The following is a 140,000-nucleotide window of genomic DNA, read 5'->3' on the forward strand; positions in this document are numbered from 1 at the left end:
CAACCATTAACAAGAGTCAGCATAATGTAAATGTGTGACAATAATGTTTGATTCACTTGAATTTTGTATTGCATCCGTGGCTAAGACAAACCAGCTGTGGATTATACTATATTATATAGCTTGGCCATGACTTGAAAATGAGGTTACAAGCTGTACAGAAGTCTTACTGTAATTTAACAGAGGTAGAAATGCAGTTGATTGTACAGTATCTGCAGTTGACATTTTATTAGCTGCAAAATTATTTTGAAGGCAGATACGTTTAGCAAACATCTAGCAGATTTACATTACTAACTTGAAATATATTCCAATTTAAATTTGGACATTCAGTTATCTTGTCAGTTAACAGTGAATTCAGAGACAAAAACACATTAAATGAACGTATCGATTGCTGCTGCAGCGGCTGTAACCAGCAGCCAGCCTGTTACGTCTCTAAACAGCTACTATTAAGACTTTGCCCTGCACTTTGCAGTCAGTCACTGTGAAGCAACCACATTCATACACACTCAAGACAAATAAAGCCTGTGTGTGAATGTGTTTTATACAGGCATCCATGAGAAAAATCCTGTTTGTTCTCTGCCTAATACAGCCCATTTCCCATTAAGCTTTAATGCCACTTACAGTTACACAAATATTGTTACAGAAAAACTACACCATAAGTTTTGTAGCTTCACACATAATCCTCAGTGCCAGCGGGGAGGTTGTGAAAGAGGACCTAGAGATAAAGTCGTGTTTACATTTTGGTCCTCTGTCCTCTTTCTCAGGCAGGAGCCTTGTTTATCAGATGAAATGCAGAACAGTTGGGAGCATGGGGGATTTTAAAGGGCAGTTGTCCTCCCATGCCAAAAATGTAATTGACTTCTGCTTCCAGAAAATGTCCTAGTTATGTGGACAAAATTTCAGGGGAGATGCAAAAGTACAGCAAAGTCAGACTTTTACTTGTTGCACTACTGCTCATATTACTTCCACCCGTGGATCTTAAAAGCAGTCCAGAAATTCCCTCCGCGCTTAATCTCAGTTTTAAGAGCAGCGATGTTAATCAATATGCCCAAGTAGGGGAGTCACAGACTGGGAGGCCGAGGCAGTGCAGCTTTATTAGGTAGAGATATTGATCTTCCCAGGTAAATGGGACCATGATGGAGACGCAGACTTTGTTAGAGTCTGTTTATTCTCTGGGGGGAAAGCAAGGGGGAGTGCAGGGGGAGCAGAGGCGCATAAGATTATCAGCCTTGTCAGTGCCCATTTTGGGAATCTATTAATATCACATATTTAAGAAGTCAACACTTGTAAAGTAAAAGCTATCTTTATGAAATGATTAACAGTAATGAATGATGGTGTTTGAATTGTAAATCTCTAGTCTTCCGAAGTGCATCCAATTTTTCTCGCACTAGTTCCTCTTCATTTTTCCTTCTTTCTTTTTCTCTTTTCTTCTTGTCTAAAGCATCTCCCTATAAAGTGGAACATAGTGCTGGTAGGGATCTAAATCTGCTTTTGACATCAGACACCAAGCCCAGAACGTCTCGTGTGCCTTTTGTGAGTGATTTAAAGCCCAATTATTTAATAGTCAGATAACAGAAGCCCTTACTCCTTAGATGGATAGGTGGCGAGGGTATGCATGTTTTTAACGTGTCTGTGAGTGCAACGGGTACCATACAAACTGAAATGTTGAACACATCTGCTCTTGGTACATGTATGCCACACTACTTGATGAATGATGGCGATTTACTTTGCCCGGTGGTGTTTTTTGGTTTCTCTTTTCAACTTTGAGCTGTAAAGGTGCAGTAACACCTGCTTTTCCTAAAAGAGGGCCAATAAGAGGATTCCCTCTGAATTCCTGGGACAGTAGCAGCTTATAGGCTTTGATGTGTTACGCTGCATTCAATTTATCCCTTGATTTCAATTTTATGAACCTGAAATTGGCTTTAGGCTATGAAAGCAGTCTGTAAAGCACATTTAATTTGACCATATTTTGCCATCTCAGAACGACTTGAACTTGGGTTTTAGCCATTCTGGCTGCGCAGCTCTAGGGATGGCAATGTTGGTCGGTAGGTCCACCACTTTGGTTCAGACTAAAATATCGCAACAACTGTCGAATGGGTCGCTCTGAAATACACGTACAATGTACAGGACTTCATGGCTCTCAGAGGAAGAATCCTAATGACTTTGGTGATCCACCGATTTTTCCTCTAACGCCAACATGAGGCCGACATTTATGGTGATTTTTCAGTGAAATGTCTCAACAACTATGGAATAGATTGTAATGGCATTTAGTACTGACATTTGTGTCCTTCTGTATTAACTTTGGTGATTCCCTGACTTTTCTTGTAGCACCACCATCAGGTCAAAATTAAAATGTGTTCAATACTTTGGTTTACAGTATGACTAAATACCCGAAAAACGAACGCCATTCCTATCAGCTTCAGTTGTAGTTTGTGTTCGCTGCTGACTAGCAAATGTAAGCATGCTAACATGCTAAACTAAATCGTTGGATATGGTTCACATAAAAGTAGTTTATTTAGCTCAAAACCCTGCTGTAGCCTCACAGAGCGTACATGGCTGTAGACGCTTGAGAAGTCCATATATAGATTATGTGTTTTTTTTGTTTGTTTTTTCTTGGTAAAAGTTTTCATGACGGATCGCAGAAGCTGTATTCTGATGTAAAATTGAAAATTAAATAGCGGTTAACGGCTCAATTATTTTGAGGCATGCTGCTCTCCTGCCATTTACAGCCTGCTGTGTGTCCACACACTGTCTGCAGAGGGCCAACTATACAATGAAGTGGCAATGACACAGAACATTATGCAGCAATGACAGCCAGATAATGGATGGAAAATTCATCCTTAAAAATGATTTCTAAATGAACCACTGACCGCAAATACAAGTATGAGCTTTGTTGGGTGTTTGGGAGTGAGAGAGTGTGATTTATGCACAGAGTAATTTAATATGAATTAAGAAGATGACAGTTTTTGGCAGGTTGCATGTGAGTGAGGTAACTGAGGTTCAGCTTTAAAAGTGCATTTCTTAGGAACCTAATACTCTCTCCTGCCTGTTCAACCTGGGAGGACAGGAGGGGAAAAGAGAAATCTTCATCTGCTCGATTTATCAAAATCTCCATGTGTGAATGTTGGACACACTCTGATGTTTTCAACGCCAAACCCCTGTCAAGCGGCTTTTACTTTTTTTGTTCTTGTTATACATAAGTTTGTGGACATAATCTCTTGTCTTTAAGATGGATAAACACCGCTTGTAATAGAGGTCAATGACTATCTAAATTTGCCAGGTAAATGTGTGGCCGTGATAAATGATTCTGTGCTTTTGGTCACAGTATATGAATCTGCTCATTTGTAGAAATGATGAAGTCATCCCGTGCCCTCCACAGAGTATAACTCTCTCTGGTCCTGGCGAAGGAGAGGAGTTTGTCCTAATAAATGTGTCGGAAAGTGTTTCCAAAGCATTTCCTAAATCATCAGTGGCTTTCAATGGTGTTCTCACCCACAGGGAGTGCCACGGACCCTCATTTATCTCCCTCACAAGCAGGAGGAACATGTCCACTGGTGTTGGGTTACAGGCCTCACACACATACACGCACACACACGCACTTTACTCTTGTGGGATGTGAAGTCGGGCTCGTACCTCTGTGTTCTTGGAACACACACTCCTTCAAACACAGTTTTTGGTGCTGGATCTGGATCATTTGTAACAAGTGTTTGCAGTATGACAGTGTGCAGGACTGGGCTCTCCTAAAACTCCACAACTTTACTGTGCGGTGACGAGCTTTCCAGTCACAAGCGCGCAATGATCATTTTTTTTTTGCATGACAGAACAATTGTGCAATTATGTGGTGCCTGTGTGTGTGTGTGTGTGTCTTTGTGAGTCCAAGTTGAGACTTTTTCCTGTGCTATCCAGGAGTATTTGGCATCAGGGTACTTCGTCCTTGTTTTGAAGCATAACGCAAGCATGATACATTTTGAAATTCTGCATTGTTTTACTTGCATTTGAACATGATTTAGACCCTCATGCTTTACTTACATTGTTTGTATTATTCCCCACTTATTCTGTACATGAATGACATTGGTGGACATAGACTATGGAAACAGTACACACCATCGGCTTGTCATCTTTTTTTTGGAAAGAATACGCTGGTACCTGAATAAAGGCATGAAGATCGGACTGGCTTTAAGCATCAGCTGCATTTCATTCAGTTTAAATACATTCTTACCTCCTTCCAAACGTTCACATTGCTGCTGAACTTCTTGTTGCGTAACATCATGTAAGAAAGACAAATGAAGTGAAACTTGACCCGCAGTTCTAGAAATTGTGATATGTGTACTTTCATGTGATATGTGTACTTTTTTTTAGTCTTTTTCATAGTTTTATTCAGTATGCTGTGCCATGTATGCTCGGTTTGCCACTGTGACTCTCATACTTTACTATCTAAGCTTATCCTAAACTACCTTTAGAACAAAGAACCATCTAAATATTGTCTGCATTGAAACTGTACCAAGTGGATTTATGCTGTTATGACAAAGCCACACATTGGGAGCATATAAGGGCTCAGCATGTTTAAGACATATCATCATCACACATTTATTTCGTACTCTTTTCCCACATGGTGTCTGATGTTTCTCTGTGGTCTCATCTCACCTCAGGAACCTTTACCATGAATACCTCAGGCTGATCATGTTACGACACTTTTATAGACCAGGTTCTGAACTTTTCTCTCTCCGCTCCACTTCCTCTCTTCGGACCCACCATTTATGTTCATTTCCCTCCAATTCTTCTCTCACTTCACTGTTTTCTTTGCTGTGCTATACGATCCTGGAGGATAATAGTCCTTGGTGTGTGTGTGTGTGTGTGTGTGTGTGTGTGTGTGTGTACGTAGATAGACTAGGATACTCCTGTGACTCACTGTAAATCTCTTCTGGGCTCCGACTCACTCACGCTTATTAACCACTGCCAGTGCTGCTAACCTCACTCTGTAGTCTTTTACACAATGTCACACTGCAATTAGAAAAATGTCCTTATCTGAAAGTTCACTTAGGAAAGGACAATCAGCAGTATTTGAACCTAAGGAATGTGTTTATACAGTGGAAGATTGGTTATCCTAAGCCTAATTTCATTGAACAACCAAAAAACATACACATCATTTCTCAACTATTGGACTGTACTCAAAATGGTTGGAATTTTTTACAGCTGATAAGAGCTTATTCGTACTTAATACCAAACTGTAGATATTTAGGAAAGAGAGAAAAACATTGCTATGAATTTGTAAAAACTACTGAAAACTGGTTAACTGGAAAACTGGCCGGCTGCAGGGTGTCTGGTAAGAGCTTTAACCAGAGATGTCTGACTTTGAGATCCAGGGAGATTTAGTGAGATGTCAGATGAATAAATGCATGTGGTTCTGTTTATTATTTCAAATGGACACATCAAGTCTTTCCTCTTGCTTCCTGCACCCCTCCCTGATCACGATACTGTACCAAACATCTCAACAACATGCTCACACAGTATAAGGTATACTGTATCAATCGATTGCTGATTGACAAGAGAGAGAGACTGTCCTCAGCAGACACATCACACTGTTATGTGCATCAGAGGTCAGCGTGCGCTCCACATCCACCAGTGCACATGCGTCATGACACCATTGTGTTGTTTTCCAAAGGAAAGATCTGAGGAAGAGGGCCGGGCTGGGCTCTGAGACGGCGATTACAGGCGTCAGAGCGGAAACACTGAGAGTACAGTTCACATGTAATAATAATTGCACACACACACAGGCGTACACACTCACTCACACATGCACACTCACTAGTTTTGTCTTTATTTTTCTGTCTGTCTCTTGCTTTCGGCTGTTCAGAGTTTATAGCAAAATAAACCGATTTAATCACAGTGGACAGACTTAAGTACAGTAAGACCATGACCACACACACACACACACACACACACACACACACACACACACATACACACACTTCTTTAATTTACAAACCAGCTGCTGGTTTTGAAACAAGTCAGCTAGGTGCCTGCTAATAAAAAATCATAAAAACTGTGCGTGTCGCTGTGAAAAACAAATACAGCCTGACATAAAGTAACAAATACAGTCTTTGTTGTCACTGGCATAGATCCATTTGTTTTCACTATATTTAATATAATTACACATTTGATCTTATTTTCTTCAATGATAAAATAATCTTTACTGATTCATTGTATTAATTAAACAAACCAACTCTTACTTCAAGTCACCCGGAAAAACAATGCAGTCTTTTTCACATCACTGGCTCTATACAAACTTGTTCTATTATACAGTATGTGTCCTAACTCTAACTTGTTTTATGAAAAGGTCAGTGAAGCGATTCTGGGTTCCTGCCTTTCTGTTGTGTCAGCTAACAGCTACATTGGCTCGCACTCTTTTAAAACCGTTTTTCCCTGTCTGATTCTGAACAATGCACCATACATGGTTATCGCAGTTCCGTAATGTCTATCTTAAAAGAGATTGACATATTGGCTCGGGTTTTTGTTGGTTGTGAAATGATGACTTTGTTGATTGCTTTGAGGGGGATCTTCTGGATATATGCAACGTGTGGCCGTTTCCCTCATGTTTTTAACAAGATGGATTGGTCAGTAACAGAGAAAAGGGCACACACAGGAAGGCTGTGAGCCAGATCTAATGTTTTCCTGCATGCTACTGCCCACACAAGATACCTTAATCACTGTCTTGCAGGAAGTTAGATGAGAAGATCAACACCACTCATGTGTGTACATTAAAAGAAACTGCAGCCATCAGCTGTTTAGCTTAGCTTAGCATAAAGACTGGAAACGGGGAGGAAACAGCTAACCTAGGTAACAAAATTTGCCTATCAGCACCTCTAAAGCTCACAAATTAACACGTTATATCTTGTTAGTTTAATTGCTACAAAAAAAACCGCAAAAGTGTAAAAGCGGCAATTCGCTATGTATTAATTATGTACCAAACTATTTCTTGGCCAGCAGCAGTTGCCAGGCAACCAGCGGAACTGTAGGAAGTTCCCGGCCAAAAACTAGTCTCACACGTAAACCCCCCCTAACAGCATTTTGCACTTTTAACTCTCTGGTTTTTGTTTGTTTCCAGTTATTTATATCCAGTTTTATACTAAAGTAAGCTAACTAGCTATAGCTTCAATATTTTACATACAGAATAAAACCATACTTCTACTATTCCTAACGCTGATACTTGTATACAGCCGCAATGTTATCAAGTGAACGTAATCAGAGTCCATATTGCACAATAAAATGAGACAAGCTAAGAGAAAGACAACCTGTCAGCTGTTTAAGATTCGACCACCATTTCAATAAGCACTACAGCCAGAATGTAATAGTTTGCATAATGCTATTGTGATTTAATGTAGGTACTTTATACTGTGTGTACACATAAAAACACACAACCTCCACCAGGTTTTCCGCATTGGCCAAATAATATGATGTCACAGGAAAGGAGCGGAAGAGCAAGACAAACAAACAGGGTGGTTCTCCCTCTGTGCCAGGGGCCACAGTGAAAACAACCAGACAGCTTCTATCCCAGAACACACACTGGTGACTCTTGTATTATACATAGATACAATGTCACTGTGAATTGGAAATTGCTCAAAGAGTACTTTTTAAGGCCTGTTATTTTTAATGTAGCCAGATTTACCCCCTCCGTGGTTCACTTTATTCTGTGTGTTGAGTTTAAGGGTGTGGGCTCTCAGCTGCTGGTGTGAACTTTGTGGTGTCGTTAAGCCAGTCCTAATCCTTGTTTGCTCCAGAACATCTTTTATGTGTCATGTGCAGATACATACAGCCTAGACTATAATGCCTAAACACCACGGCAGGGGAAAAAAAGTTTGAGATTTACACTTTTGTTGCTTTTTTCCCCCCAGCAGCTCTTCATTTACTTCCGACTGCTTTCAACACACTCATTGTCACTCAATAGAGATGATTTCAAATTATCGAAGTAAATACAATACTCTCAAGCGTCACTAGATGAGATCTGTTTTACATGTAATAAACGCCTTCTTTTAAATGTCTTGAATAAATGGCTCTGCATGTCGGCCCTGGTGTAACTACCTCTGGCTGTGTCACGCAAAAGGCCTGGGAATGATGAATGAAGGTTCAGATGACAGCTCGCCCTGGTTTACAGGCCTATCTCCTCTCTCCCTCTCTCCCTCTCTCCCTCTCTCTGCCCCGTAGCTCCTGTATTTTAATGCTCCCCAGATGGGATTGACGTTGCCGTGACAGGCGGTGACGCAGGCGGGGTGTCGAGTATCAGGGCCACTGACAGATTACCATCAATCACACTTCTTACCAGCCAGCCACTTAAATAACAAACGCTGTAACACACCTCTCTTTTTACACTTTTTTTGGGGGGCTTTTATGATGCCCCGGAATGTTGGCTCCAGTTTGGATAGAAAGTAATCAGGTGTGATGTGTGTGTGTGTGTGTGTGTGTGTGTGTGTGTGTGTGTGTGTGTGTGTGTGTGTGTGTATGTATGTGTGTGTGTGTGTGTCTTGGTGGCAAATGTGAATAAAGCCCCTTCGTGCAGATGAATGCAGATGTTAAACCAGTATGGATGTATTCTTTTTTTTTTCTTTTTTTAAGACTATTTTTTGGGGGTTTTCTCTTTATTTGAAAGTGACAGTGGATAGACAGGAAAGGTGGGAGAAAGATGGGGGATGACACGCAGCAAAGGGCCGCAGGTTGGACTCGAACCCGGGCCGCTGCAGAGGACTCAGCCTACATGGGGCGCACGCTCTTACTGGGGGAGCTAGAGGTCGCCCCAGTGTGGATGTATTTAACCATTTCAATCAGGAGAGACTTGTTTGCAGATATACAAAATGTTTAATGTACATGAGCAAATAGCTGTACAGAGTATTGGAGATTGGACTCCATCGTTATATTAATACATTTAATATAGGGGTAGGGAACCATGATATAACCCCTCGATGGAATCCAGACACCGGTGGTGGCGGAGAATGGTCTGAAGACCAGACCGAAGGAGGCACTGGAGCGACACCCAAAGAATCACTATGACGGGAGGTGGAAGGGGAGGAGGAGGGATGAACGCCTTTCCTGAAATGACAGCTGCTAGCACAAGGAGAGAAGCAGATTTAAAGCAGTGTTGTGACGCTGTGATTGGCCTATGAAATTCGTGCCTGATTCTGATTGGCTTATCAGGAAGGTGAACGCCTCCAGCACTGATTCGATTTAGAGAGAGAACTGATTAATTGTTAGGTCTTCCTGAAAGAATTTACGCTGAGCTACATATACAGTCCCAAACAAGTGGCATATGTTTCAACTTGCCTGTTATCTTTTATAATAGATATCTTCTTCACATTCTCCCTCTAAGAACATCTTTTAATCTGTCTCATTTACAGTACTATAGGGCTTGGTGATCATTCAATATTATCATCTCTTGACTTTCAGTGTAACTCGTATGTGATAATATGATCATGTTGTGTTTTTGTTTGACAAAACTGTTGCAAATTGTAACTGAAAACTAACAAAATTAGTTATTGAAGTTTTACTTTTGCACACGTGAAGACAGATTTTTTTGTGGAACACAGTTCAATGCATTTAACATCAATTTGATTTTTTTGTTGTAGCGATTTTGCATGTATTTTTCCTAATGGGACATGTTGTTTGAAATGTTTGTTTTTCCCGAAAAACTGAAACCCCTTTTTTTTTGTTGGAAAAATTACTTAAACAGAACATATCAAAACTGTCGCTGATGAATTCTTCATCACTTGACTAATCAGTGAATGGACTGTTTCCGCTCTACTGTATATTTCCACAGTCTACAGTGAAATATCCAGAATTCCAATTCCCAGCTCTTGCAATCTCACCAAAGCCCAGTAGAGGGACCCTGTCGTCTGAGTGAGTTATTAGATGTATTTCACTTCTCCAGACAGTACCTACTACATACATCAGCCATCACTCACCAACACGTTTATCTGGTGTATCGTTAGCACCATCCCACTCAACAGGATTATTTCAAACAAAATCCCGTCATGTTCTTTTTATTTTCATCACTTGTGAATGAGACTGAGAAAGGGAGGTAGGGTAGGACAGGATAGGTGGGTGGGTGCGACTGGCTGGCATGTGAAAGACACAAAGACAATAGAGTCGTATATGAAGACCAGCCGTCCAAACAGCCCCGGTGCTTCTGTGGGAGCTTCCTGTCCGGACCATGTGCACGCTTAGCCTGAACGCTGACCTTTGACCCCTTGAAAACACACAATGACTCGGTCGACATATTAAGTGTACATATTGTAAAATGTATGCTTGAAGACTGTGCACTATGGAAGTTTTTTGGTTTCACATTCGCTCTGTCAACATTCCCTGCATTAAAAAATAGAAACACCGGCTTTTCAGTATTAATGTAACACATACAATACATAGTAGACTATGAATACCATCTCTTGAAACAAATCCATATGAAAACCATTTCATCCCAACACTTGTGTGATTAGTTGCTGTGGGTCTATACAGTAACAGGAAAAGCGGGAAAAATAATGCACATACACCAACAATATCACACCTCTCTGACACGGTCCTACAAAACGGACAAAATTGGTCTTAATATACTTTAGATAGTATGTGTTTTAAATAATTATTTTAATCTAGTATAAAGCCCAATTTGTTGTTACCTAGGCAACAGCTACTCCTGGTGTTCATGCTGCTGTGTATATTTTTCTTAGTTCATATAAACCCAAGGGAGATCATTGAGATGTACTATTGTGTGTGTGTGTGTGTGTGTGTGTGTGTGTGTGTGTGTGTGTGTGTGCGTGTGTGTGTGTGAGTGTGCGTGAGTGTGTGTGTGTGTGTGTGTGTGTGTGTGTGTGTGTGTGTGTGTGTGTGTATGTGTGTGTGTGTAAAGTAAAAGGTAAACAGTCCAGTGTCATCAGTTAGTCATGTCTCTCCGTTCACTCCCCTGAGAAAGACGTGAAAACTGGGAGTGAAATAGCAGCGAGGAAGAAGACGTGGGCGATATTTTGATCTGTGATCTAATTTTAGCTCGGCATCAGCTTCAAATAGAAACGTCTCCATAAATATTCATGAATGGAGGTAAAAAAAAAAAGTGATGCTCTGCGATGCAGAGGGAAAAGAGAGGGGAGGGGGGTGGCTCTGCATTCTACCTGAAACTCTATTTTTAGCTGCGTCGCTGCCTCTCTCAGGCTATTCCCCATGCACGAGGAGGCTAAATTTAGCTGCATAGAGGCAGAAGCGTTGTGCAGATACAAAAATAGAAAGTTTATGGTCAGAGCACACAGGAGCAGCCAGGGTTACAGCATCATTAGCGAGGAAAGAACGAGATAGATGGAGACAACAGGATAGAGAGTGAGGAGTGGGTGTAGCTCCAAGCTACATGTGAGCTTGTAGTAAATGGGCAGGGATGATGTGTGTGCTTACACATCAAAACTATACACATAGATGTGTAAGGTGGCATGTTGCACTGCTGTAGCACATTAAAAGGTATCATTTACACATGGAAAACCCACTTTATTCCTAATTTTTCTGTAAAGATGATTAATCCTCACATCTCTGACACACATAGTCAAATACACATTTGTACATGCATGCAGTTAAGACCAAAAAGCCCTCATGTGGGTGCCTCAGAATGGGCTGTGCTCTCTTCCTCTGAAATTGTATTTACTTTTCCTCTCTCTTTACCCTAGTTTACCCCTCACCATGTTGTCTTCCCTCCCTCCATCCCTCTGCCTCCTCTCCTTGGCTATGTATAGTGTAGTCAGTGTGTCTGAATCTTTCACATGAAGGGAGGGATGGGGGCTTCTGTTCTGTGTTATGTAATAGCCAGTAACACACCAACGTTTTGTCCTCATGCAGCATCCTAGTAGGGTAGCAGGGGGCGGAGGGAAGGGGGTGGGGGGAGTCATTGGAGGAAGGAGTGGAAAGGGGAATGAATGGGATCTATGCATGCTGCAGTTGGTGCATAGCTACTATTAGATATTATACTATAGAAACCTGCAGCCTGTATTTTTCACTGGATTAAAATGTTAGTATTCATTCTATTAAAGCTGTAATTAACGATAACTGAAATATCTAAACAACTATTGGATGGATCGGCACTACATTTTGTGCAGACATTCATGGACCCCCAGATGATGAATCCTACTGACTTTGGTGATCCCCTGATTTTTCATCTAGCACCACCATGAGTTTGTGGTTTTGAGTCAAATATCTCGACAACTATTGTAAGGATTGCCATGAAATTTGGTACACGTGTTCACTTCCCCCTCAGGATGAATTGTAATAGCTTTTGTAAAAAGACTTTTTTTATTTAGAAAGCTCATCATTCTAAATGTTTATTTGTCCAATACTTTGGTTTATGACCAAATACTTGCAATACTGCATACTTGCATACTTTGTGTTCAGTGCTAACATGCTAAACTAAGACTGTGCACATGGAACCTCCTTATATATGTTACATATACATAAACGTATATTCTGTTGCATAGTATTAATCAAATTAAGTCATTGGTAGCTTGTAGTGTGCAGACAGTTAAAGTGTATTTGGTGCTGTGTTATTCAGGACTGTCTAGGAATTTGTGATGTACTCAGGACTGTGATGAGGTTTTAGTGTTGTGTTTCATTATTTCCCACACTTATCATCAACAGACATCTCAGGCTAACGCTCCTGCAGCCATAACCTCAGGTTTGTGTTTGCCTTGGATTTCAGGGATTTTTATTTTATTTTTGAATATCGTTTCCACTGCTGTATTTATTTGAAAAAGATTGAATGTGTGTCTCAGCGTCTTGCTTGGAGTCCAAAATCCTCCACGTTCTGCTAATGGTTGTTTTGCTAAAGCGTGGATTTCTACTCTGGAGTTCCTCAGACTGTTTAGAAAAGGAGACGCGTTGCCAAACTGCGCTGCAGGTTGACGGAGTCTCTCTGGGTTTGCATGTCAGCAGAGTGGAACTGTGGGAAAATAGAGATGTGCATGAAGGCAGAAAAAGTGCCCAGACTGTGAAGAGAGGCCTCGTCCGTGCCTTTATTTGGTGTTTTTCTCTGTAGTCAGATCATGTTTGATCAGGAGGAACTCCTCCTCACCTGAACGCCAGGCTATTTTGAGAGTCACCCTCACATGACCCCACGTCAATACTCTGATGCTAATTCTATACCTGCTGTTCACACACAGTCCTTTTTACCACATGCAGACCTCCTCTGGATGTTCACACACACACACACACACACACACACACACACACACACACGTGTACCCCTTCTGCATGACATAGCCACATTAGCCAGGTTAGATTTATTAGTGTAAAGCACACTAATAAATCTAATAAAGTGCACACCATGTTGTCCATGCTGTTGTTTTTTTAGGCAAACTTTTCATTTCACGGACATTCAGACAGGCTGGCTGGAAGTGGTGCGATCTCTGTTTTTCCTAAATTTGCAGATTTTGGTTTACATATTTTTTGCTGTCATCTTTGTATCTCATCAGCATGTTGTGAGTGTCTCTGTGGGTCAGTTATAATGGTTACCCTGACTACGGCAGTGGGATCTTGGCTGTGCAGCCATCAGAATGAGAAGCCAATCTGTCTGTGGCTCTCAACACCCCCTCGTTGTGGTTCCTGTCTAATTTTGTTATCACAGACAGAGCTGATTTTAGTCTACTTTGTGTGACATATCAGTGGGATAACTGCACTCCCACATATTTCACATTGTCATGTCCTTTGTGCCAGCTTCCTAAATCTGTCATTTTTAGCTCTTATTTTTTTCTCTTTACTGGTTCATAATGGTCGCACTTCCTCTTAAATTACACTTTTTCCTGTGTGAGATACAAACAGCTGAATGCTGTTGCCCAGTGATGAAAGCTTGTGATATTTTTAGATATGGAGTATTGTATAGTATATTCATTTTCTCCTTTTCATTGTTGATGGAGCACCACCAGTCATCTGAACTAGAGTAGATACTGGGATTTCGACAGTCTATGGCCACAAGCGTAACATTTACATCCCGAAATGAAATCCATAGTGTATGGATCAGTTCTCATTGATCCATGCATTTGTCTCACTATCACATCCATGTTGCCTGCTGCACTCACTGACACTGATTTCTTTCAATAGGACACCACAGTGGCAGCTGGAATTGTAACGACCAGTCAGTCGGTATATTTCTATTTTGTTCCCATCTGATGCTACGAACAATCACATGGTGACAAACATGCATTTGTTGCATAAAGTCTTTTCTTGTCATGCCACTTTCTACTTCTACTCCGCTACTTTTCAGAGAGAAATATTGTACTTTTTACTACATTGCGCTACATTAATCTGACAGCTTTAATAGTTACTTTACAAATTAAGATTTTTTTAAGACTCACAAAACACATGTAGTTTATAAAATACTTATGTGTTATTATAAATTAAGGTACCCAAAAATATACAGGCCTACAAGTCCAGCTGAAATGATTAGACCACCTTAGTGGATTGACAGAACTGATCGTTTCCAGTTTCTAAAATGTGAGTAGTTTTACTTTTAATACTTTTAAGTACATTTTCCTGATGATACTTACACACTTTTACTTAAGTACCATTTTCAATGCAGGACCTTTACTTGTAACAGAGTATTTTTACATTGTGTTATTAGTACTTTTACTTAAGTAAAGGATCTGAATACTTCTTCCACCACTGGTTATGATATGTTCAAACTAGTGGTAGTCCCAGAGTGTCCTATATGGTTTTAATAATGCCAACCCCTAAACCAAGAAGTGGGTGTCCAGGGTGGCTGCGCGGATGCTTCTTTCGTTTCCTTTTCATGCTTTACAATAAATCTGCATGTTTGTGTTTTAATCCATAAAATGTGTTTTGAGTCATGTATCCTTAATACATCCCCCCCCCTCTCTCTCTCTCTCTCTCTCTCTGGTTGTTGTAGTTTTGATGTGGAGAATGGATTGGCAGTGGGGCGCAGCCCCCTGGACCCTCAGGCCAGCCCTGGCTCTGGCTCTGGTCTGGTCCTACAGGCCAACTTTCCTCACAGCCAGCGGCGGGAATCCTTCCTCTACCGCTCCGACTCCGACTTTGACCTTTCACCCAAAGGTCCTTCCAGAAACTCTTCCACCGCCAGTGACCTGTAAGTTCATTTCTGCTGTTTCACACGTCGATACTGATGACATGGCACCTTTGTGTGTACACGATATGCAAAGTTTTTTTTATATTTGTTGTGTGTTTAGGAGGATTGGTTGTAAGCAAAATGTGTTTTTTCTTGATTTATTCGCTCAGAACAGTCCATTGTCTCTCAATAGTTCCTGCTCCTGCTACTTTTAACGTTGTGTGTTTATTTTGACATGCAGTTATCTGTGTATATTTGAGTACACAAATATATTCAAGGTTAGACTCTGCCACTTTAATAATTCCCACTAAAATTCTGTTGCATTGCCTGAAAAAACCTCTGTGATGCTCTGATAAAATATAAAATTGATAAAAAAAGTCTTTCAGCCTCACTCTCAATAGCAACAGTGTTCTGTGTGCTGGGCTTTAGGTCCCATACAACATGAATGAGTATACTGTAGATATATTTAGTTTTTACTACTGAATATATAAAGTATATGATCAAGTGTAGCATGAGACATCTCCTTACAAAGACTTTGGTCCTAATGCTGGGATGCAGCAGTTTTTAGTCTGTTAAATGGTGTTTACCATAAAAGACGTCTGTAAATGTTTTTCTCTTCTTGTGTGTCTTCCTTGTGCTGAGAGGTTTCCACATTGGAAGATCCAGATGTTGCATTGGTTTAAGGGTTGGCTCCCTTACAAGCTGCAGCAAACAGTTGCGGTCTCAACTTCATTTGCAAATTTTAAAACTAGGCTTTTTGGCATTTTTATTTGGATTCCTAGAGAGCGCTCTGAAGCCGAAGGGCCTTATTGTTGAGGTTGCGTGCTTTCTCTTTTATGGCTTTGTATTTTGATGTATCAAAGCTATATTCTGCACGTTTTCCTGTATTTGACAAGGCTCCTACACTGACTAATAAGAGGTGTCTACCTTAGTGTCTTGCCCCAGTCTTTCAGTTTTATTAAGGCAGTATTAAAAACATACTGTGCATTGCGTGTGTCTAAAAAAAAAATCTACAGCTCTAGAGCCCAACATTGGTACAACCAGCTGTTTTTATGTTTTTGTTTGCATGCCAAATCTGCTTTACTGGGATTGCAAGAGATTTGAAGAAAGGGTCAAATTTCTTGTCTGTTGTTTCTTTTTTTGCTGTTTGTGTTTACAATATGTCCCGAAAAAACCGTCCCCCACACAGTTCATAATGTCTAAACACCTTTAAGTCTGTATAGTAAGCAGTCGCAGCAGGTCTCCTCATCAACTCTCGCCTATCTGTTTTTGAAGGGAAGAAAGCTTGAAGCACTGGGAAGTCAACTGGTTGTCAACTCGGTGAGAAGAACATGATAAAATAAAATAAAAACAAGCTAAAAACACTGGCTCTGTCCCCTTTAAGCCCTCTCCTGCATTCCCTCTAGATGGCGTCATAGCCATTTCCCACCTCCCTCCTGACAAACGTGACTAAATATTAAACACTTCACCTGTGACCCCCGTTAGACCCCCCCCCCCCCACCCCCCAAAACACCCAGTTCTCTTTTCTTTTTGTTTTTGCATGTGACGCTTAATCAGAGACAACCAGGTCTGTTTTTTTTTTTACCAGTTCGTACTTAAATCACCCATCCTTCCACCTACCCCGATCTGTTTCCTTACCAACCTTACCATACGCAGTGCATGACTTATTTGTTTTTTTTTGACATAGCTACATTTTAACAGAATGATGACAAAGGGAGTGACGAATGAGGATCTCTGAGTAAGTAGACATGATAACTCATTCTCTGGCCGCCTGGTTGCACAGACAGCGTTTTTTTTCATAAACTAGTGAACAAGTGATACCAGGTGCGGTTTAGTTTCTGTTTATTTCATCTTAAAGGTGCAGTAGGTAAGACTTATAAAACTAACTTTCTGTCATATTTGCTGAAACTGACCCTATGTTCCAGTAGAACTACATGAAGCAGGTAATTTAAAAAAAATCCGGCTCCTCTGGCACCACCTACAGCCTGTAGTGCGATTTGCAAAAATCCACAGCTCCCTGTTCAGATGCACCAATCAGGGCCAGGGGGCATGTCTAACTGCGTGTCAATCACTGCTCATGCACACGCATTCCTCCTTTGTGGGGGGAGGGGCTTAGGAGACTGTTTTGGGCTTTAGCAGAAAGGGGGGAGGGACTGAGAAGTTGTCGATGTTAAAAAATTTTGGCTAAGTCCTGGATCTTCGCAATCCTACCTACGGCACCTTTAACAAAGTTAAAACACAGATGAATTAATAAAATGTAGGAGCTTATAGATTGGTCCTCTAGTCAGTGTTTCATGCCTTTCCCTCCTGTGTATTCTGTTCTGTATTGCAGACATACAGAAGACATGATTGTCACACCATTTGCACAGGTGAGTCCTCTGAAACCTTTCCATCCAACGTTTTTGGAAGCATTTCTTCCTTTTTGTGCTATTTGAAAATTTGCCAAAGCAAACCACGTTCACTAGTCAGCTAAAGACAGCAGATGGTAGTATGGTCCCTCGTTATTATGTTGGCCCTGCGACAGGATCAGGCATCCCGCTGCCGTTGCCTGGCTCTTGCCTGGCTCGTACGTGGGATGTGCGTCACACTTGTGCTCACTTTACACCCCGAAAGAAGCGGTGAATCCAATACTGTTGGATCATGCTGTTTAAATTTGCATGCTGGCTGATAAGGGCTGCTACATGGGTCAGGCCTGGACACCGGATACTCTGTGGGCTTCCTCTGCGTGCTGAGTCAGTGTTTGGCTACAGATGGAGTGACAGACATGACATAGAGGGGTGTCAGTGATGTCATCCAAACATCAGAAAGGCAGAGGGGAATGCCTCTGCGTAGCACTTCAGCTTGGTCTTAGATCTTAGATCTGGTTTTAAAAGCTCGTCATAGATTCACATTAAGAAGCATCTAGAACTAGTTCAAGATGAATAAAGCAAAGGCCTGCGCAAGTTTTTTTTAAAGGTTATTTTTTGGGGCCTTTATTTGTATAGGACAGTTTAGACTTGAAAGGGGAAAGACATGCAGCAAAGGGCCGCAGGTCGCTGCGTCGAGGGGTAAACCTATATATGGGCGCTTGCTCTACCAGGTGAGCTAATCAGACACCCGCACATGCACCTTTTTAAGGCTGTAAATGAAATGACATCTGTGGTTTCATTATATCACAGACGTTATGTACGTCACATGGTAATGATCTTGTACATTTAGTCTCTTGTTCCTATCTTATAGGTCCTCGCCAGCCTGAGGACAGTCCGAAGTAACTTTGCCGTCATAACCGGCCAGCAAGATCGCACAGCCAGCAAGTAGGTTGTTTTTTTTAGAGAAAATGTATGAAAATAAATCTTCTAGCAATCTCAGCGTCACACCTAACACAAGTAATCATGCTGTAGTTACAGTATGACTTTTGCTTGCTAACTTTGGATGGTCTCTGTCTACAGGACGCGATCCTCAGGCAACAACCCTCCATCCATGTGCAAGACCAGCCTCGCAGGTCGGTGCTGGAGTTAGAATGAGCTATTTTCTAATCAATACCCCATTATCAACAGTGACCCCGGTCACAGAGACAGAGACACGGCAAGGACATTATCATGATTAAATGTATAGTAGTATGTAATAGTGAATTGTGAAATCTAGGTTATTCTGGTCACAGTAATAAATCAGTAAATGAATGTCATTCACAAATACATGAAATCCAGTGGGGTGTTGGTGGTGGTGGTGGTGGTGGTGGGGGGGGGGGGGTCAGAATATTTACATAAGTAAAAGTATCAATACCACAATGAAAGAATAATCCATTGAAATAAATGGCACTTGAGTAAAAACTATGTAAGGGTTATCAGTAAAGCATACTTGAAGTATCAAAAGTGTAAGTACTCAGTGCACAGAATGGCCCCCGTTAGTGTTCACAATTATCTATTATATTATTATATCATTATATCATTATTACGGATGTATTATTGTGTACAGTTGGTAGCATTTTACTGCTGTAGCTGTTCATGTTGGCGCTAATTTAAACTATTTTACATACTGCAGAGCAGTTTAATCGATAACTCTGCCATCATATTTTATAAGATCATTATACATTTTGTATGTGAAATCTTAATATGTAAAGTAACTAGAGATGCAGTTGTATAGAAGTGTGAAGTAGCAGGTACAACAAGTACCTCAAATTTGTACTTAGTAAATGTACTTAGGTGCATTACACCACTGAAGAAATCTAACATTTATTCGGTGTTCTCAAACAACAGTAGGTTAACAGCCCATTTTAAGTTCCACTTTAACAATCTTTTTGAAATTTAAACAGTATGTGAATGCTCTCTGATAGTTGTATCCTTACCATAATGCCTTGCTGTGTTTCTCTGGTACAGAGGAGCCTCACCAGCAGCTGGCCATAGAGACTCTAGATGAGCTGGACTGGTGTCTGGAACAACTAGAGACACTGAAAACTCGACACTCTGTCAGCGAGATGGCCTCCAACAAGGTACTTCAACACAAAAACACATTACTAACAGCCCCCAAGTGACATACTGAACATGCACACCTTTAAGAGGATAAAAGGTAGAGACACACAGCAACACATGTAATAGTGCAAGGTTGCAGTGCAGGGCACTCACTCTAATCTGTGCTGTGATTCACCGCCCTGAAGGATTTTATTAGTCATGTCCATCTTGTTGCCATTTTTAAGCTAGTCCGACTCCAACTCCATGAACACGGTGCTGTAGATGGCTCTGAACTCATCCAGGTCAAACCTAGTACATTTTTAAGAATACAATTCCAATATTTTAATGTTCATCCCATTGAAAAGGTTAAACCTATCACAATCAATGCAGCATTTAACTTTCAGCTCCTGATTGTTAAGATATCTAGAAATATCAAGCAGTTCTTATCACCGCTGTTGTTCTCTGCTTCAGATGAGACCTTAATATCCATAATTCAGTAATCAGTTTCATTCAATTGAATTGGTGTTTCCCTTTTCAGATGAAATACGTCAGCAGGTTTCATTAGAACAGATAATAAAAGCAAAACATAAGACACGCTAATCATTTTCATCAGTTTTTCATTAAGTGGTGGTAATCTTCTGCAGCCCAAATTAAAGTGGGGTCCAAGTACATCACTTAGCCTGTGGATTGCGTGTTCTGTGCTGTAAGTGCAGTTAGCCTTAAACACATCTGAAAGCTCACTAATACAGAGAATCCATCATGAAAACATGAATAGAATCTCCCCCCGTCCGCTGACGGGGCTTATTCCATGAATGAGCGGGATGGTTTCATGCACGCAAATAGAGATTAGACGCACAGACGCACCCCTCCCCCCACTCATGTCCAGAAAAATCTGAATGAGGTAGTGGGAGCTGGAGAGGAAACAGCATCCCCCGCCCCCATCCATTTTTCCTCTGTGTATACCTCTCCTCAGACTGGAGCCCGGCGCTTGTGTGATTTCATGATTAGACCGCCCACACAACATGCACATGCTCTTCCATCCTCCTGAAGGTGTATTTAAACTCATGCTGGAGGCGTTACATTTAGCTGAACCTTCAATGTAAACAAAGATATTGCAGGCACCTAAAACACAGATGCTAAAGCCTAGTTCAGCCAATCTCTCTCTCTGGGAAGTAGGGCTGTGCTCGATTAAAGAAATTCTTAGTCGACTAACACTCATTCAATTGTATCGATTAATCGATTAGTTGATTTAATCGACAGAGCTGTAAATCTGAGTTTCTCTGCAAAGAGTCATGCAAAAGCACCACTTTAATTCTTGTGTTTACCAGAGATGTGCTCATATGTTTCTTGGAAATAAGTCATTCAGCATGAAAAAAGCATAAAACATGACTAATCGACTAAAGAAATCTTAGTTGACTAAGACCAAAACGACCGATTAGTCGACTAATCGACTAAGAGCGAGCAGCCCTACTGGGAAGTACGCAAAAGTGTGGCTTGCCCACCGACCTCCAAAAGGAGACAGTCCTGAAACAAAACATTCCCTTATCATGCAGCTGCCTAGATTCCCTGAATCTATGGAGGCACAAAGTTGGAGTACTCCTCTGCCTGGAAAGCGTATGAGGTTATGTTGGACACTGACTTGAATGAGACCTGGAGTACCACTGTCTTAACTTACATAGCATGAGTTCATAAGCTGGAAATTCCACCACAACATGAACAGTACATTGCCCGCCTTGCCTCCCGTCGCTTACACTTCCTGCTGTTAACAGTCACCACCACTGATTTGGTACTAAATGAAAGCGAAGAAACTGTGACTTCTGTGACAACAAAAATTCTGTTATTATCCTATAATATTTAAAATCAGCTTAAAAACATGGTTAATCAATACATAAAAAGTTGGGCTACCCAATTTAGAAAGATTAACTGCACTACGTTACATTTTTTTGTCACCAAAATGTGTGCCATTGAAGCCTTTTTGTATTTAGCTTGGGCTTATTTTCACACATCAACATATCATTTTCATTATGCTAAGGCAGCCTGCCTGGAGTGCATTTCTGTGCTGAAATATTTAGTTATCTATTTAGTGGTACGTGATCCATGAATGAACCCCCCCCCCCACCCCCCCTCCATCCATTCACAGCTTTTCCTTCATATCTTCTTCAAACTTGGTGCACATGGTGTGTCTCACACCGTCAGCCTCTGGCACGCTCAGCCCAGCCTACTTTGTTCATCTCCCCACCAATGAGGGCCTTTCGTCTCTCCCAACCTCTGCTGCAGCAGGTGCCTGATTGGCTGCTATTCTTAGGCAGTTTTGGAAGGAGGCGGGGACTAGCGTACCTCGTTCTCCCTCTGTTTACACACATATTGGAGCAGGCTGAGTGAATGAGGGAGAGTCAGGGGGAGCGAGGGAGTGTGGCTTCTCTGCCTTGCATCCTCGCATCCCACAGCCTTCCCTCAGCTATGCTTCCACTCTCTTGTTCTTCCATGGTCCTCTGCACAGTTCTTTATTTCCATCTGCTCAGCTCGTACTGATCACAGCTTCTACAGCACTAACCAGTGGACTGTCTGCTCGCTTTGGATTTGGCGCAGGCATGCAAGCTGTGTAGGAGCAAAAAGTATCCCTGCTGTCTGTCGAACAGGCAGTGCCAGCGTGGAGGACGACCAGAAAGCTCAACCCTCTTACTCAGTTTTATTTTCGCTCCTATGCTTGACTTTGCGCTGAAATGCCAGAAGGGAGTTGTTTAATTTCTGTGTCGTGGATGCTCATTCAGGTAAGGAGAGGCGAGCGATGAAGTGGGTGGCAGGGGATGAGACTGCTCCAGGCTCACATGTTGCTCGTTTTGTGAAGAAGTGAACAACTGGTGGTTGAGATGGGACAGTGGACTTTCTCTGAGAGACTTTTGACACCTTCATTTAAATTTCACCATTCAAGTGCATGCGTGTGTTTGGGTGCAGGGTACTAGTAAAATCAGCTATGGATTGTCCGATCAGCTTCTGCACTGTGTGACGTGGGGGGACACACGGACGCGTGTGAATGCTTCAGAGAAAGAATCGAGGTGTTCTGAGTATATTTATAGATGGTTATGGTTGTCTGTGTTTTAATAAGTTACTCAGAGCGATCTCTAGTAATTCATTCTAGTAAGTTTGTTAAGCATTATTCAAAATGACATCTTTTGCCTTTAAGCACAGGGGAATCAAGTGTTGTTGGTTGCTTGTTGCATCTGCACTCACATTGAACTTAGTTTGTCTAAAGCATGACACTGCATACACCAAACCTGACGGTAAAATGTGAGACACAGGGACATAAAACTAATGAAAACCTAAACAAATTGAACAAGTTTACATTTCTGAAAAGAGAGTGTTTCTCCTGATTTGATTTTGTTGGTTTGTAGAAAGAAAGCAAGATGTTGCCGGTTTGATTGGTCCTAGTCTGTCTGGTTTTTGTCAAAAAGATGTGTGTGATCAAACTCGTGAATGCTTGTGTGTGTTGGTCCTTAGTTCAAGAGGATGCTGAACCGAGAGCTCACCCAGCTGTCAGAAACCAGCCGTTCGGGGAACCAAGTGTCTGAGTTCATCTCCAGCACCTTCCTTGGTAAAATGCCTTCACTTTTTATATTCCACAAGCTGTGTGCATAAAGATGTGCATCATATAAATGATATGTTATAGTTAAAGTGTAGTGTTGCTAATGTGATTGCTAAGAGACTGCAGTGTTAATGTGTTCCCTGTCTTCATCTGACAGAGAAGCAACATGACATGGACATCATGTCTCCCCCGACCAAGGAGAAGGACAAGAAGAAGCGGCCCATGTCCCAGATCAGCGGTGTGAAGAAGGCCACCCACAGCCCCAGCCTCGCCCCCTCCACCATCCCTCGCTTTGGGGTCAACGCCAGCCAGGAAGGACTCCTAGCCAAGGTAGGAGGACTAGTTCAACACTTGTTTATCTCTATTCAAATTAGGGCTGGGCAATATATCAATATTTTATCGATATCGTCATGTATCTTTTATGTTCTTATGTTATATGTGTATATAATGTCTTTTGAGCCTGCCCCGTCAAAGACAAATTTCTGTCACTTGTGACAGACGATAAAAGTCATTTTCTGAACTTACCAGACTGTTCTAGCTGTTCTATTGTTTGCCATTAACCACTTAGTCATTATATCCACATTATTGATGATTATTTATCTAAAATCTCATTGTGAAAATATTTTATTGAAGCACCAATTGTCAACCCTACCATATCGTGGAAAGTTTGATATCGAGGTGTTTAATATCAAGAATATCGTGATATCTGATTTTCTCCATAATGCCCAGCCCTAATTCAAATCCTTCCGCAATGTTTTCATTATATTCTCCCATGCACAGTATATTGTAACGAGAAACATTTGTCCTCATTGTCCACCGGCAGGAGTTGGAGGACATAAACAGATGGGGTATTGACATCTTCAAGGTCTCTGAGTATTCTGGGAAACGCCCACTGACGGTCACCATGTACACTGTCTTCCAGGTAAAACACCCCGACATACTGTACTTCCTCAAACACAGCATGCTCCTTGTATAACCTCAAACATGTGGTACAGTAAATGAATGAATGAAACAATGCCCTAATAACAAAGACATCTCAATAAATGAGTTTTACCTTGACTGCCCCACGTTCTTTCTGAACATTTTTTTCCCATTCTGCTGCTGTAGGAACGTGACCTGCTCAAGTCCTTTAAGATTCCTGCGGACACTTTCATTACCTTCATGATGACTTTGGAGGATCATTACCATGCCGACGTGGCCTACCACAACAACATCCATGCTGCAGACGTGGTCCAGTCCACGCATGTTTTACTGTCCACACCGGCTCTGGAGGTACACACCCTAATTCATCCAAGAGAAACAGTACATACAAACGTCATTATTATTAAACTAAAACAATAGGATCTGTCCATGTCCTGGCATGTTGAGCCTCCCCCCACACACACACACACACACACACGCACGCACCAATGCACACACACGACCACACACACACAAACCGCATGTACGCATGCATGCACACACGCACTCACACGCATGCACTCACACGCACGCACACACGTGAACACACACACAAACGCATGCATGCACGCACGCATGCACACACACACGAACACACGCACGCACGTAAGCACGTAAGCACACACACACACACACACACACACATATTGACAGTGCCTGCTTTCTTGTGTTGTCCCAGGCTGTGTTTACTGATCTGGAGATCCTCGCCGCTCTGTTTGCAAGCGCTATCCACGATGTGGATCACCCTGGAGTTTCCAATCAGTTTCTCATCAACACCAGTGAGTTTGCATAGCTTCATCGGGATTATGTGAACGTGCGTGGGTGCTGAGTGTATTTAACAATGTGGATGAGGTGCCTGTATACAGGTGTCTGTGTAGCAGTGTGTTTCTGCATACATTTGTTTCCCATTCAGGTGATTTCCAGTGCTTTCTGTAAACTTTCTTTTTTTGCCTTCAGACTCAGAGCTGGCCCTGATGTACAATGACTCATCGGTGCTGGAGAATCACCACCTGGCTGTTGGCTTTAAGCTTCTGCAGGAAGATAACTGTGACATGTTTCAGAACCTCAGCAAAAAGCAGAGACAGTCGCTGCGCAAGATGGTCATTGATATGGTACGACACCTAGGTGGAACCCTTAAGATTGCAGACGTAGTACTGTTTCTGTCTGAGTTCAGGAATTTGATCTGAAATGTAACACTACAGGTGCTGGCCACAGATATGTATAAACACATGAACCTACTGGCAGACCTGAAAACAATGGTGGAGACCAAGAAAGTCACCAGTCTAGGAGTCCTACTGCTGGACAACTACTCAGACCGCATACAGGTGAGAACCGTTTTGCCAATTATTCATTGTTAGAGCCACATTAATCAATATTTCTATATCAACAATGAATACAATTACAATGTCAATTGTAGTGACCAAATTTTGCAGTTTCCCTCAGCACTACAGAGCATTTTAACATCTTTCAGTTCATTGTATTGGTTTTTACAGCCTCTGACTTTACTGTTTTGGTTCAGTGTCCTCGCTCTAATCTACCATGTTTCTAACAGGCAGGCGACAGCTCTAAAACCCCACTGTACAGTACCTACTTAGCACCAAACGGCAGCAAGAGTTACAACTAGCTGGTGAACATAGCTGCTGAAGAGCCAAAGGTTTCCCTCAGGAGTTGGTCGAAACCAAAAGAGAACTAAAAGAAGAGTAAATATTGGACTTACATCAATCAAAAATTGAATATTTACAAACTGTTTTTTTTGTCACCGCAGGTCCTTCAGAACATGGTGCACTGTGCAGACCTGAGCAACCCCACCAAGCCTCTGGAGCTGTACCGGCAGTGGACAGACCGCATCATGGTGGAGTTTTTCACCCAGGGGGACAGGGAGAGAGACAAAGGCATGGAGGTCAGCCCCATGTGTGACAAACACAATGCCTCAATAGAGAAGAACCAGGTACAGTATTAAGGCTGAATTACTTCTTTTGTGAAAGTGTTATAGAGCCCCTATTATGCTTTTTTGGATTTGTCCCATCTTTTAGTGTGTTTTATAGTTTTTTTGTGTATGTAATTGATGTATAAAGTATAAAAGCAACATATTTCGCTCCAAATGGAGCTTTCTGTCCCACAAACAGCACTTTTTCTCAACTGCCTGAAGTCTTCGCCCACATTCCTGTTTGAAATTCCTCAATTAGTGATGTCACTGATTTAGAAAGCCAGCCTAGTTTTTCATATGTGCTGCCCATTGGTGCTGCCTGAGCAAGCACAGCTCGCCCAGTGGCTAGTTTGAATTTGACACAACAGAGTGGGCCAGCTGACCAATCAGAGCAGACTGGGCTTTTTGGGAAGGCGATGGGCAGCAATGGGCAGTATGAGCATAACATAATATGTTTTTTGAACATCAAAGCATGTAAACCTATTCTAGTAGACCCCTGGAGTACAAATATGATGCTGAAAAGGAGTAAAATAGGGGCTTTTTTTAGTTGAAATGTAGAAATAGTGGAGACTCTGTGTAGATATACACCACTTTTTGCCTCTCTCTTTCAGGTGGGTTTCATTGACTACATCGTTCATCCTCTGTGGGAGACGTGGGCCGACCTTGTCCACCCAGATGCTCAGGAGATCCTGGACACACTGGAGGATAACAGAGAATGGTACCAGAGCATGATCCCCCACAGCCCCTCACCCCACCCAGAGGGCCTGGGGGAGGGAGCCCCTACCGGGGAAGCCTCAGCGCTCGGTGGGGCCAGCGGCTCCATTTCGGCCGACAAGTTCCAGTTTGAGCTGACCTTGGAAGAAGAGGGAGAGTCTGATACAGAGAGTCCACCTGAGGAAGAGGAGGGCCACAGCGGCAGTAGGGGGCCTGAACTCTCCAGAACTGATTCTGGCAGCGGATTCAATGCAGTATCTGCTACGACTCGTCGGCTCACTAAAAAGCTCACTACTGATTCAGTCAGGACGTTTTCTTTAGACTCTGATAAAGATATGGCAGAAGAGAGAGAGACAGAAGAGGAAGGCGTCTCTGAGGTACCACGCTTCAGACTTGGCACATAGCACCAGTCAAAAGTTATATTGCTTTTGGCCTTTTTTTTTGTTTATTCTTCTTGATTTCGGTGCCTCCTCTGTCACTCCTCTTCTCCCACTCCAATCAAAACACCACCAACTCTGGTTTCTGCGGACAGGGGGACAGCAAGCCTCGGGGTAGGGAGTACGGGAGTGCGGTCTTGGGGTGTAGGGGGGTGTTATGAAAGTCTGCAGTTTTACACAGCAGTCACTTGCACTGGAGAGAGACAGATAGAGTCACTGTTCTAATAGAGGACAGGAAACCAAGTTTCTGACCGGTCCTTTGAGTTCCGTGACTTTCAGTCAGTCATACTGTGGATAAAGTTCTACAGAGACAATAAGAAGTTAAAAAGAAACTTCCCTTTTACCAGCCTACCCAAGGTCTACTACAACAAATGACAGAACTGTCTTCCTCTTTTGTGAAGAAAGTGAGGAAGTGATGAATGAGCGTGAAAACACGACGTCTTGAAAGACATCTTGCCAAACTTGCAATTTACAGGGACAATGCTGTTTTGCCTGCCTTTTTAGTTTTTCGTTTGTTTATTCTGTTGTCTTTTATTTAGGTCCATACGCAGTGAAATACGGTAAGTGAAGATAGAGCAAATAGCAAACTTCAAAGCAGTGTAGGCTAAGTTATGGCAAAAAGAAGCTATGCATGACTTTGTGCAGGAAACTGTAAATGCAGCAGACATTTAAAACATTTGTAGCACTCCTTTCAGCCCATTTAATTGTGTTCAGCAAGCAGTAGTTTTGGAAGAATATGATTATAATGAAGTGGCTGGCAGTACATATAATTTTTTTAGGCTTACTATTTCCATTTTTATAATCCTAAACTATTTGATGTTGTAAAACTGAGCCAGATTCAGTGTAGTGTTATACAGTCAAGGAATTACATCCAAAGCAATGTGGGCTGTGCACATGGTGCCTCCCAGTGTTGACAAGTGGAACTGAAGTTCTGGCATTGGAGGCCAATGATTTTCTTAATATTTGGCACCCATTTTATCAGTCTGCCTTCAAGTTTAGCACTTTATGAAAATCGTATGAACACATTGGAGGCTGATGACTGTTTGTCAATGACATGGACATGATGCAAAAACTAAACTCTACAGTACAGCTATGAATGCATTTAGCTATCCATTTAAATCCATTACCACATAACGTGTCACACACAGCATTCACCTACTGCAATACTGTGTTTTGGTAACATCCACTTGCATAAATTACTAGACTGATAAGGGCAGCGTGTTAGAAGCACAAGGGTTGCAAAGAAGGATGTAAGCATCATTTTCACTGTAAAATTCAGGAGACAGTTTCCTATGACAGAATTTTTTTTTTCCCATCTTTTTTTCTCTCATTGATCAATATTTCGCTCTTCACAGGGACATAGTCAATGACAAAACAAGTGCCAAGCAAGCGTGACACAACCCGTACTGTAATTTCCATTTTGCCACTGGCTACTTTCCATCAGTGACTGATAAAGTTGGTTGATTGTAGCACCCTGTGTGCCAATCTGACCCTAGCGTCTCTGTTCCTTTTTTTTTTTTTTTATTTACTCCTGTTCAAACAGTAACTGAAGCTGATACTGTCTTAGAACAGTGATGTGTTTTTTGTGTGTGAGTGAATGACTTGGTTGACCTTTTTGATGTATTTGCTGAGAAAAAAAACCAAAGCACTTTGTATGGTACTTTTACAGTTCTGCACTTCCAGTACAGTTGAACATGTATAACATGACTTTTTCACTGTTTTTTCTGTCGGAAAATGGTGTGGCGGTTGAGTTGAATTGCACGGGTCGCGCAATGTTGGAGGGACTGAAATTGTTTTATTTGTTCTTTTTATAATTGACTGTACAAACAAAAAAAGTGTTTTGTTGAAATTCACGACATTGGCTGCAGGATGTGAAGACGAGTATAGAGAACTTAGCCTGTGGAGAAACCTGTTTTTATTTTATTACCATGAAACATCATGTTTCACTGGGTTAACGAGCTGAAAGGTTTCTCTTTTTGACGCCTTATTTTCAAACTTGGGATTTTGTTTCTGGTCATAGACGTGTTCACTGACATGCTGGAGTAAATGCAAAACGTGTGCAATCCTTTTCTGTAGCTATAAACAGCACCACACAGACCAACACTCAAGGATGCCTTCAACACTAAGGACTATTTAACAACGGCTTAAGCAGCACAACATGCAAAGATTCCGTCTGTCTCTCTGCGTGTCACTAATTGTTTGATTTTGTACATTTTCCTCACAGTGCTTCATGTACAGTTTTATTTATTACTTCTTTACTACTGTCAGAAACGATGGAACCGTAGACTTTTTTTTTTTAGTCTGGGGTGTAGTACTTATGTGTAGCTTGATGTGTGAGAAAGTCACACAGGACAGATTTCCACTATTAACTCAGCTTTTTTTCCTTCTCGTTTCATTTCTTTATGTCTGCAAATAACATTATACGTAAGCACAAATACTCACTTTCATGTTTTCTCTTGGTATGAAAATAGTTTAGCGACAGATTTCCGTCTGAGTTTTCTAAAGCATCACTCATCTCCTGTCTTCCTCTGTTCCCACCGATCGGGTCGGATCATGTACTCATGAAGGATCTTACAGTAAGAGGGCTGATCTGAGACCTTTTTGAATTTATGGTGAAGATAATATAGTCACACGGCCTCAAGTCATCCTAGCTCAGTGTTTCTGTTTTTAGAGACTTTATGGGTCATGAACTAAGACTGCAGCTTTGACAATCGAAACTCTGCTGTTTAACTGCGGGTGTGTTAGCCCTCACTCCAACTAGAACTGTATGCCTTGCCAATAAAGGAAAAGCTCTTCACTCTTTGATGTCTTGTTCTCTGCTTTTATGAGGAAACAAAATAATAAAAACATAGTAAAGAAGAATAACCTTGTTATTACGCGCAATGGTAATCTCCTAACAAGCAACAGCCGGCTGAGTCAGTCATTACGAATCATTGTTCCCTCATAACTTTATTTTTTAAATCCTGGCTTCTAAAGACCAAATATTCAGGCTGCATTTTGGAGGTGTATAAAATATGCAAAAGCTCCAGCTATAAAAAAAAAAAAAAAAGAAAAGAAAAAAAGAGTCTTGTGGTTTTTTTATTCACTAGTGTAAACAACTTATACACTGTTTTCCAAATTATTATGCAAATGATATTTTTCTTTTTTTTTTCTTTTTCTTTTTTTTAAATCTCTTTTTATTTATACAGAACAATCAAGTTACAGTCTTACATGAAAAACAATTGTTTTACCAAATGATATTTTTCACTGATTTTCCTAAATAGTCAATGCAAATGACTATTTAGGATAATTTTATATATATATATATATATATATATATATATATATATATATATATTTTATATAATTTTCAAGTCACCAACCGTTAGGGTATAAGTCGAATTACATTGAACAAACCACCCAATGAAAACAGTACTTTTTTAAAAATATTTAAATATAAAAAACTGAAAATGCACTGTTCCAAATTATTATGCACAACAGAGTTTCAAAGCATTTTATAGGTTGTAAAGAACTGAAAATGGTCATTGGCTGAATTTGCAGCATTAGGAGGTCATATTTCAAAGCTATTTCAATTAAACCCATCTTAACAGGGCAAGTTCCATGTTAACATAGGACCCCTTCTTTGATATCACCTTCACAATTCTTGCATCCATTGAACTTGTGAGTTTATGGAGAGTTCCTGCTTGAATTTCTTTGCAGGATGTCAGAATAGCCTCCCAGAGCTGCTGTTTTGATGCAAACTGCCTCCCACCCTCATAAATCTTTTGCTTGAGGATGCTCCAAAGGTTCTCGATAGGGTTGAGGTCATAATGCAGCCTAATGCTGCAAATTCAGCCAATGACCATTTTCAGTTCTTTACAACCTATAAAATGCTTTGAAACTCTGTTGTGCATAATAATTTGGAACAGTGCATTTTCAGTTTTTTTATTTGTAAATATTTAAAAAAAAAAAATACTTTTATACTTTTATTTTATTATACTTTTATTTAATAAGTTTTCATTGGGTGGTTTGTTCAATGAAATTCGACTTATACCCTAACGGTTGGTGACTTGAATATTATACTGACATTTAGTCATTTGCATTGACTATTTAGGAAAATCAGTGAAAAATATCATTTGCATAATAATTTGGAACACAGGGTAACTTCAATAAAGAGCAGGAACAAAATTATACACAATAAAGCATATGATAATGTCAAACAGTGTGGAATAAGGTGATCAAGTTTGTAATAACCTTAAAGCTACTTAAGAGGAAATACAAAAGTTATACTTTATGTTCAGCAGCGGTGGAAAGTAACTAAGAACATTTACTCAAGTGCTGTACTTAAGTACACTCTTGAGGCACTTTCAATCTAAAAATCTTGTACTTTTTACTCCACTTAATTTATTTGTCAGTTGTTATTACGTAGCTACATACAAAACACAAGCTAATGAACTATAATGCACTGTTATAGATTAAACAACACAAAGAATATAAGACAATTGGCTATACCTCGACCACCTGCACATTAAAATGCTCTAATATGTTTGTGCATAATTATCCAATAATATAATATCAGTGATCATATGACACCCTCAAAGTGACCATTCCTCATAAGTACATTTACTTTTAATGCTTTAAGTATATTTTGCTGATCATACCTCTAAAACATTCTCAATACGGGACTTTTACTCTGTGGTATTACAACATTTACTCACCACCACAGAATGTCTAACTTTTTTTTATGACCAAGAAAACCTGTAAATAATTTACAGAATGGATAGGGGGCAGGGCTCTGTGTGAATGAACGGGTCCTCGTCTCTGATTGGTCAATCGTCCTGCCAATCATCCTTACACTCTATTTTGTACCTACCCGCTTATGCCGGGTCTGTCAATCAAGAGGCACACAAGCTGGTGCAGGTGCAAAGCTGGGAAGCCGAGGATAAAACACACACTTCATGGTAAACCCTGCGCTTATTTGTCATTGCGGGGCCGTGTTAAGTCTAACAGTTGCAACGGCTAACATGCGGGTTGTTTGTCGCTTGTTATATCCTGGTTTTAGACTGGAAATGTAGTCGTAAATAAGGAAGAGTAACCTTCATTTGACATAACGTTAGCTGGTATGCTTAGCTAGCTCCTACTGCCACTTCTAAATACTGGTAACGTTAACGGTCTGCTGTGTTAACTGCATTTATATCTGTATTGCTTCCATCTCTTCAACACTCGTTTGATCTATATTGTAGGTGGTAAGTAATGTATGACAAAAACTCATTGTACTGTATTTTCTGTGTTTTTCTCCAGTTAACGTGAACCAGACTACATTTTAGGCAGCTAGCTACATATTCACTGACAAGCTAACGCTAGATAAGCTCCGCTGTGGATCAAGGAGACTAGAAAGAAGGAATAGTCATTACTCCTCACATAGCTACGTCATTGGTGCCAAGCCTGTAGCATTCTAACGTTACGTGTATTTGATTTATAATAGAGCATTTTTGTTATCAATAACTAAACAACCATTTCAACTGTTAATGGTATTTAGTAATATTCAGGAGGGCTAACGTCAGCCAGCTGTAGCCATAATGTGTCCTATTATTGTCAGGAGGTGGCGCTAATCGCCAAATGTGCCTCTATGAATCTGGACCTCTATCACTTGGTAGGAAGGTGTAAAAGACAGAGAGGGAGCCGCGGAGTTGGTGAGTGATGGCAAGTGTTACGTTACAGCCTCTCTGTCTTAATCGTTGTCATTATTTATGTCTCGGACCTGCCCGTTTAGTCTTTTACATGGACTGTAATGGGCATGTATCATGATGTAGCAGCTATCTTGGACCAAGCAGGGGCTTGAGTTGAGCTAACATATGCAGCTGCTGGACGGAGCCATGATCTCCTTGGAGAACAATAACAAGGCAAACAAACGGGCACGTTTAGATAAAAACCATCAGTCAACATTACGTAATGTGTTTTGTTTTATTTTGTGGAAGCACTTCACTCAAAGCTGAAACAACACAGATATAATGGGTTATAGTGGGACTTTACCTCCCCATTAACTTCACTAGAACTGGCACCCATACAAAATTCGGTAACACTTTACTTGAAGGTATCTACATAAGAGTGACATAACACTGTCATGAACACAACCCTTACCCTAACTCTAACCCTAACCCTAACTTGTCATGACAAAAACCCAATGACACTTAATGACAGAAGCGTTATGTCATGAACGTTTATGACGTTTATGTGGATATAATGACTAAGTGGGTAAAGGCAAATAATAGAACAGTTACAACAGTCTGGTAAGTTCAGAAAATGACATCACTTTACTGTAATGCAGCCTTTAAAACCAGGAAAAGACAACACTTATGCCATATTACGATATTGCGATATCCAAAATCTAAGATGATATCTAGTCTTATATCACGACATCGATATAATATCCATATATTGCCCAGCTCTAGTTTATGACACGTTCATGACAGTGTCATGTCACTCTTATGTAGATACCTTCAAGTAAAGTGTAACCCAAAATTCTAATGACTTGTGATTGTGATGATTGTTCCTTCTTTCTATTGTCCTTGCTATGTATAAGGTGCTTCAGGGCCGTTTTAAATTGTGGGCGTGTTGTGTTCAGAAACAACCAGAGGGCTCTGAGTGCGTTGCCAGTTTGTCCGTGTTTATCTAATTTACTACAAGGCAAATTCTGTCCAACCATATGGTCATTCATAATTGACTGGCTATGGTAGCGCTCCACAGAGGTTCCCTGCCCTCCTGGATGGGAAAGGATAGTCAGTTTAGCTCATGCTTAGCCTGCTAAGCTCTGCTACTTCCGTCCTCTTATCTTGCCTGGGGCGGAGGTGTGCATTCCTTGACCGACCAGTATTATTGACATTAAGTGGAAATAACTCAAGGCTGTGTGTGCTTGTTAGTTGTATTGACACAGCCTCTTGGTGAAACGGCTTTATACGTTGTCCGTTTGTGAAGGACGCAGAAAGGATGGCGTGTTATGGCTGGCTGTTGTATAATAAGTAGAGGTGGGTTTTCAATCTAGATTTAAAAATGTCAACTGAGTGAGCTTCTTTAACATGTAGTGGGAGGTAGGGCTGCACGAAAATTTCTAATTGTGATTATTTTGACTGATATTGCGATTGCAATATGATTCACAATATTGAAGGGAATGATCATGTTTGTATCATTATTCTCATTTTTAAGAAAAATTAAAATGATTATAGTGTGTTTTTTGCGAGGATCTGTACCAGACAAAGATGTTTTCTGTAGTCTGTAGGATGGGATTTGTATGCCGGGACGTCTCTGCAGCACCACAATACTTCATTCAGAATGTATTAGACACATATTTTGCCTTTAACAAATATTGCGCCCCCCTGCGATTTGGATATTGCACTAGTCCATATTGCGATTTCGATAAAATTGCGATTAATTGTGCAGCCCTAGTGGGAGGCCATTCCACAGATGAGGGGCACGGTAGGAGAATGCTATCACCAACAGATTTTTTTGTTTACTAGGGAATGACCAGGAGACCAGTCTCATGGTATTCCTCACAGGCGTACCCCAGAATGGTCTGTAGGTTCTGATGTGTTTCACGGATGTAACATATGACTTTGGAAGAGAGCAAACCAACCAGAAACAGCCAGTCCTGTAAATTAGATATTTGACACCTGCCCGGCCCTATTGATACATGCTTTCTGTCTTGTCTCTCTTTCTCTGACTTGTTTTACCTTTTTTTAACGTTGGACCTATTGCTAGAATTGCCGTATAACGTAAGGACTTTTGTCATTTTGTCTACAGGTGTTTAAAAATCTAGGGTTCAGAAGTGTTGACATTACTGTTACGGCGACCAAGCAGCTTTTTGTTTACATTCAACAAGCCGGCCACCGAAGCGCAGCAACCCGTTGATGCCGCTGTCGCTGCTACGTCACCCGGATCGTTGGTCTGATTGGTTGAAGGACTATCCAATTGCGTACAGACTCATTTGAACTATGCCCGTTGATCACGCCTCTTGTGCAGTAGAAAATACAGAGCAGACTCCCCAGACTGATGTTCAATCTTAAAAGATTGAGCTTGGTCTGGTGATAGCCAGACTATCATTTATCTGTACCAAACATGAACTGTGTCAGCCAGTGGCAGGGGAGTTGTGTATGACACTGTAACTACAAGGAGTAGACGCAATGTAACTTGTGAATACAAGTTTGCACAATCTGATGGAATCAAATGCAACAGCTCTACCTTTTGTAGATTTATATAACGTTTAGTTTTGGAGACCCTGTCAGAGAGGCTTTTAATCCAGCACTGATTATTTTTGTGTCCGTCGTTTGTGGCTGTGGTGTTGTTGTATGGGGTTGTATTGAAGGCGTTTCTATTATTGCATACTGTTTCTTCAAACTATTTCTCTTGTAACTGATTAATATGTGATCTCAATCCTTGCACAGATGGCGTCTGCAAATGCCACATACGGACAGAAGGAGTCCTCGGACCAGAACTTTGATTACATGTTTAAAATCCTCATCATTGGCAACAGCAGCGTAGGAAAGACTTCCTTCCTTTTCCGCTATGCAGACGACTCCTTCACGCCAGCCTTTGTCAGCACAGTGGGCATCGACTTCAAGGTGAAGACCATCTACAGGAACGACAAGAGGATAAAGCTGCAGATATGGGTGAGGAAGTGAACACGGGACACGCACGCATGCAGACGTTTGGTGGCTAAGGGTCACAAGAAAAAATGTGAAAAAATAGTTTAACATACAAAGACCCAACAATTCTAGTAATTCCCCCAAGAGCAAGCATTTAGTGCGACAGTGGCGAGGAAAAACTCCCTTTTAGGAAGAAACCTCGGACAGACCCAGGCTCTTGGTGTCTGACGGTGCCGGTTGGGGGTGTGATGAACAGTGGCAATAATAGTCACAGTAAATATAATGGAACAGTGACTAGAAATAGTAGTTGTAGTAGTTCATGGCATAGCAGGGCACAGCAGAGCATAGCAGGACGTAGCAGGTCGTAGCAGGGCACCGCAGAGCGTAGCAGGGTGTAACAGGGCATAGCAGGGTGTAACAGGGCATAGCAGGACGTAGCAGGGCACAGCAGGACATAGCAGGGCACCGCAGAGCGTAGCAGGGTGTAACAGGGCATAGCAGGGCGCGCAGCAGGACCACGGCGACAGCTGCAACCATGATTTTGGTGCCAAGAAACATGCTGGGCGAAGGAAAAAAACTCCAGGGAATAAGCTCCCCAGAGCTAGGTTAGTAACAAGCATTTCTGGGACATGGATGCACACAAATGGAAAGAGAGAGGAGGGAGAAGCTCAGTGTGTCAAAGGAAGTCCCCCGGCAGTCTAAAACTATAACAGCATAATTAAGAGAGACAGGTTAAGGAGAGGAGCCTGGTCGGGCTAGAACTCTCCTCAACCGGATCGGGCTGTACTGGCCTGCCTCTCTCTACTCTGATTATATTATTGATTATATGGTAAATTAATCTGACGACTATGACGAGAAGCAGGTGGGCCGGGCTAGGCGGACGCTGCAACTCCTCACTCCCTAACTATAAGCTTTATCGAAGAGGAGAGTTTATTCTTAAATGCTTTTTTTACAGGAAGCCAATACAGAGAAGCTACTACAGGATAAATATGATCTCTTTTCTTAACAATACAATTATGAACCTTAAAATGAGCATAATATGAACTCTTTAATGGTTGAACTGTTGCCTGGCACCAGATTCAAACATCTCTGTGAACAAAATACGGAAATACAAATGCAGCTTTCAACAGCAGTGGCATTCCTGATACAGTATGCACTAAGGCTGCAACTAATGATTATTTACCTTATCTAATAACCTGCTGATTATCATCTCAAATAATTGTTTGGTCTATAAAATGTCAGATAACGTCCATCAAGTCCAAAACCCCAATATTCAGTTTACAATGACAGAAAACACCGAAAAGCTGCAAAACCTCACATTAGGGAAGTTGCATCCAGATAGTTTTTGAAATTTTTGCTTGAAAAGTGTCTTCAATTCAGTGAACTTTGTTTATCCGTTAGGAACTTAATTTGTGAAGGACATCAGTGCATGTATAATTTATATACCTAACACAACAACACATTTCACACAGGTCACAGTTCGCGTGTACAGTTCACATACTCAGCCACACGACACAATATACCACACAACGTCACATACCAGCAGTCAAGCAGAGGGTTTAAAAACTCGCAAAGCACAATACATGAGGAATAGGCAATAAAAACATAAACAAAATTATAAATGAAAAAATAGATCGAAATAAATAGAGCTGTTCACGAGTCTGATGGATGTAGGCACGAAACTCGACACAGCTCTTCTTAAACAATTAATCAATAAACAAAAAATGTTGCAGATTTATTCACTGTCAATCCACCAATCAATTAATCAACTAATTGTTTCAGCTCTACAGTAAGTTTAATTTAAGAAGCATGCAAAAAATATATAGATTTGATTCATCAGAATCAAGGCAAATGGGCGCCCAGATAGCTCAGTTGGTAGAGCGGGCGCCCATATATAGAGGTTTACTCATCAATGCAGCGGGCCCGGGTTCGACTCCGACCTGCGGCCCTTTGCTGCATGTCATTCCCCCTCTCTCTCCCCTTTCATGTCTTCAGCTGTCCTGTCAATTAAATGCCTAAAAAATAATCTTAAAAAAAAAAAAAAAGAATCAAGGCAAATGCGTCTATAGTAAGAATACCTGTTTTTCATGCTTCACCATCACATCTGTGACTGAAGCGGTCTCTATTACCATGCATCTCTAATGATCAGCAGCTGGCCTCTGCAGCCCCCTGAATCACGTCATCTGCTGTGTAATGGCAATACCCTTGAAGTGTACTTAACATGAGCCATAAAGCCTGCACCTGGGACCAGTTGCTTATTACATGGGACACCAGAGGAATACCTAATGCTCATTGGAGTTTGGCTTCATGTTAAACCTCGGCAATCATCAGGAGGCATGTGCACAGTCATAAATCATTTGCAGATGCTGGCTGACAATGATCTTCACAAAAAGACACACACAAAAAAAAAAAGTACCCCCACACACTACTGTCTCGTTCCCAATGCTTATTTAATCCTACATGGACATGAGAACGTTTAGACCACAACCTGAGCAAGAGCATCTGTGGATGGATTGAAACTAGGGCTGCACAATATATTGTTTAAAAAACAAATCGCCATCAACTGGCGTAATAAACAAATCGTGAAAGGCTGCGACATATCGCGAAAGACAATCTGAGATTTTTTTTTTTTGTTAATTGAAAGAAAATATCACCAGAAAACTGCACTTTGGAATGAAACTGTCGTTCTTTTTTTAGTGCTGCCTTTGATATTCAAGAACAAGCAATGTGTTGTATTCAAGCAGGATACTGAAAGCAGCAGAAATGCAGAACTGAGCACACTTTAATATGTTTATTTATCGCAAGTAATATCGTTATCGCCATATTCAACGACATAATGGCATATTTTCCTCTTATCGTGCAGCCCTAATGGAAACCTTGTCATGTCCGTGAGGCCGTGGGTGTGCAAGTGTTTTTTTTTTTTTTTTATTTTGAGCATGTTTTCATCATAATGTTTAACATACCCTGATTTGACAATGATATACTCAAAAATAGTTCTCAATGAAAAGTGTCGGTGTTTGTGTGTATTTGTGCAGGACACTGCTGGCCAGGAGCGCTACAGGACGATCACCACAGCTTACTACAGGGGAGCCATGGGCTTCATCCTCATGTATGACATCACCAACGAGGATTCCTTCAACGCCGTTCAGGACTGGTGAGGGAGCACCTGAGTATGCATGTCTGTGTATGAAGGTGGTAGAGTTTAGATTCTCTGCCTGAGCCCGAACTTGGGCCGATATTTCCCGCCACTATCCTCGGACCGGGCCGGGCCCTTGATCAAGCATTTGTGGTTTTTTAATCATTACTTTATTAGCCTAATTGGGTGGGGAGAAAGCTATGCCATAATCAGAAATATTATATACACACATAAAAGCAGGCTTGCCATGGCAGAAAAGATGATAGTCAGCCTTCAATGTCCTCTTTTGTTACTTCTCCAAGCATACTCCCCTTCTAAACAGATTTCTGGAGTTCAAACAACTTGTAGTTGAGAACGTCAGTTATAACGGGCCACGTTTAAAAAAATTGTTGGGTTTAAATCGGGCTCGGGTAGGGTCGGGCTTGATTTTTCGTGCCCGATCTAAGCTTTAGAAGGTGGAATCTTAAGAACCTACAGTCTTATTTACTTAGATTTTCACTCAGCTTTCCTGTTATTTGTGACCACAATGTATCCACCAGCTGAATATCTGAGATCTGGGTTTGCTGGGACACTGGCGCTTACCCACTGCTAGTACCAGCTCTACTCAGCTCGGCTCGGCTCGGCCGCGGTGCCCCGTCCTCCTTTTTCCATTGCGGATTTAGAACCGCCTCATGCGTGAGGCGAGTGTGGCTGGTTGTCATAGCGACGCTGCAGGAAACTGTGCGACACACACACACACACACACACACACACACACACACACACACACACAGAACGTCGAAGGGGTGTTGTTTTTGATTCTCATCATGTGTCTGTTGACACAGCCAGAATTTTGTTTCAAAAGAAGCTGGAGGCAGCAAAAAAAAAAAAACACCGCTGGCTAAACTATTTAAAAATTTGTTCAGGACACACCCGTCTGTCGCTAGCAATGATGACGCAGTGATTAGTGACATTTCTCTCTGACCAATCAGTAGTCTGCAGGTTTTCACGTCACCTTTTGGTATCGCCTCGGCTCGCTTGGAACCTCGACGGAGGTGATACTAAAAAAAGTTTTTTTTTTCATGATGGAAAAAAAAGGCAAGTAGAGTCGAGCAGGTACCATGTAATGGAAAAACGCCAATAGTTGATGGGCCAACCACGCGAGTAGTAAGGAGAATCGGATACTTTTCAAACAAGTCCTGCGTTTCATCCAGTAATGTAGCATTTGCTTGCAAGTGAACGACAGATGAAGGGCCCTCTCTTGCACCCGGTGCAGCGCGGCACAAAGCCCGACACAAGTGTCTTTGCTAGTTTAAGACCGACGTAGTTGTCAGTTTCCCGTCCAGCGCCCACGTCGTTTCAATAGCAAATGCACCTGCGTCCATCTTTGCGCCCATGGGCGTGCTGGTCTTACAGGGAGGTGTGTTCAGGTGCATTCTTGGTGTATTGCTATCTTGAGGCAGCGGGAAGTGATCGCACCATTGACCAACAAAAACCTGGTCTAAAGTCAATAACGCAGCATTTCATTGTTATTTTAACAGCGCATTAGTAAAATGCGCCTAGGCTTATGCACAGCGTGCGCACACTATGCTTGTTACACACACACACAGGGAAGCGCAGCAGCACACAAACACGCTAAAGATTACAAATAAAAATATTACGGTTCAAATCCTCCATCATAATAGCAAAGCACCAAGGTACAAACGCACCTGGATTTTAAAGGGAATGGGAGATGACTCTGATTGGTTTATTGCATGTTACGCCCAAAACACACCTATGAATTAATGAAGACACTAAGTCCAACCCTTTTGAACCCGGCGCACGGACCCTTTTTTCTGCCGTCAAACTAGCAAAAGTGGATTTGGATGCACCTGCGCCATGCGCTTCACGCCGTGCACTTAGATCGTTAAAATAGGGGCCGAAAGCACTAATGATGATTAAATCATCATTTGGGTTTGTCAAACTGCACATTTGCACGACAATTGGAAGTAATGTAGGTCGAACTTCTTGCTCTGACTCTTACTTCAAAAAGTGACTAAGCAGAAAAGTTTTTTTTAACATCAGATAGATTAGTTTAAATATTAACATTCGCCTTTCTTATCTTATCCAAATGAGCATTTGGTAAATCATTATGGTAAACTTGACTTGTTAGAAACCCGTCTGGTGGCTTGTGTTATGTTACCATGTACTCTTGTGAAGCTGTTACTAGTAGGGCTGGGTATCATTCAGAAATATTCAATACTGATACCAATACCGTGACTTCGATAGCGGTTCCTAATCAATACTTTTTTTCAATACCAATTTTATGAAACAAAAAGAAATTACAACATTACACATTACTGCACAGATCTTTTTATCTATTTTTCTCTACGACGTGTAACGTTAGACAGCCAATCCCAAACATGGTTAGATCTTGGTAGAAGCATGCTGCATGCTTATTGGCTCACTGACGCTGATGATGTTTACTCCTTAGATATTGAAATTGGGTATTGAATGACGAGGCATTTGCCGATACTCGATACTTCAGAGGCAATTCGGTCGGTGCCTAAAAGTATCGAATTCGGCACCCAGCCCTAATTACTAGTGGCTTTGCCATTTTCCCACATCTTGAAATGAAGTTGGTGATTAAAATGTGATTAGAACCAATAGGAATGGCGGTTTCTTTTCACATTGGCAAAATGCAGATGAAGCATGTGTGTTAGGTCTGCGGTACGTTCTAAAACCTGCTTTAGCATCCAAGAAATCAAAGATGCTAGTGAAATTCAGTCAGGCGATCTAGCTCTAACACCCTGTACTGTATCTCCTAACAGGTCGACCCAGATCAAGACGTACTCATGGGACAATGCCCAGGTCCTCCTGGTGGGGAACAAGTGTGACATGGAGGATGAGCGGGTGGTGGCCTCAGACAGGGGCCGGCAGCTGTCAGAACAGCTGGGTAAGTCAGAGGAAAAACTAGCTGCCATGTCTTTCCACTATTCTCTTCTCCTGGGTTTCATTAACGAAAATGATATATACTGTAATCAAGACTCATAGTTCCTCCAAAGAGGGGGCGCTGATGTGTAGATGATGCATTTCACGTTAGTATAATTTACAATGTTTGGGTTACATTTGGACAGTGGGATTCAACTCTGTGTTCATTTTAGAGGTTGTAGTTTGTTTTTTTAAAATTAATCTCCTGTTCATTATCTCTTTTAATGCCCTTTTCTGTAGTTGGCACACTGTACGTCACCATTAGACTTTTCAGCTTGCAACAATGCATCATTTCACAAAGTTTGAAAGGTTGCAATGCCAAAGAGCCATACTAACACGAGTCTTAAACTATCAACGTTTTAGTTTTAACAGAGGTCTGATTATCAGCACTTCAGGCTACGTAAGGCAACTTGCAGAGGCACAAAGACAAAATAGGTGTTATTTTCTATTCTTCCTGTTGGAACATATGACATCAAAAATCACTTGAGTGATCCGAGTGGTCCGACTGAGTCGTAGTATCACATGTAGTTTGACATTGTTTAGACTTCATTTCAAACCACCTATGAAAGAGGTTTAAGGATGATCTGAAAAGATAGATTTCATTTCTGAATACTTTAGGGCTGGATCCGAATAGTCGTTCGATGGGTAGGTATTCCATTTTTCAATGGCATACCTACCAATGGAATTCAAATATGCATGTTTTTTTTTTTTTTTTTTTTTTTAAATCATGCGTGCTGGCTGAAATTCACTGTGGGCTTAAGATCCTCGCTAAATGTCCACTAGCTGCTGGCTAATTTATGCGGCGCTATGTCGTCCATCTCAGCCAAGAACGAAGAAATGTTGAATTACCAGCCAGCAGTCTGGTGTTTGTAGAGGTCGGTCTGGTGTAGTAGCCTAGTGTCGTTTTCAGGCAACTTGACAAAAGTGAAGATAGTACGGCCGTGCATAATGCCAATATAGTGAGGCGCTGCCTGGCCGAGCATTCATTCACACACAATGCGTCGTCACTCGTCAGACAGACTGGCAAAAACGCAGTCCTTTCCATTTATTTTAAATGCCTACGGCAAAAAGTTGAGACCAACTCAACTTTTCAGAGAAAAAGCTACCCGACGTCATGTGAGAGTCCTATAATGCAGGTAACAGGAAACCTCACTGCTACTATCTCTGCCACAAAAAAATGTTTTAAAACACCTATGAAGGTAAAAAAAAAAAAAAATGAAACGCAAGCCCTGAACTGCCCAGGCGTTTGTGTAACAACAGGTGACTATGTCCTGCAACACCAAAGCAGTCGCTTCACCTCTCGCTTCCAACATCTCTTTTCTTTCTCTCCTTCTCTGTGATATAAAGCTGCCTTCAAATGCGGTTGGGAATTTTGAACGCCGCCACCACCGAAGCTTCGAATGTTACCTGTTGGAAAGTACCAAAGCTTCGAAGCTCAAAAAATTGTATTTCGTACAAGCCCTAAAATACTTACACAGATCTGATATGGAGGGGGAAATGGTTGAGGTCTGAGCTGCCTGCCTGACCGTAGCCTTGATGGATTAACTGGGTAACCTTTACATCGGAAAAATAAGCGTAACCATAGCCTCTCTCTGTCTCACTCCCCCCGGCAGGTTTTGAGCACTTTGAAGCGAGCGCTAAAGATAACATCAACGTGAAGCAGACCTTCGAGCGGCTGGTGGACATCATCTGTGAGAGGATGTCCGAGAGTCTGGACAACAACGACCCGGCTGTCACCGGCAATAAACAGGGGCCCCAGCTCACCGAGCAGCCTCAGAGGTCCCATCAGGATTGTGCTTGCTAGACTTGACTACACAAACACAAGGTGTGTGTCCTAAAATCCACACACCTTCTTTTTTTTTTTTTTTTTTTTTTTTAGGTTTGTCTCTCACTTTCTTTTTCTTTCTCAAAGGTACAGTACATGCACATACACACAAACACTGCCATACAGAGACACACAACCTGGCTGCTTAGACTCTCCATCTCTCTCACCTCACCAAGAGCATTATCCAAATGAGCCGGCGCTCCCCAAAGATTTGGTGTTTTCAGCAACATCATCTTAAAGTTTTTGTTGATTTCAGTAATGCAGAGATTATGTGAAAGTGCTAAATTAGGCAGAGGGGTGAGGAACAATTAACAGAGGTACAATCCCAATCTGGTTTTCTTTCTTATTTGCACACACACACACACACACACACACTAACTATACTGTATCCTAACAGAATTACAAAAGGCCATGAAGGCTGAGACTTCATCATTCCTTATAAATTCCATATAAAAGACCTCCAGTCCCAGGCCCCACTCAGTACCAAAGCCTCAAACCTAAATTAAGACAAAACCGTTGGATTTGTTTTACTTTTAGTCCAATTGGAAAATTTTGTTTGTTGCTGTGGATAGAATTGCTGTTTGTTTTTTTGTTTTTTTTTTTGTTACGTTTTTGAGTTTGTTGGGTGTGGTTTTGAGCATGTGGAATCACCGGTCATTCCCCGTGTTGTGATTGAGTTTCTACAGAAAATTGTGCTCCCAGTTTGACGTCCAAACGGGTTCATTTGAAAGTGTGCTGTCCTTTTTTTTTTCTTCTTTTTTTTTAGGAATGAACGTAAGAATAGCAAAAGTCACGCATATCAGTTCGCTTGTCAAGTTATTCTAATTATTAATCATTTTTGGCCCCTTTCCCCAGATTTTAAAATTTTCGTTTAGCGAAATTGGTTGGCAGTCAGTCGCTGTGGTCTCAGTGTAAAGAGCTGCAGAGCCTCTGGAGGTTGCTCCATTTTAGATTCTTAGTCTTTCTTAGTTTTTTTTGTACTATTGTTTTTTTAAGACATGCAGAATAAAAGGAAAAAGGGATGTCTCTCACCACATGGAGAAGAGTGTATAAATGTTTAAAAGTCAATAGATGTGCATTTAAAAATGCATGTAATATATATACATGTCTAATTAACATATACAATAATAAGGATTCAGCTTCTTGGATTCCTACCTGTGCTTTAGTGAGAGAGGTGCATGTTGTTGACCGGAGGGTTATTTGTATGCGCTGTCTGACTTGAACCCGTCCTACAGTTTCAGTACTTGGAGGTACCAAATGGGGCTAAAGGTTTCACATGTTAAGCCCACGACCCCTCCTCATTGTATTAACTTTCATTCACTGCATACGATGTGCAACATGCACTCGCTAGAAAAGGCATGTGATTCAGTGTGAGCACTGGTATACCCCAGACCTCTCCATCAACATCACATAGTCTCTTATGTCATGGTAGGTGATATTTTCATCTTTACTTTATGGAGGAACATGATGTTTTTAAGCATGTTAAATGTTTGTTTGTTTTTCTCTCACTGATGCTAAGGTTAGGGATTTGTCTGCTCGTGTATACAGATAATCCTTCTGTAAGGCATTATTTATATTTTCCACACTTAAGTTATTTCAAAATACAACTTATTTATTTTGTATTATTTATAACGTTATTTACTTTAAAGATAATGTTCTTCCTAGATTATGCATTGCAATCTTACTTTTTTTTTAAAGAGATGTTCAATAGTATTCAATTGCTTAAACTCTCCCAGCTTTTAAACGAAAATGTATTTGTGTTTACAGTGAATTATAAAGCTTAAGATGCTTCCTCACATTAAAACATTCCAGTCCTAGAATCTCTTATCATGACAACGCAGCTTTGGTGGGAAGTTTGTTTGTCTTTTGATATCATAGTTATGTAACCTTAAAGACTTGGTAGTGTAGAACGCAGACTGTTCTCACAGAGCAATAGCCGTTATTTCTCTCCACGCCCAAATATGAGCAACATACAACCCCGCTGAAGGTTTGTAACGCACCTACTGTACGTGGGTGTGCGATTGTACAGTTCCTATAAAGGCAGTCTTAAATAAACGTTCTTTCCAAAGAGATTTCAACAATATATTTAGAGCCAAAAAGAGCGCTTGTTAGACGACTTGCACTGACAAACTTGTGTGCGGTAGTGTTTTCCTACTCTGTGCAGCAGCTCCAAAAAGGGAAAATGTTTGGGAAGTACACTGATTACTCTGAACACTTACTGCCGTGGTTCACTTTTGACTTGTTTATTTATTGTGTTTTGCTACAGCTGTAAACTTGCTGGTGACTTACAGTAGGAACACCTATTGATCCTGTTCAACTCTCCTCTAATTCTTCTTCCCTCCCCATCATAAATCACTCTTGTAAATAGAAATTCCCTGCCCATCGGGTATTAGTTGTGTGAATTGTGCTGTAATTCTGTAATGCCAGATTTGCTAAAATGAGGAATCAATAAACAAATTCTAACAGCTGGAGTTGTGCGTTGTTTCGACAATTATTCCCAAAGGTGAGTGATTTACAAGAAGTGCACATGTGATGTTTCAGAAATGGTGTCCAGTAAATTGTATTGTGCCCAGCAGAGGGCATAATGCTGCAATAATGTCTTGTTTCTACCCTCTGAGTTATTTGACCATCTATGGTTTGGTTCAGCTTCTCTACTGCACTTTAATACAACACCCACAGTTCAACTGTACGACTGTAAGAGAAGATAAATGTAAAGGTATGGATTTATATATTCTTTCAAATGTTCATCCCAAACTATAATAAGCACGCAGAGCCTCCTGCTCTTACCAAGAAACAAAACACGTGAGCTTTAGTAATGTAGTGAATTTAATAAATGTCAGGTAGAGACTTGAAAGTACATTAAACATGAATAGATAGGGTTTCTCAGCACGTACACATACATTCAGGGAACTTTGGCAATGGCAGCCAACATAATAAAAAATACAATAGTTACTGTACACAAAAGTGACAAGACATGCAGTGTTCATTTTTGCAAAAAGACAAAGTAAGACCATATGTAAAATAAGAAATGTTTCAGTAAATAAAATATATATTTGTCATTGCTAAGTGCTTGTAAACAAGTAAGGCATTATATTACACAGTGGGTGACAGCACTTGGTGACACCCTGGTGTTTGGTTACACTCCTGTTGAGATTGTCCAGCTTACACACACACATATAAACTATCCTGCACCAGTCCACTGGACAGCAGTTTGGTACATGGCTTCCCAAAAAAAATGAGGGCAACAAAATAAGTCTGTTTCCTGCACAACACTGCCAGTTTTTCATGAATGTGAAGAGGCTGCAGCCCACACCTGCTGCTGGTTAACCTGCCATTATTCCAGTAGACCTGCAGCTCTCATCAAGGCCTGCTCATTGCACTGGGCAGTGCAAGTGTCTGTTTTGTTTCTCAGTTACAGGCTTTTCTGGAGGGTGCATTTACAATGGCCTCACATCAAGTCTCTGATAAGGATTTTGTGTTACAAACGGCAAATGTTCCTCATAATACAGGCCTGTATCCACAGAGCATATTTAGAGCTGTATAATCTTCCATGAAATAAGGAATAGCACCATCACTGGGATTTAGTACGCCTGGACCTGGTTTGGTAAAAGCTGGCATCCGCTGCTGACATGGTTCATCACCTTCTGCTTCAGCTGGGCCACTTGCTCCCTGAGGACGCTGGCTGTGGAGGCCAGCTCGGTATTTTGCGTTTTCAGGCTCTTGACCTTGTCCTCCAGTCGAGAGATCCTCTCCAGTTTTCTCTTGCGGCATTTGGAGGCGGCTATCCTGTTCCGCAGCTTTTTCCTCTCCGCCTTGATGCGCTCCTGGTTGTCCATGTCAATGGGAGACAGAGGGGGGCTGTCTCCGAAACTCTGCATGTCCGGTACAGTCTGAGGCTCGTCCTTCACCGACCCGGCAGAATGGAGTCGTGACAGAGCAGCCGCCGCAGCGGCCGCCTGTTGCTGCGCGCTGGCCAGATGAGACGGAGGCGGCGGGAAGGGGATGGTGTCCGTGGAGTAGTTGATGGAGGTGGTTCCGAGCGGACTGGCCGCATAGCCGTTCAAAGTAGTGTAGACAGGAAGGTCTGATGTCTGAAGCCCGACGGAGCTGACTGCGTTGGCTGATCCGAGGAGCTCCAGTCTGTCCACGGAGACGCAGCCCGCCTCGCTCAGCTGGTTCTGCTTGTGGAGATCCTCCAGCGCCTTGACGAAACCTTCCGCGAACTCCTGCTCGTCGCTGGCTGACTTCGGGTAGAGGAAGTGGGAGGCCGGGTTGGCGGTGGTGACCAGCCCGTTGGACTGGATAATAAGGCGCTCCAGGTCCGGGGAGGTTAGTTTCAAGAGTCCCAGGTCTGGGGAGTTGAGGAGTCCGTCTGTGTCCCGGAGCGGGTTGGATTTGAGCTCGGAGGTGTGGTCGTCCAGGTTCAGATTAATGTCCTTCTTCATCATCGTGCTCTGGGAATAGATGCTGGAGACCCTCGGAGTGTTCACCACGGTGCCTGGGTAGAGGGTTGTTTCCATTCTACACCCTCACATGAGGGAGCGTTGAGCGTTACGCATTAGCGATTGTTAAGCAATCATGTCCAAACATGAGGAAATCAGCTGATCCTTATTCTTCTTATGCGATCCTATTTCCTTATTCCCTTCTTCTAGTGTATCACTGACTATATCAGGCGACCACTCTAGCTGTTGTGCCCGAGGGGCTCTGATGTGTCTCTTCTGCGCACGGATGATATTGTCTTTTCCCGATGGCACGACTGCGCAGCGCCAGACCTCGCTCGCTTTCTAGCCCTAAAAATTCCATTATGTCATTCCAGAGCGCGGAGATTGGCCCAAAATGACGTTGGTTTCCGGTTTAATTTGAATAAGGGGCCGAGCCGGTCTTTATTGCCATGGAGACTTTAGGTAAACTACAAACAGTGCAATGCATTGTGGTTTGATGTCATAGCATAAAAAAGCTCAGGGTCGCCAAAAGAGAGCAGAGACTGGGCGGGGAAGGTGTAAGAGGCGAAGGGCCGAGGAAAGAACAGAAGAACAGGCCTTACAGAAAATATTCCTTCAACTCAGGCAGGCTAAGCCACTTTTAAAAGACTTTACGAATAGAATAGAACAGTCATTTTTAAATAATGTCAGCCGGACGAAATGGAGTCCTAAGTATGTGTTCAAGTTCAAACTTGAAACACTAACCAACCTAACACCTCTTGTTCCAGCTCTTTAAGGACCAATGGTCACATTCAGCCCTCACACAGGACCAAGAGACTGAAATGAGGTGTCACAGCTTCTGAAAGTGTTTCTGAGGAAACTGAGCGTATGAAAAAGGGAAGGAAACTGTGACAGTAGAATGAGGAAACCATGTGTTTTCTGTGATTGAAATAGGCACATGGAAAGGCTAAAGGTTTTAATGGCTGTGGCTGAATTGAGCTATCGACAGTCTCTTCAGTTAGGAATAGTAATCCTAACAATGAAACATAAAGCTGTGGAATCTCACAACATTATAGACTAAAATAGAATAGAACATTATGGACTAAAATAGAACATTATAGAATAAAATACAGTAGAATAAAATAGAACATTATAAAGTAAAATAGAGGAAAACATAGAATAGATCATTATAGAATAGAAAATAATATAATATAATACAGCATTATAGAATAGAACAGAATATAATATAATAGGGCATTATAGAATAGAACAAAATATTATATAATAGGGCATCATAGAATAGAACAGATTGTAATATAATAGGGCATTATAGAATAGAATACAACAGAATATAATATAATATAATAGGGCATTATAGAATAGAACAGAATATAATATAATAGGGCATAATAGAATAGAACAGAATATAATATGGTGTCATAGAATAGAACAGAATATAATAGAGCATAATTGGAACAGAATATAATATAATAGGGCATTATAGAATAGAATAGAAAGTAAAGTAGACAAATACAGGATACATCCAGTATGCATAAGGCATTGAGTCTGCTGGTGGAAACTACAGTAGAATATTGTTATTCGGCCCATACAAAGCAAGGACGTCAGCAGACTGTCTGCATCAGCACCACGGAGCAGAGAGGGCATCATTAGTTTCCATGGCAACACTGACATAGCCAGTGACGCAGGCGAGATAGAGAGAGGAAGGTGAATGGGTTGAGGGAGAAGAGGAGGCTGTTAGCGACTGCAGTGCAGGTTGTGGAGGTGGTCGGTGGAGGTGTATGTGTGTGTGTGTGTGTGTGTGTGTGTGTGTGTGTGGTGTGGGTGGTGTGTGTGTGGTGTGGGTGGTGTGTGTGTGTGTCTGTGTGTGTGTGTGTGTGTGTGTGTGTGTGTGTGTGGTGTGGGTGGTGTGTGTGTGTGTGTGTGGTGTGGGTGGTGTGGTGTGTGTGTGTGTGTGTGTGTGTGGTGTGGGTGATATGTGTATGTGTGTGTGTGTGTGTGTGTGTGTGTGTGTGTGTGTGTGTGTGTGTGTGGTGTGGGTGATATGTGTATGTGTGTGTGTGTGTGTGTGTGTGTGTGTGTGGTGTGGGTGGTGTGTGTGGTGTGTGTGTGTGTGTGTGTGTGTGGTGTGGGTGATGTGGTGTGTGTGTGTGTGTGTGTGTGTGTGTGTGTGTGTGGTGTGGGTGATATGTGTGTGTGTGTGTGTGTGTGTGTGTGTGTGTGTGTGTGTGTGTGTGTGTGTGTGTGGTGTGGTATTGTGTGTTGTGATTCGGAGGCAGAAATCAATGTTGATTTTGTAAATAGAGGCATGAATGAGAGAAAACTGTATGAAACATTCAACCCGAAATACTCTTCCAAGAAGAAAAATCTCCACCCTATGGAGAGCATATTTTCTTCACTGTGCCAGTGTGGCGCCACATAGGGTGCCGTGTTCCGAGTGTGTGAGTCATTTCGCAACACAAGGGTGTGGACGGCACCGCAAATGAAAAAAAGGGCTGTAAGGCGATATTAGATTAGCTCTGCCTTGATGATAACAAACTGGGAAGAAGGTTTGTCCTCTTACCTCAGGTAATGGAGTGTGTCAGAGGTTGTGTAGACACAATTTCCCCTCTCTCAGCCAGAGAAGTGTCCTTTGACTTTGACTCCCTTGGGAGAAGCTAACTGGGCATGCATGTTCAACTACGCCCTGTGTCACTCTCACGCTGTTACAGTGCACACATTCACGCCTGGGAGCTGCCCAGTAAAACCACTAAGCTGCTCCACTGGAGCGGCTGGTTTGGTGTTAAATGTACTTTCATGGGGCGCCCTCTAGCTCACCCAGTAAGAACGTTCGCCCCATGTTGGCTGAGTCCTGCAGCGGCGCGGGTTCCAATCTGACCTGCTGCCCTTTGCTGTGTATCGTCCCCCATCTCTCTCCCCCTCTCCTGTCTATCCACTGTCACTGTACAATAAAGGGAAAAACCCCCCAAAAAATAATCTTCAGAAAAAAAAGTTCATTCATGGGCTGTCTCAGTTCTAATGATGGAGGGGAGGTTGTTTTTCATTCACTTGAGCTGGCCACTCACAAGATGGCTTCTCCAACCTTTATTCTGTATATGCAGTGCAGATGCTTGCTTTTCAGTTTCAGCACACACGTGGCTTGAATTACATTCTATTGCATTAACACAGTTGGATTAAAAGGTTCCGTCTTTATCCTCTCCTGTCCTCTTTCCAAAAATGTCTTGTGCTGCATTACAAATTCATGAGACATGTCTTAGCCAAATGTGTTTATGCCCATACAGTAGATGGCAGTATGATCCATCCAGGTCTAGTGTGTCACTTCCTTTCAGCTCTGAGCCAGAAGAAGAGAGCAGCCAGCGTAGACAATCCTAGCATTCTTGTTTGGGATATTTGATCCCCTTACTATAAATCTATGTCAATTCCTGTCATAACAACCAAGGATAATGGCCAATAAGAAGAAAGTAATAGTAACAGGTGAGAGGTTTTAATTGGTCAGAAGACTGGAGAGAGACAAATGTGTCTTAAATGATTCCTTTTTTTATCACTACGGTGCTGTTACAGCTCATAGAGTTTTCTACTTGTGTTTGAGCTGCACGTTAAGGGTTGTGTTTACATTACAAATAGGTAATGACACTGCAGAGAGTAATGTTGCTGTCAGGGGAGAAGTGTTTTGTCTGCTGGTTTAAATAAAGAAACCAAGATATCAGGAGGAGACTGAATGACTGCGGGAAAGAAATCACTCTGTCTCTACTACAATTAATGTTTAACTTGCAACCTATGGACTTTGAATTAAGAGTCATTTTTTATTTGACATCCCTTATCACCAGGGTTCCAAATTAGCACCATTTACCAATATGCAAGTGGCTGGTAGATTTGCTGCACTCACCAGCCAAAAAAGCAAAATGGTAATCTATTAAGTGGCTGGTGAAATGTGAACATTGACAAGCCATTTGGCTGGTGGACAACAAAGTCAATTTTGGACCCTGCTTATCACCACTCTCCATGTCAGATTAACATCCCCACTGACTTTTTATTTACTTTGCTGCACTGTGTTAATATTGCGGTTAAGAATCTTTTTTGCTGCTCTTTTCTCTGCAGGTTTTGAGCCTTTTGGTGAGCATGCAGTGAACTCCAGCTGGGTGGCAGTACAGGTAATCAGTAATCAGGTTGTTAATTTTTAACAAAGGTGCCAGTTAAGGACCTAAATATGGCATTTAAATATGGAACTGCATTTATGCACTATGCACTTAGAGTGGATTTTTGTTTGTGGGGAGTTTTTCCCTCACCTGATTAAGGGGTTGTCGTTTCATTATATTGTTTAATGTGGGCCTGTAAAGCCCTTTAAGACTGCAATTAAGTTCTATATATATATACAGTATGTTTTTCTCGTGCTCACAGGAACTGGAGCGATTAGGGCTGGGTGAAGCAGTAGACCTTCATGTGTGTGAGGTGCCTGTTGAATACCAGGCTGTTCAGGGCCTACTGCCATCTCTGTGGAAAGAGCATCAGCCACAGGTATTCAATAAAATACACAATACTGTACATGAAAGACCACATTTTTTTCATCATACTGTATATGAAATGTTGCTAAAAATCCATCGATCAAAACCCAACTAACCTCTGCCACCTGTCTTTTGGGGTCCTGCGAGCAGTTGGTGGTCCATGTCGGTGTTTCAGGATTAGCCACCACTGTCACTCTGGAGCAGTGCGGCCACAACAAGGGTTACAAACGACTGGACAACTGCAGCTTCTGCCCGGCTTCCCAGTGTTGCATGGACAGCGGCCCGGACTGCATACACTCAGTCCTAGACATGGAGACAGTCTGCAAAAGGGTCAATGAATCTGGCCTCAGGGTCGCTCTTTCTGTATCTAAGGATGCTGGAAGGTACGTGATGATTATTTACACATGTAGGAACATCTGCACACGCACAAATTCTACTAAAGCACAGGTGTTACTAATAACAGCAATGGCGCTATTTTATTTAAAGTGCTCATATTATATATTATATATTATTATATATTATATATCTTTTTGTGCATGTTAGAGGTTTACAAAGTGAAAAGGCCCAAAGTCCACCCCAAAGGCACTTACCATCTCCAACAGAAAACACTGTTCACAAACTGCTCCAAACAGCTCTATTGTAGTCCAGCCTTTACTTCAGAGACAAACGTGCGTCACTTTGTAACACACGTTATAATGCTCGCCTAGCTGCTAGCATGGCACGCCCTCATACTCTGCTTCTGACTGGCTACTAGTGCTTACCTAGCTACTGCGCATGTGCAAGTGAAGCGTGATTTATGGTTCTGTGTTAAATCTAACCCGTGGCTACGCATGTAGGTATGTGGAGACACGGACCCTATGCCGTAGCCTGACGTGCACCTCTCGAAAAATTTAAATGTGCGACGCATGTCGCTTCCCCCTACTCATTTCCGGGTTCTCCTTCTAAAATAGAATATAGAATTTAAATAGATAAAGTCAAACTCATCCTAGAGGGTTTTTTCGGATTTGTTTCATATATGGTTAATGCAGAGAAATATTGGTCGATTGGTCAAAAAATTATGTCATAAAGTAATTTGACAACATGTGATTTTAGGTCCATTTACAGGAACATTTTAAAACTCCTCCCAGAAGACTCAACAGATCCTTCTCAAATTGGGTCAGCAGCATGTCAAAACTAAACTGCATGCAATTTGCATGTTTGGCCATAACACAGGATTCTGTTGTAACTTGACTTTATATAGTTCAATCTGCCCCAAATTTCACATGCTGGATAAGAGTCCAGGCCTGAACATGCCCATATTGAGTCATAGTCATAGCGCCACCTACTGACAATAGGAAGTCAGCCTTATGTGACAAAGATGATTTGATGTACATGGTGTGGTCTACATATGATGTACAGCAACATGACATTTAATGAGTGTGTGTTCTATAGTGCACCGGGGAAATGTTAGAAAAATTGCAGTACATCATTTCCAGTGCCACGCACTCCACCCAGGAAATAATTTATCTAAATTGTGCATGCATGGTCAGACGGTTAGGAAATCCACAGCTGCATCAACCGGCATCCCACCAGTACCCCTGACGTGCCCAGAGGGGTGAGGGCCCGTTCATCACTGCTTGCGGCTTTAATTAAGATGTGAAATGTCTTTACTGCCAGGGGTGCCTACCTACTGTTTTGCAAAGTTGACTAATAGCCTTTGTCACATGCATTCCCATCTAACTCTCTACTCGTGTCTGTTTGGCAAAGTACAAATATGATAACAAAGACTTTTTATGACCTAACATCCATCCTTTGGCTCCTGGCAGGTATCTGTGTGACTACACCTACTACACCTCTCTGTACCTGGGGCAGGGTCACTCTGCCTTCATCCATGTGCCTCCACTAGGAAAACCCTACAGCAGCCAGGACCTGGGAAGAGCTCTTCAGGCCGCCATACAGGAGATGCTGAAACTGCTGGAACTGGATCCCAAACACAACGAGCACTGCAATCACAAGCACCACCACCAGCACGACTACGTATGACTTATGACTTATAGTGCAGGAAGTGATGACCATAAGCTCCAGAAAATGAATAGTATGAATTTCACACTTGAAGTAACACACACGTTGTTCAAGTAGGGCTGTGCAATTAATCAAATTTTAATCGCGATTTTGATTTTGGCTTCTAATGATCACCAAAAAAATGTAATCGAGAAAAACAATTATTTTGCACATTACGTTTTGCAAGTAAACCCCTATTTTTAAACTCTTGTGTTCTGAATGAAAAGAAAAAGCAGTTCAACAGGAAAAGTATTAAGGGTAGTTTCACAGTTCACGGTGTTTAACTGTTTCACTGTTTTTAAAATAACAAAAAAAAAAAATGCAACATCTTTCCAAAAGTCAATGAGTAATCGTGTTAAATAATCGTGATTCCAATATTGACCAAAATAATCGTGATTATGATTTTTTTCCCATAATCGAGCAGCCCTATGTTCAAGAACAGGAGCTTGTGTATAAATTTGGTGCTTTTAACTGTTATACCAGTGTCAACTGTAAACCATGTGTTGTATCTTAAAAATATTGAAGGTTTTACAGGTTTGACTTCAGCATCTGTTTATTGTAGACCTGGTCCGGGTCTTTGCATGTGTGATTGTTAGTCAGGTCCCTACAACTCTGCCTCTCATAAGACTGTGAAAATAGATGTCAACATCAATAATGGACGTAAGAACATTGTAACATGTGAAAAGGGGGATTTATGTGACTATATTAAGATATAATAAGTAGTTCAAACAAGGTAGTAGCTGAAAGTTATATATGGTGTTACATTGTGGAAACATTTATGGTGCTAAGTACGGTTACACTTCACTTGAAGGTATCTACATAAGAGTGACATGACACTGTCATGAACATGTCATAAACATTATAAACAAGTCAAACGTTTATGACATAACGCTTCTGTCAGTAAGTGTCATTCGGTTTTTGTCATGACAAGTTAGGGTTAGGGTTCATGTGTCATGACTGTGTCATGTCATTCTTATGTAGATACTTTCAAGTAAAGTGGTACCCTAACTACTACTACTAACTACTAACGTTTTATGCCACATTCTTCCCCTGCCACCTGTGAGTCTGTCCTTTCACTGTTGTCTCCAGTCGCCCAGGCCCTCTTGGTATATGATTGGGTTGCTGTCTTGGAATTATGCTGCCATTCACCTTGTGTTGCTTGTATTTGCACCAGAGAAATGTAATGACATTGAAATGACAAAAACCTGAAGAAATTTTAACATTCACACTTACAATGACTTGTTTATCTCAGGGAATATATTGCACATGCAATCAATATTAACTAATGTGATCAATTTCATGTTTCTGTCTTATGTATGTACTGTAGTGCAGCTTTGCAAGGCAAAGCCAGCTTAAAGCTGTGTACAATTAAAACATTCACACAGGCTTATTTTTGTATTTGTCATTGTCAGTCTGAATCTTCTGTCAGATGAAATACTGTTTGCACTTGCATTGCTTACACTTTGAGTACAACATATTGTTTTTGTTCAACTCTCACAAACTAAAAAGTATTGCTTGTAATTTTTTTTTTTACATTTACGAATGTGCCCTCTAGGCAACAATAAACATCTTTTTGTGAATTCTTTTTTTACAAAATTCTTTGGAGGTATAAGTGAATTATCCTAAAAGACACTTTGTTCACCTTTCTAATGCGCATATCTATAATATACATGCAAATGTTACACACAGAACCACACCCGTTTCCGAAGATATCGAGAATTTTTGTGCAGTGAGATGTAAAACATTATCAGAAAGCTATCCCTTGCTTTGTCATGTGTAGTTTTCCAATGAATTCTTTAATACTGTATTTAGGCTACAGTACTTTCAGATTCCTTTGGTGCAGGCCGGGTAAATTACAGTAACACTGGGTGTAGTTTGACAGACCTGCTGAACTTGTTCTGACCTGACAGATCTGTGCAGGACAGAGTGAAAGGAACAGGGTGTTACTAGATCATTAAACATGTATTAAAGTCAGCTTGAACACGCAATATCAAAGACTGTATTCATGTAATGTCTCAAAATAGGAAATTAGTCCTAACTTGTACAAAAAATAAAACTCTCACATTGATGCATATTTAGTCCTACTCTTTGGCACAGGAGTAAAACAATTGTATCAACTCTCTAAACCTATAAGTGCCAGGATTTAGGAGAGCATGTCCTAACCTGAGGTGGTAATTGAGGACAAAACAGACCTGTTAGTTTAGAATAGCAACGTTCCTTAAAGACACTTACTGAATTCAAATGTAATTGATCAAAAATTATCTAAAATTAGTGAAGGTTGTCACATGTTGAATCTGAAGGGCTACAGGCTTCTTATAAAGAGGCCTTAATCATTTTAATATAATATAAGATTCAGAATGGTTCACAGGAGTATAATGTACAGCAGATATCTATTGTTTAATAGATGTTGTTAGGCTTTTTTCAGGGGCCCCAAAACTTTTAGTGAGCCCCAGCCCATAAGAAAGTATTTTAATGCCATGATCACTAATGCTCAGGCTGCATAGCCCCTTAAATGTGCACATTTACACTGATTTTTAGAAAAGAGAAAATGAATACTGTCTGTTGCTCTTGATCTCTGCTATTCCTTCTGTTGCTGTTTGTTAGCTAACACAGTGGCATTTATTGGTGGATGTATACTAGATTATCTTGCAGATTTAATTATTTAATATGTTGTGTTTACATTTACACAACAACATCTGATTTTATTCTATATATTAGCGTGCCTTTTCTAAAATCTGGGCAGATGAAAAGTAGAAGGCTTCTGTTCTAACTCTGGATCATTTACCGTTCTAGTAGCCTACAGTACAGTCACAGTAGCCTACAGTTTTCTATCAAAGAGCATTGACACTGTCAAATAAACTAATACAATTAAATAAAAACACGAAAAAGCTTTAAATAGGCTACGCTTCATATCTCGTAGCTCCCACATTTGTTGCACTTTTCTTTCTTAATGTTAAGACACATGAAAATGGCAGAGCTGACTTTTATGACCTTAATAAATTGTCCCTCTTTACATTCTGTTCACTCTGTCTCCTATCTTTCCTTGCTACCTGCAGGTGACCGAGACTTGGTAGTGAGGGAGGAGAGGAGAGGAGAGGAGAGGAGAGGAGAGGAAAGGAAAGGAAAGGAAAGGAAAGGAGAGGAGAGAAAAGGAAAGGAAACGTGCGGGGGAGAAGACAAACGGAATGCAGCCGTGGTCGAGGCTCTCTCTCACCACCAGTGTTTGTAATTTTTTCATCTGTGCTGTGTCTCAGTTATTTAGTTTCTTCTGGAATAGCAACAGTTTGTGGATTTTTCGTCGGTGCGGGTAAATACCTTTAATAAGAAGGCAACAACATGAGTGTCGAGGCGTACGGGCCGAGCTCGCAGACTCTAACGTTCCTCGACACCGAGGAAGCCGAGCTGCTGGGAGCGGACACCCAGGGCTCCGAGTACGACTTCACCGATTTTACCCTGCCGAGCCAGACCCAGACCCAAGGCCAAACCCAGAGTCAACTAGATAACCAGGTGCGTTTGGTTATTCGTGGCGGCTCTGTGTCAAAATATGTATTCTCCTCTGTTGACAAAATGTGAATTAGCTAACGTTAGCTAACAACATCGCTGGCTACCTCAGGTTAGCATGATGACGCCTTCCATCTGTTACCATGCTTTTATCCCGCTAATTATGCTAGCTACCTAGCTAGCTTGCACAGTTAGCATGCTGACACAGCTAGCATGTTGATGCAAGACTTTATTGCCATACAAACCAAAGGTGACATGGATTTGCTACTATGGCAAATCAGCTTCAAATGCCCATATTTATACTTAATAATTCTTATACGTATTAGATAGTTATCCACTGACAACAACAATCACAGAGATACAATTAGTTGGAGACAGTCAGTGTGGTATTGCTGTCAACAAACCGCTTGTTGATGTGTCAGACAGCAAGCAAGATTGTGGAAAAGAAATATATGACCATATGAGGACCATATAAGGCTTTATGTATCTCGTTGGCTTTCCAGTTTCTGCACTATCTATTGTCGATCTGTGATCCTTCATTTTTAATTTAATTTCCCCAGTTTCAGTTCATAGTTACGATTCTATTCATTTGTATACTTAGGCTAATGGCCCTGACGGCATGCTCCAGAATGGCGATGACTCTGTGGTAAAAGCCAGTCAGCTGCTGGCAGAGTTGAACTTTGAGGAGGATGAGGAGGACACCTACTACACCAAGGATCTTCCTGTACATGCATGCAGGTAAGGGACCACACTAGCGGGACTGGTGCCACAACCGTGTCATCAGAGGGAAAATAATCACTTGTTATCATTTTATTTCATTTTCTGTTTATTTTTATTGCATGTAGTGTGTGCTTGCAGTTCAGCCCCCTTCTTAATACTTAATTGAGTCTCAGTGGATTGTGGGCATTTGTTCTTGACCATAATGTATGAAATGTATATCTACAGTACAGTATTTGCAGTATAAGTGGTGCAAAAGTAAACATAAAAAATGAATTGGCAAAAATATAATGACATATAAAATGGCTCAATCTGAGCAAAATCAAAGCAGATGCTTTTCCTTTATTCTCAGCCGCTGACCGAACATACCAAATCTCAGCTGGTTTCTGTCCATCTTGTCCACTTCTTGCGTCCGATGTCAACAATTGTTATTCACTATTATTGTTACGTCATGCTAAGCGGTGCTGCTCTTCTCGTTCTCGCAGCCCCTATGCCCTTTACCAAGTTGGCTGTCAGCCGAAAGTTGTGCCGAAACAGTCCTGTTGAGAATGTCTGACATCCCAGACATTCTCAGTAGCCTAGCTGGATTGTTTGTTTGTCAGTTTGTTTCTATAAAAACTGATGTATCACCATATCTTTCACCAGGAGATTAGTTGCAAATTCAAATGTGTTTAATACTTTTCACTGAAGTTTGGCAATGAAAACAGAGTTTGTTGGATAGAGAATGAGGGCCTACATATTTTTTTTACCCTCTTCTTTCCAATTTTTTATATAAACCTTGGCACCCATGCAGCTAGATCCATTACTGTTTAGCAGGCTGTGGCACAACTCACAACTTTGTATTTTGTTGATCAAATGGCATGTTAATTAAAATCTGCATATAACATGGATACATATTTTCCTCAAGGAACGAATGGAGGAGTTTTTCAAAACACACACACAGTTTTCTGAATAGTTCACATTAACATTATAGCCCGACCAAATTTGGCTGATCCCAGTATTGAGATATATATATATATATATATATATATATATATATATATATATGAGTTAAAAAAAATTCTTTACAAAACCCGTAACATAAAAAAACATTTTTGATAATGTTCCCTTAGATTATAAATTTATTTATTTATTTATTTTTACAATTGTGACAAATAAATGTACTGAGCAGGACAAAAAAAAAAATAAAACCACATTAGACACAAATTATAGAATGGTGACACTAAATCAACACATACTGTATATTTGGCATTTCTGTACTTCATTTTCTTCTCATTTATCGGTGATACGGATATATCTGCAATGAGCTCATAATATTGATATATTGTCCCGGGTGATTTATTGCTCGGGCTTTAATTTACATGTTTAATAAATATGCAACATTTTCAAAGTCTATTCCATCAGCTACTGTAAGTCACTCTAAGTAGTTTGTTCCAGAAAATGGAAAAGTTATATGCTTATTTTCCGACAGACATACTAGATTTGAAACCGGTCCATGCTCTTAACAGTAATGTTTTATGGTTCTTTTTTAATTTTGACTTACTTTTATTTTAGTTACTGTGGCATTCATGATCCAGCCTGTGTGGTCTACTGCAACACCAGCAAGAAGTGGTTTTGTAATGGCCGTGGAAACACATCCGGCAGGTAAGATACAGTGATCTTATCAGCTTTTTATTGAGCCTCCCGGTTGGTGTACTTACTAAATGAACTCGGAGAGGGTCATTTTACAGGTACAATATCACCATAGCAGGTGTACAGTACACAGCAACTGTAACGATGAGTTTTTGTTGTATTCAAAAGCCTCGGTCATGAATGGACAGTTTGGGTATGGAGTTAAAAACATAATTATTTTTTTTAAAGATTATTTTTTTAGGCCTTTTATTTCCACAGGACAGATGAAGACATGAAAGGGGAGAGAGAAGGGGGAATGACATGCAGCAAAGGGCCGCAGAATTACATTACATACTTAGAATTCCTCATAGGGGCAGCAGAAACTACGCATTATAGCTTTAATTGGCAAAATACCAAAACGCTATCAAAAATTGCATTATGCTGTATCAGTGTAGCAGCTGACTGAATCTTATGTTTTTTGGGGTCATAATTATAACATAATTTCTCCTAAGTGCATCTTAGAGATATGTTTGCTGTATTCTTGTGCAGTTATGTTTTATTTGAGTTTGAATAAAATAAAAATTGTCAAGACTTATGCGTAAGGACGTAGATAGATACGTTTATTTGATATGGCACCTTTTACACACAAAGTCACAAAGTGCTTCACATGATAAACCTTTGTAAAAATACAGTACAGTCCAACAGAAAATAAACAATTAAATAATTATTGAATGACCAATGAAAATCATTTCAACGATTAAAACCCAAGGTTTACCAACAATACAATCCCAACAGAAAATAAACAAGGGAAAAAAGAAAATAATTATTGAATGACCAATGAAAATCATTTCAACAACAATAGTGTACAATACACCCTCCCACTGAGCGTTTTAGTCTTTTGCATTTCCTCCTGCTGGTGCATTAATTGTCATTCTCTTCTCTTTTAGCCACATTGTAAACCACCTGGTGAGAGCAAAGTCCAAGGAGGTGACCCTGCATAAAGATGGCCCTCTGGGGGAAACGGTACTGGAGTGCTACAACTGTGGCTGTCGCAATGTCTTCCTTCTGGGCTTCATCCCTGCCAAAGCTGACTCGGTAGTGGTGTTACTATGCAGGTAGGGGGGCTTTTTATGTAGCTGAGCATACACCCGTACCTTCCTGCTGATGGGGGGGGTGACGACAATCAAATACAGAATTTCACAGGTATTGTTTGACATTTGTGTTTTGGTGGTAACACAGGCAGCCATGTGCCAGCCAGAGCAGCCTGAAGGACATCAACTGGGACAGCTCCCAGTGGCAGCCTCTCATCCAGGACCGCTGCTTCCTGTCCTGGCTGGTGAAAATCCCTTCAGAGCAGGAGCAGCTCAGGGCTCGTCAGATCACCGCCCAGCAGATCAACAAGCTGGAGGAACTCTGGAAGGTATGTCAATGCAACTAGGCACACGCCTGCCGTTGTACTATGTAAATTTTCTGAACTCACATAACTTGAATTTGAGCACCTGGTGGGCTTATCTATACAGTTAGCCAGATATAGTCAGTTGGGTGTGATGCAAATAACTTTGCTGCGTGTTTGATGAGCTGTTATTTTCTGTTTCACAGTTTCACTTCATTTTTTTGATAGTTCCTGTTGTATACAGTCACACATATCTGTTTTTGTATATTTCTTTTCTATGTACTCTTTGGCCTTTTTTTTTTTTTTTTTTTACAGCAGACATGTTTTATTTGTCATAGTAGTAAAAGCACAGGTGTTACTAATAACATTTACGATGGCTCCGTTCTTAAAAATGCCCCAGTAGTGTGTGACAGTGAGCCAGTATGCACAATACCAGGACCCTGAACCTGAAGCAGCTAAATGGAATTTAGCCACCCTTCATTATTATTTACACCTGTGCTTTTTGCTGCTTTGGCATGTCAAAATGTCTGCTGTGAAAAGGGCCTATTGTCTGAATCTCTCTGAGTCGGGATTTAGCAGATTTGAGCATTTTGATAGAAAACACAAAACTCAACTTCTGTCTATATTAAAAAATTCTCTCACCCTGTTTGATCGTGTGTTTGTTTCCTTCTGGCAGGAAAATCCCACTGCGACCCTGGAGGACCTGGAGAAGCCTGGTGTGGATGAGGAGCCCCAGCATGTGCTGCTCCGCTATGAGGATGCCTACCAGTACCAGAACATCTTTGGTCCTCTCGTCAAGCTGGAGGCTGACTACGATAAGAAACTCAAAGAGTCTCAGGTAAAAACAGCTTTAGAAAATTGTAAATGGGACGCCCGGATAGCTCAGTTGGTAGAGCGGGCGGCCATATATATAGAGGTTTACTCCTCAACGCAGCGGGCCTGGGTTCGACTCCGACCTGCGGCCCTTTGCTGCATGTTATTCCCCCTCTCTCGCCCTTTTCATGTCTTCAGCTGTCCTATCAAAATAAAGGCCGAAAATGCCCAAAAATAATCTTAAAAAAGAAAAGAAAATTGTAAATGAAAAAATGTATCCTATGTATGTTGTAACAGACAAGATTGTCAAAATAGTCGATGACTAATTTACGTTTTAACAAATGATCAATTAAACAACAAACTAATTTAGTTTATTTTCTATTGCTGGAGTTAAAGAATATGATGCTAACAATCATTTATAGTTTTTGTGGTACTACCTAGAGGCATGGTGAATTACTGTGTTTCAGTCGATGTGCAACCTTTTCCACTGGGGATTTTCACCCAAAAACGGTACACTTTTGTCGTCATAATTTTGACTTAAAGTTGTTTTTGCTGCCATTTAAGTATAAGAAACATATTTTAATATTGCTTCCTACAGACTCAAGACAACATTACTGTCAGATGGGACTTGGGCCTGAATAAAAAGAGGATTGCTTATTTCACTCTTCCCAAGACAGACTCTGGTATGTATTTAGAGATTTGCTTCAAGTTTTTCATTGTTATCATAATCATCATGCTTTGTCTATGAGTGATATTTTAAGTTATTCTGACAACCCTCTAAAATAAGTGACAAATAAATACCTTTTCACTAACAATGGTGTATAATATTTTTTATATATATATATTATTTATTTAATGTTGCCTATGCTCTATGCCGTGGTGTGTGCCTAACGGAGTTATCTTTTTTTTGTCCATCTCTTCTGCTGTCCTGTAGATATGCGACTGATGCAGGGAGATGAAATTTGCCTGAGGTACAAAGGAGACCTGGCCCCTCCATGGAAAGGCATTGGACATGTCATCAAAGTCCCTGATAGTATCCTTATGACTGTTACAATAGACATACTGTACTTAACCAGATTTTACCCACATTATCTGAAATTCACACACTTTTGCCAAAGTGTGTCACAGACAGGGAGGCATCTTCATTTAGTTGGACTTCACTTAAACGTGCTATCAGTAAAATGAGTCTTTAGTAACCTCTAGTGGCAGCTGTAGGAAACTACATCAACACCTGCCAACTTGTGTCTTTCTCTACAGTGTTCAGTGGTTTATGAAAGCAAAATATACGTATATTTAGATTTTGCTTACACAGTTTACCACCTTAGTTAGTTAATAGGTAAAGTACTCCAGCAATAAGACCTGAGGCTGAATATCATAACAATTGTTGGTGTATATACCCAGCAGTTCTAAATGTTACTCAAAAAGTATCAATAGCAGTTCTAAATGTTACTCGAAAAGTATCAATAACTCCACCATACATACATACATACATACTAAATATGTTGTCCAACAACTATAATGTCAACTCTCCATGTTGCATCTATGTTGAACATTTTTGCCCAATTCCTAGCTCTCCAACCTGCAAATGCTGTAAATCAAATCAGAAAATCAAATCATGATTAAATAAAGCACATTGGACATACTGTCCTAGCAGTTAGCTCAAATATGATGATAACTGCAGTATATGTTCAAAGGTTCCACGGCTTCCTTGACCTTCTGTACCAGACTATGGAGATGAGATTGCCATAGAGCTAAGGAGCAGTGCCGGGGCTCCAGTGGAGATCCCCCACAACTTTCAGGTCGACTTTGTGTGGAAGTCCACTTCCTTTGACAGGTATTCACAGGAAAAGTCAGACAATGTTCTATCTTGTGATATGTGTGTGCAAGGCCTGAAACCCAACTTTATGTATCAGTTAATCTCATCTTTAGTTGAAAAATGTATTCTTTCATATCTGAGGGTCAGTCGGTTATTTGGGTAAAGTTTGAGCTATACACGTCAAGATATTCCAGCTTTAAACTGAGAGGCTACAGATCCATTTCCTGTTTAAGTTTATTTAATAGTCTATGCATATTTTGGGCTTTAAAGAACTTTTTGCATTTCACTACAGTGTGTGAATCTGAGTAAATCTGAAGCTTTTCAATATGCAATTTTCACTTTGCTCTGTATTTAATGTAATATTTTACACCATTGGTAATGAAAATTCCATGAAAAAGTAAATTAATTAGGGCTGTCAGCATTAACGCGTTAATCGCGATGAGATTAAAGACGGAGCATAACGCGTTATAATTGTGTTCATCACCTTAATCACGTGCACCAAATAATCTTTGCTTCGAAGAATCGCTACACTCTTTGGCTGCTACTATTTTGACCCTTTGAGGCACCTTTACTTGTTGTCAAGCTGCCACAGACACTTCCTACCTCCTGCTGCAGCCATAGAGATGAACAACACAGTTCTAAATGGCGCGTTTTACTTTAAAAAAAACGAACTCCCAGACAGCTCCGTCGACGAGTCAAAAGCAATATGCACCATGTGTGAAATGGAACTAAAATATCACAAAGCACTTCAAGCTTAAGCTACCATCTACGAGCTAAGCGTGCAGCTACTACAGCTAATGAGGTTGATGCTAGCGGACTCGGCAAAGCACTATTTTGGAGAGTGCAAGTCGCCACAGACCTGTGGATGAAACCAAATCGAAAAAATGAACTGAAGCGCTTGCGAAATGGGTGGCAACTAACTGCAGACCATCATGACATCTTGTGCATGCACTTTTGCTGTATAATTTAGTTTTACATTTTTTAAAAAGAAAGCTTAAGGCAAGCTATACTTCTGAAGACATTTAATGTGTTACCTAAGTCTCATTGCACATCTTTTGATTTGAAATATTAAAATAAATCTAAAAGTCAAGTTCATAGAGTAACTTTCTTTGCATTAATTAGATTCCCAATCAAGATACACTGGTAAGTGAATCAAGTGTATTTACATTGATAATACAGACCTAAAAACTGTTATGAAATGCGAAATAATTGAATTTTAATCGTGATAAAACATGCGACTAATCGCGATTAACTATTGAAATTCAGCGATTAAGAAACACTTAATCGTTTGACAACCCTAAAATGAATACATTAATGTTGTCAGTGAGGCTCCTCATCAGTGGAATCATTTGGGGCAGTTGATTTTGGCAAATGTTTTCCACTATATGATGGGTCTTTTTTTTTTTTTTTTTTTTTTTTTTTTTATAGATTTACAACTTTATCTCGATATTCTTGTCTTCATTATCCAGGATGCAGAGTTCCCTGAAGACGTTTGCCGTGGATGAGACGTCTGTGTCGGGTTACATCTACCACAAACTGCTGGGACATGAAGTAGAGGATGTGGTCATCAAGTGCCAGCTGCCCAAACGCTTCACCGCTCAAGGCCTGCCTGATCTTAACCACTCGCAGGTGAGTTGGAGAGATGGGGTCATGTTATTGAGAGACCTTTTATATATACAGTGCTAAGCATAAGTGAATACACCCATGCTAAAGTTGACTAAAAAGAGGAATAAAAAAATCACCTTTTGGAAATTGATCTTAATGCCTTAATTAAAAAAATGAGGAAACTTCCAACTTTTAAGGACACCAGTTTTCTTTGTGAATGAATAATGTATTGTAAATAAATAAATATTCTTCCTTAAAATACAGGGGGCATAAGTCAGTACATCCCTCTGTTAAATTCCCATAGAGGCAGACAGATTTTTATTTTTAAAGGCCAGTTATTTCATGGATCCTAAAAAAAGTTCCCTTGACCTTTGGAATTAAAATAGCCCCACATCATCACATACCCTTCACCATACCTAGAGATTGGCATGGTTTTATTTCAGTTAGCCTAACAGCTGGTTTGATTTGCATTGAGAGATGATCTTATGGAAAGTACCCCATGTCAATCTCTAGGTATGGTGAAGGGTATGTGATGATGTGGGGCTATTTTAATTCCAAAGGCCAAGGGAACTTTATCAGGGTGCATAGTATCCTGGATCCATGAAATAACTGGCCTTTAAAAATAAAAATCTGCCTGTCTCTGTGGGAATTTAACATAGGGGTGTACTGACTTATGCCCCCTGTATTTTAAGGAAGAACATTTATTTATTTACGATACATTATTCATTCACCAATAAAAATGGTGTCCTTAAAGGTTGGATTTTTCCCTAATTTTTTTAATTAAGGCATTAAGATCAATTTCTAAAAGATGATTTTTTTTTTTTTTTTTTTATTCCTCTTTTTAGTCAACTTTAGCATGGGTGTATTCACTTATGCTTAGCACTGTATATAATCAGAAAAGGTATACCCATGACTTACCCTACATTACAGATCACACAAACAACATGACGGAGATCATACACAGTTTGGATGTTCACACATCAAAAAAACTATTTCACACTTACCCCTAGTGGTATAGGACTAGAAGAAGAAAAAGGTAAACAACGGCAGAACTGGCAGCAGCATTGACGTCAATGCTTCGATTTGATTCGATGACCTACTTCGTCGGATCAAGCCTTTCATTCACCATAAAATAACTCCTCTTAACCCAGTAAGTTTACAAGAGAGACTTGCAGTCACTCTGAGAGTCCTGGCATCCGGTTGCCCTTGAGCTCGATCATGCTTCCTGTTTCCGCTTTGTCGAGCGGCGCTAAAAAAAATAGTCCTGGCGTTCCAGCGAGATCTACGTCATTTTGACGTCACATTGGCGTGCGCAAGCTTGGCTACGGTGACTGTAAAACGGCCTTAACTCTTTCATATCACATAGTCGCACATAGTGACTGTATGAAGCATTTTAGGTCCTGTGCCCATAGGGCTCGCATGAATATGGTTTGTTGTAATGCAGGTGTATGCTGTGAAGACAGTGCTGCAGCGTCCTCTCAGTCTGATCCAGGGTCCTCCTGGCACAGGGAAGACAGTAACCTCTGCCACCATCGTCTACCACCTGGCCAGACAGGGCAACGGGTAAGACATATACAAAAGTCATGTATTACTTTGTCTGGTTTTCCCTGCCATTATAAGGTTTAGGTCCAGCACCAGAGATGTTTTGTGCACCACCTAAGCCAAATGAATGTAACTAAAACTAAAATTTGTGATTGTAGTTTGATTTCTCTAGCAAGTTTTGTATTTAAGCTTTTTGAGTGTTCTAGCTTGTCCAACGTTTTAGACACAGAACGGTCCAAAAGGTCCAAAATGATGTGAAAAAGATACGCAAAAGTACCACAAAGGGACACAAACCTACTACAAAGAGCCAAATGACCACAGAGACCCAGAACAACCCCAAAGAAAACAAAAAAATACAAAAAGAGACACAGTCACAACTACAAAGAGACACAAAACCCCAAAAAGAGACATAAAATGTATAGGGAAATTGTTTTTTTTAAATTTTTATTGAGAAACATCCCATTTTCTTCAAGGACGCCTAAACCCCCCACCAAATAAGCACACCCAAGTCTTCCACAAAGCTAGGGAAAACACTGTATTTGCTTTCAAACTATTAACTTTACATTTAACTGAACATCTGTCTTTTAGGATATTCATTCAAAGTTTTTAATTGATTGGTATTTTATTAGTTCTAATAAATGTAAAGATATCTTGCTTTGCCCATAATGTTCTTAAAGCATGCCTTGGCTGTGTGTTCTGGTCCTTAAGGTGGTCTTGTGCCTTTTGTCCCTCCAGGCCGGTGCTGGTGTGTGCTCCCAGTAACATCGCCGTCGACCAGCTGACAGAGAAGATCCACCAGACAGGCCTCAAGGTGGTGAGGCTGTGTGCCAAGAGCAGGGAGGCTATCGACTCGCCTGTGTCCTTCCTGGCTCTACACAACCAGACCCGTAACATGGACAGGTAACACATAAATGGCTGTGATTAATAATAATTTTGTAAGGCATTTTTGTGTGTGTGTGGTTAACTGTGGGTACTAGTACAATAGCAGACATGCTTATACTTGTATACACACAATCAGTCTAGAATAATGTCTTTGAAAAACAAGAAGGTAATTGTCCCAATTATAGTTAATAACTTATAACTAATAGGAGAATGTTGCTACGCAGCAGCATTTCTAACAAGTCCTGTTAGAACAACGTTGGCGGGTGTTTGGGCTTATATTGTGTAGCAGCATCTAGAAGTCCAGGATGTACAAATATGATTATTATTGGCCAGAAATAATTCCAGACCCCTCAGTTATACAGCCTGTTACAGATGTACTGTAAGTCTCTGCTGAAAAGCCCACCATTGATCTGCCACTGTTTGAAATGATTGATACCTGCAGTATGCCAGAACTTCAGAAGCTCCAACAGCTGAAGGACGAGACTGGAGAGCTGTCCTCCTCAGACGAGAAGCGCTACAGAGCTCTGAGACGCACCGCTGAGAGGGAGCTGCTTATGGTATAAACACTGGTCTTACTGAACTCAAAGTGCTGCTACATATTTGTTTTGCGATTGTACACCAACTTAGATTTAACTGTTATTTTTCAAGTGCCTAATGGTTTTTATGCTAATCTGTTCAGGGGGTTTGTAAAAATGATTTCAAAAGTAAAAGCGGTAGCAACGTTTTGCAACCAGCAATATTTCACTGTTCATAAACTTGTCTACTTCATTCCTTTGTTTTTTCTCTCAGAATGCCGATGTGATCTGCTCTACCTGTGTTGGGGCGGGGGATCCTCGCCTGGCCAAGATGCAGTTCCGCTCAATCCTGATTGATGAGAGCACCCAGGCCACCGAACCAGAGTGCATGGTGCCTGTCGTCCTGGGGGCCAAACAGGTAGGAGCTTCATGAGTGAAAGTGTATCTGGATAGAGTTTGGCATACAGCTATCTGCTTAAACTGTTCTTGTTCCCCAGTTGTGGAGTCTACGGTGTCCACAGTAATTTATTTTGTCTTGATGTCTTTTGTTCCGTAGTTGATTCTGGTGGGTGACCACTGCCAGCTAGGCCCTGTGGTGATGTGTAAGAAGGCAGCTAAAGCGGGTTTGTCACAGTCTCTGTTTGAGCGTCTTGTCGTTTTGGGGATCCGGCCAATTCGCCTGCAGGTTCAGTATCGCATGCATCCGGCCCTCAGCGCCTTCCCCTCCAACATCTTCTATGAGGGCTCTCTGCAGAATGGAGTCACTGCCGGTAAGATGAAAAGAAACTTTCAACTGCTCATTTACTTTACTTTCCCTTTATAGCCACTTAAACTGCCTTCTAAATATCCTCCCAGGCTTCAGCGCACAGCTAAATGCTCTTAAGTAACATGACGCTGCTTTCTTACATTATTCCACTGTAGTCGGTGTACTTTAGTCAGCTGCACTTGTCCTGAGTCTTATCTGTTTGTTTGTCTCTTCCACAGCGGACCGTGTGAAGAAAGGCTTTGACTTCCAGTGGCCACAGCCCGACAAGCCCATGTTCTTTTATGTCACCCAAGGCCAAGAGGAAATTGCCAGCTCTGGAACTTCCTATCTCAACAGGTTTCAACTTTCTTTTTTTTTTTTTCTTTTTTTAACTTTTTTTTTTTTTTTTTACAGTGTCAGGTTTTACACACTCAACAAAGCAATTATTCACATATCAGTGTCCTTATTGTCCAGTGGTGATGGTGGTGTCCTCTTGCTGTGTTCTATAAACTGTCCATTCCCATGTGTTTTCCCATTTTTCCTGAAATTGTGTCTCTTGTAATTGTAGTTTATGTGTCATTTTTTCCATTACAAATACTTCTTCCACAGTGCTCACCCACTGCTCCACGGTCGGGGGTTCTGCTTTATACTATAACCTTGTTATTGCTTTTTTACTTGCCGATAGCAGAACTTTAAGAAGATACTCATCCTCTTTTTGAATTATATCTTGTGTCAGATTTCCCAGATAAAGTACCTTACAAGACTTGGGTATCTCGTATCCTATAATTTTTCTTAGACCCCGCTATATTTTATCCCAATATCCTATTATCTTTTGGCATGACCAAAAAATATGCATATGGGCTACATCCATGTGTCCACGTATTCTCCAGCATGGTTGCTGGTTACATACATTTTCCTTCCTAATGTTTGAAGTTATAAAAAATCTGACCATATTTTTCCAATTGAATTCTCTCCAAATCCTGGAGCTAGTGGCCGTGCACTGCGTTTTACAAATATTAAATATATTATATATTACAAATATTAAATATATTATATATTACAAATATTAAATATTAAACCATTCCTCTGATCGTGGGTTTCTTTCCCCCCCCATATAAACCTCGATATCCACCTATCCCATTCAATGAATTGTTTTTGTGGGATCATCACAGGCAGTGATTGGAACAGGTTTTAACTTTCTTGATCATTATGTTGACCTGATTTTCATTTGTCTATCACTCAATGTTATCTTAAGCAGTATATGTGAAAATAGCAAATGTTTTCTTAACATTTGGCAGTTCTACTCTAACTCAACATTTATTATATAGTCACGTCAACCCTTGGCTCATACACATGGGACCACTGGTGGCACATTACATCACTTAGATGTTCAAAAAACTTCTCCGTCTTAAGATATATCACGTCACTTTCTGATTCTGCCTGTTTCAGTCAGGCACAGTTAGTTCCTGTGCCATGTCAATTTATATAAAATGTCATGTTATCACCCTTCCTGTCTATGCAGGACTGAGGCAGCCAATGTGGAGAAAATAACCACAAGGTTGTTGAAGGCTGGAGCAAAACCCGATCAGATTGGAATCATTACACCCTACGAGGGACAGAGGTCCTACCTGGTCCAGTACATGCAGTTCAGTGGCTCCCTCCATACCAAACTCTACCAGGTATAGTTACAAATATATATTTGCACTTTAAATTTTGTATGTGCACTTAATCAGAAAACGTTTATACACGGACTCTCACAGACTCTGTTTCCCATTAGCAAAGAGCAGCGTACTAAACATTCAGGTCCTAAAGGACCACAATGGAAATAGGCTTTTGGGCTTTATTGTGTTTTATCCTTTTGACAAATATTGTACAAAGCTATGATGCCTCCTGGTGAGGTTGTGTCTATATTATTTATTTATATACAGTGCCAAGCATAAGTGAATACACCCATCAAGGATACTATGCATCCTGATAAAGTTCCCTTGGTCTTTGGAATTAAAATAGCCCCACATCATCACATACCCTTCACCATACCTAGAGATTGGCATGGGGTACTTTCCATAAAATCATCTCTCAATGCAAATCAAACCGGCTATTAGGCTAACTGAAATAAAACCATGCCAATCTCTAGGTATGGTGAAGGGTATGTGATGATGTGGGGCTATTTTAATTCCAAAGGCCAAGGGAACTTTATCAGGATGCATAGTATCCTGGATCCATGAAATAACTGGCCTTTAAAAATAAAAATCTGCCTGCCTCTATGGAAATTTAACTTAGGGGTGTACTGACTTATGCCCCCTGTATTTTAAGGAAGAACATTTATTTATTTACGATACATTATTCATTCACAAAGAAAATTGGTGTCCTTAAAGGTTGGATTTTTCCTCATTTTTTTTAATTAAGGCATTAAGATCAATTTCCAAAAGGTGATTTTTTTTTTTTTTTTTTTTTCTTTTTCTTTTTTTATTCCTCTTTTTAGTCAACTTTGGCATGGGTGTATTCACTTATGCTTAGCACTGTACTGTATGTCATATATCTTTTTAATATTGTCAATAAGAAATTGCAATTCAATTTTAATTCAATTTCAGCTTCTCATTCTTAGCCGGTGCTGGCCGTCACTTTCAGTGGTTAAAATGAAAAGTCGCCAGCGGCTGGTCATCAGCGTTTGCTAATTAACGTTAATTCTGTAAGTAACTACATGACAGGCCAAAATTAAAGTTGTTTGTTGGATTTGTGTGCTCTCTGCAAGACAGTGATTGTACTCTGTCAAATATTCGTTGTCAGGCAAGAACCTTCACTGTAGAACTGGAGTGTTTCTGTAGGTCCAACAACTCCAACAAAGTGATACATTTTCTCTCAAGACTATAGCACCACGCCAATTGCAGGAGTCGCTTTCTCCCAATTAAATGTTCATTCATATCATATCAATAATTGAATGTTATCAACTGAATCGTTTTAAAGGAGGACCTTTAGTATTTGGATCAGGTCGCTTGTGAAAAAAAAGTGTACCAAATTTAGTAGTGTTATTTCAGTCTGCCAGATAAATATTTAATCAGCATTGCATATATTCTGCTGCTGTGTATATAGATGTATCTGATCGGACTCGGTAGCAATAGATACAGAATATTAAAGGACTCAAATCGGGATCTGGGCCAAAAAAACTCCCCGAATGTTAAGTTCAAACTAAGATGAGGTTAAAATGGCTCCAAAACATAGTTTGTAGCCATTTACATTTAACAATATCATGTTTGCGAGGAAAGCATTAGTATTAGTAAATATATTATCCTAAAAATCAGTTTCGTTTTTTTCCCAGCTGATTTCTCTTTTTTCTTTCTGTAGGAGGTGGAAATAGCCAGTGTGGATGCCTTTCAAGGCAGAGAGAAGGACTTCATCATCCTGTCCTGCGTGAGGGCCAATGAGCACCAGGGCATCGGCTTCCTCAATGATCCCAGACGTCTCAATGTGGCACTCACTAGAGCCAGGTAAAAATACACAAAGTAAAACAACGGCAGTTTGCAGAAGCCCCAGAGGGCCCCTCTGTGTCTAATGTCATGAATGTTTTTGCACTCTTTGCATTGTTTGCATATCGAATGTTGTGGTTTATTCTTGATTTCAGGTTCTCCTAAGTATTTTGATACGTCGATGCCATCACTGTTATTACTACGCATCCCTTAACTAACTTTTAATCCTTCTGCTTATGTCATGTAGGTATGGTGTGATTATTGTGGGAAACCCCAAGGCCCTGTCCAAGCAGCCTCTGTGGAACCACCTGTTGAATTACTACAAGGAGCAGAAGGTCCTGGTTGAAGGCCCCCTTAACAACCTGAGGGAGAGCCTCATGCAATTCAGCAAGCCCCGCAAGCTTGTCAACACCATCAACCCTGTGAGGTTTTTGTGTGGGTGTGTATGGGTGTGTATGGGTGTGTATGGGTGTGTGTGTGTGTGTGTGTGTGTGTGGGTGTGGGTGTGGGTGTGTGTGCTACATACACAGGCCATATAGAACGCTGAAACCAGGTGTTCTTAACTCAATATGAATATGTTATTTTCTGGCAGGGCGTGTGAAGACTTTAGGATGCAATTCAAAATGTACTAATGCACTTATGGCAAGTAGTTAAAAGAATACAGTGTTCAATAAATCACTGTAAATGCAAAAACACTCAAAATAATGGTGCTTGTTCTTTTTATTTTGCAGGGTGGTCGATTCATGAGCACAGCCATGTATGATGCCAGGGAGGCCCTCATTCCTGGATCTGTTTATGACCGGAGCAGCAACGGTGAGAGATTTTTAACAACACACCGATATTTCTAATGTTCGACAATTTCTTACTAAAACACGCTATTACTAAGGACATCTACTGTATCTTCTTTGGTAGTTCATTGCAAACAGGTTGAATGTGCTTACTAAAGCATCTCAAATACAAAAACAAATGCCATGTGTACGGATGTCTGTGACAAGACTAGCTCTGCAAACCGCCATATCATGTAAAATTAACCTGTACTTCTTTCCACTACAGGACGTTCGTCCAATATGTATTTCCAGACCCATGACCAGATTGGCATGATCGGAACAGGCTCCAGTCCGATGACTTCCCTGAACATCCCCATCCCCTTCAACCTTGTGATGCCCCCCATACCTCCACCTGGTTACATGGGACAGGTCAATGGACCCTCAGCAGGTGAGTAAAGAGTTTCTAAAGGCCTACATGTTGTTCAGTTGAAACTGCTATAACACACACATTTCCCCTCCAGGCCGTGGTGGGGGTATGAAAGGCAAGGCAGGCAGTGGAGGAGGCGGCGGCGGGACGCGAGGAGGGCGTCAAAGAAACCGCGGCAACATGGGGAACCACAGCGGCGGACATGGAGGAGCAGACCGACATGGAGGCCACATGAGTGGCAGCCAGGCCAGCCAGGACCTGGGCTCCCAGCCCTTCTCCCAGGGGCCTCTGACGCAGGGCTACATGAACATGAGCCAGCCGTCTCAAATGAGCCAGCCGGGGCTCTCCCAGCCTGAACTCTCCCAGGTTTGTTCACTCAACTGTCATCCATTGCGAATAAGTCCTAATTATAAAGTTGCCATTTAAGATATTTTATAAGGTGCTAAGTATGTGCACTTTATAAAGCAAGCTTTTTGTAGTCTGTTTATTTCCTAGTAATTAGTACCCAGTGCCAGGGCTGTTGGCACATATTTTCCAAGCGTTTGTCCAGCTTCAAGTAAAGACTTCATCTTGTCCAAAACCACTTATTTCTTTTTCTGCCTGAAAAGAAATGAAAGAGTAACTGTTGACTGGCCTCTTTCACTTTTTGTTTGACCCGTTTATAGGACAGTTACCTAGGAGATGAGTTCAAGTCCCAGATTGATGTGGCCTTGTCCCAGGACTCCACCTACCAGGGGGAACGGGCCTACCAACACGGTGTGACTGGACTGTCCCAGTACTAGTCTGTAAGTAATTCCACTGTGGACTAAAACTAAGATGACTCATTGACATTAAAGGAATAGTTTGACAATTTTGGGAAATTATTCACCTCCTTGCCAAAAGTTAACTAGGTGGGAACATTCATACCACTATGTGATTAGGCAATTTCTCTTTGTGATAAATATATAGTATAGTATATAGTATAGTATCTGTCTGTTTCGCTTAGCATAAAGACTGGCAACAGAGGCTAGCTAGCCTGACTCTGTCCAAAGGAGACAAAATCCAAATATCAGCATCTATAAAGCTAGCTATTTAACACATTCTATCTAATATGTACAAAAACTTTAGTGTAAAAACAACAAGTTGGTGATTAATGGGTTGTGTGCCAAACTATTTATTGACCTGAGACCGGTGACTTCCTGGAGTTGCATTTGGTTGTTGGCAGCTTCATGTTGAGGACAATACTTCAGGAATGTCACTGCTCCTGACCAAGAAACAGTCCAGATTAAACAAATGTGATTTAACGTGTTAATTAGTGAGCTGGTATGCAAATTTTGTTACCTGGCTAGCGGTTCCCCCAGATTTCACTCTGTGTGATAAACTAAACTAATTGGCTCCAGCCTAATATTTACTACAAAGACAGTAAGTCATCTTCCAAAACATGGAATTATTCCTTTAACTGAAAACTTAATCTTTTAATATGTTGAAAAGACTTATTATTGTGTATTAATGTGTATATATATTTTGTATTTGTCTACAGGTTGCTGGAAAGGAGCAAGGCCTGTGTGAAGCGAAGTTCAAAGGTATTTTAATCTGGGTAATAACAAAAAAGAACAAACATGGATACCCGTTTTCCACTGCTACAACTGAAGCACCACTGTGTGAAAGTAACAGGAGAGAGACCGTGAGAAACCAACCAATCACGAGAGTGAGAGCAACAATGGGTGTAGAGCTGGACAGGAAGAGAGCAAGGGACGAGCCTGGTGGAGGAGAGAAGGCACTGCTGCTCCCACGCGAGGACATGGCGAAAGGAGAAAGCGGTCGTTGTCGAGGCGGGCGCAGTCGGAGAGGCGAGACCTTCGACGGGTCAAGGAGGGTGGAAGGTCCGAACGATTCTGGAGGGGGGGGGGGAAGGGGGGGCGACTGTGTCATCTTGTCCCTCGCGTGCCCCTGAACCCTCGGGGATCTCCAGGCGGAATGGTTGGGAATCTTGCTCCAAAAGCTGAGAAAGATGGAGAAAAGGTGTCTCACACAAATGTCCTCCAAGCTAACTCAACAGGACATCTTCTGTGACTTGGAGAGAGAGAACAAAGGGGGACACAACTCTTGAAGCAGTTGATATGGCAACTTTTTTTTAACTCAAAGCTTGAATTGAGGCTCTGCATTTGATCACATCTAAGCATCCAGGAGAGAAAAGTTTGAAAACACTGTTTGGCTAACCAAGTGAACTCAACAGTGCTTGTGGTTGTTGTGCCTCAAAGAGAGTTCAAATGAAATGTGTGGATTACTTTGCCACAGATCACTCGCTTTTCTTTCTCAGCTTTGAGTTGGAAAGTTTTCTAAATACATGCTGTTTTCATTGAGGTATTCAGTGATGTAAGCTAGTGTAGTTGGCCCGTCTTTCAAGGCAGGTCTTTCTCGAGGTGGTCTGCAAAGAACAAGCGGTGGAATTAGCTGTTAAAAATATAAACATAAAAGAAAAACATCTTTGTCTCCAGATCTGAGGAGGTGGGCTCCAGAGATCTGACAATTTTGTTTTTGTTTGTGGAAATGTATCTTTAGTAGTGCAAAAGAGTGAAAGTGAAAACCGTAACCAGCTTATAACTGAATGAAGCAGCGTTCTTTTCTGCTGACCCTGATGCCACTAAAGCTAGCAGACGAGAATCGTCTTGAGTATACAGTATATAGCTAAATGCATCAAATAAGCCAAATCAAGAGGGCAGTTATTTCCAAAGACCCTTCTCCAAAAGTAAAAAAAAACAAAAAAACATGAGATTATTTATGTACAATTAAAGCACCTGATGATCACAGTAAAGTGAAGTAAGAAATCACTTCTATAAAATGAAATCATGAGCTTGAGTTTTCATGCCTATGGAGTGCCTAACACGACCACTCCGTACAAAGGATGATGAAAGCTTCTAAGGTCCCATCTTAGAGCAAATGTCTTGAAGAGATCATAGATTTCACCATGTTTACTGTGGTGAAAGATAGATATTTTAGCATTTCGGAGAGCCCATTGATAAATTGAAAGGTTACATGTTGTTGGTGCACTGTGACATTTGGCATAAAAACCTCTTTAAATTATTAAGACACGAAGACCCAAGTGTAGTGTTTGTTGTCTTCCCCTTGTTTTTGTCATTTGTTGTCCTAAAGTCTTTAACTTGTAGAAAAGTAAAAAGTAGTCTAACATGTAAAGGGCAAAACAGCTAGATTTAGTCATTGACCGAAATAGGTTTTTATAAAATACAATTTAATAATAACGTATAAGACACAAAATTGCTTAACTTAAATGAACATTTATTTGACACTGTTGTGGTCTGCATTCATCTGTTTAGTCTGTGTTTATTTATAACTTTTTTCAAAACATCCTGTTGTCGGCTTCACGGTTAGACTTGCCTACCGCCCCACAACCAACAAATCTGATAACATGTTTTACTGCTCAGGAGTACTAGTAGGAGCGGCGGCCAATACATTAGTTTTTCTAGCTCTGTAAGCTAGTTTAGCTGGTTGAAGGCTTGCTATCGTTCAACAGCAGCCACACTTTCAAGCAAGTGGCAACCTGCGTTGCTGAAAAAGGAAGCCAGTGCGCATCGAGTGGCCACTAGACCTTTTTCACAGCAGACACGTTGACGTGTCATAGTAGGAAAAGCACAGGTGTATTCAAAACCACTAATGATGGCTGCATTCCACTTAGGAGAGGCCCTGGTATTGTGCATGCTGACTCACTGAAATAGCTTACTGGGACACTTAATGGAATTGAGCCATCGTTAAGGTTATCAGTTTCAGCTGTGCTTTTCCTACTATGACAAGTCAAAATGTCTGCTGTGAAAAAGGTCCCTTGAGGCTTGCTTCTAAAGGGAGACAATCCCCATAGACCCCCATGTTAAAATGCCCAACTTTACAGCAGAAATAAACATGTTGACGACGGGCACAGAAAACGGTTTTGGTCTCTATAGCTAAGTTCCCCGTTGGGGACAACTGTGGGGGCCAGGGTGATTTTTATTTTTTATTTTTATATCTCACCCCTGTAAATTATATTAAGGCTTAAAGTTCTGCATAATTAAGGGCGTTCCACTTCGAGTGACAAGTGCCCCCAGTCACAAGAGGGCAAGCATAGATAGTCAAAGTCCCTCCCCTTCCACAGGACCTCATGGGAGCTTATTTCGTTAAAAGAAATATGTACGGTAGTGAACAGGGTATTTTTTTTAACCCGTTTGAATTGAGCCATAAATTACACGTTTGTCAATTTAAAAGATCATGTTGTGAATCTAGAAAGTCCCAGTTTATCGTAGTACCACTTTGTTTTGCGTGAAACCGCTCTGTGAACTGCGGTCTCTCGAAATACACGTCCCCTTGCTTGCTGCTTGGCTTGCTAGCTATCTAACTTAGCTATGTCCACACATGAAATGCTATCTTAACCTAATGTGATATGTCCAGTGTCTTTTTATCGGTCGGGAAGCAAAAGAACAAGCAAGATCCGTTGCTTGTGTGAGTAACATTACGTACGAAACACACAGGCATCGTCACAACTTTGGAGTGAGTCTACACTTCCAACAGTTTTCCAACACGTACAAACTTGACTAAAATAAGGTCCATGGTGGTCCACCGCAAGGGGAGGTAGGATGTATAATAATGTGAACTGGGTACGGTGCCGCCGCTCAGCCATCAAGCCAATTTTTCTGGATAAGATCACCATTACTAACTAGATGCACCTGTTCGTTGACATATTTTAAGTTAAACTATATAAATTCGTATCCATTTCTTTAAAAAAAGAAAACATTCGAATTATACCAAATGTCCACCCCATCCCCTATAGTAGTCTGTGCATGTCCAGTGACTAGAGGGTAACTTGAGTTGGATGTTTTCCTCTTCTATATTTTTGCTATGAACATATTTGTTTGGCTTATTGCTGTTTTAGAAATGGTTGCTGTTAGTAGTGATATAATTATGCTCACAAAGATTCTCCTGTTAATGATCTTGGAAAATTAAAGTTTTCTTCTTTTTTGCTATTTCAACTTGACTTCACAGTTGTATTTCTGTTTTTTTTTTTTTTCAATTATGTTGCAGATGGATTGGCAGACTGCCACATTTGTAAGCATGTAAGGCTCTCTTAGATCAGAACTACTTGCAGTTATAAATAAAAACACATTGTGTTACAGCTGTAGTTATATATGGGCTGTAGTATGATTCTTAAGAAGTCTATTTAGGTCAAGACTTTTCCTTCGGGACGCCTTAAAACTGCGGCAAGCAGACCTATAAGATCCAGTTTGCAGTATGCACAAATGCAGGCTCATTGGCTGCAGGCAGGTTGACACAGTTCGCTGCCTCATGCAGCTGTAGCGGGGGCTCGGAGCATGTAGAGCCGGAAGGTGCTACTCTACTGTCCGACTGTTGAGTGCGTGCCGCCGACTGAACGAAGAGCTGGAAACTAGAGACAGGAGAGCGGAGAAATCTGGCCACCGGGACGAGGTCAGAAAGAGAAAAGGAAAGCTGCTTCATCTTTTCTGGTGGAGGATGGACACACGCCGGACCGCGGTCACTTCAGTCACCGAGGTCAGCAGCTCTGCCTCCGCCGGGTTGTGACTCTCCGGGCTCCGCGGAGGTGTTCGGTGGACGCCGCTGGCCAGGACAGCACAGGACGGTACGGACACTTTGCGGGCTGCAGCAAACTGTGTGCACCACCTTGCAGTGAAACATCCCCCCCCCTGGAGAATAAAGCATCTGGTAGCTCCGACTGAAAGAAAGAGCAGACTGGTACAGCGACAGCAGCGAGGAATTATTGATAGATAGGCTACAAGGGTTTACTGTACACCAAAATGGGGTAAGTGCGGCTGGGTTGCCGAGCTTTAATTAGGCTCCAAATGAAAATTGAGAGTAAAGAGTTTGTTATTGAATCTGCGGAACCATCTCCTTTTTTAATTATTTTTTTTTTCTGTTCACATTTGGACCGTGAACAAGTTGGTGGGTTAATGGATACACTGCTTCAACTCTCTCCTCTCTTTTTTTGTAGAAAAGAAGTCTCAGTCACCTTTTAAGATGTTTCCTCACCACAGAGAAAGGTAAGAACATTTCTGAGCCTGAGTGTGTCAACATTTACCAACTTGTTACATGACATTTACCAATATGACATTTGATTTCTTGTGCTTGCCAACCACTCCACATAACCCTTAAATAAGAAAGCGTTCTTGATTTAAGAACAAGGGGAAAAGCGCCTTAACTTGAAGACAGTTAAATAGTAATAATTTAAAATGATTGTACTTCTGAAACACTGTTTTAGGAAACTTGCATCAAATGATTTTTTTCTGTGCAGTGAGTGTGGAGCAATGTTGTGGTTTCTTTTCAACCCTTGTACTAACACATATTTAGCAGGGACACTTCAGATTTGATGAATCTGTTAAATGAAGGCGATATTCTGTAATGTTCTTCCTCCATGTGCCCCCCCCCAGAGTCTTCATATTATTTGATCTATAATTCTTAGTAATGACTCTGTTTAGGATACTTTTATTGCAATGGTAACTAAGAAAGGACCAAGGAGCGATCGCATTAGTGTATGAAACTGCTTTTTTCATTACAATTGATTTAAAAACTTCTGTCTGATGTGAGTATTAATCTGCTCTAGGACAGCTGTGAACTGCCACAGACGGTTGTGTTGTCAGATGTTTTTGCACTGCTGTCTTTTAGATGGATTATTCAAAGAACATATAGGTGCCCTTCCTTCCTTCCTCCATTCCCGGAGGATTGGTGCTAAAGTAAAGTAGCAGCCTTGCATTTATTTAGAAATCTGTCTTCCTAATGTTTAACATCTGTATAAAAGATTTAGATCAGATGAGTGGGTGACAAGAGAAACCCAGTAAAGCAGATTGTGGATACTGTGGATTGTGGTAGGAATTAGTGGGGTTATTTATTATGAGGTGCAGGCCCGACCCCCATCCCATCACTATCAGGCTTTGTTGTGCTTAGAGACCCCCGTTGAGCCCTGAAGGCCACATCCATCTGCCCAGGATGAAGGTCGAGTGACTGACCATCCTTGAGAAGTGCGAGGGCCGACCAGTCAACAGAATACACTCAGACACTGTTTTTTTCTTCTTTTTTTAACACCACCAGAGTGTTGCAACAACGATTTTCACACACAGGAAGGAGCAAGTGTTGACAGACACACACACACACACACACACACACACACACACACACACACACACACACACACACACACTTGCAGCTAAATGTTCTAAAATGATTAACTCCACCATGGGAGGTTGCAGGTTTGATTTCTGGTCGGTTAGGATTAGCAGTGAAGCTCAACATGTAGCTCTGGTGCATCTCATCGGATGCCAGCAGAGCACAGACACCAAACCTTGGCAGTAATAGGATAAAAGAAGAAGAAGAAGGCATACTTTTATTAATCCCCCCAAGGGAAAATTACATTTTACACTCTGTTGTTGCACACAGGCCTGAAATACATACACATGCCCAGGATATACAGTATACATATATATACATGCACTAATGGAGAGATGTCAGAGTGAGGGGGGGCTGTCCATGGACCGGTGCCGCCGAGCAGTTGGGGGTTTCTGTGCCTTGCTCAAGGGCACTGCCAAGAGGTGAACTGGCACCTCTCCAGCAGTCAGTCCAAACTCCCTACTTGGTACTTAGCGGGACTTGAACCCGGCGACCCTCTGGTTCCCAAGCCAAGTCCCTACGGACTGGGCTACTACCATAACTTTGCTGTGGAGCCTTTTTCCACTGCTCTTTGGGACCACTGGAGGTAGTGGGTGATGTCTTATTGTGCATCTTATTTGTTGTTCCGTGTCACAAGTGTTGTCTCATTGGAAGTAATATGGGCTGCCATAAACATGTGAGGGATGGTTCAGTGCAAAGTTCAGCGATGTAGTGATAAATATAGTTATGGATGTTGTATATAGCTATGACTTGACTATGACTGTGAAGATTTGCTGTTCTTCTTGGTCTTGGTATGATAAACTATCTTTAGGGTTTGGATGGTTGCTCGGACAAGAAGCAATTTGCAGACGTCACCTTTCCTGCTTTAGGAAACTTTGATCAGCATTTCTCACTATCTTCTCACATTTTATGGACCAACCAATAAATGGAGTAAATAGTCAGCAGAATAATTGTTGATGAAACTTAAGTGTTAGTTCTAGCCCTAAATATATCATATTATTTATAAAATTATTATAATACAAAACGAACAGCTTACATATAATGTCCCAGGAGAAAAAAATAACCCCTGATGATGTCATCGGGTTATTTTGAGTTGGGCTTCAAATATTTGACAGAAAACCTACTTTATAAACTGGGGTCATGGAGTTTAAAAGATGAGGGCATTTAACAAGAAGGCTTGGTCAAATGAATTATGCTGTTGAATTGCATTATGGGAATTGTAGGATCCTATATATTTGAAGCTTTATTCATACTAGGGAGTAAACGTCAAGGTATTTCGACCTATGTTGCTTCAAATCTGATCATTCTTGTTTTAAACCGACCCTCAACTTCATGTGACTGCAAAGGAGCGCTCCTTTAAAATAGTTCAGGTGGCTTTACTGCTTCCTTGTTTTTTTTCTTCAAATATGAATATAAAGTTTAATTTAGTGTATCAGTAGAAAGCCAGAGCACAAATAATCTCAATCCCGGCTCCAAACAATACTCAGCCCAGTGTCCTGTCCCAGTCAGACCTCGGATCAGTGTATCAGTGGTTGACAGAATGGAGGATTACTGTGAGATGAGAAGGAGAATTATAGCGCGGGTTAATATCAGTCTGACGTAGGTCAGCTGTCGAAATGCCCCTGTTCACATCAACACCTTTTCAGTGTGTCCTTAAAACGCAGTGTATGTACAAGTCCATATTATGTTTCTTTTTATGATGGTCTGCTACTACGCTGAGAAACACACAAAGACCATTATTGGATTTGTGTGTCACTAATGGGGTCAGATAAAAATGTACAATGACTGGCCAAAATAATACAGTTCTATTGGGAACAGCCGCTGCAACTTACAATACTACTACAGAAAAGGTGTCCTGTTTTTTTTTTTTTACCATTTTGTATTTTAACTTGGCACCTCTTTTAGGAAACAGTGTGAGATGCAAAAATGAATGAGTGATGAACAGCAGCATCTTGACATGTTACTTTTATTCAGTATTATTGTCTGTACCAAAAACACATCAGCAGTGGGTTTATAATTTGTCTCCCATAGTTTAAATACATTTCAGAGAGAAGACCGTGAACACCCCAGTACTGAAATATCTCAACAACTGTTAGATGTGGTGCCATGAAATTTGGCATGGGCAATTATGGTCCTCATAGGATGTATCCTGCTGACTTTCCTGATCCCCTGACTTTGCCTCTAGCGCCACCAGCAGGTGAAAATGTGTTGAATACTTTGGCTTATAATAAATAATAATAATCTTTATTTATAGAGCACTTTTTTAAGTGCTCAACAAAACAGCAAAAAATAAAACAGACCAGCCATTAAAACATCAGCTTTTTTTAAACAAAAGAGATTTAAAAAAAACTATTTGGTGTATAAAAACCTGTACAGTGTAGGTAAGAATAGGAAAAACATTTTGTTTAAAGAAATAAAAGACTGTTCAATGGAGGTTTAAGCTCAAATAAAATCAGGAAAGGCTCTTCGATAAAAATATGTTTTAAGAAGGGACTTAAAGGTGCACTATGAGTTCCTGCATGACGTCACTGCTGTTGACGTTCCAAGTAAATACGAAACCTCCCCCCATGTTTCCGTTACTGTCATGACTAACTGACTAACTGTCACTAACCCCCACCCCCTCCCCCAACCATCTTGTCGGTGATTGGCTGGAACGTGGTTTGTTGTATTTTGGTGCACAGCCTGTGCCCCTAGTGTTTGTTTGACGTTTACGACCCCTGTGTAGTCTCCCGAGACCGGGCTTTTTTACAGTGTGTTCAGGGGGCAGGCAGCTAGCGGATCAAGGGGAGATGCCTACGATTTGAGACAAAAATGAAATCGCGCTGAAACCATGCCAAGACCTCTGCCTGAGGATCTCAAAGTACGTACCGGTGTGTACGGTACCAGGAGGTCAGAGGCCAGAGTTATGACCTAATACCTGCCTATCAGCCTCAGCTATAATGTGTGTTCTAAAGTTAAGTTCTAATTAGCAAATGTTAAATGTATGCTGCTTTAATTTATATCAAAGTGTGGTTAAACACAGTGCTGTAAATGTCCAGCTGAAGAGGAACAAGGGAGTTAAAAAGAGAGAAAGACCTTTAGCAGTCTTGCTTATTCATACCACATGACTGTGGCTAGACTTTCTCCCAACACTAGGGACTTTGTTGCTTTGACATATTTACCTCGTATCCAGGATACATCTCTGCAAATACTGGCAGGAGCAGAGCAGAGGGTGGAGGGTGAACGACTCGGGAGAGGGTTCAGAGCGTTTTAGTCAACATCATTTGCCAGCTAAGTGACAGCCCTGTATGGTGAATGACGCAGGGAAAAGTGTGGGAGAAAGCCAAAGGATGGTTTCTGGCATCTGTCCCTGGATGGCATAGAGAGAGATGGAAACTACTATTTTTAAAATAATGAAACTTCTCTTTTTATACAAAAAGAGACACAATTTGAACAGAGCTGTATGATAATGGGTTTTAAACGAGGACGATTTAAATGTTTTGATGCCCAAATCATAAGCAAACAAATTGTAGTCCATGCAAAGATTTTTTTTGTCTTGTCTTTAGGATTTTAGAATGTCCAGAACTCCCTGCTCTTCACTCAAAGTTAACTACATTATATTCAGTTGCTTCTAAACCGTTGCTAATAAACCTGAAGTGTGTGAAAGGGTTTGCTTTTTGACATTTCCTTATACAGAAACAATTTTCTCACCATCCCCTCTGCTTCTTCCTCCAGGGAGCAGCCGATCTTCTGCTCCCGGGCCCATGTTTTCCAGATCGACCCTACCACCAAGAGGAACTGGATCCCCGCCAGCAAACATGCCGTCACCGTGTCCTTCTTCTATGATGCCAACCGCAACGTTTACCGCATCATCAGCGTGGGTGGGACCAAGGTAAGGGGGAGAAAAATGGTTATAATAGTGATAATGTGGACGGTCAATCATAGAAACATAGAAAAAAGATATAATGTATAAAAAATAAACATATAGTTCCAGCAGATTTGATATCTAGAGCTCTCTAATGTGAACCGTGTATGATTCAAACACCCAATTTCTGAGGGATTTTCTCAAAGTATTTATTCTGTTTATTGCAGTGAAGATGATGGCCTTGGCAACAAAGAGGCTATTCAGTAACTTGGAACAAAGACCGCGGGCCAAACAAAACACCCTCACAATAATTTTCCTTTTCACCCGCCATCGTCCTACCAGAAGATCAGTGAGGTTAAAAAAATATATGTAGAGAATAAAAAACACAGTGGGTGTCAACAAATCAGCAGCCAGAGTGTCTTTCTTGCATCCTGTGGATTTAGATTATGAGGAAGAGTCCACATCAGTCGCTGGGATGAAGGGGGGGGGTGGGGGTCGGGGAGAGGGAGGGTCAGTCTGATCTCTTCTTATCACCTCTGGTCTGACCCACATTTCTGCCTCCCAGAAGGCTGTGCGGGGTGGCAGTTGGTCGGTCAGCAGCCCAATCCTGCCAGGACTGGTGTCTGGCTCCACAGTAATCTTCACTGCTGTCGCCACCTTCCAACATGTTATGTCAAACATGTCAGCGCAAAAATGGAGACTGTAGAGTTCATGTAATCATTTGTTGGAGAGAGAGCAAGGCAGAAAAGTGTCGTCCTAAGCTGCCACTGCCCTGCAACTCTGGGATTTTAAATCAGGTCCTGTATTGTAAGGCTAGAGATGACGTAAAAGGGTTTATAAATAGGTCCGCTCTAATCATTTTTTCCTCATGTGCTCAGGGGGAGCGAGGTGGCTTCGAGACTGAGGTGATGAACCTGGTGGATGTGCTGCGTTTGTGTATCTTTGCTGCCGTTCTTCTCTTTGTCAGGAATGTGAATGTGTTAAATTGGCCTCTGCTCAGAATTGACTTCCTGAACAATAAGAGCTTGTGACATGGCAGAGTGACATGGCATCAGTCTTTGATCATGTTCAGAAGAACAAACATGTCTCGACTGAGGAAGCACTTGAAAATAGCTAATTGACAGGAATCCCAGAGGAAAGTCAATGCTTCAGAAATGTTACAGTAAGCACAGATGTTTCCCTGTGTTAAAGGATAAATCCACCGTGTGAGAGTTACAAAATAATTAGTTTGAAAACGATATTTAAATGTTGCTGTATTTACAATAAAGCAACATTTAAGGCAATTCCATCAATGAATTATTTGTCTGATGCCTCAGTGGCTTCAACATTGAGTTTTTCTTTTTCCGAATCTCTCTTTTGTGAGTTCCCCAAATTTTTGGGTTAGGGGTTAATTCATTTCAATAATAAACCGCTAGAGTACCCCTTGCATCTGTATTTGCTTTTGCACCTTTTATTGTTTTTCAGCACAAGAATAGGAAAATATCATAAAAAAATGGACAATTTGTACAGAAGTGCTATACGGTGCTATAGGGTCTGGAATGACAAAAAGCAAAGTATAGACAAGGCCTAGAGTTATGAAACATTATTTAAATGTCATTTTAAGTGCTTTGTTTCGTCTGGATTCTTAGATCTGCTGCTGGCCTATATCTCCCTGAACCTTCTGTGTTGTTCACTGCTGTAGACCCACCTGAATGGACGATCATCTTTGTTGTCTCTGCATCTGCAGGCAATCATCAACTGCACCGTAACACCCAGCATGACGTTTACCAAGACGTCCCAGAAGTTCGGTCAGTGGGCGGACAGCAGGGCCAACACTGTGTACGGGCTTGGTTTTGCTACCGAGCAACAGCTGCACCAGGTAAACTAACCCAAAGCCTATGGAGCTCAAAGCACTGATAAATACTTCAGGCGATCTTCTTTTGTTTATCAAAACTTCCCAATCATTGCACATTTGCAGAGGCTAATGAGTGCTGCATTATGAATGTTTCATTACCTGAACCTGTTTAGTATGTGGTGCCATTTCTGCCAAAATTAAGTCGAGATGCTTACTGTCTATGTGTCAATGTCTACTTGTCCCCCTTTTTAAAAGTTCTCCGAGAAGTTTAAGGAGGTGAAAGATGCAGCTCGTCTGGCACGAGAAAAGTCGCAGGACAAAGAACTGGCGAACACGGCGCTAAGCATCGCTGCTCCTCAGGTGAGGAAAAACAACGTGAACGTGAAAGTAGAGCAAGCCTCTGCAGGTAGATAGGCAGAAAGTGTAGACGTGAGAACGGTGTCATGATCCACCCTCAGCGATGCATTTCTTTGTCATTTTTAGGATTGAGGAGAGAGACACAGTGAGCACTGGTCAAAGTTCGATGAATGCACCTCTGTTACTTTGCAGCAGTTCAGCTATTAGACAGGGCCACTGTTACTAATTCAAAGGCGGGATGGAGGGAGTGAGAAAAGAAAGGTAGAAGAAAGATGAGCTAGGTCACTTGTCTCGGAGGGAGGAGAAAGTGAGGAAAACTAGGACAATGGTAAAATGATCCCGTGGCGCTCAGCGGTGCAACACATCCAGGGGCGTAGCACAAAATTCTGGGCCCTGTAGAAAGGCATTTTCAATGGGCCCCTCCCCGTATCCACAGCTATTCATTCTAGCATCTTTTTGGACCCTTCTCACATGAGGGCCCTGGTTACTCAGTCCCCTTTTTCCCCCCAGTCCGACGCCCCTGAACACATCCACTGCTACTGAGAAGCCTCTGACTCACACACCGTAATGATGGAAATGTAGTCGGCTCAGTGCTTTTTTGATCAATAGAGAATAACTGCCCATCAGTAACATCTGCTTGGCCATGAGGCACATGCCCATTTCCTTTATAATTCTATGGTTGAACCGATTCCAAGTGATGTCTCTCGCTCCACGTCTTTATCGACTTAATGAACACATTGGAGAAGCTCCAGACAAATGCCAACTGCGTCAATTAATTGTGCTTGATTCTTGCTAAGTAGCGCTGAGCTTCTTGACTGCTTGTGGTTGTGATATTTTTTTGGAAAGGTCATTATGTACGGTGAGTTTTGTGATGACATGTTTCTTTGTCTGTTTTTGTTTTTTCTCCACCTGATGGATTTCCTCTGTAGTTCTCACAGGTGAGTCTATTGTTGTTGTTTAATCTTCCTACTCCTGAAAAGAAGTATTTGTTGACACCACACAAAGCAGAAACTGACAAAAAAAAATAACAAATATGTGTGCCAATACGCTCTGAAAATCTTTCTTTTCCTTTCTGTCTGTCCCTGAGTTTTGGATTGAATTCATACCTGATGGGCGGATAGCTCTTATTTTATCAGACCGAAACAGACACTATAACTATCTCAATAATACAGCTCACATTACCATAAGTCCATCAGGAGACAAAAAAAGTAGTTCTGCTGTATAGCTTTACTTTATTTGTGTGTGTTTTTAATTTAAACATTGAGCAATCTTTATTGGACTTTGATGTGAATGAGATTTTTAAGATGTCAACGCAGTGTTGGTGAAAGAAGCCACCCCTCTCTGTATAATCCGTTGGGTGTTGCAGTGCTGCGTGTGTTATTATCAGTAGAATCCATTTACTGATGTGTTTCTCAGGACCTCTCGGATGAACTCCAGTCTCCACCGGTGATGTGTGTGAACGGACCCGAGGACAAGCTGTTCCGCAGCCAGAGCGCGGACATCACGCTGTCTTCTGAAAAGGAGCGCATTAAAAAGATGCTCTCTGAAGGGTAATTGAGTTATGTGCGCGCACATCACACCAGAGTGGAAACTGTAAGAGACCAAAAACACTCCCTTCTCTTTTTTCTGAGTCCGATCTGTTCAAACACATAAGTACTGCGATAAGAAACCCTTTGTGTAATGCTAATGTTTTGTGTAGGTGTTGAGAATCGGGTTTCAATTTGGAGATTATGACTTCTTTAAAAATCTTGCATTGTGATTTAAAAGAAAATTAAAAGAAAATTTCAAGGCAAGGTTATCTCTCACTTTATCCAGTGCTCACAAACGTGTATGGAACTAAGCTTGTATTTTGATTTTTGTGGCCATGGAAACATATTTTGGCAAACAAAAAGAAAAATCTTAGCACGAGGCTCACTAAAACCACTCACTAAAATGTTTCCGGAGCCTTCAGCCACATCTTATGGCCTTCATCAGTGGATGGAGTTGTCATGGGGATGGTTCAGTTACAACGTGGAATAGACCTAGGGTACAAAACTCCTGCGACCCGTACATACAATCTAACGTCGCTGAGCAAACGGGGACAGGGAACAACGTCATATACTCTCATCTCATTAATCTAAAATGCATGTTTGATGCTTTCATATGTCAACGCTTTTACTAATGTTAGGTTGGAGACCTAATTTATCTGTCGGGCCACAGACTAAAGATTATGACACCACCCAAACTAGCAGTCCGTCATACCGGCGGTGACATGTTGCTGTTCCTAACATTAGATCTAGTTTATCAAAGACGCTAGCAAAGCAATACAGGACAGAAAATAAGCACCACAGAAACATCAGATAGGTCAGACCCCCATGTGTCTAACTATATAACTTTAAATGTTACAGTTACGGCTAAAAAAAAATGACAACAGAAATAAACAAGTGTGCTGCTTTCACATATCTACCCAATTCAAATCAATCATTAAAATAGTTAAACATTTTGGGGAAATGCGCTTATTCCCTTCCTTGCTGACGATACGATAACGATATCACTCATGTCTTTACGGTAAATATGAAGCTACAGTCAAATAAAGGTTAGCGAAGCTTAGCATAAAGACGGCGGCAGCTAACTGTTAGCCTAGCTCTGTTCAAAGGTAACAAAAACCGCCTGCCAGCACCTCTAGAGCTCACTTATTAACAATAACATCAACATCTTGTTTGTTTAATCATACAAAAAATTAAGTATAAAAAAGACAATTTGTAGTTTTACAGAGCTGCTGATTTTGTTACCTTTGGACAAAGCTTTTATGCTAATGTTTATGTTCGACTAAGCTAACTGTCTCCTGGCTTCAGCTTTATATTAAAGGCAGGGTTGGTAACTATTTCCAATATACACTTTTTTTAAATATTGTGTGAAATGGACAGCAATAAATAACTTCTGGGCTCTTAATTAGGAGCGAAAAAAGATCCGTCATCTGTAGCTGCTATAATCCTGTAAAAACGGCCACCAATCACTGCCTTGTGGCCCGCTTGGAAAGAACCAATGAAATGCCTCCTTGCCCCGCTGCACGTACTCTACCCCTCCCGTGTCTTGCGTGTACGAGCCTGAGTAGTAGAACAGTAGTCATGTTTGTTTTAAACATTCAGTATGATATCTGTTTGCTTGCGAGTGAGTGAGACGTGAAGCCCTGAGGAGATGCTACTTTCAAATCTTGCTAGCTTTTTAACATTACCAGCCCTGCCTTTTAAAAGGAAGAACATGAGAGCGGTATTGATCTTCTCATCTAGTTCTTGGCATGAAAGAAAATAAGTCTATTTCCCAAAACGTCAACCAATGCCTTTAAAGACAGGCAATACATTCACATCAGAGGTCATACTGCCACATCTCCACTATAATGGGAATAAAGTATTTTATTCCAGTTATTTAGAAAACTGTAAATCATAATGTTGAGACAGTGTGATTTCTTATCAAGTTAGTCAGAATAATGAGGACTTCTTGGGACATTTACAGCATTTATTATAGTCATCTTAACGGATTAATCATCCTTGTGATGGTGCTGGCATTTAGTTCGGACAATATATTATTTTGTAATTCCAACATCAGCTAAATGACATGAGGTTGCTACAGATTTCATTTGATCGATACTATTGATCGTGCTTGAGCAGGGAATCGATTACATTTAACATCCACTTTCCCATCAGAGTTCACTGAGTATTAACATGGTTTTCAGTTTCGAGGGTTAATTACAGTTTGATGTCATTCACTGTTGTTAAGCTTTCTTGGAAGTGAAGAGGCCATTCTTTAGTTGACTCATACATGCATACATCAAACCAAGCTTGTAAACATCTCTTCATTCAGTCGGTTTGAGCCACCCACAATGCTTTTATGTCCTACAGTCCAATTATTAGGACAGAAAGCTGCTCCTTAATGGTTACCATGGGAAACTGTTGCCATGGGGCAGCCTCAAGCTTTCTGGATGTAGAGGGACATAACAAAGGCGAAGGATGAAGAGAGAATCTGACTGATCTCAACAACAATAACATTCAATCATTTCAAATGTCTGTTTATGTAAACTAAACAATCAAATAGCTAATTTGTGAGTGTATGCAATGAACGTATCATATATTGGGACTAAATCCATTGTAAATGCAGTCCCAAAAAGGATTCAGATTTAAGCTACAAGTGCACTCCGGGCATTTCAATGAGTACATCTTTGCTTTGTTATAAGACCTGTGAAATGACCTTCAGTCTGGCCAGTAGGTGTGCTGCTGCAGGCTGCAGTCCTTGGTATAGCCTTTTATAAGCTGTTATAGTGGCTTGCTCCTTGTGTTAACCAGGCCAACAGTTTTTCATCATGTTCCAAACTCCTGGCAGCAGTAAAAAATGTTACTACACAGCCAGCTGTAGTATTTAGTAAACATTTGTCTCAGTATTGCAGTGTTTTACACAGGACTCTGTTTTCAGCGGTTGGCTTATAATATGTATAATAATGATGTGCCATATAAGCCATATTTTCATAAGGTTTATACATACAGTATGAAATGTATCACGTAATATGTTTTACAGTTTTTGGTTTGTGTTTTTCAGGTCTATCTGTGAGATGAACCTGGAAGCCGAGTTCTTCTCTCTGCAGGACAGCAACACCAAACTGGTGGCAGCTTTGCATGAGGCTAATGCTAACGTGGAGCAGTGGAAGAAACAGCTGACAGCATATCAGGAGGAGACGGACAGACTCAGAGAGCAGGTGAGTCTCTACCGCATTCAGTCTGACACTCGGGGACAGAGGGCACTCTGAAGATGCTCTGTTTAAGTGCGCTTACCTTAAAGGTGCTCTAGGTAGGATTGTGAAGATCCAGGACTTAGCAAAAGAAATTTGAACATCGACAACTTCTCAGACCCCCCCCCCCCCCCTTTCTGCTAAATCCCAAACGGTCTCCTAAGCCCCTCCCCCCACATGGGAGAATGAATGTGTGTGCATGAGCAGTGATTGACACGCAGTTAGAGACCCCCCCCCCCCCCCCCCCATCTGAACAGGGAGCTGTGGATTTTTGCAAATCGCACTACAGGCTGTAGATGGTTCCAGAGGAGCCGGATTTTTATTTAAATGACCTGCTTCATGTAGTTCTACTGGAACATAGGGTCAGTTTCAGCAAATATGACAGAAAGTTAGTTTTATAAGTCTTACCTACTGCATATTTAAACACAGAGTAACAAAAGCAAAAAATCAGCCCACACACCAGTGTGTCTGTAGCTTAATGTCAGCCATCTCCAAAATGGCAAATCTAGCAAATAATGGCAGTGAAATTACTCAGCACAACACATTTTAATGTTCAGAAGCCTTCATTAGTAGGTCAAACTCTCTCAAGGTTGTACTACCGGAGTGTGGACATGAAGTGTGTTGCTGCCTTCACATCATCCTCATGCAGGTCAAACTCTTTTTCACTTAGGGCCACACTGGAAAATGAGAATCACACCAAGGGCCAGACATGAATTGTTCATTGACATGCTTTTATTTAATTGAAAAATGTACATATCTTTGACTGTATTCTTGCATGTCTCATATATAGCTTTCTCACTTACAGTTTGGTTTAGCCCTAAAAAAGTCAGCAAAACCGTTCCTAAGCCATCATAGAGTTTAGCAAATCAAGTAAAACAATGATTACATTTCTAAAAGTATGCTACCATACAGCCGACTCACAACAACCTGTTTTACAGCCAGAATATGCAAAGTTTCAAAGTCGGCAAATCTGTAAAATTCTGCTTTGACTAACTACAGTTTGAAAGCGGGCCAAAATGTATTGTGAACCTAAATTGATATGCGGGCCGGATGAAAATTTGCGAGGGGCCGGACATGTGTGCCTTAATACGTAATACCGTGATATTTTCGGAGACGACTATAGTACTGTGAAAATTTGCAACCCTAAACGAATTAGAAGACCCGGGTCCTTCGAGTACTTCTAGATACCAAAGACATCCAGCTCATGTGAACTGCAAACAATAAATAATAAACCCTGCCTCCTATCCAGTGCATGCTGGCCAGGATAAGCGGTTTATATGAATGAATGGATGGTTAATGGATGGATGGATTAACTGTTACATGAAAAGGGAAAGTTGACCTCAAACTCTACGGCTCCATATTAATGCATTGTGAATTGTCATGAGACCTCTTTACAGTGTTCCTGGTGCCTGAGGTGAGTGTTGAAACAAATCTGTTTAAAGACAAAACACTACTAGATAAAGTTAAATCAGGCCAGAAAAAAAACAAAAAAACCCTTCATGCATTATTGAGTCATACACTGAAAAGTAGTTGTTCTCTCTTGTGGCTTCATGTGCAGCCAAGTCGTTCTGTAGTAACCTGCAGGCCAGAGGCTGATGGCCATGTCACACCTAATTATCAATGCTGCAGCAGACACTCAGACTATTGCTGAAGTAAAAAGCCTTGCTCAAACAAGAGCAAGGTAAGGCTGCCGGGACTCGGTTGCTTTCAGTAATGGCCGAGTCGCACGTCTTTCTCTGCTGAGAGAGCCCATGCTGGTTTTGATTGGCTTGTCACTTCATTTCCTCGGTTTGAAAGCACTTGTTCAGAGAAAAAAGAAGAAAAAAAAGGACAAGTTAGTCAGGCCGGTAACACACTTCATCATCTTTGATGTGACCTGTGCTGCAGGCGCTTTCCCCCCAAAGCTTTAATCAACTTTTTCCCTGCCGGTTGAACCGGTTCACCACGCACACAGCACTTGTCACATTTCCTCCACAAGGGAGTTCGGTCTAAATACCCGAGCCTCAGGAGGGCTTTACAAGTGAAAAGTGGTGGAAGAAGTATTCAGATCCTTTACTTCTTACTAAGTAAAAGTACCAAAACCACACTGTACAAATACTCTGTTGCAAGTAAAGGTCCTCCATTGAAAATTATATCTAAGTAAAGGTATGTAAGTATCATCCAGCGGTGTAGTCTACGTGATACGCATGTATACGCAGTATACCCACTAAGAAAGCTCCAGGATTTCCATATACCCACTTAAAAATGCCCAATGACACGCAACAACATACTTTCCATTATATTTTTGATATATTTAGAATTGTCATCTGTGTTTTTTTTTATCTTTGCATAGGCTAAATAAAGGTATTTCCACAGTAAATTGGTTTATAAAAAAATCTGAATGCAGGAAATGAAGTCTTTGATGCTCAAAATTTCCCTGGTGGAGGGCACCCAGACCCCCCAATATGATATGCCCCTAAAATGCAGCAGAGTAGAACTAAAAAGTAGTATGAAAAGAAAAGACTCAAGTAAAGTACAAGTACCTCATATTTGTACTTAAGTACATCTTGAACATATTGAATGTTGAAGTACAGTACTTGAGTTAATGTACTTAGCTACATTCCACCACTGCACTTGAATTACCTCTCAGGTTCCAGTGGATGCAGATGCCTCTGCCCCTCCCTTTCCTCACTCATCAATAAAGGGCTTTTCACATTTGCTGGTATCTGAATCCTCTGGGAGCGACTTCGCCTCAGGCTGACAATTACAAACCTTTCTGATTCAATGCGTTAATACCTTGATCCCTTTCCATTATAGCTCAGCTTTACAGTATCGATCACTACTCTTTTAATTCTCCACCACTCGTCTGGTATTTCAACAAGAAACCGTTTGCGTCATCAAATGAGTTCAGACAAGTGTGAACCCTGTCTGTGTCAGTCTCCTTCGGACCGAGCTCGTTCCCTCTATCTGAGGAAGGGGGACCAGGTGGCTGAAAATGGTTCACGTCTCTGGGGTGGTGTGCGAGAGAGAGGGGTTTGTAGGACAGCAATATCCTACTTTCAATGCCCCAGTTAGGAGAAAATGAAAAATCACCAGAGGGAGCTGGCATCCACTCGGTTCTCTTTTTCTTTTTTTTCTTTCTACCGCTCCTCCTCGTCTCAACCATACATGGTTTATAATAATCCAGTTTGTCTCTGTCAGACGCAGGGGCATTTTAGAGGTTGCCCTTCTGTTTAGTTTTTTTATCTGATTCACCCGGCCCAGATGACAAAGCAGAGAGGATTTCACTCCTGCTCACCTGATAATGGTGACACGACTCGCTCATTGGCCTGTTGATGAATCCTAGTTGAAGTTGTAGCACGTTAGAACTTGTAGATACAGTTATTAAAAATAACTGAAAGCATGTGAGGCTGAGAACTTTCACCAATAACCTGAAGCAGAGCTCTTCAACAGGGAGTCCGGGACCCCCTGGGGGGTCCTCAGAGTTACTGCAGGGTGGAGGCCAGCAAGTTATTGTTAATTTTTCGCACTACAGGCTGTAGGTGGTGCCAGAGGAGCCAGATTTTTTTATTTTGTATTACCTGCTTCATGTAGTTCTACTGGAACATAGGGTCAGTTTCAGCAAATATGACAGAAAGTTAGTTTTATAAGTCTACTGCACCTTTTAAGAAAAGCGAGAAAAAGTGAGTATCGAAAGTTTTTGCAAAATTCAATCCGATTGGATGAGCTAATAGTAAGAGGTAAACTGAAGCCATGTCCCACATGCTGACCATGATTTTGTTGTGTGTTGTAAGGTGGCTGAGTTAGAAGCCCACGGAGGCCACGGCCCCAGTGAGCGGCTGAAGGATGAGCTGACCCAGTCCCTGGAGGAGCTGGAGGCCCTGCTCAAGGCCAAAGATGAGGTTGGTGCTTATTCAGGGCTTTTTCTTCATAGAGGAATCTTTGGCGCTCCCGAAAGAGGTTTTAGCCAGCACCAAAAGGAAAATCAGTGTGTTTAATAGCACTTTACCAAACAACCTTCGAAAAGCAGAGCCTAAACTTGAATAGTGGCGCTTATCTCCGTTTTACCGTCCAGATTCTGGTTGTGTTGAACTCTCCAGGGGATTTTAACGGTGGTATTTAAATATTTTTTATATTATATTTTTGAAGCAGTTTTGTTGATAGGTGTTTCACTTACTCAAGCACAGTCAACATGTTTGTAGCCTATATCTAATTGTCAGAAATAACAGGCAAGTGCATATAGATTTCGGTCAAATAAGTAACACCGACTGGTTTACTGAACGCGGACCTATCATGCTTACTGTCATGCGTAGTCACCCCCCAAAGGCCCATTCTGAGTCAGGAAAAACCCTGTTATTGTTCCATTATTAAATGCCATTGTTGAATACCTGATTCTGATTCGTCAATTACGGCATTCTACGGTCTGATATTTGTAAATAACAGCCTGCTGCTATGGACGCAATTCTGATCAAACACTCTGGAGGAGCATTTTTAAATCAAAACATTATTTTTAGGTCAATATTTAGTCAAATTATTGATTTCTGGGGCGCCCTGATAGCTCTCCTGATTGAGCGTGCACCCCTAATGGGCAAAGGCTCAGTCCTTACTGCAGTGGCCCAGGGTTAATGTTCATCACAGGAGTTGATGAAAGATTCAGCTACTCAAAATCAAGCGTGCATTTTAAATCTTTTCCAGGAAATCCACATTTTGCAAAGCAAGAAAGTAGAGTACCACGAGATGGAACACGACAGGGATGAGGCCATTCACAGATTACGGGTAGGAGTGAGATGATTACGACGTGGTCTGCTTTCATAAATTGTGCACACATTTGTTGAGCACTAGTGAAATAACCAGTAGTGGAATTGACCACAGCCTCCTCTTTTTCTGTAGGAGACAGAGATGCGTAATGCAGAGTTGGAGCGTCGCATCCAGAACACAGAGCAGAACCTGAATAACTCTCTGGAGGATCGGGATCGCATGGACTCTGAAGTCCAGAGGGCCATCGAAATTCTGGACATCAAGATCTTTGACCTTAATGATCTTCGCCAGAGCCTGGTTAAACTCATCGACAAATAATCCAACCCAAGAAAGAGAGATGGAACAGATGGGGGGGTGGGGGGGGTAAAAAGATGGAGCTGGACCGGTCCTCTTCAAGCACAAGAAGCATCTTCTCGGCTGCAGGGAGGGTGCTCCATGTCTGTGTTGCAGCAGTGGCTGTGCTGTACTCTGCAACACACTGCAGGTGTTGGCCTAAAGCAACAGCACATACATTGTTTTGCTTGTCCAGTCTAATGTAACGCTTCATGTTGCTTTCAAGGGGTAACACTTAATGCAATAAAAACCAACTTTAAGGTAAGTATTTAACATGGCTAGACATTTCATATTGAGAATTGGTGCTTGTAGTTTTTCACAAGTATGACTTTTTGTACACCAAATGGCGATGCAGTGTCAATATGAATGATAAGAGGCCTTTATTTTTCTCCTTTTCAACTCGACAGGTTATTTAAACATCTTTACAACGAAATGAGACCGTGAAGTGAATGCAAATAAAAAAAGAGCACAAGACAAAATGACTTCTAAGAGATTTGCCTATTAAACAGCCTGCATACAATATAATTGTTACTGAATTAACAGATGGCAAAGTTCCATTTGTGCAGAGATAAACGTGTGTATGGTCTCGTTAGTTCCCCGTGCATAAAGTAGCAGAGTGGTTCCAGTTGGTGCTTTTTTCCCCATAGGAATAAGCAATGAAACAGATTAAAGGTCAGTAAAAAAAAGTGCGCTAATAGTGTTTTATATTTAGGTAAGGCATGGTTACACAGCTTCCCCTTGAACATTAGATCTGAATATTGACACCAAAGATCGAATGTTAAGAGCAGAGTCGTCGATAAGGTCTTTCAGCAACGTGGCTGTTATCACATCTTCATTATAGCTCGTAAGAAACCTTTAAACCTAAGATATGTGACAGTAACTTGTAAGTAGATATGACATAATAAGTAATTACATTTAGGGTAAATAAGTATTTTCCACATTGATATAAATCAATAATGCTACAGCTATGAAGTAAACACAAGAAATAAGTAATCACTTATTATTACAGATAAGTTTAACTGGTCCCGTCTGAATAATCGTCTTGTGCATCATCTCTTTACAAACCACTGACTTAGTAATGTATCTACGCATTCAAGGAAATTTAAGACATTTTCTGCCTTCTGTCATATTTCAGCACGTTACCTTTAGCTGTGGACAACATGGCACACGCCTTGAGAGTGGAGCTGTACTGTATGAAATGTGAATTTATTTAAAAGCAATGTCTACTTCACACAGACTGTATTGTTTGACATAGTCCATAATGGTATGTTTGCATTATTCTGTCAAGCCTTACTGTTGATAGTTATGCCAGCTGTGTCTCAAACTTTGAGCTGTTGTCATGACAGTTTGGAAATAAAAGCAAAGAATAACATCACTCGGTCATTTTAATGTACTTCTTTCTTGTGTTAACAGTTTTTTTTCCCGCAGGAACTTCAGAGGAAGGTAAAAACTGTAAGTAAGAAAAACAATCTATTAATCAATCTTGCTTGTCAAAAATGTTTTATTGACAATATTGATTGTTGGTTCTACTTCAGCTTCTTCTTGTGTCTGAGGTGATTGGTGTGTCAGCACTTTTTTATTTTTTTAATTAACCTTTATTTGACCAGGTAGGCCGTTGAGAACAGGTTCTCATTTGCAACGGCGACCTGGCCAAGAAAAGCGTAGGCGTGCAAACAACAAATAGTTTCACATTCAATACAGTACAAGAACACAGAATACAAAATACTACATAAAGTGCAGAATAAGTGGGCATTACAAATGCCGGCACGTAGTGAGGTGTAAGTAAGTAGATGGATGTGCAATATACATGAACAGAGAGTCTATAACAATGCTGAGATGGTGTAAAGAGTCAATAAACAGTTAGTCTGGTGGTCTAGTTAGTGAAGTAGATCAGTTGTAACATAATGTATATGAATCGACAGTCTAGATAAATGCTGAAGTGTAGTGGAGAATCAAAATACAGTTAGTGCAAGTTGCGGCCTATTAAGTGATGTAGATCAGTAATAACACAGTAAGCAGTAATATGAATGCTGAATGTAGAGAAGAGACAATATACAGTTAGTGCAAATAGTGGTATCGGTAGTGATGAAGATCAGTAATAACACAGTATACAAGAATAGACAAGACTATATAAATGCTGAAATGTAGTAAAGAGTCAAAGTATATACAGTTCGTGCAGATTGTGGACTAGATAGGGAAGTAGATCAGTAGATTGGCAAAAAATTGTGTGGCAACAAAGGTGGGAAGAAAATAACAGTTGAGCATACAAGGGCAGATGAAAAGTGCAAAATAGACAGAGATAATGGGGTAAGGGTGTGCAAAAACAGTGGTAAAAGACAGGGAGCAGTTAGCACATACAGTAGCCGCTTTCCGACCAAGTAGTTACAGGAACGTAGTTATAGGAAAAGTCTACTTCTAAACAGATCTACTAACTACTCTCCCCCAAAACCGTTTTTTCCATTTGCATTCACACTGGCCAAGTGGCCATAGGGACTATAGGAGTGGTAAGGGAGTGACGCAAGCACGGCAACAATCTTTATAGCATTAAAATCAGAAAACAAATACACCAAAGAAAGTATGAACTAAATACTAAGTCTAATGTATATAGCATATTTGTCATAATTTAAACAAGTCTCCCGAAGAGAAACAGGTATCTCTCTCTCCCCCGCCTCTGCCTGCTGCGCTGTGTGTGTGTGTGTGTGAGTGTGTGTGTGAGAGAGTGAGAGACGGCCGGCCAGCCACAGGACACGCTTGTGGAGTTTAACTCCGAAAAGACAGTTAACCACAGGTTCCCGTTAATCTTAGGATGGACATGTATTGTGATATTTAAACAAACGAACCGTCAACAGCGAAATAAAAGCCTCTTATTTACGAGAGCGGTCTGAGAGACCTCCAGCTCACAGCGGGGTCTCTGAGCATGACTGGCCGAGCGACAAGCTAGCGGCCGGGGCAGGCTCCTGCTGGCTGTCGCCTCACTTCATGGAGCGTCTCAACTCCGAAAACTTTGAAGCAAATTGTCAATTCGGCATCAATTTTCGTAAGACTGCCTATATTCGAAATCTAAACAGTTAATTTCTCACCTAAAACGTTGTCCGAAGTGAAATTAGTGATGAATAAGATGGCGAAAATTGAGGCGGCCTCTACCTCACCCAGTAAGAGCGTTCGCCCCATGTTGGCTGAGTCCTGCAGCGGCGCGGGTTTGAATCCGACCTGCTGCCCTTTGCTGTATGTCATCCCCCATCTCTCTCTCTCTCTCTCTCTCCCCCTTTCATGTCTATCCACTGTCTCTATGTAATAAAGGGAAAAGCCCCAAAAAATAATCTTAAAAAAAAAGATGGCGAAAATTGTTAAAATTGTCCCGTTGTTGATCTGTCTGTACCGGAAACCCGACCCTCGTTGACCTAGGTTCATATGCTGAAAAGAGAAAAGACCCTGCCCTGAAGTAGGAACTGAAAGAGTTACAGGAACTGCGGCCAGAGGGACTTAAAAATCCCCAAAAAAGGGTTCTAGGAATTTTATGTTCTAGGAACTGCAAAAATCCCTCCGGTCGGAAAGCGGCTAGTGATCAGACAGGAGCACAGACAGACGTACTTTGAAGGTAGTTAGTGGGATAAGGGTTTTGAGTTTCAGGGTTTTTTGTAGTTCATTCCATTAATTTGCAGCTGAGAACTGGAAGGAGTGGCGGCCAAAAGAGGTGTAGGCTTTTGGAGTGACCAAGGAGATGTAACTGCTTGAGCGAAGGCTGCGGGTGGGTAAAGCTATTGTGACCAGTGAGCGTAGGTACTTCTTCTTGCAGCAGTTGACAGCAGGGGGGATGTAAAGGAGCACAGCACCTGAACATGAGAGGAGCAAACTATCCATCAAGATCAAAATAAACATCGTCATCCTGTCACTCTCACCTACAAACGTTTCAACATCTACATCTCGGTGTGGGGAAGTGTCACTGACACAGCCAATTTGTGTGACATCCTGTTGTGTTCTTTAACCCCTCCAATGTAGCACAAGTAGACTTTATATTTCACAGTTACTGTTTTCCGTCAGATCGTTTATAGATCTCGACGCACTTGAAGGCAGCTCCATTTCACAGAGAAAGAGAGAGAGAGAGAAAAGAGACCAGCGAGACAGCCGTTTACCAGCAAAGATGAGACACTGCTGATCAGGCAGGATACCCTGAAACAGAACAGTTGTGTATTAGTACTTGTGCCAGACATGGAAAGTCATTTAACCCTTACAGCTGCCAATCACACTGCATCCCTACCGTCGATGGAGTAAGTATATGTGGATGGCAGTGTAGAATAAATAGGCTACTTCAGATGTCAGCTGATAGCATGTATTTTAGTGTACAACATAACTCCACATGCTCGTCTTCTCTCACTGCTCTTATATAAAAAATACATATAATATTATCCTTAATATCTGTGATAATTGAATGACCGTCAAGGAACCCCTACATGTTATTTGATGTGATAAGTTTAAGGCTATGTTTATCGATGTATATATTACAAACTCTAATAAGCCTACCACACGTAAATACCAGCCAACAGGCTGGTTTTAAAAAAATCATCATTGCAGCTCTCATAAAGTAGGGGGTCATGCACTAGGCCAAATACACCACACACAGCTAGGTGCAAGACAAACTGGACACACACACACACACACACAGATTATGGGTAAAATAATACATCATTAATGAGGAAAATATTAATTACATACTCTAAAATGTGAACATAGCAGAGAGCAGAGCCGCCGTGTGTCCCCATAACAGAGATGAGTGGCGCCAAGGTGCGCGTTTAAAAACAGCAACAGCACTGATGACAGACTGATATTAAATCTCTGTCATGTTTTACACATCTTGATAAAACGAACTTGATAAACCCAGTACTGTGCTTCAGAAAGGAAACAAGTTCAGCCAGTTTCTTTATCTGGTCCGCTGACACATCTGTACAGATGGAGGAGGGTCGGTGTGTAGATCGCAGACGTGACATGTTGTATTGGCGGTGACGATCTGCTGTGTACGATACACAGTCATACGACTCAAAATTCCTCAAGACTGTAAAAAAAGACGAAAAATATTGTATTAAAAAAAACAAAAAAAAAAAAATGAAAATCATGTCGTCCCTGGGTGGGCTCGAACCACCAACCTTTCGGTTAACAGCCGAACGCGCTAACCGATTGCGCCACAGAGACAACCATGTCTGAGAAAAAGGCATAAACAATTATGAAATAGTATACCCTACATATTGTGTACCGCACATAGACAGCACATAAGGAACCGCCATCCATACTTGCCAGCAATCACGTTAATCAACATTACAATAGCGCCCCCTTGTGGCAGCTCGGATACTCAAATTGCATGCATTTCTCTTTTCCACCAGCTAGCTAGCTACGTGGCTAATCATTGGCGAAATAAAAATGTAATTAAAAGAGATAGCTACATACGCGACATTACAAGATAGAAGCTAACAATCAGCGAGAAAATGGGGGTACAGGGTAAATATCGTTAACGTTTCATGTGACTTAACCTTAAACGGTGAACTTTTTAGACTGTCGATAAATAGCAGTTTCGGTTCGCTCTGTTAGTTTCGTTTACGCGCTACTACAAGCTAACAATTTATAATGGTGCTAAGTACTTAACGCCAGCTAGCGAGTTAAATTATAAGTTAACTTAAATGCAGCCTACAAATACACATAAATAAACCAAATGAACAGGATGGAGATAGATTCTACCCGACATAATAAAAAAAAAAAAAACTGTTTCTAACAGTTGCGTGACCAGAGACGTAACAAACCCCGGGTAAATATTGGAGATGTATTTGAAAGATGGAGACAGCTTAGAGCCCAAAAGGACGGAGTTTGCTAATTTCCTCCTGAACAGGTAGTTAAGCATTAGCTTCAGGCTAATTTATCACGGCTACAAGGGACAGGCATTTTATGTCATTTCAACATTCGTGTACTCACACTGAAGAGAGTTGCTAGAGTACCCGAGTTGGTTACTCCGCAAAAACAATTGAGACACAGCCAGTAAAGTGATCCCGACTGGTCCTGCCTAACGCCGCTATGCTAACCCTGCTAATTGCTAACGTTACCGGAGGACTCACCTTAAACGTAAAGTTAACAGTGACATTAGCATTGGCACGAGGAAAGGTGTTCAGAGAAATATAACATCAGTTAAACTGCATAAACCGCTTTAATAGCTATCGCGAACACATAACTAACGTAATAACAATTTAAGATAAAACTCACTTTTAATGGAACGTTAAAATGGTTGGAGCCGTGCCCGTGAAGAAAATAGTAATTGATCACGTGTTTGATTGGGAAATGTGCATCCCTCCCTCACGCTGTAACTATATTTCATCAAACAAATAGTATGTATATGTAACTTGCCTCTTAACGTTACTTTAATTACATACTCTTTGATACTATTATATCAGGTTACATAACGTTATACTGTATATGGAACTGATACCTGATAGCACCCAGCCAGTGTCATCCTGGTCGGAGCCAACAGATGACACTGTGGTACAGAAGAAGCTAAAGCATGATTTTAGTCTGTGATAACAAGATGAGATATAACTTTATTTATCCCTTGGGTAATACATAGCATATATATTTATATATTTCAGACCAGCCTTTTTCAGCCACTGGTAGACTGTTAATATTCTATTTTACAGTGTATGGTCGGTACATGCCATGCAGCACCCAGCCGGTTGTCATCCTGGTCTCAGCCACCAGATGGCACTGTGGTACAGAAGAAGCAACAGCATGATTTCTTGCCTCGGGAGACAAGGATTCGAATCCCGGTCATCCCTATCGAGCAGCTCTATCAGCTACACCATAGAAGTTCTAATAAAAGTTGGAAGAAGAGGAGGTAAATGGGACCTTCAACCCTCAGGGACAACGCAAGGGCAGCCTGCTGTCATTTCTGGAATTTGCCGGGAGCTTCCGGGAAATTAGGGACCTGAGGGAATACCTATCCTCGAGGAAGCCTGCGCCACCAGGGGCATCAGAGGGTGCCAATACTGTTTTGGAGGTTTTGGAGCCAGGGCCAAGGACACCTGGAGGCAGATCTGGGAGAGCAGGGCTGATGGATATGCTGCCTTCATCTTAGGAGTAAAGTGTGTCAAAAACAGCAAGATGTACAACCTGCAGGAGTGCATCCTCCTGCCAACCACCTGCACGAGTCTCCACGACATCAGCTGCCTTCATCTAGCACTCTAGGTCAGTTCACATAATATGCAAATACTGACTTTATGCGAACATTTAATGTACCTAGCACACAATACATGTTATTGTTTAATCTCCTAGTGATGGAGGAGGGCGAGGAGCTAGAGAGAGGGCTGCTACATCTGTCTCCATCTAAATTTGACACTGATCTAAGTAGGTGGATTCTAGTGTTTTAACTCCTATCTCTCCTAACTCTGTTAATGTCTAATGTCACCTGTGCTTTCTGGGTCACCAGAGCCCCAGCTGTGTCTCCACAGACAGGTTTTTCTCCATCAATGTAGGAGGAGGATTCTGTTCTCAGCAGAATTCACCTGCTATTACTGTTCTCCATCAGCTAGTTTGTTATTTTGGCCGTATTATTATTTTACTCTCCCACTAACTTAAGGAATTAACATGTCAGCGATGATGGTAAGTGTTTTCTTCTTTTGCAGGCTTTTTTTCAGGCTGTCAATCAAGGATTTGGCATGTGAGATTCCTATCTTGGATAGGTTCACTTGCCACATCTTTGATTGACAGGCAGTGTGCTTACTATATATGATATTGTTTCCGTGATTTACCTGTTTTCTTAAAGGCATTGTTTTTCTTATTACAAATGATTTGATTCATAATTTAAACTGGGTGTTTTCAGACTGTACTCTGTATATTGTACTGTAGTTAGAGAGACAGCAGGTAAAGACACATTGTGAAACATAAACAAACTTGACTGTGTGAAGAAAATGACGCTGAATTGTTTTTACAGCGCACAGGACGAAGCCAACAGCTACTGTTTCCAGACCTGCCGAGCCTGATGAGCCCTCTGTGATTGTTGCTTCTGTGAAAGGTGATTCAATACGCGTACTAATGTTATGTGACCAAAATGTTCTTACAGCCACAGCTCGGGATAGAAAAGCAGGCGCCCAATTTGTTGAGGATGTTGTCCTCCTATGCTACCAGTGTACCTCACATACGTTTCAGTTTCATTCTGACAACTCAAATTCCAATTTCCATTGAGTTATATATATATATATATATATATATATATATATATATATATATATATATATATATATATATATATATATATATATGGGTGTGTGGAGTCCTTACAGATGCTGGTGGCTGTCTTTGGATGGACTGTGCTGTGCAAGTATGATTTCAAAGATTGGCGAATTAAACACTAGAATTCTACTTTATCAATTAGCAAAACTATTACAATGTCTTCAATCATCACGAGAGACATCCAAGAAAGAGTAAAATCTTGATTTTATTTCCTGCATTTAAATGTCTACGGCATGTTGTGTAACAATTTCATTATTTTACAATATTAAACAAACACTTCTGTCTGGGTCTTACATCAGCTATCTAATATAAGTTTTCATCTTTTGTTTTGCTATTCTGATATTTCTTAGTTACAATTAAAGAAAGAAAACAAGCAAAGTGACTAAAAAAAGCATTATAGTGTCTGTGTCACTATCACTGAGCAATGAATTGTGAACAGTTGTTCTGCAACAACTGCAGCAGCCCCAGTGGCCTAATGGATAAGGCACTGGCCTCCTAAGCCAGGGATTGTGGGTTCGAGTCCCTTCTGAGGTGTGTAGCAGAGTGGCGCAGCGGAAGCGTGCTGGGCCCATAACCCAGAGGTCGATAGATCGAAACTATCCTCTGCTATGTCAATATTTTACAAAGATTAATGATGAAACTCTCATCACTTGTCTAATTCCACTCTCCATTAAGTGTGAAGCAGTGGCATCAGCATACACAATCTGTAGTAAACATCATGAAGAATCACATATTTAATTTTATATCACTCAATGTAAACCAAGGCTGTTTCAATTTTCAAAAACTGACTTTCTGTAATAATCAAGACTTTAGTCAGCTTTTCGCATCTTGTCGGCTACAGACTCCCTGTGGTTGGTCAAGTTATTCAGGACACAATTGTTGGTCAGCATAGACCGTTGGGAGTTCAGTTTGTCTTTACTTCTCTCCCAACAATGATCTCCTCCTTGATCCACATTTCTCCCATTATTGTCCTCTTCTTCTTCAACGTCGCTCTCTTCATCACTGCGTTCATCTTTTTCCAGCTGGAGACAAAAGCAGATACAAGGTTTAAAAAAAAAACAACAAAAAAAACGTTGTGACAAAACTGAAGAACTAGTCTTATCTGAGATGTTCATTTAGAAATCGACTCCACATGTCTATTCATATCAAAGCTACTTTGCAAGGATTACAAATACTAGTCAGAGATGCTCTCTGTTTGATTTCACTACTGATTCTCACCTTGCCTTTCATGAATTTATAAACCATGCGCAAGATTAGGCCAGCCCAGAAGATGTGAAGAACCTGCAGCACCATCAGCAAGACGTTGAAAAAGTAGTAGCCGGGAAAAGGTTTAAAATCCTCCATGGACAGTACCAGAGTGGTATGGATGATTCTGTAGGTATCAAATGATAAAAGGAATGTTGAAAAAGGTGTTTCTGACAACAGACTACAAGTCAGCCATGCTGCATGAAGTAGTTAAACATTTTATTGCCAAAAATGGAGAAAAAAAACAGCTTAAGAATAAACCTTACTTGGTGGGAAAAATTACCAGTCGGGTCACAAGGAAGACCATAGTAAACACAACAAACAGCGTGTCACAAGTTCTCCTCCAGCCAGTGCCGTAGTTGAACATCTTGGCAGACTGCAAAATACACATGAACAAATACAAACCATAATTGAAGCTAATGTAAAGCGAAGTCACTACACTAAACAAAACGTGGGTTAAGCATTAGGCAAAACGAGTTAATGAGCCAACACTGGGGATTAGAATAATAGGTAAAGAGGAAAACATGTTGTCAACATGGGGAAATAAAATGAAATGAGGAAATGAGCATGTATAAGCTTACATGCTCATTTTTGTCAGCTCAGTCCATTAAGCGTCTGTAACACGAGCAGACTTGCATACATTTGAAATGTTATCAGCATCATTCGTATGTCTTTATTGTTGTCTTTGCTGTTGTTTCTTTTGACATGTTTTACTGAGTGCAAGAATCCAGCACAACTTTTTTATGTATACTAGTACAGTCGATTGCTTGGCCTCCTGTATGGCTGCTTGCAGCTGTCTCAAATGTCACTTAGTACATTTACTCAAGTACTGCACTAAACAATTTTGAGGTACTTGTACTTTACTTGAGTATTTCTATTTTATGCTGCTTTATACTACTCCACTACATCTCAGAGGCAAATATTATACTCTTTACACCACTCCACTTTATTTGACATCTGTAGTTACTTTGCAGATTTAGATTATTAATACAAAATATAATCAACTAATAAATGATGTACTATTAAAGATTAAGCTACATAGCTATATAAAATAATAAAGCCCCAGCTTTACCAGCTACAACATTAGTGCGATAGCACATGAATGCATCACTTATCATAATTTAGTAATAATATTTATTATTCTGCATAATGAGTACTTTTGCTTTTAGTACTTTAAGTATTTTTGATGCTGATGAAAGATCTAAATACTTCCACCACTGTGGCCTGCCAACAGAGTTTATCAGTACTCTTTATGTCATGTTTTGGTGAAACAGCGCCCCCCACCGGCCCATTAATAACAGTTCAGGCAGAGAGTGGTACTGCAGCACGGGAGACGGCGGGAAGCTTTAAAAAACAAACACAAAATTATAATAAATTCAGAAGATGAAGTTCTGTGAGAAGTTGATGAGAGATAAGCTGCTAACAGCAGGAAGACACCACCGCAACTGTAGAAAGCACTGCGTTGTGTCAAAGTGGCCTAAATGTCACTCTGGCCGGCCTGACTGCTTTTCCTCTGTCACGTTAATGAGAAACACGGCAGTGTGTCTCTTCTGTAATTAGAGCCGCGTTGTTATTTCCTTGTTTTTGTGAACACTGTTCTGCTGATACAGACACCAGCTGAGACTGTGTAGCCGGTGAGCAGTTCATGACCTTTTAATCTTCTTTTCAACTTCATTTGTTGACACCATCATTTTATTTTTAATTTTTTCACTGCCCACTCCCACGCAGCAGAGTTAAAATTGCAGACAGCCAGGTGAAGATGAGCTGCAGTCAGTCTGCAGAGCCCTGACTCTGCATCAACATTAAATATTAGGCCTAGTTAATATTCTTAGAGGGATAGCGCTGTGTGTGTGTGTGTGTGTGTGTGTGTGTGTGTGTGTGTGTGTGTGTGTGTGTGTGTGTGTGTGTGTGTGTGTGTGTGTGTGTGTGTGTGTGTGTGTGTGTGTGTGTGTGTGTGTGTGTGTGTGCGCGTGCGTGCCGGGGGCAGCATGTGTAGGGTATAGCTCTGTTGGTACTGAAACCAAGCAGAGATCGATAGACAGACAGTTAGTTTGGTTTCTTGCCTGCTTGCTTTTTGTGGTTGATAAGGTTCAAAACTATTAAGCCTCTGCTACGGCCTCATATGAGTCAGACAGACAGACAGACCGTCGGACAGAGATTCCTTCCTTTTACAGATAGATACTTTCTTTAAATTCTCATGTAAAATCCATTGTTTTGTACAGGTGAACAAAGGCCACCTAGGGCTGCTAAAGTACTTTTAGCTATCAGGCCTCAATCACAGGATCTGCCTGCTCAGACTAGACACAATTCTACTTTCTAAGAACAACTTCAAGCACAGAGTAAACCTCTAATTGTAGTTTACTTAATTTAGGCAGCCAGTTTGTACAGCTTCACAGACGCAGACATATGGCCAACATGGAGGTGACTCTATAGTGACATGCCCTGAAGAGATTAATTCTATTTGTAAGGTCCCCTGTGCCTGTTTGGCCAGGGCCCTAGAGCCTGAATAGATGACATGGTTAATGTACTTAATGTACAAGTTGTTCTTTTGAATCCCACCGTTACATGAAAGCAGCATGACAGTGGGAGAGCATGTGAGATCAAATGTTACCTCGAGCAGGATGTCAGAGGAGTCATGAAGCAGCATGACCAAGGTGCCGATGCGAAGGTAGTTGGCACAGTAGGAGAAACTCAACAGGAAGATGGTAGCCAAATGGTGGATCACCTGTTCTTTAAAATCCTGCCAAATCAAACATGAATAGTATGTACTCAGTGAAATTAAACTATCTTCGTATGTCAACAAAATAATTTGTATAGTCACTGATTAACCATGTGTTAGTGACATTTCTCATTGAAGCAGAATTGTGCAACACTTCAAATAAGAAATATGACCATGCTGAAGCAAACATAAGGCTTGTACCTTCACTTATGTCATTTTCTTAAGGGAAAATGTGTTTTGAAGCAATGTAAGTTAGAATGGATGTTGAGGTCCTCACCTTCCTCTTGACGTCCACAGAGATTCGGAGTAGCAAAGAGCCATAAAAACCCAACTCTAGCATGTAGTACCAGTAATGAGCTCTCTCCATGATCTGTGGATAAAACATTATTCAATTGAATAAAAAAAAAAAAAAAAAAAAGATTCAATAACACCAGGACATTTACCCCTGGCCCTGGCACAAAAATGAAGCCGTGGCGGCCATCAGTGGTTAGCAACAGAGGAACAAAACTCATAATGTAGATGAGAATTTACAGTTAATAGCTACATTCTTTCAGTTAAGATTTGTATCGTCAAACTTTGTCTTTAAAGCCATTTGTTTTTGAAGGAAGGGTGTATGGAAGGAGAGCAGCAAATGAAGTAGAGCTAAAGCCATTAGTTGATCAACAGAACATTAACCTGCAACTATTTTGATAATACATGTTTTTAAATCATAAATGTAGCTTTCTTAGTCTTCTGTGATAGTAATACTTATTATCTTTAGGTTTTTGACTTTTGGTCGGACAAAATAAGACATTTAAAGACGTTGAGCTTTGTGAAACTGTAAGAGGTATTTATACTTATTGCTAATATTTTATATGCCTATATATTAGTAGTGAAAAGAAATCCTCAAAAAGGATTATAGTGCCAGTGTAACTGTCACTGACTTGCCTACAGTGGCCTTTCCAGCAGCCCCAGAGGCATGCATATGCACCGTCCTCCTACACTATTTATAGGCTATTGAGTACCAGCTGTGCCGTGCAGCAGAGTGGCGCAGCGGAAGCGTGCTGGGCCCATAACCCAGAGGTCGATGGATCGAAACCATCCTCTGCTATTTTGACACTTTTAAAGTGAACATCCTTAGGGGGGATTTTTATCAAGAAAAATCTAATTCATAATGAAAGTAAGCATAAGTAACATCCCTAAAATTAAGTTTTTGTTCTACAAATATATTGTTAGGGCAGAGTTACTCTAGATGCACTAACAGGCTGAGTTAAAGGTGCTCTAAGCGATGTTGGGTGACGGCACTTCTTGTTGACGTTCAAAGTATTTTCAAACAAAACGGAGGCTAGCTCACCTCTCCTTCCTCCTCATCCCGTCCCCTCCCCCTCCCTTCCGTGCTTCGGCGCACTAACCCCCCAACACCCACCCTCAAATTCTTCTTGTTGGTTATTGGCTGGAACGCTGGAAGACTGTTTGTTATGTTTCGTGGTGCAGGTTTGCACAATTTGTTTTTGTTGGCGTTTGTGGAGCCTGGGCTGTCTACATAGACCGTGTGTTAAGGGGACAGGCAGCCCGCGGATAGTGAGGAGATGTTTGCTGTATGTGACAAAAAATGTTGTAGCCTAAAAAATGCGTGACATCGCTTAGAGCACCTTTAAATATCAATATATAGAGCTAAAGAAACCAAATTTTTCATAGCTTGATAGCAATCCGATTTAAATGGCAGGAGAGACCTCTGGCAAACAATAGGAATAAAATATATAAATAAAACATAAACATGATTGTTCTTATCTTCCTAAAAATGTAATTCCTTAGTTATTGAGTCATTTAGATGTATTTACCCATAGGATGAGTAATTCAATCGAAAGGAAAGTGACAGAGTATTCATTGTTCTCAGTGACATGAATAAAGACGGAGAATAGTTCACCATGCTTTACCATCATTTCCTCTTTAAAACAAATGTAATCTGTTTCCTTCAAAGTCAGGTTTTAGAGTCAGACTACCCTTATAAACTAATCAAAATGGATTCCACATAAAACAAGGCTCTCCTCATCATGTTTTAATGTAGGAGGACAGTAACGACAAAATGAGATGATGTTATGTCTTCACCTGAACTGGATATTTCCTCCAACATTCCCTCAGGTCCCAGAACCATGGTCTCTGTAGAGAAAAAAAAAATAAAGACGCTTTTAAAACTATAAAACTTGAATAGCAATGTCATTGCTATAAAATGTTTTTTGAAAATCATACTCACATCAATCAAACAGGCTAGTCCAGCGGTGAAGGCTGTGATGTAGAAAAAGAACCTCCAACTGCCAAGAAAAAACACGTCATCAGACAGATCAGACAATTGAACGTCCAATCAAAAGGGTGTGCCTTTTTTTGATAACTCTTGCGATAAGTTCATTAAGGGGTTTTTCCACAGCTGTCTCTTGGAATGAGTGGTGAGGAAAGTGTTGTTGAGGGAAGTAATCTGTAAACTGAACAATTAAAGTGTTGTGGAGAGAGAGAGAGAGAGACAGCACTCACGCAGCTTCACCAAACTTCTTGGTTTGACAGGGCCTGTCTTGGTTTCTGCGAAGTCTGAACCAGGTCTCAATCTGCCTCTGCGTTTTGCCACACAGCGACATCAAATTAACAATTTCACTCTGAAACAACAATGGAAGGGAGAAATCAATGGAATGCGGAGGGATGGAGAGCTGAATGTGATCTTGGAAGATACTGGGTATAATAATGTAATCAGAAATGGCAGGCATGAAGGAGACAATGACAAAAGGGAGAAAAAGATAGTGGCAGAGAGATAATATCAATTTCACTATCTGCTAAATGGACAGTGGTGTTAAGATACTCCCAAAGTGTTGTCAAAGCAAAATGTACAAGTGTTAGCTGAATAAGTGAAGTGATGTTTGTGTGTAGGCGTTTTTAATGTCTCCTGAAGCAGATGGATTCTTATCTGCAGGTTTTGTAAACAAACAGGACTGCTGGGATTAATTAAATTGGGTTGTGTGATGCGGTGAAGCATTTTTATATTCTTTGTTAGTATTTTGTATATACATACAAGCATTTCTAGTTTACCCAAAAGCTGAAAGAGTATATGACTTAATGTGTTTTCCCGTAAGGATAGGATTACCAGGAACAAGGAACTGGAGCAGTCACAAAACACTTTCCTTGCTTTTCACCCAGAACATTATTGCAACAGCAAACTAACAAGAGGAAGTAAATGCTTAAATTGAGCATTTGAGAAATTAAAACCAACTTCTTCTGGATGATGTTCACAACGAGCTACAAATTGAGCCGAACATGCATGCCTGCTGAGGCCTTTTCAGACTAACCTGTGTCGGCTGTCTGCTCCTCTGGGTGTAAAACGACTCCAGCTTTGGGGAGGGGGCAGCAGTCGCTTGTATTCTGTTCTTCACCCCCAAACATCGGCCCATGGGTGGGGCAAAAAACCTGGCAACAAAAGACAGCTTACATAAATTATATACCGCTAACACACACTGTGAGACAGTCAGGCCACCAGTTGTTCAGCCATAAATACATAAATATAATCTGAACAGTATATATCTGTTCATATATATATAAATATATATATACACTTATACCTAATACAGAAAATATGAGATAACAGAATATTACAGAAGAAAGTAGCACAATATAGGAATAACAATGACATTTTAATTAGCTTTAACAAGCCATTTGATTCCACTGACTGTTACAACAGTTAACACTCTGGAGATATAATGAACCAATCCAAACCCCTGAAGACTATCTGTGTGGTGTGTGTGTGTGTGTGTGTGTGTGTGTGTGTGTGTGTGTGTGTGTGTGTGTGTGTATATATATATATATATATATATACACGTAAAGGTTTTGTTATGTTTTGTTAAAGGCTTGTTATGCACTACTATGCCCACTGCAGCTATAGAATGCAACTACCAATAGTTTCTCTCTCTCAATTTTATGTGGGCATGAGTTTAATAAGATTTTGGGAATAAAGATCAAAGTGAAAAGCATCAGATGAGGAAAAAGCATTTAATGCAAACAGGATTTTGTTTAAAGCTATAATTTAAAATAACTTTAATTTGAAACCCCTCAATTTAGTGAATAACATTTCTATTTCTTTCTGTCTGTCTCTTTCTAGTCCCCAAAGGCCTCTTTTTTTTTCCTGATGATACCAATGCCTGCTCGCTCACCCATAGGAAATCAGATTAGACGATTGGGTATCCTAAGCTGTATTGTGTGTAGGTATTTTTTCAGGTCAGGCAGGATGGTTTAAGAGAGTGTTTGATTGTCGTCCTGTAAAGCCTACAATAACCCGTGCACACCACCCCAGATCTTGACAGAACAAAGAGATCAGGTGTGTTTTACCTCTCAAACACGTAACGTAGAGCAACAAAGCCCAGTGCGAGAGGCAGAGCTATGAGAAGGTCCCGGGGTCGTGCTCGCTCAGAGTCTGCCAGCTGCTCCACGTCTCTCCAGGTCACTCCTGGAGGAAGCCAGTAGTCCTCCCTCCAGATGTCAGGCAGCAGGTCCATTCTGCTGCAGATGGACAGGCACAGGCCAAGAAGAAAAAGTAAACACGGTGATGTTTAGCTGAGGTTTCCACATAATAAAGCCTCAATTCAACCAAATGTGATTTATTCTGGTTAAACCCAATCTGGGACATTGTGCACTTGGATTTAAGTAAGCAGTGAGCCAAGTCAGACCTCAGAGGCCTCTAAATCTCTTTTCTATCTATGAATCTCTGTACGACGCATCGTTTGCATCAAATCACAGAGCAGATCACTGAAACAATGTTGGGCATCTTGAATGGCTGTTATGCTTACAAAGGAATGTATACTACCTAGCACGTCATGACAGAATAGTGGACCTCATAGCAAAGGGCATCGCCAACTATTTTTCACCCTTAGTAAGAATGTACAAGCATTCCTGTGTCAAACATTACATGTTTCATCTCAGCAATAGTAACCCAGGTACTTTTGCACATCGGTCTGCTAATACACCAGCTGTTGTAGTGGTCAATGAAGAGTCCAACTGCACCTTTTACTTATTTTATTTATTTCAGGTTTATTTAGCAGTGGCAATGCACACTAATAACACATAAATAAATGTAAAATGTGCCAGAATTAGCCAGGAGGCTATTTTACATCTACTGTCCCTTGGTCTATCATATTAAAGAAGGCTTTATGACCAAGGTGATTAAATGCCCAAAAATATTTTTGTTATCAGCTTATGGACAACATATTTGCCACATCTCATACCTGTCTCAACCTCAACTACAACAATACCAATTAAAATATGGATACTATTATTAACAAGTCACAACAAAGCTATAAACAATACATTAAGTTTTACATCCTTTATTAGTAATATTACTCCGTCTGTCAACAATGCCACAAAACAACCATACATGTAGTTTGCAAAGCTGTAAAAAACGAGAAAGGCCCTGCAATAATAAACTATATTATAAATACCAGAATAAAAACCATAAACTCCAGTACCACATGCTGATACTGTACACGCCTACACAGTAATATAGAAATGTCATCTATGTTGAAAACCAGTTAGAATTAACAAAAGATTAATTTCCACGGTGAAACACACCAAGTTGCAGTTCAACTGTTGAAAGAAATGGGCTGCATAAAAGAGACTCACCTGGCGGCAGCTGTACGGAAATGATGAGCTGATAAATCTCGAGGACAGAAGAATAAATCCACCTCAAGCTGTGAATTTGTTTGAGCCAATTATTTGGCTGTTAATGCGCCTCAGGACCGCTGTAACCCTAACGACTTCACCACAGTTGAAGTGACTCGTTCAGTCATCACGGTTCATGTGTCAAGTTAGGCGCGACAAAGAGACGACGATACTTATTTCAAAATAATAATAATTTGATGGCAAAGACCGTTTGTAATGGTTTGTAATGATTTTTAGTCACCAAAATGAAAACGTGGTTGCTAAAAGACGTCCGTTTTTGTTTCCCAAAGCACGTTTTTCAGAAGACACAATACAAACAGACAAGTGCAGATGCCTTCAAATGTTTAATTAGGTAGGCTAGCTAACTTACGAGGCACACAAAAAAACATATGAGGCACGGTCATAAAATATTTTCCAGCTAAATGAAGTAGATGTTTGTTACCTTCCAAAAACATTTTTTTTTTTTAAATTAATTTCAACCCATGTGTTTCACAGTTCTGTACAGCCAATCAACACCAACTGCTTGTGAAGGTAACCCAGGTGTGCTTTTATTCTGAAGTCTTCCGGTATTCTCTGTCTTGATGTTGTAGCTTGACGGCAGAGCGGCGAATGAGACACAAGGGGCGTCTCCTGCTCTGAGCGACGGTTCACTGCTCAGCATGGGCAACAAAGAAAACACTGAACATCAGTAGTCTACACTTTGGTCTAATACAAACTGACATGGTTTAGGCTAAGCCATTTCAGTTCAGTTTATAAGCTCTGTAACCTGAATACATTGAGTTAGACAGTTACAGCAGCAGTGATAGGCTATGTAACTTTTGAGAGAAGAGATAACATATTCGTCTTTTTACAAATTCAAAGTTCAAAGTTGAAATCATGAGCAATAAAACACACTCTGGTTCAATTATTAAACCAGGTTCAATTATTAAACCAAGGTCATGGATACTGTACTTAATAGTTAACATAAAATGCTTGACACATCTTTGAAAGGAAATACCAAGTATATCTTATTACGTTTCCTTATACTCACTGTAGATATAACATACATCTCCTGAGTTACCACTCAGTAGGAGACTGTTAGGTAACCCTAACCCCCCTAGCAACAATCCAGGACATTTCCAGGACTTATTTTGAAGATAGTTTCAAGGTAAACACACCTGTGTCCACACAGACGTTACTCTGAATAAATGTGCATGCTGTCCCTGAGGGCTTTGTGTTTGACTGCTTTAAGACAAACTCTAATAACACACACTCCCTTAAAATACACACACACACACACACACACACACACACACACACACACACACACCCAGGTCCTCCTCACCCCATCCTCCTCTTGAACCAACGCTCTCTGCTGATAACCCTTGTCTGTAGGGAGATAAGCCAGCTGTCTGCTGATAATATCATTACCGTTTTGCAGATGAGCTGTCCTTTTTTGCTATGCTCATCAGTCAGGACCGCAGCTGTGTTATGTGTCAAGCATAGCTGTATTATTAAGTCATGTTTACGGGACATACTGGGAGATAGTACTGTAGCAGAGTTTGTGTACGTTTTACAACAGACAAACATGATTTGCTTGTTTGTGGATGTGGGCTGTGCTATCTGTTTGTTTGTTTGTTTGTGTGTGTGTGTGTGTGTGTGTGTGTGGGGGGACTAGCAGAAAATGACCTTGTCCAGATTCAGGAAGTTATTTGCATACTATGTGCACCTGCCTTGTCTGTGTGTCCCATGGATGTGGTGTGTCCATGAACTGAGACAGAGACACAGGTGTCTTATGTGTGCATGTAAAATAAAAAATGAAAAGAGAGTGAAAGGTTATCAGATCTGCTGAGGCTACAACACCAGCCATTGCAGCTACTTACTTCAAATGAAGCTACAGTCAAATAACTTCTTTATGTCTTTTAAAATATGATAAAAGTACCATTTGAATATTTTAGTGTTTTAATAAATGCTAAATAAAATGACAATAATTATAGTAGTATTACTAGTATAGTTTATATTTATTTACACTCTCAACCACAGCAATATTGTGGCATGTTGAAATGTCACATACAGTATGCTTACCCAGAACAGTTTCTGTCATGCATGTCAGGCCTGAGGTCATGTTTTTCTGTGATGCAGCCTTATTTACATATCTGTGTGAGACATGCAAAAGTGTGTGTACGTGAGAGAGAGATGGGAACTGAGAGCCTTTGTTTGTTTTTTTTATCAAGGAGGTTACTTGTCAGGACCCACTGAAGCAAAATCTTCCCTGTGAATTCCCGGACTAATGAGTGGGGGAGGTGGGGTGGGGGGGGACTGTAAACTGAAAAGGGCTGTTTTAGTCCAGTTAGTCTGGCTGTGTTTGTGCCAGGTTTATGGCCCCAGATAACATGAATGTTACAGTGGAAGACAACATTAACATTATAGTTAAGGTTTCTATGCTTAATGTAGGCATATTAGTGCAATAGATATATGTATTACTGTAAGACATGCTGATAGCTTTTAGCAGTTGTTAACACTTTTCTCAGGACTTAGAGCTTTGAGCTAAATGCTAACATTAGCGTGCTAACATGAGTCATAATAACAATGCTAACATGCACATTATTTTAGCGGGTATAATCTTAATCATGTTCACTGTCTTAGTTTAGCATATAAACATGCTAACATTCACTAATTGCCACTGAATACAGCTGAGGCTGATGGGAATGTCATTAGTTTAGCAAGTATTTGGTCATAAACCAAAGTATTAGAAAAAACATTATACTTTGACCTGATGATGGTGCTAGAGGAAAAGTCACCAATATTTCTTTAATTCATCCAGAGGGAGACGTGAATGTCTGAATGTCTGCGATCAGCCCTACAATAGTTTCTCTTTAAGTAATAAGATACTCTAGATGATATCAGAACAACTCTTGAATGAATGTACTATGGAAGTGGACACTATATAGTTTATCATTTAGTCAGCATAATAACTTTTAAGTAAGGGATTGTATCCAGTATGCACTCATTTTGACACTAATCCTTTTTGAAAAATGAAAACCATTTTCTCCATATTTCACTTTCATCCTAGCCCTTTCTGAAAGTCACACATTTCTCTCTTTATTTTCTCAAAAACACATTTTCTTAAAAGTGGATTTGAATGAGCTTTTCCTCATAGTGTAGAAGCACTTTTGAGCACTGATTGATCAGTGTACTCACAATTGTGGTTCTCAAAGTATCCTGAAGAGGTCTCAGCGAATCAGATGGCTAAATTCCTGAGTGAGAGTGCTCACAAATTGAAGTCTAAATCTAATACCAGGATGAAGCTGAAAGGGGAAATATGGGAAAAACCCAAATGAAGATGTGTTCAGGAAATGCACTTTAAAACTATATGACTTCAACTAACACATTTTTTTTAATTTTTTATAATTAAAATAATATATACCACTGTCTTTAATACAGGAGTCCCATAATTCTTACCTAAATCACTTTAAATATTTTTGTTCAGTGCTTTGACTATTTTTTTTGAGATGACCGATGCAAATCTTTGAAAACATTCAAAGACTCATCCGAACAACTCATCTGAACAAGCAGAGTGCTGTGATGAGGGTCTAAGTCACTCAGCGGAGGTATATATTTTATCTTGGGGGGTGATCTGACTCTGTGCCGGTCCTCATAAATTAAATGACTGTGTCTCTTTAGGAGCCTCCAATTGATTATTCGATTGATTTAATTTGCTCTAACTCTTGCTTATATTGATTGTAGGGCGGCAGTGAGGACAGCATTTGCTCAAGTGAAAGTTAGTGTGTTATATATGTGGTGCCTGTGTGTGTTTGTGTGTGTATGCGTGCGTGCGTGCGTGCGTGTGTGCGTGTGTGCGTGTGTGTGTGTGTGTGTGTAAAAGTGCCTATGAGGCTTGTTATGCACTCCTATGCCCACTGCAGCTGAATGTAATGTTTCTCTTTCAATTTTATAAGTGGGCATGTGTTTCATTAGATTTTAGGGATAAAGTTAAAGTGTGTGTGTGTGTGGGGGGGAGGGTCTGTAAAGTGATGAAACTATAAAATCAAGATAAAAGATTTTTATTTCAATAAAAAATGGAATGCCAGTTTAAAGAAACATTAGGAAAATAACTTTTTTTACAACCAAGAGTCTACATCCAGGAAGATGGACCATATGCAATAGGTTGGTATTGATAAACAGTCATTTGGTCATCATTAATGAAACAAATCAACTTTTTAACAAATCAATCAAATATCAATACTTAACCTTTTTTTTTATAAAGAGAGGACTTTTCACTTTAATAAGGGCAGAAACAATATTACAAAACAAGTGGCAAAAGGTAAGATTAGTATGAAATAGATATAAGCTTTTCACATATTCCTACAGGCACTGACAGAGTGTTATCACTGTGAACTGATTTGGCTGGTGCACTAACCCTAAAGGCAAAAAGGATTAGGGAGATGAAATTGGTATACATGCATTTCATAATCACAACTGAGCTTCGTAAGCCTCTTAAAGGCATTGCGACATGAAATAGCAAAACCTCAAATAAAAATATGTTGCGTTAACTGTTATGTATTATAAAACATCAGCTTTCATAGTGAGATAAGATTGAAATTTAGGACACAGTGAATTTGAAAGAAAATAGAGACAACAAACAATCAAGTGATTCCCTTGAATTATAGAGGCTTTGGTTAGTTAGGAATCATTTTACCTGAGGATCATGTTAGAGGTGGTACAAATACCTTACAATATCCAGCATAGTTCACATTAAAAATAAAAGGTTTCCAGTTTCAGAGAAACTACGACATCTTCTGAATTCTTGGTTCAGCTGCATTTCCAAAAAAGGCTCAAACCTGTCATTTTTACATTTTAACAGTAAAATGGCATATACAGTTGACAATCTTGCTTTAAATCTGCTGTACTAATGCGTATTAATTCTGTCTAAATGACTTCCATGTCTGCCCTAAACTTATTTGATTTCTCTTTTATTCAATCAGAGCCTCTCTTGCAGCAGCTCTGCTCTCCATTTATAATTCAGCCCTGGGATTTGTAAACACATTATAGAATTACAAAATGACATGACAAACAGGAGTCTTAACGTAATGCTGCGATACTGATCACTGTCTTCCTGCAGTGTTACTCTAGAAGCTGCAGTGTGACATCATAGACACCATAAGTCTCCAATAAATCATTAATTACTGTGAATTAAAATGGATCCAGGACTTCCGGTATGTCTCCTCCATTTCTCTCTGAATTAAATCCTCATACAGATACAGTTTAATGTTATTTTTATGCTGTTATCTTTACAGCATTGCATTCCAGTACCCCATCCAAACAACCAACATGCAGTTTCTTTCATTTTCAGGAGCTGAAAACTTTGGAAATAGAAGCTTTGAACAGGGCACGGAACAAACATCATCCATCAAAAGTCCCTCAAAAGAACCTTTACATATCTCCAAATTCATCCCTCTCTCCATCTCCCGATCACCCCTTATCTTCACACCAGCGCATAATCAAACTGTCCTCTGTCCAGCCCCTCCTTATGGTCCGTCCACGAGGATGCCGGCATGCTGCTGTACGGGTCTAATAAGATACGGATGCAGCGGACAACCAGAAAGAGCAGCAGCAGCACGAGGAGGCCAACGAAACACAGGGCCGTTCCCTGCTCGGGGTGCCCTGCCGTGGGCTGCAGCACTGCTGGGCCCCTGGGGAACCCGGGCGGAGCAGGAGAGGAGACTTCATAGTCCACAACCCAGTAGTTTGTGTCACTCATCGTGGAAGTGAGGGAATGTTTTGAAGGTTGAAATCGTTTACTGTGTAGATTTTATTTCAGAAGAGATGAGGAACGTGCATGGCTCTGCAGGGTCACCTTTGTTAGCGATTTCTAAACCCAGAAGGAGATCACATGTTGAAAATGTGGCAGATGTCAACAGTTTGAACTTGGCCACAGTGTTTCCCACAAGACACAGGGCAAAGAAATAGTTTCAGCAGAACTACCGCGGGGAAAATTAGTAGTGCAAATGAATAAGCACTCTGGCGAGCCGAGCAGCAAGCCGAGGCATGCTCAGTGAGTGTTTAATTACAGTAGATCCCTCAAGAGTAGTCAACAATACAAAAGCTGTGGTCAGAAATCCCAATCGAGTGGCTGAAGATGATGTTCCATGGATCAATCAAAGTTCTCGCAGGCTGTAAATAATCTGCGTTTTAGTGCTTCAGAGAACGTTATGCTATTGAATCACTTGAATGGTTTGGCCGTGTTGCAGTGAGTTGTCTATTTTCATATCTTGAGTCACCAGGAATGCCTTCATTTGGGGATTCAGTCATCAAGATACCTGAGGGGGGAGGGGAGGGGAGGGGGGGGGGGTAAATGACAAGATTATGGCTGGGTTAAAATAATCCATTCTCCAATTAAAATCTATATTTGTTTGAGTGATCTCATAACGATTAATAAAATCCTGAAATCGATCTTTAAATATATACGCCTTTTCACCATGGATGTGTGGAATTGACCCCCTTTTTGGGTGTCAATTCTTAGTGTAAACATTAACCTGGTGCATTGTAAAAAAGATTTGAGGGTTGCTTCTTGCTTGTACAATTTACAGCAGAAGTTCTCTGAGAATCTCTTTATTATATCCAGGCAAAATTGGTATTGTAATTTCTAATCTGAAATTTTACTAACCTAATTGATGTTGAATCAAATCAGAAATGTAATGGAATCGGGACCTTGTGAATCGGAATCCAATGGATTCAGGGAATCATTGTGAATACCCGGCCCTAGACAAGATGCCATGTGAGTGAGTGAGTTTCCAGCGTGCAGAGGTGCTGAATGGAGGGAGAAAGTCTGATTGATTCAGGGGGATCAGAGCTCGACAGGGGCCCTAGAACATATATATTAAAATTTCTTTATTAGGATAAACCCCTTGAGATGTCTCATCTCGTTTTTGGGGGGGTCCCAAGGATTATAGATTTTTAGGGCCACGAGTAAGGGGTTTTCAAACCTAGCAGTACCCCTGCCAGAACATATGCCAGTGAAAAAGAGACAAAACAGTCTTGTGTTAAACTTGTAACTGTGTAAAACTACAAAAAAATGACATTCCTCGTCTGATCTTCTAAAAGAATATCTGAGACCAGGCTGAAGCACTACGCCTCTCCTGAGCTCAGGCACAGCATGGTAAAAGAGAAATAAATCAGACACTGATGATGGAAGAGAATAATGTGGAGGTAATCCTCAGAGAGTTGCTGCACTCTTGCACAGAAACACTCTCCGTAGGCTCTTTAATGGCGTGAAGTGGAGAGACATTTCCTGCTGTAGGTGCACTCCCCAGTCAGCAGATTCTATTCCAGGAGGCTTCATCTTTCTCCTTACCACCCCGCTGATCACAAAGACACGTTGATAGCTCCCCTGCTCTCTGGTTGATGGGACTAAAGGGCCAAGCGGAGCTTTAATAGGAGACTTGAAGGCATAATGAAAAAAACTGCCTGCCTCAGTATCAATTATCAAATGGCCTGTGGTTACATCAGGCTGGACAGTTCAGGTAGCCGCGTGTATTGAAGGAAGCTAAATGAACAAGACTCAAGATCAATAGAAAGCCATGAAGTAGACACGAAGTTTACACAACAAGACAACACATTAGTCAGAGTCAGTCAGTGGAAACCACTCCCGACAAGGCTGCTAATGAAAACTGGAGAATAGTATAGTTGCACAATGTGATGTTTGATGTCGTTTGATGACTTCTACAACTAATACGATTTTCCACGAAAGACTGCATAACCTTCCTGCACGGAGGATTTTATACTTTTAGGATGTGACTGATTTTTATCTGCTGCCAGAAAATTATACAAGACTGGATTTTAAAGTTATTAGGTTTTTTACCCCCTCCTAAATCCTTTTGAGTATCTGCACAGTCAAAATATACTTACAAGTTACGCAACACAACCAACATTTTTGCAGCTCACTGCAACTCTACTTGACAGTTTACTTTATGCTGCATTGGCAGAATATGTAATAGGGGAGGGTTGCATTAATTCAGCTCCATCCTACATTTTTTATCCCATGACCCTCCTGCTTTACAAATCAGGAAGTAAAAAAAAAACAACAACCTTTTTTAACATCACAAACGTGTTATCCTTATTCACAAGCAAACTCAGCAGATATGTGGGTTTCAAAAAGTGACCAGGGAAGTTATGTTGTGCAGGTTACCTAAGGTCATAAAGAGATACAAACACTACAGAGCCCAGAACGAGGATAGAAACCCCGGTGGCATTGAGGAGAAAAACAAATGCAGCTTTAAAGAATATAAAAGATTGAGCAACATCAATTTTATGGCTCATCGATCCTTATTGAGACACCTACTTTGGTTCCTGAGCAGCAGATAAATCACACTGTGATGCCTGACCACACTGATTTACACATACAGAAAATAAAAGCCGTTCTGGAGCACAGGTTGGAAGAAAAATGTGGACAAATCACTTTATTTTAAAACAGCAATAAAATAGAGTAAAGTAGATTCACGAAAGCCTCAGAAGCCGTGCCAATGATTTCTGAGAACAGAGCACATGCAGTGACATATGGTGTCCCACGTGGCTGTAATACCTGTAATACCTCCCATTCATACCTGTGGATTATGACAGCAGCTTTGAAAATGTCAAGGACTTCTCCAACTAAAAAGGGTGAAATGATGTTGTCTAAAGTAAACCTTGAATGTAGGATCTGCCAGACTAAACAGAGCCAAATATATAGATCTAAAAATGTTAAATTAATAATCATGCAACGCAACACTGTTTTGTGTCCTCTTTTTAATCCCTGCTGGTAGTGATCTCTGAGTATATCACCCCAAACACTTTCTGTAATTTGGTTTTATTCTTCTGGTTAAAAAAGAACTATTTCTTAAACACAGACATCAGTGGAATTAGTTCAAAGATTTAAAGACAGGCATTTTAAATATGTGTCTTACTGCTGTTAAAAGAAGGTTGGAAGAAGCAGATGATTTCATTAAATGATCTCCTTATAAAACTTCAATTTTGACCAAGTGACACGTAAACTCCTCCACTGTATTCCAAACATGCAGGTCATAAGATGGACTTCACGCAGTGGGTGAATCTGCCTTTATATTGTGTAGATTTGCTCCAAGCACAAAATCAACTCTGCCCTGATACCGTGAGTACAGTTTAACATGTCGGTGCCTTATCATCGTCTACGAAATAAAACAGAATTAATAAAGCACATATAATATAATTATATTCCCTGTTTTATTGTGATGCTGTGGCTGTCTCTATTGTACATACCTGGATCCGCCTGTCTAATTAAGGGAGAGATAAATATTTTTCTTTCTTTTAAAACATTGAATTGTAATGAATTTTTGAACCAAGGATTTTTACATTATTTCAATTGAATGGGACATGAAGTTACACAACAGCACAAAGTTATAGCCTGCAACCCACCCGGCCACGCATGCATGATGTTCACAGCTCCAGGATGACTTCTTCATGCAAAAGTTCACACAATGACAAACTGGAGGACCGATCACATTAGAGAACTTACTTCCCGGCTGTTGTCACAGATGAGTACATGTGATGGGAAATTTGGAGTGATGATCCAGCGGCAGCAGCAGCAGCCTCAGGAGCGGTTCAGCACCGCGGAAAGCTTCGGTCTCGCTGAGCCTGTACACGGAGCTCCAGGTCTGAACTCTGCAGCACCTCTGCTGCTGTGTCCGGAGCTTTAAGTCCTGCCCACTTATGACTGTCCATGCATGGACTGCACACATCATCTGTTCGTTCGGATGAGTAAAGCGCCGGGAACCGTGTGTGGCTTTTGCATTATGTAACAGGAGCACGTGGGCCAGGGCATGGACACTCATGCAGCCAGTGTGAGTTGTATCTGTTTTATTCTTGTTTACTCCAAAATAATAACTCTCTAATTTCCTTAGAATGATCCTATACGAATAAAAAACATTCTTTAAAAAAACAAAAAAACATTTGTATACCGAAAGGTAGGTTAACAGGTGCGAAGAAAAACCATGTATTGTATGTAAGTATATTAATACTTTGCTTATTTATAACTAGTTTTACACTTATAGTGTCATTTTGGGTTAAATTAATAAAAACATTTGCAAGCATGAACTATACAATGTAATTCTTACAATAGAGTTTGGGCCAAGAGGTATGAGACAAATGGGATGATGCCACTTGCATAAAATGTATTTGAACAGATAACTATGAAAAGGCCCCAAAATGAAGACATTTTAGAGATTTTACACAATGTTGTTGTTGTCTTTGGGTTGTGTTGGGGAGACTCACGACCTCAGTATTTATTTTAATTGCTATTTTTTAATTGCTATATAGAAAGTGCAGGTAGAACTGGAACTAAACTAGATCAGATTTTAGAACGAGATGTTGATTTGATGATTTGTTTGGGAAAAAGTAGACAAAATCATAAGTGTACTAAAGATCCCTATTTTTTTAATCTTATTTTGGCACTTGCTTTCCACATCTACCTCACTTCCTGTACCTCACTTCCTTTCATCTGCTGTCTTCACCACTGATTGGCTTTTGTTTCCACCCTAATTACCTGATTGAGTTCACCTGGTCACTCCTTATTTAAGACTGCACTCGCTCTCAGTCTGTCTCTTTTACACCTTCACATGGGGCGGCAGCTGTTAAGATGAGTTTTACGTTGCACTTTATTTCTCGATAACATGTCTGATATTTGAATGACAGCTTTATTTATCTAGTTACTTTATGATAAACATGTTAGAATATTGGCTTTGTTAAGTTCTGATTTCTATTTGTTTCTTCCTAGATTCTCCAACCCATGTGTGTCTGTTATGTTATCCATTATCATTTGCCTCACCCCCTTTTGTTAAATAAATCTTCGTTGAATGGACAGAACTTCTTTGTGGCTCACTTATGCATTCTGACCGATGCCCCATGACGATGGCAATCAACCTCTAAAACTGAACCCTCCTTAACAATAAGAGCTTATCAGAGTTGATGAATTGATCATCATTGATTGATGATGAATTAATACTAATGGTGTGCTTTACAAAGGAAGACCTATAGTTTGCATGTGCTTGGCGAAAGGTATACGATGATTTAGTTATATCTTACGTCAGACTGCATTGCAAGTTTTGCTGAACTGCAAGAAAGGACATGATCAAGACGTGGATCAAAACAAGTGGGCCAACCTGACTGCACCTGTGGCTCAGCTCCAGATACTGACTGTGAGAAGTCATTAATTGGCACAATTAAAACTGTACAAACACTGGGACAGATTGCAGTCCGTAAACATCCATATCTCCCCTGCGTGAGGCCACATGGGATCTTCCTGTAGGTTTAATTAATAGTCACTGGATTATAACACTGTCCTGAAGGGGCTCATAATCAAATCACAGCGAGCAGTGCTCCGGCAGGCCGCCCACTGGGGTCCTCCAGCCTGCAAGGTTATGAAATCCAACATTTCCATCGCTGTCCTTATTGTTACAGATGGTACACTGAGGGGTAAAGCTGTGGTCCAGGAAGCAGACACAGGCCACCGCTACAGGATGTTTGGACCCCATGACAGCAGGTGAGTCGGAGTAACTAAAACCATGTGTGTAGGGCACTTGAGCCTTTGTTGCCCTTTGCAGCACCCCTTCCTTTAAGACTACAGACACATCTCACCTCCTTCGGCTGGGATTGGCAGACTCTTATTTTAAAGCTATAGTACTTAGTTTCTGGTAATCTATTGCAAAGTAATGACAACAACACTGTTGATGTTGGCACATCCACATGACGCAAGCCTTCGGTGATCGCACCCCTCCTCCGTGCAGTCGCTAGTAGTGTTTAACCATCAAATCAAGGAGGACATGGAGGACTAGAAAATGGACTCTTCAGAAGTGATAACTATCTTATTTTTATGTCCTGAGCTGAACGCTGCAGACGCTGTAAACATAGCCATTCTGAGAAATACAGAGAGAGTTGTGTGGAGCTGGTAGGCTTAAATAGCTTTTTAGCAACTCATTTGGTAATAGCTTGAATGTAACGGACGTTCATTATGTAAAATAGTTGTGCGCTATAGCTTTAACCAGGGCCAAAAACCTAAACTTGACCTTTTCCACTGTACAGTCTACTCTAACCCAGTCTCGCATTGCCAGACCTTCCTTCACTGCGCTGCAGAGGAGGGTCTGACTAGTCCACACAGAATTCAGGGATGGGAGAGAAACATGCTCTGGTTTATTGGCATTTCTTTAAACCAATCACAATTGTCATGGGCGGAGCAATCCTGGAAGTGGAACATCGTGGATATAGACTAACTCTAACCTAAATGTGTTTGGTACAACTCGCTGTGGATTACCAAGACTGCGATCCAAATCGCATCTACTTTCTACTGTACTGCAGCTGCCCTTACTAAGTGGGTACTGTTGCATGCAGTATGCATTCAATTGATACATACTTTGTCATACATTGCACCCTAAACTCCTGCTCATATATCCGTCGCAGGCTTCTGTCCATGAGCTGTCATCTGTCTGGCTCTCTCGGCGGCTCAGTCAATGTAATGTATCTTCTGCAGCGCAAAGGATTGTGGGTCAGAATAGCCAAAAAAGCATGCTGGCTTGAATACTGCAAAATGCGACTGGATGCAGTAGAACATCCTGGTTACCAATGCATACTGCATTTGGGACATGCTAAATCTTTTTTCTGGCATACTGAATAGTATGATAGTATGGGTATTGGGATAAAACATTGAAATGAGTTGATCTATTGTAATCAATCAACAGTTTTTACAAAAGCACAGCAAGTTATATTTAACTCTTTCTGTCAATCTGTTCTAGTAATTATCATTTGACAGGATTACATGAATAGTTTGATATTTTGGGAAATAAGTTAATTCACTTTCTTGCAGAGAGTTAGATGAGAAGATTGATGCCACTCTCATATTTGGTCGCTGTATGTAGCCGGTTAGCTTAGCTTAACATAGAGGCTAGAATCAGGGGGAAGTATCTGCTGTTTGCCTGGCAAACTCACGGCGAGGTGTAAGCATTTTAGAATACTGGTCATACACAAGTGACATATTACATGAATATATTTCACAATCACAATTTTCATAGTGGTACCAATACCAATCACATATTCCTAAGCAATTATTTTCCTTTACTGATAAGTTGTCCAATTTAGTTCATATAAAGATAAGAGCTGTGCAGTATGTTTAGATGCAAGTAAGGTTGTCCTGCGTATCAAGCTCCTGTCAAGTTTTTCCCTCAAGACCTTTTAAATACTGTTTAATTTGCTGGGGAAATAAAATCACAAAGTGTGTTCTTAAAGTATGTCGCTTCAAAACAAAACAACCACAGAGGTAAATGTAAGCGTCAGAATAAGCGATATGAATTTTATGACAGTTAAACAATGTATAACATCTGCTTATGTAACGGTCAGATGTTGCTGCATTCACTACACTGAAAGCCTTTTTATTACAGTATGTAGACGAGAGCACATCTTGGTGTATACATGGTAGTGTGCCACTGGGAACAAAATAAAAGAAGTAGATAAAGGAGAGCGCTGCATTGCCTCCAGGCTGTTGCTAGGGTGCATCCAACCCCTTTCATTCAGGTACAATAAGAGTGTTCTTTGCTCAGGGAGCAAAACATGGACTTTTTCCACAAGAGTGCTCTTATCATATCCTGTGATTTAAATGGGTTTAGTGTTATCTTGCCACGCTGCACATTGAAAGAAACAAAACTTAAAGGACAGAGGAATCAACACTCAGTAGGCTTCAGTGGCAGTCAAGAGAAGTAAGTAGACTTTGGAGGACCAAAGGTTAGTGGTAGGACGTCCCTATAGTCATTCATCACAACAGACAGCTGTGGGATGAGGTCCCCTATATATTGGCCCTATATATTGTGTGTGAATCTACAGACATGTGTTATTTAAAGCCTGATCTATCATCCCTATACTACCAAATCTATAAGTTTATCAACCAGTGTCAATGGCCAGATCCATGGACATCTATCAAAGCGTGACAGTTTGGAAATGAGAAAAACAAAGCACACACACAACGCGTAGAGTTTAATTTTCTCTTGTGAGCACAAACGCACACAAAACATACAAAGCTGCTGACTCTAAGAAAGCTTGGACAAAGTGAATCATAATACAGCACTCTTTATTCTGAACCACATATATTACTGGATAAAAATAGGAAAACATTAATATATTTTTTTCATTGGTCAACTTAAAACTTAAAGTGCTCATATTATGCTTTTTGGCTTTTTCCCTTTCCTTTATTGTGTTATATATCTTTTTTTGTGCACGTTATAGGTTTACAAAGTGAAAAAGCCCAAAGTCCACCCCAAAGGGATTTACCATCTTCACAAACTGCTCCAAACAGCTCTATTGTAGTCCAGCCTTTGCAACCCGTTCTCACTCCGAACTCGTAAAATACGGACGTTTGGACAGTGGCTGTCAGCGTCTGAAGCGACAAAAAAAGAGCCCTTCAGCGTATTTGTAGAACGTATCGGGGAGAGCAGCATCTACACGGGGTTTAGCGCGTAGTATGTAAGGAGGAAATTCCGCATAGGGAGGTTGGCTTGGGTGGTGGATGGGTCAAACATAGGACTTTCACCCAGGAGACCGGGGTTCATGTCCCGTGTGTGTCTTTAACCGTCCCGTTCTTCCCGTGAGTCTTCGGAAATGTAAGCCCACCCACAACCTTTTCCTAAACTCAACCGTCCCGTTCTTCCCACGAGTCACGGAAACGTAAGCCAACCCACAAGCTTTTCCTTAACCTAACTGCGTCAAAAGGGACGCCAATAGTCCCGACCAAGCGTGTCTTTAGTGTCAATAACAACAACAAATGCACTCTGACCAAGCGTCCGTATTTTACGAGATGGGAGTGAGAATGTGTTGGCCTTTACTTCCGTGATGAACGTGCGTCACTTTGTAACACACGTTATAATGCTCGCCTAGCTGCTAGCATGGCACTCCCTCGTACTCTGCTTCTGACTAGCTAGCAGTACTTACTGCGCATGTGCGACTCCCAACAAAGATGTAACAGAAGTGAGATGCCTCACTCTGTAGCTAAAACAGAGAGCTCAACACACAGGGTGAAAAGAGGAGCTGCAGCAATGTGCAGTACAACAAAAATATTGTTTTCTGAAAATTAAACCACATAAACCTATTCTGGTACAACCTCTAAATACGTACAATTATGAACCTGAAAATGAGCATAATATGAACACTTTAAGGTTGAAGGATGGATGTAATGTGTAAATCTTAGTGGCGTATACCCTTTACAGTATGGGGGATTTCTCATAATCACGGGAATATGTGGCAACAACCAGGTTGGTATTTAAGTAGTCTACATTCACAACGTTTCACTTCTGGGATTGCTAGAATGCCTTTGGAAATTCCGCCAGATGTCACTCTTTTCAGCTGGATGTACCTTCCGCTTTCTTTGTGTTGGCATTCTAAACTCCGGTGGATTTCTGAGGACTATGGTTAACTGCTCCTCAGATCTCTGCAGGGTAAATCCAGACAGCTAGCTAGATCTGTCCAATCTGAGTTTTCTGTTGTACGACTAAAAAAACAAGTTCCTTCCGGAGGCTATTTTGCAGAGGCACCGTGGCTCTGCTCGGCGCTTAGCACCGCCCAAGACAGTTGTGATTGGTTTAAAGAAATGCCAATAAACCAGAGCATGTTTTTCTCCCATCACAGAATGCTGTGTGAACTAGCCAAACCCTCCTCCGCAGCGCTGTGGAGGAAGGTCTGGCAAAGCAAGACTAGTTTTTAAGTGAACCTTGTCATTTTTCTACACATTGACAAAATATATTTTCCAGATATGGTTAGGAAGCTGGGTCAGCTGTTACTTGTTGTAAACCAATCTATTCCAATCTGAAGAATGTGAAAGCGTTCAGTGAACAAAGAAAGTGGTGATTTGTTGAGCCTTACTAGTAGAGCAAAAATAACTTTTAAAATTTTTTCCTTTTTCCTTAATTTTTTATTATGAGATATGCAAAGATGACATTTTGGCAGATAGTGGTGCTAGAGGAAAGCTCATGAAGTGGACAGTTTGTCCTCTGGGTCCCAAGAAGGAGTTCAGTACGTTTCATGCAAGATTTGCGAAAGATCGAACCCAACAAAGATGCTAGGTAAAAGTTGAGGCTTTGAAAAAAACATTAAGCTTCATTGTCTGGGGACCATAAATATCTATACCATATGAGATGGCAATCTGACCAATACATGTTGAGATATTATGCTGTGGACCAGCTGTAAGCAGGGGAAAGCTGCTCCATGCTCTGGCTGAATACTGCTCTGATTACTGCTGCCACAGGTCCCCCTTCACAGCTTGTCATGCATGTTTATCAATGAGTCCGCTCACATATTGGTCGTTAGTTAATTGAAAATATTGGTGTATATAATTGGTGGGTTTTATTTGACATATATGAGTGACAAATATCATCAGCACACACCAGGAATGTTACTTGAGCATGGTGTGACCAGCAGGGGAAGTCATGAATTCTAGTTAGACCATCTCACATCACATGCTTTGGCTGTGAATGACAACTGTTATACAAAAAAAAAAAAAAAAAAACATGCTCAAATTCCCGTCTTATAATAAATCTAGGCACTAAAGATATTCACCAGGAGCTCAGCTTCTCTTCACAATCATGGGACGTTTCTGTAAATGTATTAAGTAGTCAATCATAAATGTGTTCAATCGGGAGTAGAAGCCCACGGGGAACACAGTGTCAGAAAACAGTCGACACAACGGGTACAGTAATGTGCTTATTCATTCAAGTTTTCATCTTCAGCACTAACCTCATGAAAAAACACATGCATAACAGCAAAACAAACATTTTTAGTAAAACAAACAGCTGAAAAATGTACAGCATGAGATGGCAAATGATCCTCAAACAACAAAGCTGCCATGATGACATATTTGAATGTGGTCCCAAAGAAGCAGTACTCGACATTTAATATATTTACAAGGAGTTGAGAGCTTATATTAATATGGAGATACAATACAGTTCTTCTTATTGACGGTGTACAGAATATACAGTGGCTGGGAGCCCAATGCACAACAACTTGAGAAAACGTATGCAGACTTTCAAATACAAACACAAGGACATGTTTTCTCCAGCTGCTTGTGTTCTCTCGGGCGCTTTGAGCTACAGTACACATCACAGCATGGAGCCATATTATATGGGTCAATCCTTATCTTACTTGATGTACTATGTATGTTTTTGATAGGTTTCTGATGTGAAAGCCAGCAGGAACCAAGCAGAAACCACCTCAGCTGAATTTTGAAGCCAATGCTAGAAAAAGGGGCTGTACTCAATAGTCAGAATATTAATGTAGCAGCAAACAAATATTTGCTATGTAAAGATAAAGTGGAGTAATGGCGTCCTGAGCAGAGAATGACTCTCCAGTATTTCGAGTACAGCCCCTTTTTAAGATGCTTTTCATTTAATGGTCCATGGGAATTTGGCCTAGAAAAAGAAAACTTCAGCCATTTTCTCTCTAAAAACATTGAAGACTGTGTCTCGCTGAATTTCACCTTATGTGTCTTTTTTTGGTGATTTTAAAGTGTTGTTTGTTAAGGCGTCATTGAAGGGCCAGATATACTCCAGAAAGTGGACATGCAGTTCTTTTTACATTTGGTGTTTGCATAGGCAAATTGTACACACATTTGTTGGCAGATCCTCACAGACAGGCGCGTCAGGCTTTATACCCGCACCGTACATCCCGTAAGCCAGACTAGAAAAACACTGTTTCCCATAATGCAAATGGCATCTTTCGTTAGACCCTTTCTAGCTGTCTCAAGCCCAATCTGAGGTTACTCTGATGACATCATCAGGGTTATTTTTATATTTTTAAATCATTTTATTTATTTTCAAAATCTCCCTCTAGAGCCACGGATGACATTATACATAACTTGTAGACTCCTTGTGACAAGTAAACCGATCTTCATGTGTAAACTGAAATTTGTATTTCCTGTTTATATTATTTGACACATTAAACCTAGTTTTAGTCTTCAGATATCTCTCTCGAGACGAGAGGGCAAAGTCACAGGTGCCATGTCCATTTTTTCCCACCGGTCTTCTTAAAACTAGCGGCCAGGCTGGTATAGATGGACTCTACCATTGGATAAAACAATGAAAGGAATGGCACGGGCTAATTTTTTTAGCCAATTTGTGAAAAACTTGGTTCCTTCCATTCGAAAATGTTCTGTATTCACGCTCCACCTGGAAACCCAAACACCGAGCTGACCGGTGCAAGAGACAACACACACACACACATTGCAGGACGCAAGCACGTTTTCTATCACATATCATATACCGGTAGTTTATCTCTACGTTCATGTATATCCTTGCACCATAGAGTGGATGAATATATACATGTGCACATGAGTCCTCTGAGCGGCATTTTGGAAATGTGAGTGTGTGTGCAAATACAGTCTTTGGCATGACACAGGAGCATGGGTGAACTCTGCGCTCAGATGTTTATGTATGTGTGAGTCAGTACGTGCAGGTGTTCCAGGCACATCCCTGTATCTTCTGCCCTTTACAGTTGGTGTGTCCCATGTCTGCCTTTTCATCTGCACTCTCCCTCCTCCTAGAGAGCCTGCTCGGTGCTGGAGGCAGAGATGTCCAGGAGTCTCCAGGCTGCGTTAGGGTTCAGCTCCTCCTGGTCCCGACACAACGCCCAAACATACATCATCCTCATCACCTTCTCCTGTTGAGGGAGGAGAAGAGCAGACGGTCAGTCCAGAAGAGACAGTAAGGAGAGGGAGCGGGACGTGTGTTATTGAGTGCTCATCTAATTTCAGCCATTTGAGTCTTCCTTGGAATAACTCTTGTTCTATCAATTACATCAGATTCACTGTTCTGGTGCAAGCAATTATGAGTTTACTGACCGGATCTCCTTCCACAATTTCTCCTTTGGGGCTGCGGATCACCATGACAACCTGAGCCTGGAAGGTGATGATCAGCACTGGGCCCTGGTCCATCATCTTACCCATCGCTAGCTACAACACAGCAAGAGACAATCAACAAACAATGAAATGAGAAAAACACACTTAACAGGGGTTATTCTTTTACAATTTCTGGCATGTAAATAACATATGATGTCTGCTTTGGTGCATGTAAGTGAAGTGAATGTTAGTTGAGAGGGAAAAAGCTGAATACAGAGAAGAAAAAGTGAAGAAAAAGTAATTAAAGATATCACTTCTTAGACATCTGAGAACACAGTAAAGTGTGAAGCAGTGTGTGGGTGACGGCTGGTGTACAAGCGTGAAAGCACTTACATCTATGTTATCAATGTCAAGGATTTTGGACTGGAAGAGCAGCCCCAGCCCTCTGGCCTGCTGGATGGGGTGAGCCAGCTGACTGTACGTCTGTGGACAGGTGAGGATAACACATTGGGCGTGAAAATTAAGCTTCACACAAACTTGTATGCCACTTAAAGTGGACGGACTAAAACAGTAGTTCCCTGTTTGTGAGGGTTTCCATTTTGTGAAAAAGTCTATTTGCAAATACATCAAAACATTGACAGAGACGTGGAACGTGGCTGATATAAATATATTACAAGGTATATATATATATATATATATATATATATATATATATATATATATATATATATATATATATATATATATATATATATATATATATATAAATTAGGGCTGTCCAAATGAACACGTCAATAACGAGTTAACGCAAATTCCCTTTTAACGCCACGAATATTTTTGACGTGTCAAAAAACGCATGTGTTCAGTGATTTGGCCCTTGGACCGCTCCGTAGTTTGGGAAATCAGGAAGCGATGCAGCAGTAACATTGAAAGAAACAAAGCTCCTTAAGCAGAAATGGATGAAGAAAAGGATCTTATGAAAGGGAAGTTCATTTCAAAGCCCTTCCAGATGCTTCTCTCCACAATACCAAACTTATTTGCATGTACTGTCGATGTAAACTGAGTTACAACCGGAAGTACGTCCAGTCTCAAACACCACTAGCTGATGCAGAGAACCCTCCTCCTCCACGCCAAAGGCAGGCCACGCTTACAATTACATTGTTACATTTAGCTGACCAATGTACTTGTCAATGTGTCTGTTGCTGTAATGCACAAGGTCCATTGTTTTGTGTTGAGCTGCTTAAAAAAATGGGATATTTAGTCAACTTTTACAAGTGTAAAGTGGGACACTGCGTTGTGTTAGTCAGTGTCGCCGGCAGCCGTAATCCTGTGCGTACATTTTTTTTTTTTTTTTTTTTTTTTACATTTAATCTTTAAAATAAAAAAGTGACAACGGCAAATCCTGTCTTTATTTTATTGAATAATGAGATGCTTGAGATGCATTTTTGGGTTTATCCATTCCCTTAACTTTACCCTTGTTCACTTAAGCCGTGCAGGGTTGTCAAACTCATTTTAGTTCATGGGCCACATACCCCTAAATTGACCTCAAGTGGGCCAGACCAGTAAACCACTCCAGAAAGATCAGGAACTTTATCTGCCACAGAGTTTCTTGTCAGCTTGATGTTGGCAAACGCAAGTTGCTTCTGCTATGACAGTGCTCTAAGGCCATTGTATGACGACATTTTTTTTTTTTTTACGGACCTGGGAGAGATGGGTAAAATTCCAAGAAAAAACTCAAAATTTCTAAGATTAAAGTTGTATATTTACAGAAAAAGAACTCTGATATTCTCTGAGATTAAAGTGGTACATTTGGAATTAATTACTTCTCTGCAATTTTCACACTTTGCAAAGAAGTCCTCCAGTGGGACTGATTGGACCCTATGGCGGGCCGGTTCTGGCCCACGGGCCATATTTTTGACACTTCTGCGTTAGAGGCAACGTTTGAAGATGATGATGATGGTTGCATCACTGGTTGCGCACGATCACGTTCTGGCGCTTGATTTTGAAGTTGACAACGTCTGAGTTTACCGGTATCATAGTCTAAAATGAGCAAAAGAACACAAATTAACAGCTTTTAAAAATAGGCCTAATAAACAAACTGCCCCGAAGAGCAGTGGAGATTCTGCAGAGCAGCAAAAGGCAAAGCCTTGAATCCGCTGCTAATGTTGGTGCTGCAGACGGTAGCATTAACACTCCAACGGTAGCTAGCAGCTGGCTACATGATTGCTCCGCGTGCTTTGAGTGACGTTCCGCCGTGGAAGACGTATCTCTCAGGAATACCTGACAAACGACTGAGTGGATTTACGATGATGAACATCCATCATCATATTAAGAGTCAACGCGGAGGCCGTTCTGCGATTCTTGGACGCAACGGGGAGACGCAGAAGGAATTTCAAATAGGTATGATAGTATTTCATATATTTAATTGTATCTGGCTTTTCGGATTGTTTATTGTAGCAACTTGGTTTGGTTTTGTTGTTGCATAGTGGTGTTACTATCTATAGGCCTGTTCTCATAATGATGCTGCTCAATGGCACTGTTCTTGTATATGCCGACTTTTGTGTTTCTTTGGGCTATTGCTGGTTGTTTTCCTGTGTTTCCACTGCGTGCTGCAACAAATGATCTGTGTACAAAATGAACTAAGTGCAGCGATTGACTATCCAATGTATATATTTTAGCATTTTGCAGAAAATCTGAATTAAATGTGTAGCTCCAGATTGAGCCTGTGTGAAAACATTCTGCGCACCGCTACGCATTTTAGTGGTTTGCTGTAGCCTACGGTATTTCAAAAGTATGTCTGCAAACTCCTAGCGTAATCTCTGTTGTTGTTACCTGGGCTGTTAAGTGAGAGTGCTTTTTTTCTGTGAGACATTGCGACACTGTTTTGAGTGCTTTAATAACCGGTTAATGGGGGATCTTTACACTTGTCTCCAATTTGTAAGTGGAACATTACAGTGAGCATAGGCCTTTATAACTGTGAATACATCGATCGCTGGATCCAAAGTTATACAGCGAACTGGACATTAGTTATTTTTTTAGCCCAGATCACAGGTCTGTTATGTTCTATCTCTATATGTCTGCTGCCTTCTACCAGTAGGCGGCACTGTTGTAAAGCAGGTATCAGTCGCCTAGAACACAGGTCTGAAAGCAAGTTTGCCCTCAGTGGCTTATTCAGATATATTAGTTTTGTTGAAAGACTACATTATTTTGTAGGCCTGTATGAATATTGTGTGCGCATTTTTTGTGTCTGGTGCATTTGGCATTCTCTCGTCTGCAATTTTGAGCTACTGAGAGCTGCAATGATGATTGTGTTGTGATGGTGTTGTAACGTTAGTACAAATAACATGAACCAATCCCTTCCTCTTACTCGTTCGCTAAGTAGACTGTGTACAGTAAGTGCACGCCTGTGACCCTTAACTGTAAAGTTAGCATACTAGCGGGCGGACAATAATTGTGCGTATTATAAAATAGAATCCTGCCGGTGCCACTGGTGTTATTCAGGTCAATGTGCCTTTCTGTTGGTGCTTGATGGGCTTGAGTTTGCCATATTATGCTTTCAGCATATTTTTTTGGGCACACTACCTTTTGAGATTATTCTGGAGAGTATTCTAGACATTATTTGTTATCGTTTTTGATTATTGCAATAATAATCAACATTTGCATGAAGCAAGCATTTGTCCACTCCCATGTTAAGAGCATTAAAAACTTGAAAAATATCTCTTTTAAAGTACATTTAGAACAGATACAATTTTATTAATCGCGAGTATACGGACAATAGAGCTGTCAATCTTCCTCTATAATACCATTCGAATTTCATTTGTTATTTTTTTTAATATTCAAATAATATTCAATGCTCAAATGCAGCCTGTTATTAATATGTAAATATAAATATTTGAATTGATTGACAGCCCTAATAACAATACAAAGAGATGCTGCTGGGCCTGATCTCAGACTCAAATGCAAAACCCATTTCACCTTCTACGCTGTATTTATTTAGAGTATGATTGAATGCAAAATGTAGAGGCAGCAGCATATAACTTACAGCTTCATAGCACCAGTCTTTTAATACATCCAGCTCTCCACGGATCATGGCCTGCAGAAAGGACAGGTTATTGGTTATTGTTTACATCAGAAGGGTATTTCACAGAACACACTGAGCCAGACAACCAAACTTATTCTGTTAAATTCTGCCTATTTCCATTGTCTAAGCGATTTCATTCCATTACAGCACATTATTTTGAGTGTTTCCTGACATCAATGATTGCATATATGTCTTTTGCTGCTCAGCTTGCTTAGAACTTGCTTCAAAATCTGACAGCTCCAGCTTGACTTTATCAATTCTAACACAAATTCATTTACTTAATCTGATCTACGCTGGAGTAAAATGTCACTTTTAATGAAGCATGACCTTCATCTGTTGGAAGTCTTTTCTTAGAAGCCTCCTTAGTAAAAAAAAAAAAAAAAAAAAAAAAAAAAAAACAGCGGGTATTGAGCAAAGACTGTGAAGGAAGATAGTTAGAGTCGAGGACAAACAGAGCGAGTAGAAAAGTCTATTTACCTCCAGTATGTTAGGGATGATGTCTTTCTCACACTGTTTGAGGAAAGAGTCTTTGTCAAAGGTGGGGTCTGCCTTCACGATCTCTGTCAGCACCTCAGACATTTCCGTTTTAGAGAAAAGACCACCTGAAAAACAAACAGCCACAACAAACAGATCAGTTGCTACTATAGATGGGACATTAACAAATATAAGTTTATATCCTACGTCTTTGAAATACCCACATTTATCTATAAAACCTGGCCACAACATAGAGCACACACTTTTGTTTCTAAGCAGAGATGTGTAGGTACATCACTCACAACTTGACTCGGCAGTTGTAAATAACATGCAATCTTCTCTACATTGGACACATTTTATTAAAACTTGCAGGTTTTATTTCGGAAATGAATAGCTATCATGGTTAAAATGGACAAACATGTTAACGTCTGCTTGTTTTGTTAAAACTACCTGTTTAAATGGCCAACGTATTTTCACATATTGTTTTATAATGACATGAGATATCAGGTTTTATTCTGTTTTGGGAACAGGTTGTTTATTATAATGTGTGTAGATCAGTCAACAATGACAGGAAACTGCCAAATCAAAACCAACTATGGTGGAGCATTACCTAGGAAGCCGGTGACTCTGTCAGTCACAGCTCTGGATGCTCGGACCAGGGCGTTGTCACTTTCATCATATTTCATCTTCATCTCAAAGAATCCTGTAGGAAACAAAAAGGAAATACTGAGGTAAGGATCACTTAACAGATCTTTTTTTTTCTTTTCTTGTTCTTATGATAAACAGCTATTCTGTATATATTTGTTTGTTTCTATATTTATGTATTGTTTATTTTATATTAATGTTTACTATGTTTGTTTATGTTAAACCAACCACCAAGGCAAATTCCTTGCAAGTGTTTTACTTTGCATTAAATCCTTTTGTGATTCTTATGATTTTGATTCTGAACTTGTTTTAACAAAAACAAACATAATATTTACGAGTTTTTTTTCCAGTGCTAATGGTGGAGTAAAGCTGCACCTGTGAGGGCACTATGGTCTACACCTGATGCCTGAACTAGCTTACTTTATAATGCACTACTGTAAAGAATCTGGTGCCACCTGCTGCCTTTAAAGGAAATTACACATGTGCAACTTCGACTCCTTCGACTTCTCTTTATTGATCTTTTTGGGATGACTCCTGAAAGGAAATTAGATTTCCAGCAGCAGATTTCAGCAACTTACAAAACACTTGTATA

General features: G+C 40.8%; 9 protein-coding genes, 4 long non-coding RNA genes and 2 other non-coding genes across 32 annotated transcripts in view; 8 read left to right on the forward strand and 7 right to left on the reverse strand.

Annotated features, from left to right (window-relative positions):
- The window catches only part of pde4ca (phosphodiesterase 4C, cAMP-specific a), a 59,853-nt gene extending 29,917 nt beyond the window's left edge, over positions 1–29,936 (forward strand). For 3 of the 8 annotated variants that reach the window (XM_036005626.1, XM_031281239.2, XM_031281238.2), the window contains exons 2-16: positions 14,909–15,106; positions 16,361–16,405; positions 17,418–17,454; positions 18,305–18,378; positions 18,514–18,566; positions 19,441–19,553; positions 23,011–23,104; positions 23,253–23,425; positions 23,919–24,017; positions 24,203–24,367; positions 24,735–24,834; positions 25,013–25,167; positions 25,258–25,380; positions 25,821–26,003; positions 26,594–29,936. In XM_036005626.1, coding sequence (XP_035861519.1) covers positions 14,909–15,106; positions 16,361–16,405; positions 17,418–17,454; positions 18,305–18,378; positions 18,514–18,566; positions 19,441–19,553; positions 23,011–23,104; positions 23,253–23,425; positions 23,919–24,017; positions 24,203–24,367; positions 24,735–24,834; positions 25,013–25,167; positions 25,258–25,380; positions 25,821–26,003; positions 26,594–27,100 — 2,119 coding nt within the window. In that variant the 3' untranslated portion in view covers positions 27,101–29,936. Of the gene's footprint in view, positions 1–14,908; positions 15,107–16,360; positions 16,406–17,417; positions 17,455–18,304; positions 18,379–18,513; positions 18,567–19,440; positions 19,554–21,610; positions 22,284–23,010; positions 23,105–23,252; positions 23,426–23,918; positions 24,018–24,202; positions 24,368–24,734; positions 24,835–25,012; positions 25,168–25,257; positions 25,381–25,820; positions 26,004–26,593 lie in introns of those variants that run through there. The other 5 variants (XM_031281235.2, XM_031281237.2, XM_036005627.1 and 2 more) reach the window with 3 other exon arrangements.
- A 2,031-nt stretch (positions 29,937–31,967) lies between these two features.
- rab3aa (RAB3A, member RAS oncogene family, a) lies at positions 31,968–43,748 on the forward strand. Of its 3 annotated transcripts, none has more exons than XM_031281243.2 (5): positions 31,968–32,073; positions 35,551–35,775; positions 38,787–38,905; positions 41,677–41,801; positions 43,450–43,748. In XM_031281243.2, exons 1-5 carry the CDS (start codon positions 32,071–32,073, stop codon positions 43,638–43,640), a joined length of 663 nt encoding a protein of 220 aa, XP_031137103.1. In that variant the 5' UTR covers positions 31,968–32,070; the 3' UTR covers positions 43,641–43,748. The 3 variants fall into 3 exon arrangements, with proteins under 3 accessions (XP_031137103.1, XP_031137105.1, XP_035861523.1); XM_031281245.2 differs by lacking the exon at positions 31,968–32,073 and adding an exon at positions 32,102–32,362; XM_036005630.1 differs by lacking the exon at positions 31,968–32,073 and adding an exon at positions 32,740–32,805.
- Positions 43,749–43,963: 215 nt separating this feature from the next.
- LOC118495944 lies at positions 43,964–46,132 on the forward strand. Its single transcript, XR_004898402.1, has 2 exons — positions 43,964–44,551; positions 44,587–46,132. It is a non-coding gene; the product is annotated as an uncharacterized LOC118495944 (long non-coding RNA).
- A 337-nt stretch (positions 46,133–46,469) lies between these two features.
- LOC116037362 (transcription factor jun-D-like) lies at positions 46,470–48,462 on the reverse strand. The gene has a single exon (XM_031281241.2). The coding sequence runs from the start codon at positions 48,179–48,181 to the stop codon at positions 47,243–47,245; it is 939 nt and encodes a 312-aa protein (XP_031137101.1). The 5' UTR covers positions 48,182–48,462; the 3' UTR covers positions 46,470–47,242.
- Positions 48,463–51,398: 2,936 nt separating this feature from the next.
- On the forward strand, positions 51,399–55,426 carry LOC116037422 (pyroglutamyl-peptidase 1-like). 2 transcript variants are annotated; one of them, XM_031281317.2, is made up of 6 exons: positions 51,399–51,574; positions 52,199–52,251; positions 52,499–52,615; positions 52,753–52,985; positions 54,408–54,696; positions 55,073–55,426. In XM_031281317.2, the coding sequence occupies exons 1-5, from the start codon at positions 51,544–51,546 to the stop codon at positions 54,622–54,624; spliced, it is 651 nt and encodes a 216-aa protein (XP_031137177.1). In that variant the 5' UTR covers positions 51,399–51,543; the 3' UTR covers positions 54,625–54,696; positions 55,073–55,426. The 2 variants fall into 2 exon arrangements, with proteins under 2 accessions (XP_031137177.1, XP_035861385.1); XM_036005492.1 differs by having other exon boundaries at positions 54,408–54,692; positions 55,072–55,426.
- A 2,359-nt stretch (positions 55,427–57,785) lies between these two features.
- On the forward strand, positions 57,786–77,724 carry LOC116037409 (regulator of nonsense transcripts 1-like). The gene is made up of 24 exons (XM_031281301.2): positions 57,786–58,149; positions 58,745–58,881; positions 60,415–60,504; positions 61,419–61,586; positions 61,711–61,891; positions 62,541–62,702; positions 63,276–63,360; positions 63,612–63,710; positions 64,403–64,511; positions 65,963–66,122; positions 67,543–67,661; positions 68,376–68,540; positions 68,965–69,079; positions 69,312–69,455; positions 69,594–69,807; positions 70,022–70,139; positions 71,305–71,461; positions 73,125–73,267; positions 73,494–73,668; positions 73,978–74,059; positions 74,300–74,461; positions 74,535–74,806; positions 75,106–75,225; positions 75,960–77,724. Exons 1-23 carry the CDS (start codon positions 57,979–57,981, stop codon positions 75,220–75,222), a joined length of 3,345 nt encoding a protein of 1,114 aa, XP_031137161.1. The 5' UTR covers positions 57,786–57,978; the 3' UTR covers positions 75,223–75,225; positions 75,960–77,724.
- LOC116037417 lies at positions 65,097–65,416 on the reverse strand. The gene is made up of 2 exons (XR_004101866.1): positions 65,283–65,416; positions 65,097–65,131 (listed from the first exon to the last, which is right to left on the reverse strand). It is a non-coding gene; the product is annotated as an uncharacterized LOC116037417 (long non-coding RNA).
- Positions 77,725–78,286: 562 nt separating the features above from the next.
- Positions 78,287–98,855, forward strand: LOC116037413 (homer protein homolog 3-like). 6 transcript variants are annotated; one of them, XM_031281306.2, is made up of 11 exons: positions 78,287–80,240; positions 80,430–80,478; positions 85,313–85,469; positions 87,169–87,300; positions 87,532–87,636; positions 88,563–88,571; positions 89,050–89,183; positions 92,203–92,359; positions 96,166–96,273; positions 97,067–97,147; positions 97,262–98,837. In XM_031281306.2, exons 2-11 carry the CDS (start codon positions 80,456–80,458, stop codon positions 97,445–97,447), a joined length of 1,092 nt encoding a protein of 363 aa, XP_031137166.1. In that variant the 5' UTR covers positions 78,287–80,240; positions 80,430–80,455; the 3' UTR covers positions 97,448–98,837. The 6 variants fall into 6 exon arrangements, with proteins under 6 accessions (XP_031137166.1, XP_031137169.1, XP_035860830.1 ...); XM_031281309.2 differs by having other exon boundaries at positions 89,071–89,183; XM_036004937.1 differs by lacking the exon at positions 97,067–97,147 and having other exon boundaries at positions 97,262–98,855.
- LOC118495796 lies at positions 88,695–96,845 on the reverse strand. The gene is made up of 3 exons (XR_004898233.1): positions 96,654–96,845; positions 88,782–88,788; positions 88,695–88,705 (listed from the first exon to the last, which is right to left on the reverse strand). It is a non-coding gene; the product is annotated as an uncharacterized LOC118495796 (long non-coding RNA).
- Positions 98,856–102,575: 3,720 nt separating the features above from the next.
- trnan-guu lies at positions 102,576–102,649 on the reverse strand. The gene has a single exon. It is a non-coding gene; the product is annotated as a tRNA-Asn (tRNA).
- Positions 102,650–105,908: 3,259 nt separating this feature from the next.
- On the reverse strand, positions 105,909–115,587 carry LOC116037411 (ceramide synthase 2-like). 3 transcript variants are annotated; one of them, XM_036005087.1, is made up of 11 exons: positions 115,341–115,587; positions 114,033–114,211; positions 113,000–113,117; positions 112,197–112,315; positions 111,922–111,979; positions 111,777–111,827; positions 109,966–110,058; positions 109,581–109,709; positions 107,236–107,345; positions 106,943–107,096; positions 105,909–106,746 (listed from the first exon to the last, which is right to left on the reverse strand). In XM_036005087.1, the coding sequence occupies exons 2-11, from the start codon at positions 114,197–114,199 to the stop codon at positions 106,534–106,536; spliced, it is 1,212 nt and encodes a 403-aa protein (XP_035860980.1). In that variant the 5' UTR covers positions 114,200–114,211; positions 115,341–115,587; the 3' UTR covers positions 105,909–106,533. The 3 variants fall into 3 exon arrangements, with proteins under 3 accessions (XP_035860980.1, XP_031137165.1, XP_031137163.1); XM_031281305.2 differs by having other exon boundaries at positions 114,033–114,200; positions 115,320–115,484; XM_031281303.2 differs by having other exon boundaries at positions 114,033–114,203; positions 115,320–115,484.
- On the forward strand, positions 106,186–106,258 carry trnar-ccu. The gene has a single exon. It is a non-coding gene; the product is annotated as a tRNA-Arg (tRNA).
- Positions 112,115–132,109, forward strand: LOC116037415. The gene is made up of 3 exons (XR_004101865.1): positions 112,115–112,125; positions 125,187–125,191; positions 131,993–132,109. It is a non-coding gene; the product is annotated as an uncharacterized LOC116037415 (long non-coding RNA).
- Positions 119,386–121,534, reverse strand: LOC116037414 (cortexin-1). The gene has a single exon (XM_031281312.2). The coding sequence runs from the start codon at positions 121,096–121,098 to the stop codon at positions 120,823–120,825; it is 276 nt and encodes a 91-aa protein (XP_031137172.1). The 5' UTR covers positions 121,099–121,534; the 3' UTR covers positions 119,386–120,822.
- Positions 132,068–140,000, reverse strand: part of LOC116037410 (mitochondrial import inner membrane translocase subunit TIM44-like) — a 14,553-nt gene continuing 6,620 nt past the window's right edge. The window contains exons 8-13 of the mRNA XM_031281302.2: positions 139,374–139,466; positions 138,767–138,891; positions 138,251–138,301; positions 134,602–134,691; positions 134,212–134,322; positions 132,068–134,030 (exon numbers count right to left, since the gene is read on the reverse strand). Coding sequence (XP_031137162.1) covers positions 133,911–134,030; positions 134,212–134,322; positions 134,602–134,691; positions 138,251–138,301; positions 138,767–138,891; positions 139,374–139,466 — 590 coding nt within the window. The 3' untranslated portion in view covers positions 132,068–133,910. The remainder of the gene's footprint in view (positions 134,031–134,211; positions 134,323–134,601; positions 134,692–138,250; positions 138,302–138,766; positions 138,892–139,373; positions 139,467–140,000) is intronic.

The sequence above is a fragment of the Sander lucioperca genome, chromosome 9 (assembly GCF_008315115.2).
Source record: "Sander lucioperca isolate FBNREF2018 chromosome 9, SLUC_FBN_1.2, whole genome shotgun sequence".
NCBI classification, from domain to species: domain Eukaryota; kingdom Metazoa; phylum Chordata; class Actinopteri; order Perciformes; family Percidae; genus Sander; species Sander lucioperca.

What these genes read in the sequence shown, in the direction of transcription:
- rab3aa (XM_031281243.2), top strand. An exon ending in GGATAAAGCTGCAGATATGG is followed by an intron (nt 35,776 to 38,786) that starts GTGAGGAAGTGA and finishes GTATTTGTGCAG; the next exon opens with GACACTGCTGGCCAGGAGCG. An exon ending in TTCAACGCCGTTCAGGACTG is followed by an intron (nt 38,906 to 41,676) that starts GTGAGGGAGCAC and finishes ATCTCCTAACAG; the next exon opens with GTCGACCCAGATCAAGACGT.
- LOC116037362 (XM_031281241.2), bottom strand. Translation starts at nt 48,181, where the DNA reads ATGGAAACAACCCTCTACCCAGGCACCGTGGTGAACACTCCGAGGGTC.
- LOC116037422 (XM_031281317.2), top strand. Translation starts at nt 51,544, where the DNA reads ATGGCCAATAAGAAGAAAGTAATAGTAACAG. An exon ending in GAAGAAAGTAATAGTAACAG is followed by an intron (nt 51,575 to 52,198) that starts GTGAGAGGTTTT and finishes TTTTCTCTGCAG; the next exon opens with GTTTTGAGCCTTTTGGTGAG. An exon ending in GGAAAGAGCATCAGCCACAG is followed by an intron (nt 52,616 to 52,752) that starts GTATTCAATAAA and finishes TCCTGCGAGCAG; the next exon opens with TTGGTGGTCCATGTCGGTGT.
- LOC116037409 (XM_031281301.2), top strand. Translation starts at nt 57,979, where the DNA reads ATGAGTGTCGAGGCGTACGGGCCGAGCTCGCAGACTCTAACGTTCCTC. An exon ending in TCTTCCCAAGACAGACTCTG is followed by an intron (nt 63,361 to 63,611) that starts GTATGTATTTAG and finishes GCTGTCCTGTAG; the next exon opens with ATATGCGACTGATGCAGGGA. An exon ending in GGTCAATGGACCCTCAGCAG is followed by an intron (nt 74,462 to 74,534) that starts GTGAGTAAAGAG and finishes TTTCCCCTCCAG; the next exon opens with GCCGTGGTGGGGGTATGAAA.
- LOC116037413 (XM_031281306.2), top strand. Translation starts at nt 80,456, where the DNA reads ATGTTTCCTCACCACAGAGAAAG. An exon ending in CCGAGCAACAGCTGCACCAG is followed by an intron (nt 87,301 to 87,531) that starts GTAAACTAACCC and finishes CCTTTTTAAAAG; the next exon opens with TTCTCCGAGAAGTTTAAGGA. An exon ending in TGCTCAAGGCCAAAGATGAG is followed by an intron (nt 96,274 to 97,066) that starts GTTGGTGCTTAT and finishes AATCTTTTCCAG; the next exon opens with GAAATCCACATTTTGCAAAG.
- LOC116037411 (XM_036005087.1), bottom strand. Translation starts at nt 114,199, where the DNA reads ATGGACCTGCTGCCTGACATCTGGAGGGAGGACTACTGGCTTCCTCCA. An exon ending in GGAGGAAATATCCAGTTCAG is followed by an intron (nt 110,059 to 111,776) that starts GTGAAGACATAA and finishes TTTTATCCACAG; the next exon opens with ATCATGGAGAGAGCTCATTA. An exon ending in CCTCTGACATCCTGCTCGAG is followed by an intron (nt 107,346 to 109,580) that starts GTAACATTTGAT and finishes TGTATTTTGCAG; the next exon opens with TCTGCCAAGATGTTCAACTA.
- LOC116037414 (XM_031281312.2), bottom strand. Translation starts at nt 121,098, where the DNA reads ATGAGTGACACAAACTACTGGGTTGTGGACTATGAAGTCTCCTCTCCT.